Source organism: Mobula birostris, chromosome 2 (assembly GCF_030028105.1).
Source record: "Mobula birostris isolate sMobBir1 chromosome 2, sMobBir1.hap1, whole genome shotgun sequence".
Taxonomy (NCBI): Eukaryota; Metazoa; Chordata; class Chondrichthyes; order Myliobatiformes; family Myliobatidae; genus Mobula; species Mobula birostris.
In genome coordinates this window covers 16,432,665-16,576,843 of record NC_092371.1, presented here as the reverse complement: position 1 = coordinate 16,576,843, position 144,179 = coordinate 16,432,665, and the positions used below count along the sequence as shown (strand labels likewise).

The 144,179-nt window shown below is 51.9% G+C and overlaps 1 protein-coding gene and 1 long non-coding RNA gene across 2 annotated transcripts; one reads left to right on the top strand and one right to left on the bottom strand.

The window, feature by feature from the left end:
• The first annotated feature begins 61,833 nt into the window (after positions 1–61,833).
• LOC140184966 (thrombospondin type-1 domain-containing protein 4-like) lies at positions 61,834–142,553 on the top strand. Its single transcript, XM_072238209.1, is given in 19 exon segments — positions 61,834–62,340; positions 73,391–73,544; positions 89,806–89,878; positions 96,837–97,561; positions 98,533–99,013; positions 105,729–105,831; positions 111,326–111,462; positions 112,019–112,231; positions 112,471–112,549; positions 112,552–112,637; positions 120,929–121,076; positions 121,504–121,725; positions 122,816–122,945; positions 123,576–123,780; positions 124,938–125,111; positions 127,387–127,560; positions 128,975–129,154; positions 136,473–136,617; positions 142,177–142,553. Coding segments are annotated over 18 exon segments (3,468 nt in total). The 5' UTR covers positions 61,834–62,340; positions 73,391–73,515; the 3' UTR covers positions 142,341–142,553.
• LOC140184975 (uncharacterized) lies at positions 106,114–109,219 on the bottom strand. Its single transcript, XR_011882480.1, has 3 exons — positions 109,156–109,219; positions 108,472–108,558; positions 106,114–106,426 (listed from the first exon to the last, which is right to left on the bottom strand). It is a non-coding gene; the product is annotated as an uncharacterized lncRNA (long non-coding RNA).
• Positions 142,554–144,179: the final 1,626 nt, after the last annotated feature.

Below are 144,179 nucleotides of genomic sequence, written 5' to 3'. Positions count from 1 at the left end.
TGCTGTGGGACGGTGTGTTCCTCAAACAGTTTGTCCAGGAGAGTTGTGAGGTAATGACCGTGAATTGTCCCTGTTCGGAACTCCGCGGGACGCGAGTGTTGGCCCAAGGCACGGTGGCCTGTCAGATCGACCTTCCGCAGACCCTGCGGACCTGAGATACCGACTGTGAAAGCTGGCGAGCTGGTCAGGTAGGGAGAGGGAGCTCCAGGGCTGACAGCTGTTAGCAGGGGGACGGCTCCAACTGGTGGGGGGTGTCCAAAGAAAGGGTGGGTCAGTGGGGTGGGGGAAGAGCTGGAGGGACAGTCGGCTCAGTGGGAGGCTGAGCGAGGGAGCACTGCGATGTGGGCGGGGCAGCGAGGGAGCTTCATACTGAAAGGAGGGAGAGCGAGGGAGCTTCATGCTGAAAGGAGGGAGTGAGGGAGCTTCATGCTGAAAAGAGGGAAAACGAGGGAGCTTCATGCTGAAAAGAGGGAAAACGAGGGAGCTTCATGCTGAAAGAAGGGAGGGTGAGGGAGCTTCATGCTGTAAGGAGGGAGAGCGAGGGAGCTTCATGCTGAAAGGAGGGAGGGTGAAGGATCTTCGTACTGCAGGGACGGAGGGCGAGGGAGTTTGGAGCCGCAGGGAGGTCAGCCCAGCAATAGAGGAAAAGATTAAATAAGTGGTTGTGCTGACCCCAGCTGGAGAGGGCAGACTGACAGACAGAGGCTTTTAGGGTGCCCATTGCTAACACACAGAGGTGTCAGCGCCCATGCACATGGTTGAGGCTCCAGAACAGGATTTCAACCATAGACGTAACTATTTGGCCCCGACCCTCCCTTGGTACGGTCCCTCCTGCAGCGTGACCCTCCCACCACGTGCTGACAGCGTGTGTGGGAGACAACCCGAGACACACCCTGGTTCTGGCACTGCTGGGATCTTGCTGTGCCCTGTCTCACAGCGGCTTGTGGCCGACAGATCACTCGGCTGTGTCCTATGCTTTGTGAGGTGCAAGACCACCTTCATTCACCACAAGCCAGAGGAAGAGGGAAGGCGGAGGGGTGGGTATGTCTGTCTCCCCTCCCCATCCAGACCTCCCCCTCTCCCTCGGCCCAAGATGTCTCCACTGCCGCCGACAGCTCAGTGAGCCGGAATGGAGGGAGGAGATGAGCGGTGAGGAACTTCCCCACCAATGTCCTGCTGCTGGAGAACTTTGACAGGCTGTGCTGGCTGTTCCTCCATGAGATACAGTGACCTGAACGTTGCTGTCGGCATAGTCATCCCAGTTCTGGCTGAGTCCTTCTGACTTAACGTCACCTTCTTGCACTACGATCTTTGAAAGAGACTGGCCTGAACTTTCTCTGCCTCCCTCCTACTGACCCCGGCCTCCTCGAGCCTCAGGGAAGGTGCTGGAGACATCCCAGACTGAGGGTCTCGCTCAACTCCCTCCTGAGTCCTTGGTGCGCTCTGGGCTCATTTCACGTTTACCCTCCCCGGTTATCCAAGGCTGAAGTCCGCATCTCGAGCCGTGTCCGTCTATCACAGCCCCGGAGCACATGTGGCAGGGGAATCTGAAAGACACCAACGTTGGGAACATTGCTTAATGCATGCACAGCAAGATCCCATAACCTGCACCATTGGTGGGGCAGTGGGGGGGGGGGGGTGTTGCTCAAACAGTCGGTCACTACTTCAAGTCTTGATGAAGTGTCTCGGCCTGAAACGTTGACGCTCTGTAGATGCTGCCTGACCTGCTGAGTCTGTGTTACTCGGGTTTGGCAGCATCTGCAGAATCTCCTGTGTTTAGGTGGTTCTGTTCTGGGGAGGGGGGTGGGTGGGGATGATATTGGCCCTGCAGGGAAGGGGGATCATAACAAATAGAAACAGGTCTAGGCCATTCAGCCCATCAAGTCTGCTCCATCATGGCTGATTTATTATCCCCCTGAACCCCCTTCTCTCCGTAACCCTTTCTCATCACTAAATTATTGACCTCCGCTTCAAATATACCCATTGACTTGGCCTCCACAGCCATTTGTGGCAATTAATTCCCCCTTCCCATAGTTCCTCAGCCTGAGAGGGTAGTTGGTGCATCCACTTATCTGAAAATGATATGCTTCATCCTTGCCCCCTCCTCTGGTGGCATGTTGCTCCCTACTCACCATCTCTCTCATGGCAGGGCGCACCCTCCTCGCTAACTCTCCATCCCTACTGTAGCATGGTGATCCCTCCTCAACATCCCTCCATAGCTTGTCGTTTCCTCCTCGCCATCCCTCCCGTAGCATAGCCCTCCCTCCTCGCCATCCCTCCTCAACATCCCTCCATAGCTTGTCATTCCCTCCTCTCCATCCCTCCCATGGCATGGCCCTCCCTCCTCGCTATCCCTCCCGTAGCACGGCCCTCCCTCCTCACCAATCCTCCAATCCTGCTGTAGCATGTTTCTCCCTCCTCTCCATCCCTCCAGTAGCATAGCCCTCCCTCCTCGCTATCCCTCCAGTAGCATGGCCCTCCCTCCTCACCACCCCTCCCATAGCATGGCCCTCCCTCTGCACCAAGCCTCCTGTAGCACGCCATTCCCTCCTTGCTGCCCCTCCCTTCTGGCTGCCCCTGCTCGTTTGGACAGCTTTGGGAGAGTAGGGTGGATCATGCAGGAATTGGACTCACACCCTTCTGCCTCAGGGTTGATGTTGTCGCTGTGGTTTGGCTGACTTGAATTGGCAAACAGCTTGCTGGAGGGACAGGAAGTGTGGTTCAGGAATTTAAACATGAAGAGAGGAATTGGGGAATTCTCATTAAGTCAGTCAGTGGCCGTGAAGAGAGAAGAGTTGGTGGTTTAGGTTGAGGAGGGGACGCTGGAGAAGGAACAGTTGTGTCGAGACGAGAAGAGAGGATTGCAACTGAAGAGTAAGGCTGTGGTAGGCAGGAGGGTGGTGAAGAAGAACAGGGATTTGGAGAGTAGAACTATCAGATCGTGGATCAGACTACCCTGGCCTGTTGGTGTCCAGCTCCCAAAGATAACTCCCAACTCAGGCAAATGGAACTTGGAGGCAACTTGGATAGTAGAATGGGCCGAAGGGCCTGTTACAGTGACTTTAGGAATATTCACTTTTCCTCTGGTCAGGCTAACTGACTGCAAGGAACACGAAGGCTGGTACACTGGGAAGGGTAGGTGGGAGTGACAGAAGATTCAGACTGCGCTGAGCCTGTGGTGTCACCCCGTCCAATGGATCAAAGTTAACCGGGTCTTGGGGGTGCACGATCAGAGGGAGAGACGGACAGGGCAATGCAGACAGGAGGCGGGAATTACCCGTCACCTTCCCCCAACCATCTACGTACCAACCAGTATCTCTTAAATGTTGCTGTCCTGTCCGCGCCTACCAACTCTGATTGTACACTCCAGCCACCCAAATGTCCACTTCACCACCTCTGGTAGTATAGTCCAGCCACCCACTGTAAATCTGTAAATGACAAACCTGCCCCAGACATCCTCCAGCATTCTGCCTCTCACTGTAAAATTGTACCCTCTAGTATTTGATTCTGAATATCTGTCTCTGCCCCTCATAATTTTGTAAACTTCTGACAGGTCTCCCTCAATCTCCACGGCTCAGGAGAAAAAGACCTATTTTTGTCCAACTGCTTGTATCTCATCCAGGCGGCTGCCTAGTGACCCTCTCCTACACTGTCCCTGAAGCCTTCACGCCCTCCTTGTGACCAAAACTAAACCCAAAGTCCTGACCAAAGATTTATACATCCATGACATACCTTTCCGATCATACTCAATGGGTCGTCTCATAAAGGCAGGTTCACCTGAAAGCAAGCATGTCGTGTGCCACCTTTAACCCCCCAACCCAGCTATACTCTCTGCCCTCTCCAGGTGCGCGGTAGAGAACTTCACAGAAACTGCACTGCGGCGGACAGGAAGGCTCCACAATGGGTCTACAAAATTACCTGGCGCCTGCCTGCCCTGCATCAGGGACCAATATACAGAAAGGTCTCGGAAAAGGGCGGATACACCATAACAGATCTCACCCACCCTGTCCCATCAGCGCAGAGGCCACGCACCATGCACGCCAGGACCATCAGACTCAAAAATAGTCACATCCCTTTAACAACACCTAATCAACACCCCCACAACCCCCCACCACCACTACTTTATTGTTCCCTGTCAGTCACCTTATGTACAGACATGCACAGCGTCACTTTATGGACATACAGTCAATCTGTGTGTCTTATGTATTTATATTAGTGTTCTTAAGAGAAATTATTATTGTGTTCTTTTTGTGCTGCATCAGATCCGGACTAACAATTATTTTGTTCTCCTTTACACTGGTGCACAGGAAATGACATTAAACAATCTTGAATCGATATACATCAGTGCTCCTTCTAGTCCTGCCATTTACTGTCATCGTTTCCCTTCCATTTGACCTCCCAAAGCACACACAGGTCCAGCTGTGGTCGTCTCCATCTCCAGCGCAGTGAATGCAGAGCAGAGAGACTTTTCCTGCCGTTTCCTCTACGAGAGTTTGAGAGGCCCGGGAGAGCGCAAGTTCCACTGGGAGGGGATTCCAGAGATCGGGAAGCTGTGGGCACAGCTGGCTGTGTCGGAGCGCTGGGAACTAAGGGGGTTAGAGGAGCAGGGCAGCATTGAAGGACTGGACAGGCCGCAGGAGGTTCGGGAGATAGCGAAGATCCCTCCCCCGCCCCCCCCCCCCAAACGTGGCTGATGTGGGAAATGTTGCAGGCAGCTCCCACCGGGAGCCAATGTTGTTTGAGGAGTTTTGCTAGCTGGAAGAAACTCCCTCCAGTTGTGCTGAGCGACCTTCTGTGCTTGCAGTTGACCAGGAGCTGTGGGAGGAGGGGTTTTCTGCCAGACGCTTTCCCCCTGTACTGCAATGGGAATGCTAGAGAGGAACCTCATTCCCAGATCTCGGGGAGGGGTGTGGGCCCAGGGGGCAGTCCCAGTGTCCCCCGAGTCTCGGACGAACCCTGGCAGTGGAGGAGAGTTGAATACGGGTCCCTGATCTGCAGATTATCCTGAGCCCGTGGCTCAGAATTCCCGGCAGACCTATTCATCTGCGAGGGTTGACCATCTAACCCCTCCCAGCCCAACATATCAATGTGACAGGGTCCCATTTCCCCCAGCATCTCCCCCTCCTCCTCTCCGCCCGTCCAATTCCAACTTGAAACATCTGGTGCTCGAGCGATCTGACAATGAAATAGATGTTTTTTTCTTTCCCCTGAACACAGTCTGATCCAGTTTCGGCTTGTTTGCCAAATTCCTTCTCCGTATCTTGGCCGCGGCCTGAAATCTTTTAACTCCGTGCTGGCTGGAGTTTGGGTTGCAAGCAGTGCACTGACTGCGGAGGGGTGCACAGTGGTCCTGGACCCTCGTCTCCCACCTCCACCTGACCAAGGCTGTGCTCGGGGGTGGGGTGGAAAACATGCCCCTCCCCACTGAACCTCACCATAAACCCACTGCCCTGGGGTGGGTACTATCTACCCCCTCCTCCCTTGGAGCTTTGACCCTGCTCGATTTTGCAATAGGCTGCACCCTCCGTGCCCATGGGCACAGAGCACAGAAACAGGCCATCGAGATCATGCTGCCGTCCAGTTCTGCTCGCCACCTCTTGCCGTGTTGCCTTGGTGGTACAAAGCCCCTCCGTTGTGTCCCAGCTGTCCACGGGAGCCCGGGTAGAGCGAAGTGCAGAGCCCGCTGTTGCCCGAGCAGCCCATGGGTCTGAAGGAGTGGCAGGGACGGACACCGTTCGGCACCAGCGGCGTCGCACGAGTTGCGGCTCCTCCAGGAGGCTCGCCCAATTACTCCCCAAATGAGAGCCTCGGCCTCTGCCACCCCCTCAGGCAGTGTACTCCTCATTCCTTCCACACTCTTCCTCAAAGATCCGCTACAACCTTCAACCTGCCCCATCTGGTTACATTAACCCTCCCAGCCCCTGTGAAACCCCTCCGCTCCTGGTCGTGTCTCTCCTTCCTCACACAGCTCCTGAGCCTCCCCTCCTTCGGGATCGTCTTCCCTCTGGTCCAACTATCTCCTTGGGTGGCCGGACAAGACAGTGTTCAGTGCGAGTCAAGTGGTTTATGATCCCAAGTTGTTGCAACTTTCTCGTGGTGGCTGAGATCCAAAGAGCCAGACAGGGAGTAAGTGCTTTGTCCAGTCCTGTCCCGTTTCCTCTAGCTCCACAATGGAAAAAATGTTCCATGTCCGGCTGGAGAGAGGACAGTCCTATCGTTGTTTCCTCCCTGTGCTGGCTCACCTCGTCTCCGCTGGTTGGAAAACGGGAAGTAGTCTCGGGATATGAAAGTTGGCCAAGATTGGCAGTGGGCGTAACCTCTGCTCCAATGTGTGTGGGCATATGTGTGTGATGTTGTTTTCATGTGAGTTAACGCGTGTGTGAGTGTGCGTTTGTGTCTGAATTCATTTATTTACTATTTATGGATACGGTGTGAGGTATGTTCTTCCAGCCCTGCCAGCTGTGTCTCCCCAGCCAACCCGATTAACCGTAACCTAATCGCAGGACAATTTACAATGACCAACTAACCTAACCGAGAGGTCTTTGGACTGTGGGAGGAAACTAGACCACTTGGAGAAAATCCGTGCATTCCGCAACTAGGACATATAGACTCCTTACAGAGGACCTCAGTAATGAAGTCCAAACACCAGCGCCCCGAGCTGTAATAGTGCCCTGCTAATAGTACATTACCATGGTGCCCATGAATGAATGACTGTGAGTGAGTGAGTGAGTGAGTGAGTGTGTGTGTGTGTGTGTGTGTGTGTGTGTGTCTCTCTCTCAGGGTATCTGAGTATGGCTACAACCCAGATTCAGATTTCTTCATTGTAACAAAGCCCTTTGCTGGTCAGGGACAGCCATGGAAGATGCGGACTCGCAAGCTGTACCCGGGCATCGGACTCACCACCCCCTCCGCACGGCTGATGAATCTGAAGGAACAGAGACAGTTTGCCACCAGCAGCTGCCAGTCAGTGTTGTAACCTCAAAATGTGCTGGAGGCAGATCACACTCCAGTGGCAACGTGGCAGGCTCCCCGAGTTCAATACGACCCAAATAACTACACAGACATTACCAGACACACCGACTCCCAATCCCTCTCCCTTCGCCACCCACATCCTCCCCGCCCATACTCACACTCTCACCCTCCCCTCCCCATCCACACCCTGCCCCTCGCCCTCCCACATTCTCACCCTCCCCTCCCCACCCACACCCTTCCCCTCCCCCACCCACACCCTCCCCTCCCCTCCCCCTCCCTCACCCACACTCTCATCTTCCCCTCCCCCACTCACACACACTCCTCCTCCCCTCCCCCTCCCACCCACTCTCTCACCTCCCCTTCCCCACCCACACTCTCATCTTCTGCTCCCCCACCCACACACTTCTCCTCCCCCTCCCCCACCCACTCTCTCACCTCCCCTCCCCCACCCACACACTCCTCCTACCCCTCCCCACCCACTCTCTCACCTTCCCCTCCCCTCCCCCTCCCACACCCACCCCACCCACACCCTCCCCTCCCCTCTCTTACCCTCCCCTCACCCTCCCCCACCCACACCACCCACTCTCTCACCTTCCCCTCCCACACAGTCCTCCTACCCCTCCCCCACCCACACTCTCACCTTCTCCTCCCCTCCCACTCTACTCCTCCCCTCCCCCACCCACTCTCCTCCTCCCCTCCCCACACACTCTCTCACCTTCCCCTCCCCCTCCCACACTCCTCCTCCCCTCCCCCACCCACACTCTCCTCCTCCCCTCCCCCACACACTCTCTCACCTTCCCCTCCCCCTCCCACACTCACCTTCCACTCCCACACACTCCTTCTCCCCTCCCCCACACACTCTCTCACCTTCCCCTCCCCCTCCCACACTCCTCCTCCCCTCCCCCACTCCTCCTCCCCTCCCCACCCACACACTCCTTCTCCCCTCCCCCACACACTCTCTCACCTTCTCCTCCCCACCCACACTCTCCTCCTCCCCTCCCCCACCCACGCTCTCACCCTCCCCCAAGCCATCTACAAAGTCACCCTCCCACCCACATGGAGATTTCTGACCCCAGGAAGATGTGTTTGACCCTCGGAGCTCCTCATCTGCTCCTGCTGGTACAGCACAGAGCCGTAGAGCGCAGGATGAGGCCTGCCGGCCCTCGGTGTTGTGCTGGCCCCACTGAACTCACCTCTGCTGCGCTCCATCTCCTTCCCTGTCCCTGCCAGACGTGTGCCTGTTGACACGTCTGTGAAAGGGGAGGAGTGGAGGGAATAGCAGAGCAGAGTTACAGATCAGAGACAGTACGGAACAGGCAAACCATGGAGTGCAAGGTTGTCAGGTCAAGGGCCCACCCAGGGAACTATTAAATTGTTCTATAACAGTGGGTAGAAGCCGTCCCTTTGCCTGGCCTCGGGATTTTGTATGGGAGAGGGAAGAAGAGAGAATATCCAGGTGGGTGGGGACTTTGGCTATGCTGGCTGATTCACTGAGGCAGTGCGAGGTGTAGACTGAGTCCACGGATGGAAGGCTGCTTTCCGGGATGTGCTGAGCTGTGTCCACGCTAACCCTGCACGTGTGAATCACATTAGCCGCTGCAGTGTGAATCACACTGCCCGCTGCAGGGTGTATCGCATTGGCCGCAGCACTGTGAATCACTTCGCCTGCTGTGCCCTGGGTAGAGCAGGGTGTATCGCATTTACTACTGTGCCCTGTGTATTGCACTGCCCGCTGCAGGGTGTATCGCATTGTCTGCTGTGCCCTGTGTATCGCATTGTCTGCTGCAGTGTGGGCACAGCCAGCAGATGTTGGAAGACAGGATGTTGAAGTGGAAAAGGTGCTAGCCATTTCAGATGGGGCAAACCGCTGTTCCCAGTCACAGCTGGCTTGAGGGACGTATGACAGACAAGAGGTCAGTTCTGCAGGCACAGCGCTGGAAACTCAATCAATTAACACATTCGAAAGGAAATTAGACAGGCACTCTGATCATTCTCAGAGTAGGAAAACGGGACATTTCCACACTAGCAGAACAGCCCTCACTGGCATGGGTCACCCCTACTTCTCTCCAACTGGTGCTCTCTTCTGTCTCTCCCTTTTCCTCTGTGTGTGTGTGTGTATTGTGTGAGAGAGAGAGAGAGAGATACCTGCCTTCTCTATCTCTGTCTGCACTTAATTCCAGAATTCAAAAGAACATCAGATGCTGGAAACTCAGGTCAGTCGGCGCCTGTGCAGACAGAAACTGGGATGAGTTCCAGGTTGTGCTGTTTTGATCGAAGTGTACAAGACATTTTTCTTTGCACAGATGCTGCTGGAGTCCTGGGGTATTTCCAGTATTGTCTGTCTGCTTTTCTACTGAAACATTACTCACAAACTTTTCCTTTTGCTTCTCTGGATTTCTGTCTTCTCGTTTTCACGCTCCCTCCTCCACTCTCCCACCATCTCCCTGCCTCTGGCCCCTCTCCCTCACCTCTACCCCATCTCTATCCCCCTCTCCCCCTCCTCTACCCTCTCTATCCACAGTCTCCCACACATCTACCCCATGTTTCTAATCCCTCTCTCCCACACCTCTGACACCCACCCTCTACTCTACTCCCCATCTCTATCCCTCATCTCCTCCTCCTCTACCGCCTGTCTCTATCCCTGTCTCCCCCTACCTCTACCCCCATTTCTACCCCCTTGTCTCTATCCCCCTTCTCCCCGGCCTCTACTCCCCTCTCTATCCTCCGTCTCCCCCACCTCTATCTGTCTTCCGCACATCTACCCCCATCTCTATCACCTGTCTTCCTCACATCCCACACTTCTACCCCCTCTGTCTCTATCCGTCTCCTCCACCTACCCCGTCTCTATCCCCGTCTCCTCCACTTCTCCTCCCTCTGTCTCTATCTCATCTCCCCCACCTCTACCCCCTTGTCTCTAAACCCTGTCTCCCCTCTCCTCTCTTTCTTTCCTGCTTGCTGTTTCCCCTCTTTCACTCTCCTTTCTTTTATTCTCGTCCCTCTCCCTTCCCTTCCTCCTCTCCCTCTGCCCCACCGCATTTCCAAACACCTTGAGCCCTGCTCCCTCCCGTCCCTCGGCCTCCTCTGGAGAGGAGGAGACAATGGGAGAGGGTCTGGGAACTGTCCCACAGCTCTGGGCCAGCTGAACTGCTGTGAGGACTGCCGTTGGGACCAGCAGACACTCTGAAAGGCAATATTAATAACTTCATTTATCGAGCATCTTTCAGTGATGTAGTTCAAAGTGATTTACAATGGGATCAAAGAGCAGATATGAAAATAAAGTAAAAATTAAAACATAAAAGTAAACAGGAAAATATGTTAAGTTAAAAGCAAGTTGAAATAAATCAATTTTGAGCTGCCGTTTAAAAGTGTCAACGGAGCCTCCATCCCCTGATAGTTTTAGGTATTGAGTTCCTCAGTTTAGGAGTGCTGTTTGAAAAAGCTGACCTGCTAATCATCTTTCGAGGGAGGTTGTTTAAATTAAGTGACCTGCAGAAGACCCGAGAGCTCGAGAGCGATTACAAGATGATATGATTCTGTGACGTACTCCCGTCCCGGACCATTGAGAGCTTTAAAATCAATTCTAAAAGATACAGGAAGCCAACACAGAGTAGCGAGGGCAGGAGTGAGCTGCTCCCTCATCCTGGTTTTGGTTCAAAGTCGAGTAGCAGTGTTCTGAATGAGTTGAAGGTAAGGGGTTCACATTTTATTGTGGAAACTGTGAGTTCTGTTGGCAGTAGTTTTCTGTTTACTGGCCCGAGCCAGTTCAATCACACTCTCACACCACACTCGGGTTCAGGATTAATTTAAACCTCATGTCTCCAGTTGTGGTCTCTGAGGTCCGGGAAGGTCACAGCGAAACTCAGCGTGAACAGGTAGGTCTCCGTTGCTCTCTGACCCAAGGGTTCACTGGCGTGTGAACAGTGTGAACGGCAGCAGGTCGTATCGATGGCAGATTGACTTTTCCCAAGGATGAGGGAGCACAATGGGACAGGGGAAATATTTACAGACCTAGAACACTGTTGCATGCAAACAGGAGGCCAGTCGAATCATTTTGGCCATGTCAACTTGGTCTTCTGCCTTGTCCCATTGACCTGCACCTCTCCCATCCATGTAACTGTCCAAATTTCTCTTGTGTTACAATCAGACCTGCATCCCCCCACTTTTGCTAGCCGGTCATTCCACATTCGCACCACCCTCTGAGTGACCAGGTTGTCCTCGGGTATTTCACCTTTCACCTTTAACCCATGGCAACCAGTTCTAGTCTCACTCAAGCTCAGAGGAAAAAGCCTGCTTGCATTAACCCTATCTGTACCCCTCATTATTTTGTATATCTGTCAAATCTCTCCTCATTCTGCTTCACTCCAGGGAATGAAATCTTAAACTGTTCAACCTTTCACTGTAACTCGGGTCATCGGGTCCTGGTAACATCCTTGTACATTTTCTCTGCACTCTTTCAATCCTGTTGATGATCTTTCCTGCAGGTAGGTGACCAGAATTGCACCCAGTACCCCAAATTAGGCCTCAACAACATCTTCTACAACTTCAACGCAACATCACAGCTCCTGTACTCAATACATTGATTTATGAAGGCTGATGTGTTGAACACTCTCTTTAAACTCTCTCTATGATATTTATCCACATATTCAGTGGAGATTTGGGGTAAGTTTTATTTCATTTATTCAGAAATACAACACATCACGGTCTGTGCCTCCTAGTTAAACCCAAGTTACCAGTTAACTGACTAACCGGTACATGTTTGGACTGAGGGAGGAAACCAGAGCACTTGGAGAAAACCCACATGGTCACGGGGAGAACGTACAAACTCCTTACACACAGCGGCAGAATTGGACCCTTGTAACTGGTTCCGCAAAGCATTACAACAAGGGCCCCCCCCCCATCAGTGTATCTATCCGATGCCCCATTTCACACAGAGAGTGTGGGTGTCTGAAATGAGCTGCCAAAGCAGGTGCTGGAGGCAGACTGACAATCGGGGCCTTTGGACAGCTTCCCGGAGGGGAGCCGGATAGAGAACTTAGGCCAACTGCAGGGAAATGGACCCACACCACCAGCATAGACTGGCATAGATCGGCATCAGGACCCACACCAGCAGCATAGACTGGCATCTGTATCAGGACCCACACCAGCATAGACTGGCATAGACCGGCATCAGGACCCACACCACCAAGTTCAGGACAGTTATTACCCCTCAACCATCAGGCTCTTGAACCAAAAGGGGATAACTTCCCTCACCCCATCACTAAGATGTTCCCACAACCTATGGACTCATTTTGAACGACTCTTTCAATATTTATTGCTGATTTATAATAATTATTTTTTCAAGTTTGTATTTGCACAGTTTGTTGTCTCTTGCATATTGGTTGTCTGTCTGTCCTACTGTGTTTCTTGTGTATACTGTGAATGCCTGCATTACCAAGGGTCGCGCGTGGTCTATACATACCGGCTGTGTGGTGGAAAAAGCACAACAGTGCCTCTTTCACCTCAGATGTTTGAGGAAGTTTGGCATGAGTCCCCAAATCCTAAGAACTTTCTACAGGGGCACAATTGAGAGCATCCTGACTGGCTGCATCACTGCCTGGTATGGGAACTGTACCTCCCTCAATCGCAGGACTCTGCAGAGAGTGGTGCGGACAGCCCCGCGCATCTGTAGATGTGAACTTCCATGATTCAGGACATTTACAAAACCAGGTGTGTAAAAAGGGCCTGAAGGATCATTGGGGACCCGAGTCACCCCACCACAAACTGTTCCAGCTGCTATCATCCGGGAAACAGTACCGCAGCATAAAAGCCAGGACCAACAGGCTCTGGGACAGCTTCCTCCGCCAGGCCATCACACTGATGGACTCATACTGATGCTTCTGCATTTCTACGCTACAATGACTGTCCTGTTGTACATAATATTTATTGCAAATTACTATAAATTGCACATTGCACATTTAGATGGAGACATAATGTAAAGATTTTTACTCCTCATGTATGTGAAGGATGTAAGTAATAAAGTCAATTTAATTCAAGTCAGAATGAATCTCAGTGGATATGTACACTATATGTACTTCGATAATAAATTTACTTTGAACCTTGAACTGCATGGGTCGAACAGATTTACGACCGACTGCCCTGGGCTCCTTGTGTAAACTGGCTTGGCTGTTTGACAAGCAAGGCCTCAGTCAGCAAAGGGGTTTAACGGAGGTGAGAGGGGAGACCTGATAGGTTTCCACGGCTATGAGAGGCGTAGAGCATACAGTCAGTCCCTCTCCCAGGGTAGGAAAGTCAAGTACCAGAGGGCAGAGCTTTAAGGGGATGTGTGGGACAAGATTTATTCACAGAGTGTTGGCACTGCCGGGAGAGTTCAAGTTGAAGTTTATTGTCGTCTGCTTGTACATGTATATGACCAATCGAAACAACGTTCCTTTCGACCATGGTGCACCCACAAACATATATCACGCACAGCACAGAAAACAAAATATTACCATAAACAAGTTAATAAAATATAATTCAAAATGCAGGTGGAACAATGCAACACGGGTAAACAGTGAGCAGCTCCTTGTCCTCGTGACAAGATCTCAGTGGTGGCAGGGTATTCTTTGGACTCGCAGCCTGAGGGAAGAAGATGTTGTCCAGTCTGGCTGTCCTTGTTCTGATGCTCCCAAACCTCCTTTCTGATGGTCGTGGGTCAAAGACACTGAGAGATGGGTGGTAACAATGCTCTGGGCCCTTTGTCTGTAGGGTCTGGTAGAGGTGGTACATTAGGGCCTCAGAAACACACAAACATGCAGAGAATGGAGAGGTCGTACAGGCAGAAGAGATTTGTTTAATTTGGGATCATCTTCATCATCAACATAGAACATGGAGCACTTTAACCTACTCTAAAGTCAAAGTTCAAAGTAAAATTTATTATCCGGGTGCATACAGGCACACAACCCCGTGGGTATTCTTAGGAAAGCATAGAACATTAACTGTAAACTGTAAACATCAGGAATTGTTAAGTGTAAACAAGCCATGCAGATGCAGATATAAATAAATAGCTATAACTAATGAGCACAAAACAACAATATAACAGAATCCTTAAATGAGTGCAGCTATTCCCTTTTGTTCAAAAACCTGACGGTTGAGGGGTAGTGTTGTAATGTGAGCATTATTAAAAGTAAGTTAATACTAATTAGGATAATGGGGGGTTTTTACTTCCGGTGGGCTTTGTACATAGTGTGCCTGCCATGCCATACGGGTTGTGAAAGCCTCTGTATATACATAACGGTTTTGAAGTTCGACATAAAGTTGTTTCTTTGGCATGAAGTTGTCGGGCGTGCCTTTTTCAAGGTAGAAGTTACTACAGGTGGTGACTGTGTTGCAAATCCTGAGGCTCTTTTACCTTCTACCGGAGAGCTTGGCCTGGGTGGTGACGATCTTTGGTCATGGGTGCTGCTTTTCTTTGGCGAAGTTTCGTGTGGATGAGCTCAATGTTTGGGAGAGTTTTACCCGTGATGAACAGGGCCGAATGCATGACATTTTGTAGGACTTTCCACTCAAAGGCACTGGTGTTCTCATACCCGGCTGTAATACAGCCAGTCAGCGCACTTTCCACTGCACATCTATAGAAGTTTGCCGAGGTTTTTGATGACGTGCTGAAACTCCACAGAGTCCTGAGGAAGTAGAGGAGCTGCTGTGCTTTCTTCTCAATAATATTTATAGGATGATTTCAGACAGATCCTCAGAATAGTAACACCCAGGAATTTAAAGCTACTGACCCTCTCCTCCTCTGATCCTCCAATGAGTACTGGATCATGGATCCCTGGTTTCCCTCCCCTGGTCTACAATTAGCTCCCTTGTCTTGCTGACATTGAATGAGAGGTCCTTGTTATTACACCACTCAGCCAACTTTTCAATCCCCCTCCTGAATGCTGATTCATCACCACCTCTGATACAGCCCACAATGGTGGCGTCATCGGCAAACTTGTACATGTTGTCGGAGCTGTACTTAGCCACTCAGTCAGAAGTGTAAAGTGAGCACAGCAAAGGCCAAGTACAAATCCCCGCGGTGCTCCTGTGCTGATAGAGATTGTGGAGGAGATGCTGTTGCCAATCCGAACAGACTGGGGCCTACAAGTGAGGAAATCCAGGATCCAATTGCACAAGGATGTACTGCAGACATCCCACCTCTCCCGGAAGTTCCGGGAGTCTCCTGCATATTGATAGTGGCTCCCTGATGCCCGCAAATTATATACAATATCCCGCAAATGGATTTTTTTGAGAGGGAGAGCAAGAGCGAGTATCCTGATTGGTCTTTCTTCATGCTAAGTAGACCTATCGGTTTTCTCTGTGGGCGGGCTTTACAGTCGACCTGAAAAATAATGACAGTGTTGCTCGCTGCACTGTTTGCAACAGTGACTTTTCTATTGCCCCTGGTGGGTTAAAATGTAAAAGACATGTTGAAGTGAGTTTAACAGGTGTCATTTGTTCATTAGCGTAGCTAACGTTTAAACCAGCTGGCCAGCTGCTAAGGAGCTGCTATTGATGTCCTATGTAATGACGCCAAACTCCCTGTAGACTTGCTTAAAGTTGTAATAGAATAAACATGATAATATAACATATGTACATATTTTAATGTCATATTTTCTGCATATACCCAACTTCAAGATTCAAGATTCAAAAAACTTTATTGTCATTCTAACCGTACATCAGCTCTGCAGGGCAGAATGAGACAGCATAGATTAGACAAAATCACTAAACAAAGTATTACATACACCCTTGGAGGTCGACGGGGCGGGGGGGGGGGTGGATATGGGGTTGCGGGGAGCGGGGCTGCTACCTCCCTGAAATGAGTTTTTGTAGGATGGGATGTATGGTACTTTGGCCCAGGTCTTAGAGTTTACTGATTTGTTTTGAGGGGTTAAATGCTGAGCTGTAATCGATAAATAGCATCCTGATGTGTGCATCTTTGCTGTCCAGATGCTCCAGGGTTGTGTGAAGAGCCAACGAGATGGCGTCTGCTGTAGACCTGTTGCTTCGGTAGGCGAATTTGAGTGGATCCGAGTCACCATTCAGACAGAGCCCAACCTTAAGGCCTACATAACCCTGTCGGGCTGGATGGCCTGCCGCTCTGCTGTACTATTGTATGGGTTGGAGGGGAATGCCAGGCTTCTGGGATGAGTGGGAGGGGGCAGGGGGTGTTAGGGCCAAGTAATAGAAACGTTCTGAGAAAAGGTGAGCACTTGGGGGAGGAAGGCGTAGGGAGGGTGGGAGTGAAACTGTGACGTGCTGTAAGATCAGCTCTGTTCTCCGATCTGACCCTGCCCGTTTATTGGAGCAGAATACTTCAAACAGTGCGAGTACAGAAGCAGCACCCAGTTGGGCATTGCCCCAAGTGACTGGGACTGAAAACTGGCTCACTGGGCTGGGACACTACACCTGGCTGTTGTTCTCCCAGCTCTGAATCGTGTTAATGTCCCTTGTTCCCTTCACTGACTTCCTTCTGCATGCTCTGAAATATTTGGGTCAGTTCCCAAAATTTTGAGTTCTGGCCTTTAAACATCTGTGCAAGACAGCCGCAGCAAGTGTTCCTGATATGTGCCAGCTGTTTCTCGGGTGGTCCTCCCAGTAACACCAGGTCTGGGTTACTGTTGTACGGGAATGTAATGGGTGACAGATGACGCACGTTCACAATAAAAATTCCTCTGCGTTATTCACAAACACGGTCATTGAGTTCTTGTATTCACTTTAAGAGACATGATGACGTCAGTGTAAGGTGGCTGCTTTTGTTTTGTTTAATGGAAATAAAGGGCTTTTGTTAAGCACAGACTGTAAGAAGACTCTCGTGTGTTTTATTCACAAAATCCTACACCGTCAGCGGCTCCCACCCTGTATGGGCTGCTGCTCCACACGCTCCACTTCTTAGCCCTTGTCCACCGTCCCAACACGCCGTGGCGGTCTGGCTTTCCACCTGGAGGTGAGGGAGGTCCCCAGCGGAAGTCCCTTTATGGGGCAGAGGCTACTGCATAGAGCGGTGCCCTGCAATAAGTTCTTCGGTTTGTACTCGGATCTCCCAGCTGCATGTCACTTCTGCGGGCTGGAGGAGACCGTGTACCACATGTACATGGAGTGTGTGTGAGGCTGCAGCCCCTTTTTGCGTATCCGCGTGGGCTGCTCCTCGCCTTCTGGTTGCATTTTAGCCCCACCCTACTTATATACGGTCATCCAGTAAGGAGGGGGGCACGGAGGGATGAGGATGTCTTTGTCAACTTGCTCCTGGGGCTGGTGAAATCAGCCATCCGTGGGTCTTGGAAACGGGTGGCGGGAGGATCTCCCCAGGCAGACTGCCTGGCAATGTTTAGGGGGTATGTTCGTGCTCGGGTGAATATTGAGAAGGAACATGCGCTGTCCACAGCGACCATAGAGACATTCCGGGACTGCTGGGCTCCGCGTGGGGTGGGGGTAATTGCCATCATTGGCAGAGATGGAAACACTTTAGTTTAATGTGTATTGTCTATTTGTGGTGAAGTAATTGTGTTAGTCACTAGTTTCTATATATAGCACTGAATTTGTAATAAAGATATTTTGTATAATAAGAACTCTGTGAAAGGCCGCTGGTGGGATCCATGCTTTCTGGCTCGCACCCTTCTTTCGTCCAACCAGACCCGGGCGGGAGGGGGGCAGCTGAAGGTCCTTGGCTTCTCCACGTCCACCCAAGGAGCTTTAGATCCAGGCACGGTCCCGTCTGGAGCTGCAGTTGTAGAGTGACGCATGGAGTGGAGCTCATTCTTCACCATCAGAACCAGGTTGTAGTCATAGTCATACTTTATTGATCCCGGGGGAAACAGTCTGGTGGCAGAAGGACAGTCGTCTCCTTCCTGCGCCCATCATCCTTACTGGAACGACTGGCTCACCAGCGTCCTCCGTCCTGAGCCAGTTCCCAGGTATAGCCCATCCTCTGTCTTCTGGGCAAAGATCCCTCCTCTCCTTGGGATGAGGTCTTTGGAACTTCTGTAGGTGTTTCTGTAGCTCTGGTTTTTTTAACAGGGCGGGGTTTGCTAGCCCACCGTCCAACCCCTCCTCCTTCTCTGCCGACCTTGGGACTGTCCATGGCAGAGTTCAGCAGTGCAGTGGAAAGACATAAAAATCACTGTAAGTCATAAATACCAGAAGACATGGTGTTCATAGACTGTTCATGAACCTGATGGTGGAGTGGAAGAACCCAGAAGCACAGGCAGGCCCTCTGGCACAAGATGTTGTGCCAACCCTTTAACCTAATGTGAGTATTAGATTTTTAATCTCCAGCACACTGGCCATTTGCCTTCCTCCCCATTTGCTACAGGTCCTTTGGCCCACAATATCGTGCTGCCCCTTTAACCTGTTCCAAGATCAGTCTAACCCTCTCCTCTCACATAGTCCTCCATTTTCCTATCATCCACATGCCTATCTAAGAGTCACTTTAATGTCGCTACCACCACCCCTGGCAGGGTGTTCCATGCACCCACCACTCCCTGTGTAAAAGAAAATTACCTCTGTACTAATAACCAACATACACAAAATGCTGGGGGGGACTCAGCAGGCCAGGCAGCATCTCTGGAAAAGAGTAAACAGTCAATATTTCGGGCCGAGACCCTTCACCAGTCCTGATGCTGCCTGGCCTGCTGAGTTCCTCCAGCATTTGTGTGTGTGTGTTGCTTGGATTTCCCACATCTGCAGCTTTTCTCTTGCTTGTGGTTCTATGCTATGAGCTGTTTCTGACGGGGTGAGTGTGGGTCTTCAGGCCCCTGTATCTACTCCCTGACAGGATGAGGACAAGGCCCCAGGCAGCGCCACCACGTATTCCCAGGAGGGAGATAGCAGTTTGCTCTCCTGTGTCTGGGCCATGGTCAGAGGCACCGTGAAGTTCCCTCAGACCGATGTGTGGGACGGCCTGAGAGTGCCTGACCACAGGCACCTGACTCCAGGAGGTCCCACGCTTTGTTCCGTTGACGGCCATTTTGACAACTACATCGATCTCTACCATCCAACCCACTACCGTCAGGAAGGAGGTTTAGCAGCAGCAGGACTTGGACTGTCAAACTGGGTAACAGCTTTTTGCCTCAGGCTGTGAGACTAATGAGTACCGTGTCATTTATATGTACAGTCAGATGCCAATAAACCTCAACTTGAACTTACCTCGACATGCTCTTGGCCAGATGTATCCACTTGCCCGTTGTATATTCTGGATGCTCCGCAGAGCACGCGGCCACTCTGAGAGGTGGTGGGACATATCCCGATCTTTGAGTTGCCTGTTCCACCTCGGTGGCCCAGAGTGGAATCACTCCCCGCCCTGTGCATTGGGAAGGGCGGGGGGTGGGGAAGGTGAGACAGTACACGACTCTCTGTGCAGCCTCCTCCCACACACATGGCGCTGATGAGGTTGTTTTTCCAGTCTATTTTCAGGGGGAGTTTCCTGAGCTTTCACGGGACTTTCTCAGAACGTGGGACACAGTGACCCCGGTCAGGGTGCTCCTGTACTGGAGGGGAAAGCTGTGCCTTGGGCTTGGATCAGGCAGGGCACGATCGGGTCCAGAAACCCCAGGGCTTACCGGAAGCCTCCCAGAGTGGAAAGGGGCTGGAATGTCGAGCAATGTCAATGGAGCCCAGAGTACTGCATTCAGTCGTCTGCTCCATCACTGGAAGAACACGCAGGCTTTGGAGAGGGTGCAGACAGGTTGGCATGAAATTTGTTGTTTTGTGGCAGCAGTAAAGCGCAATACATAATAATAAAAATTGTCTTTGTAAATGTCCTGAATCGTGGGAAGTTCACATCCACAGATGTGCTGGGCTGTCCGCACCACTCTCTGCTGAGTCCTGCGATTAAGGGAGGTACAGTTCCCATACCAGGCAGTGATGCAACCAGTCAGGATGCTCTCAATTGTGCCCCTGTAGAAAGTTCTTAGGATTTGGGGGCCCATACCAAACTTCCTCATCGGTCTGAGGTGAAAGAGGGCTGTTGTGTCTTTTCACCACACAGCTGTGTGTACAGACCATGTGAGGTCCTTGGTAATGTGGATGCTGAGGAATTTAAAACTGTTTACCCTCTCAACTCCAGATCCATTGATGTCAATAGGGGTGAGCTTGTCTCCATTCCTCCTGTAATCCACAACCAGCTCCTTTGTTTTCGCGACATTGAGGGAGAGGTTGTTTTCTTGACACCACTGTGTCAGAGAGATGACTTCTTCACTGTAGGCCTCCTTGTTATTGTTTGAGATTAGGCCAATCAATGTAGTGTCGTTGACAAATTTAATTAGCAGATTAGAGCTGTGGGTGGTGACACAGTCATGGGTATATAGGGAGTAAAGGAGGGGGCTTAGTACACAGCCCTGAGGGGCACCTGTATTGAGAGTCAGAGGGGTGAATGTGAGGGAGTCCACTCTGACCACCTACCGACAATCTGACAGGAAGTCCAGGATCCAGCTGCACAAGGCAGGGTCAAGGCTGAGGTCTCTGAGCTTCCTGTTGAGCCTGGAGGGAACTATGGTGTTGAATGCTGAACTGTAGTCCAAGAACAGCATTCTTACATCAGCATCCTTCTCTCCAAATGTGCAAGGACGGTATGTAGAGCTGTGGTTATTGCGTCATCTGTCGATTGGTTGTGTCAGTAGGTGAATTGTAGGGGGTCCATTTTGGGTGGTAGCAAGCTGCAGATATAATCCTTGACCAGCCTCTCAAAGCATTTGCTTATTATTAAGGTGAGTGTGACAGGACGCCAGTCATTCAGACATGTTACCTTGGTCTTTTTTGGTACAGGGACAACAGTGGATAATTTGAAGCACTCTACACTGGGAGAGGGAGAGGGAGAGATTAAAAATGTTTGCAAACACACCTGCCAGTTGTGCTGCGCACGTCCCGAGTTATTTTCGATCCACAAAGATTGTGGTCTTCTAGTTAGGAGGTCGAGGATTGAGTTGCAGACGGAGGTACAGAGGCCCAGGTTAGAGGGACTGAGCTAGAAGGGGATGTTGGATTAATTTGTTTTCTCTGGCATGGTGGCAGCTGAGGAGAAACCTTCCATGGTCAGATTGTTGAAGGGATTGGGAGTCCGGGGCCAGGGCCAATGGCAAGCTATAAAAGAACTCTAGGAGGTAGCCGAGCGAGGCAGCCATTGGTTATGGATGAAGAGGAGTGACAGCAGCTGTGCTTTAAAGTGACCCATGGGTGACCAGATGTGGGGTGCACCTGGGACACCGGGTCACACTGTTGAGCCCTCTGGAGATGTAGTGGACTTAAACTGACGAAACCCGATGGCCCCCGGAAAGCACCTGCCACCCACCAAACCCAACTCAAGATCTATGCTATCGCTCCAGTTAGGATCTGCCTATCAAAGGGATTGAAACATCTAGTCCTTTGAGCTTGAACTGATAGAGAGGCATAGATAGAGTAGACAGACTAGATCTTTTTCCCTAGGGTTGAAATATCTAATATCAGAGGGGCAGAGTACCAATTATTTTGTTCTCCCTTACTGGAAATGACATTAATCACTCTTTAATCTTGAAGGGTCTCAGCTTTTAACACTGACAATTTATTCCCCGCCATCGTTGCTGTCCAACCTTCCTCCAGCACTCTGTGTGTGTGTTGCTCAGTACCAGAGGACCTGCATTTAAAGAGAGGGGGGATAAGTTCTAAGGAGATTTGTAGGGCCAGTTTTGTCTAAAATACAGTGTATGCCTGGTATGTGAGGCCTGGGGATGGGGGTGGTCCAGGCAGATAGAACAATGGCATTTAAGAGAATTGAGATAGGTGCATGAATATTCAGGTATGTGTTTGGAGGGATATGGAGTTTGTGTCTGCAAAAGAGATTTGTTTAATCTCTCCCCTTTTATTTTGTATCTGGGCCCTTCTGGATTTGGGATTTGAGGAAAAGACTGTGACTGTCCACTGTATCCATTATAACATCATGAGGGGAATAAGATCACCTGTGATCCTGGGAATAAAGGTCCGGTATGGCAAACCTCTCCGTATAACCTGGCAACATCCTTGTAAACTCCTCCAGCTTGACAATGTCTTTCCTGTAAGAGAGTGACCAATTCTTGCCTCTCATTCCATATGGTTTGGTTTGCAGGTGCAACAGACCAGTGGAATATCCTTCATTGCTAGAGGGACTGACCTTAAGAACAGGGAGGTAACGTTGCAGCTGTACAGGGTACTGGTGGGGCCGCACCTAGAGTACTGCGCGCCATTCTGCTCTCCTTACTTGAGGAGGGATATATTATCTTTGGAGGCAGTGGAGAGGAGGCTCACCAGGTTGATTCCAGAGATGAGAGGGTTAGACTGTCAGGAGGGATTGAGTCTCCTGGGACTATACTCACAGGAATTCAGAAGAAAGGGAGGGATTTTATAAGATCCCTTTTGAAAGGGATGGTTGAAAAAGAGGCAGGAAAATTGTTTCCACTGGTAAATGAGACTAGAACTAGCGGACCTGGTGCTGTGGACCCCGAGGCTCCTGTACCTCTGTCCTGACGGCAGCCGTGAGAAGAAAACATGGGAACCTTGGCGATCGATGCTGCTTTCCTGTGACCGAGCTCCTTTTAGATGTGCTCAGTAATTGGGGGGGGGGGGTGTCTTTACCAGTGATGGACTGGGCCATATCCACTGTTTTTTGTAGGATTTTCTGTTCAAGGGCATTGGTGTTTCCATACTAGGCTGTGAAGCAGCCAGTTGATGTATTCTCCACCACACATCTATGGAAGTTTGTCAAAGTTTTAGATGTCATGCCAAATCTTCACAAACTTCTAAGAAACGAACGCTGCTGTGCTCTTCGTTTTGTTTTGGCACTTACACGCTGGGCCCAGCACAGATCCTCTGAAATGATAAAACCAAGTTATTTAAAGCTGTTGACCGTCTCCACCCAGTGAGGACCGTCTCTCAGGCCTCCTGAAGTCTATAATCAGCTCTTCGGTCCAGCGTGGGCATCCCTGAAGAATCGGTGCCTGATGTTCTCCGAGGGCCACAGTCGCTGCTGCTGAGAACAGTTTAATTCATCATTGGGTCATAGAGCACTGCAGCAGAGAAACAGGCTGTTCAGCCCATCTAGTCTGTGCTGGCCTGTCTCCTGCTGAGTCCCACGGATCTGCACTTGGAGCATACCTCTTCATGCCCCTCCCATCCATGTACCTATCCCAACTTCCCTTCAGTATTACAATTGAATCCACAGCCGCCACTTCCACTGGTAGCTCGTTCCACCCCGCCCCCCCGCAAAATCAAATCCTTATTCTAAAATGTAAGTGGGGCGGGGGTGGGGGTGGAAGAAATGTGTCCTCGTAAGATCAGCTCCTGGACACAGAGGGAGGCGAAAGGGGTTTGATACTGAGTGAAGCCGCCTCCGTCTCATCAGAAACAAGTGAAAATCTGCAAATACTGGAGATTTTGTTTGTGTTGCCCGTCTCTGTCTAACTTTGGTCAGAGAGCAGCTCTCTGCACTGACTGAGGACATCCGCATTAATAAGCAGCTGGAGTTTGTGACCTGCTCCTGATTGTTGAAACGCCCTCTCAGACGCAGAGAATTCGAGGAGACATCCGAGTGGTGGAAACATGGTTTGAGTTCCTCTATGAGCTGAGCAAATTGGGCTCCCTGGAATTAACGCCCTCCCCATTCTGAGGCTGATTAGTTTTGTTGTAACTGCAGAAAGCTCCAACACTGCCAATACGTGAGGAATTAATCCAGATTCCACTCCCTTGAAATTCCTCTGCACTCATCCAATGTGCAAGACAGTGTGAACTCTCCATTCCCTGCTATTAATCCCAGCTAAGTGCTGCATTCTAGGAAAAGCTTGCCAATGCTAATATTTCCCTTGCAAATATTTTAAAAGAAAGGTTCCCTTTCACACTCTCGTGTCTTCAGTCGGCAGCTCTCTCACTCACCCAGGCTGAAGTTCAGCTCTGAGTCCCGTGACAGCACCCATGGGCTGACCATCCCGCTGCAGTACTGAGGGAGCACCTACTGTAAGGGAGCGTCCCACTGAGGGAGGGACAGTGCTAAGAGAGCATTACTGAGGGAGCATCTCACTGTGAGGGAGACACACTGAGGGAGCATCTCACTGTGAGGGAGCCAGACTGAGGGAGCATCTCACTGAGAAGGAGCTGGACTGAGGGAGCATCTCACTGTGAGGGAGCCACACTGAGGGAGCGTCCCACTGAGGGAGGGACGGTGCTAAGGGAGCATTACTGAGGGAGCGTCTCCCTGTGAGGGAGACACACTGAGGGAACATCTCACTGTGAGAGAGCCAGACTGAGGGAGCATCTCACTGAGAAGGAGCTGGACTGAGGGAGTATTACTGAGGGAGCATCTCACTGTGAGAGAGCCACACTGAGGGTGCATCTCACTGTGAGGGAGCCAGACTGAGGGAGCATCTCACTGTGAGGGAGCATTACTGAGGGAGAATGTCACTGTGAGGGAGCCAGACTGAGGGAGCATCTCACTGTGAGGGAACATTACTGAGGGAGAATGTCACTGTGACGGAGCCAGATTGAGGGAGAATGTCACCCTGAGGGAGACAGACTGAGGGAGCATCTCACTGTGATGGTGGTTGGTACTGAGGGAGAATCACAATGTGGTGGTGTTGGTACTGTGTGAGGGGTGGTACTGAGACAGTACAATTGCACTGGGACAGTGTGTCTGTGATTGCACTGGGTCAGATTGTGATTACACTGGGATAGCCTGCCTCTCCAACTGTGAATTGATTTGGGGCATTGAGTAAAGACATAAGGATGTGTGGAACTGCTGATTTGTCCTGTCTCCCTGCGGCACCTCATGCCCACCCTGACCTGTGCTGCTTTGTGCCTCCTCCACCTGCTCTGTGCACTGGGCTCTCATTCTCAGCTGCCTCACTCAATGATAAACACTCGCTTTTCTCTCACCCCGGCCCGTTTGCCTCCTCTACCTCTGGAGCCACCCCCCTCCCCCCACCGTTAGCTGATAATTGACTAATCATAAGACCATAAGACCATAGAAGAAGAATTAGGCCATTTGGCCCATCAAGTCTGCTCCACCATTTCCTCATGACTAATTTATTATCCCTCCCAACCCAATTCTCCTGCCTTCTCCCTGTAACCTTTCACACCCCGACTAATCAAGAACCTATCACCCTCCACTTTAAATATACCCAGCCACTTGATCTCCACAGCCTTGCATGACGACAGAGTCATCTCCCTCTGGTTAAAGAAATCCCTCCACGTCTCTATTCTAAAGGGGTGTCCCTTCATTCTGAGGCTGTGCCCTCTGATCCTACACTCCCACAATGAGAAATGTGCCCTTCACACCCACTCTATCCAGATCTTTTAATATTGAATAGGTCTCTTGTGAATGTCTCTGTGGTCACAGGGCTACACAGCACAGAATCAGGCTCTTGGCTGACCATTCTGCCCATCTATGTTAATCCTATCTACCCACATTAAGACTGCTGCTCTCTATATGCAGCCTCTCTAAGTGCCAGTCCAGCAGTCTCCTCAACATGGTGACTGTGCCTGCTTCCAGCACGTTCCACGCGTCATTGTGTCTGACGTGGTAGCGTAGCGGTCAGCAAATCGATTGACAGGTCCGGCAATTTCCAGTCGAGGTTTGATTCCCTCCGCTGACTGTACGCTCTCCCCATCAGCATGTGAGTTTCCTCTGGGTGCCCAGCTTCCCTCCCACATTCCAAGGACGTACGGGTTAGGGTCAGTGAGCTGTGGCCATGCTGTGTTGACACTGGAGGTGTGCTGGCACTTGTGGGCTGCCCCCAGCACATCCTCGGACTGCGTCGGCCGTCGCCGCACACGATGAATTCTGCTTGATGTTTCGATGCACATGTGACAAATAACGCTAATATTTTCTTTCTCTCAACCACTCTCTGTGTAAAGTATTGTGAGCAGTTTTGGGCTCCTTATCTGAGAAAAGATGTGCTGACATTGGAGACGGTCCATGAGAATGATTCCAGGAAAGCAAGAGTCGATGTATGAAGAATGTTTAATGACTTTGGGCCTGTATTCACTGGAGTTTAGAAGAATGAGGGTGGGGGTGGTCTCATTGAAACCTTTCAAATATTGATAGGCCAAGATAGAGTGGATGTGGAGAGGATGTTTCCGATAGTGGGTCTGTCTAGGACCAGGAGGCACAGCCTCACAATAGTGGGACATCCATTCAGAACAGAGACAAGGAATTTCTTTAGCCAGAGGGTGGTAAATCTGTGGAATTCATTGCCACAGACAGTCTTGCAGGTTAAGTCATTGGTTACATTTAAAGCAGAGGTTGATAGGTTCTCGCTTGGTCAGAGTGTCAAAGTTTATAAAGTTCAAAGTAAATTTATTTTCAAAGAAAGCACAGTAAATGGCACCATTTACAAACTTGAGATCTGGGTTTTTTTGCAGGCATTCACGATAAATCCAAGAAACACAAGAGAATCAATGAAAGACGGCAGCCAGCAGGACGGACAAATAACCAATGTGCAAAAGACAACAAACTGAGCAAATAAAAAAAGAAATAAAAAGAAATAATAATAAATAAGCAATAAATATTGAGAACATGGGACAAAGAGTCCTTGAAAGTGAGTCCATTGGTTGTGGGAAGACCTCAGTGTTGGGGTGAGTGAAGTTATCCTCTCTGGTTCCTGATGGTTGAGGGGTAGTGACTGTCCCTGAACCTGGTCGTGTGGGCGCTGAATCTCCTGTACCTTCTTCCTGATGGAGCATAGCAAAGAGAGCATGGTCTATGTGGTTAGGGGTTGTCGACAATGGATGCTACTTTCTTGTGACAGTACTCTGTGTAGATGCACTCATTGCTGTGGAGGGCTTTACCAATGTTAGACTGTGCTATATCTACTACTTTTTGTGGGATTTACAGAGAGAAAGACAGAGAATGGGGTTGAGAGGAATAATAAATCAGCCATGATTGAATGGCAGACAAGAACCGAAGGACTGAATTGCCTAATTCTGCTCCTATTAAAACCTTACCCTTCAAAACCCCCTTACAACACTTTCCTCTCCACTTAAAACTGTCATGGTCTGGTCCACGAAATCTGCATTCTGGTTCATGGTCCAGTCCATCGATCCTTGTTCCGGGTTTTCCTGTTTTCTCCCTTGTTCTGTTGGGTGCCTTAATTGAGGCACCTGATTCTCATTTCGGTCCGGCACATAAATACCTCTGCAAACCAAGGATTGTTTGCTGGACTGTTCCCTTCCCTTCCCCTTCCTTCTAAACCTTCACCTGAAACCTCTACTTGCAACCTCGTCAGTATCCCCGTCAAGTTCAACTGCCGGAGTGAGACCAGAACCTTGCCCCGTCACGATAAGGAACTATCTATCATTGAGTTTGGAACTATCTCTTTGTGTCCCCATGTTTAGTGTCCGTGATCTGTGTATGAGTCCCGACCCTACGTCCTGTCCCCAAGGGGGGGTCCTGACTCTATGTAGAGCCCCGGCCCTACGTCCTGTTCCCAAGGAGGAGTCCTGGCTCTGTGTTCTGTGTTCCTGTGTTCCTGTTTTCCAAATTCCAGGCTTCGTGTTCTCATCCTGTTCACGTGCCTCGCCCAGCCCGGTGCTGGAGATTCCTCGTCCTGTGCTGGATCGTCCCTATCCGAATCCTCGACAGTCATTCCGGCCCTGCGTCCTAGAAAGGGTCCCGGCTCCATACCCAAGAGCCTAACCAAGCTGAGTCCAAGAGCCGAGCCAAACCTAGTCAAAGAGCCTCGTCCTGCCCTGCAGTACCTCGTCCAGTCCACGTCCAAGGCTCTGAGCGTCCAGTTCTATTCCAAGGCTCTGCATTCCTGCGTCCCAAGACCAAGTCCAGGTGCCGTGTTCCAGCCCTGTCCAAATCTGAGCTTCATGTCCTCAGCTAGTTCTGGTTCCTCGCCCAGCCCGGTGCTGGAGATTCCTTGTCCTGTGCTGGAATACCTCATCCTGTCCTGTAGCCACGTCCCGTCCTTGCCAAGATCCTAAACCCGAGTCCTTGCCTAGACCCGGGTTCTGGTTCCGAGTCCCAACCAAGACCCAGGTTCGGGGTCCTTGTCCGGGCTCTGGTTCCGGTGTTCATAGTTCCTGGTCCAGGATCCTTGCTCCTAGTTCCATGTCCAGGTCCTGTGCTTCTACCCAAGTCCCAGCCCAGGCCCTGAATCCCAGTCTCATCCAGGGCCTGTGTCAATGTCCAGCGTTGTTTCTTCCTGACTCCCCTTGCTATCTCAATAATCCTAGTCCTGTTCCTTGTACTTCAGTGCCTGTGCCTTGCATCAACACCCACCTTATGACAAAAACTGTCCCTCTTGTTTTCAGTACCTGTAGCATTCTGATTATCTACCCTCGCTATCCCTCTCAGGGCAGGTAACCCTTGTCAGTGACCCCCTCAGCCACTTGGAATCTGGAGAGGTTTAATTACCCTCTGTCCCTCTCTATGCCTCTCAGGGTCAGGTAAGCTCTGTCAGTGCCCCCCTATGCCCCCTGCAACCTGGAGAGAATTAACTACCCTCTCTGTCTCTGTCTCCAAACCAGCACAAACTCTACAAACCTGCTGCGCAAACTTTGCAAAAACTCCGTTGCACCTTTGGGTCAAAATTTATTTTTATCTGTTTAGAAATACAGCAGATATTTCTCCTTACTGCGATAGATGTACTAATGGAGTGGCCACACTAATTCGTATGTTTTGGACATGTTCGAGACTTGAAAAATTTTGGAAAGATGTATGTCAAACTTTTTCTGTACTTTTCAATGTTAGTTTTAAGCCCAATCCTTTGACTGCCATGTTTGGTATTGTTGAGGATAGTGCAACAAAAACTGAAGCCATCTAATTTGCGGGTATTGGCCTTTATGTCTCTTATGGCCAGGAGGGCGATCTCGCTGAAGTGGAAGGAGGCCACCCCGCCCACTCATGTTCAATGGCTATCTGACGTTATATTGTGCCTTGATCTAGAGAAGATTTGTTGCTCGATTTCTGATTCTAAACATGATTTTCTAATGTTATCGGGACCCTTTCTGAGTTATTTTCATAATCTTTGAACTGTTATCAAAGTATGGCTCTGAGCCATTATTATCATTATAATATTATATGGTAAGGTATTTCTTTTTCTTCTTCTTTTGTTTTACCAACCAGCTCATTTTGGTAGTGGGGGTTGTTTTTTTAAATAAAATACAGTTATTTTAATATATTTCATTTCATAATTCAATTTTTTTTGTGCACATGATTGATTTGGAATGTGGGATACTGTGATCATATTACTGTGATTTAAATGTAATGTAATCCATATTACTTGTATCCTTATGAATTTTGTATTTGTACTTATGCAACTTATATAATATTAATAAAAATACACAGCAGAGGACAGGCCGTTCCTGTCCATGGAGCTGTGGTGCCCAGCAGCCCCTGATTTAATCCAAGCCTAATCACAGGACAATGGTCAAAGACCAATTAACCTGCCAACCGGCAGGTCTTTGAGCTGCAGGAGGAGAATGGAACACCCACGGGAAGAACAAACAAACTTTGTTCTCGGAATTGAACTCCGAACAAACTCTGGCTCAGGGTGTAATAGTGTTGCATTACCACGGCATCCCAAGCTAGAGGCTGGCATACCCGAATGTTAGCTCTTCCCCTCTCCCTGCAGACGCTGCCTGACCTCTGGAGCATTCCCAGCATTTTGAGTTTTTGGTCTGATTATAATGCCTGTAGCTGTGGTGTCGAAGTGCCAGGGTAGTGTTAATGCTTAGCGTGGCTCTGTTAGTGCTCAGGGCGTTCTGGTGTTTGGAGTTCAATTCCGGTGCTGTCTGTAAGCAGTTTGTATGCTCTCCCTGTGACCACAGTCAAAAGACGTACCATTTGGTTAATTGATCCTTGTAAATTGTCCTGCGATTAGGTTAGGGTCAAATAGGTGGGTTGCTAGCTGGGCAGTGAGGCTCTGAGGGCTGGAGGATTTTGTTCCTTGCTGTATCTCCAAATAAAACAAAAAACAATCACTGCCTGCTACAACTTGGGAACATCTGGGAATTAAAGCAGTGAAACGAGTAGAAGTTTGGTGTGTTGCCATGAACTCCCAGATAAGCATCATCTTGGTCTGTGCCTCACTGTTTACTCCTGGCCTGCACCGTTCATGTCTTTCAAACATCTGGGATACCTGAACCTTGTCAATTCAATACTTAACTCTGACATTTGGGGCAAAGACAGAGCGAAGCGGAGAAGAAGAACCCCTGGCACCTGACCAGTGAGACTCCGTACTGAATATAAAGTCGTGTGGTTACTGTGCAGTTGTACAGGACGATGGTGAGGCTGCGCTTGGAGTATTGTGTTCAGTTCTGATTCCCTGCTGTCAGACACATGTAACTAAGTGGGCTGATGCGGTAGCATAGCGGTTAGTGTCAGTGACTCGTGTTCAATTGCCGCCATGGTCTGTAGGGAGTTTGTACGTTCTCCCCGTGACTGCGTGGGTTTCCTCCGGATGCTCCAGTTTCCTCCCACACTCCAAAGACGTACAGGTTGGGGTGAGTAAGTTGTGGGCTTGCTATGTTCGCACCAGAAGCATGGCGATACTTGCAGGCTGCCCCCAGCACATCCTTGGACTGTGCTGGTTGCTGACACAAATGACACATTTAGATTAGGTTAGATTATGAGGACACTCAGTCCTCGTTTATTGTCATCTAGAAATGCATGCATTAAAAAATGATACACTGTTCCTCTGGTATGATATCACAGAAACACAAGACAGACCAAGACTAAAACTGACAAAAACCACATAATTATACCATATAGTTACAACAGTGCAAAGCAATACCATAATTTGATAAGAGCAGGCCATGGGCACGGTAAAAAAAAGTTTCAAAGTCCCGATAGCCCCAACATCTCATGCAGACGGTAGAAAAGGAGAAACTCTTCCTGCCATGAGCTTCCTGCAGCATCCTGGAAGCACCCGACCACAGTCCGACTCTGAGTCCGGCCGAAAACTTCGGGCCTCCAACCAGCGCTCCGACACCGAACACCGAGCACCGAGCACCATCTCTGCCGAGCGCTTCGACCCCAACCCCGGCCGCCAAGCAACAGGCAAAGCCGAGGACCCGGGGCCTTCCCCTCTGGAGATTCTGGATCACACAGTAGCAGTGGCAGCGAAGCAGGCATTTCAGAAGTTTCACCAGATGTTCCTCCATGCTCTCATATCTGTCTCCATCAAATCAGGATTGTGCACGGCACCCTACTTGACAGATAACAGACGTCACCACCGGAGTGGCCGCGCGCTGTGTCGCACCGCCACCTTCTCCTCCTCTCACTTCACTGAAAATATCGATGTTTTGATGTACATGTGACAAATAAAGCCAAATTTAATCTTTCCCTTTAGAAAGAACACAGAAGAGATTTACAAGGATGTTACCTGGACTCGAGGGACTGTGTTATAATTAAGTTTGCATGGGCTAAGGACTTTAAGGTGTAAGAAACCGAGAGGTGACTTTATGGAGGTGCATAAAATCACGAGGGGCATAGATAGGGTGAGTGTGCACAATCTTTTTCCCAGGGTTGGGGAATCAAGATTCTAGAAAGCAGTGGGGAGAGATTTAACAGGAACTTCAAGGGCAACTTTTCTCGTACAGAAAGGCTGCCCGAGGAAGTTACTGAGGCAGGTGCCATAATGGCACTTCAGAATCAGATCTAATATCACTGGCATGTGTCTTGAAATTTGTTCAGCCCTAGATTGCAGTAAATAATAATAAAAACTAGAAGTTATAAGAAGTATATGTAAAAAAAAGAAAATTTAAATCAAACAAGTGGTGCAAAACAAGAGAGAAAAATAGCGACTGTTAGAGTGGATTTCTTTTTGGGTAGATGATTTGTTAACACTTAAATGTCTTTGGCCACCAGACTTATATTCTAACTGTTTGACAAAGGACTGTGGATTGAGTCCACCACAATGGGCTTCCTAAAAGGTGTAAATACCAAATGCTTCTGGTGCCTGATGCTGTAGTTTATCTATACATTATAAATATTAATTGTCTTCTATGTTAGCACGGGAAGTGCCAAATAAACGTATGGTAGGCTTAACTTACATTCCTAAAAGCTGTGGATACCAACCCAGACATGTTGGCGTCAGAAGGAAAGGATGAAATCTGAAGGTGTGATGTTTGTATGTAGCTTCAAAAGGAAGCATTGTCTAAGTATTGTTTATAACTTTTAAGTAGCGATTGCCTTTGTGTTTAGCATATAAATATCGAGCCCACATTTTAGCTGGCAGACCTTTCTGCGGAAAGCGTCTCGAGATGCCTGCTGTACCTTGTTGTATCGAATAAAGAAGCTGCTTTGTATCTACCAATGACTGCCTCTCTGGTAATTTCATCCACGCCACAACAGTGAGGTAGTGTTCATGGGTTCATTGTCCATTTAGGAATCTGATGGTGGAAGGGGAAAAGCTGTTCCTGAAACATTAAGTGTGTGTCTTCAGGCTCCTGTACCTCCTCTTTGATGGTAGCAGTGAGAAGAGGGTATGTCCTGAGTGCTGGAGGTCCCTAGTGATGGGAGCCTCCTTTCTGAGGCATCACCTATTGAAGGCTTCCTCACTGGTGTCAAGGCCAGTGCCTGTGATGGAGCTGGCTGTGTTAACAACTTTCCGCAGCCTTTTCCGATGCTGTGCAGTGGCCCCTCCTCACCAGACGCTGATGTAACCAGTTCGAGAGCTCTCCACAATACATCTGTAGCAACTTGTGAGCCCCGTGCCAACTTGGTGACATACTAATTCTCCTCAAACTCTGAATGAAATATAAAGGCTGCTAGGCCTTCTTTGTAATTGCATCAATATGTTTGGCCCAAGACGTTAACACCCAGGAACTTAAGACTGCTCACCCTGACCCCTTGATGAGGACCAAAGAGACATTTGGACAGGGACATGGGTTGGGAAGGTTCTGGTCCAAACACTGGCGAATGGGATCAGTTTAGGTGAAGCATGGTGGTTGGCATGGACCAGCTGGGCTGAATGGCCTGTTACTGTGCTGTAATTGGTGCCGGTCACTCGTGACCGCCGCTCCCCATCCAGCATGCTCCCACGCCTGGAAATCCATACAGTGGAGAATTCCAGACATCCATGACTCCTTAAAAAATTTCCTCCATCTTAAATGGCTGATTTCTCACTCTGACGTGGCCAGGAACGTCAGGGCGCTTGGCCGCTCCTGTCTGGGATCATGCTTTGTACCTGGGGAGCTGGCTGAGAGGTCAGTAGGTGCGGTGCCCCAGCTCACTCCTCAGAGCCCCTCGATGTTCACCAACCCATCCGTTCAGCTGCCAAAGGCATCGCAGTCGGAGGCTGCCGGAGGTACCAGGAGTCTGGAGGGGAGCAGAGCGACCCTACACCGTGCGGTGAAGGAGATGGTGGTCACTCTCACACTCTGGTGAGCATTGGCTCCGGGTTGGTGCTGTTCTAGCCCATGTCCTGACACCTTCTGACCCTATGACCCACCCTCTGACCCATCAGTGTGACCCTCTGACCCGTCAGTGTGATCCCTCTCTGCCCCGTCAGTGTGAGCCCCTCTGACCCGTCAGTGTGAGCCCCTCTGACCCGTCAGTATGACCCTCTGACCCCTCAGTGTGAGCCCCTTTGACCCGTCAGTATGACCCTCTGACCCGTCAGTATGACCCTCTGACACGTCAGTGTGACCCCCTCTGACCTGTCAGTATGACCCTCTGACCCATCAGTGTGACCCCCTCTGACCCATCAATGTGACCCTCTGACAAGTCAGAATGACACCTCCCCCCGACGACCCGGGGAAGAAGTAGTTCCGGAAACGCCTTCGGGCAGGGAGAGGAGGGGGTAGAGGAGGGGAGGAGGAGATATCCTGGATGATGAGGTTTTTTCACTGTGACCCTCCCCTCATCACTGTGACCCTCTCCTCGTCACTGATACCCCCTCCTCCCCATCACTGTGACCCACTCCAGCCCATCACTATGACCCCCTCCCCATCACTGTGGCCCTCTCCCCATTACGGTGACTCTCTCCACCCCATCACTGTGACCCTCTCCCTGTCACTGTGACTCTCTCCTCCCCATCACTGTGATCCTCTCCTCGTCACTGTGACACTCTCCACCCCATCACTGTGACCCCCTCCTCATCACTGTGACCCTCTCCCCATCACTGTGACCGTCTCCCCATCACTGTGACTCTCTCCCCATCACTGTGACCCTCTCCCCATCACTGTGATCCACTCCACCCCATCACTGTGACTCTCTCCCCATCACTGTGATCCTCTCCCCATCACTGTGACCCTCTCCCCATCACTGTGACTCTCTTCCCGTCACTGTGACCCTCTCCACTCCATCACTGTGACTCTCCCCTCATCACTGTGAACACTGTTCTATGACCCCCTCTGACCGGCCAGTATCACCCGTTGACCCATCAGTTGGACCCCCCTCTGCCCCGTCAGTGTGATCCCCCCTCTGACCCATCAGTATGACCCTCTGACCCATCAGTGTGACCCCCTCTGACCCATCAGTGTGACACCCCTCTTTCCTGTCAGTGTGACCCTCTGACCCGTCAGTGTGACCCTCCCTCTGACCCGGGGAAGAAGCAGTTCCAGAAACGTTGAGTGTGGGTCTTCGGGCAGGGAGAGGAGGGGGTAGGGGAGGGGAGGAGGAGATATCCTGGATGATGAGGGTTCTTCACTGTGACCCTCCCCTCATCACAGTGACCCTCTCCTCATCACTGTGACCTCTCCCCGTCACTGTGACCCTCTCCCCATCACTGTGACTCTCTCCACCCCATCACTGTGACCCTCTCCCCATCACTGTGACTCTCTCCCCATCACTGTGACTCTCTCCTCCCCATCACTGTGACCCTCTCCCCATCACTGTGACCCTCTCCCCATCACTGTGAACACTGTTCTTTCTAAGCTGCGCTTTGCTATCATGCAGTTAGAACTTCCTTGATTAAAGTGCCGCGCAGTTTTCAATCTGGGTAAATTTCCTTGATCAGAGCAATGGTTGGTCCGCGCAGCTGTAAAAAAAATCAGTGGATTAGTGACCGTGACATCCTCTGACCCTGTGTCCCCTTCTGGCCCGACAATGTGACCCTCTGACCCGTCAGTGTGACCCCCCCCTCTGACCCGTCAGTATGACCCTCTGACCCATCAGTGTGAACCCCCTCAGACCCATCAGTGTGACCATCCAACCCATCAGTATGACCCCCTCTGAACCATCAGTATGACCCTCTGACCCGTCAGTTTGACCCTCTGACCTGTCTGTGTGACTGCCCTCTGACCCGTCAGTGACCCTCGGACACGTCAATGTGACCCCTCATCTGACCCGTCAGTATGTCCCTCTGACCCATCAGTATGACCACCCTCTGACCTGTCAGTATGACTCTCTGACCCTATGACTCGTCAATATGACCCCCTCTGACCCGTCAGTATGATCCTATGACCCTATGAACCCCTCTGACCCGTCAGTATGACCCTCTGACCAGTGAGTGTGTCCTCCCCCACCCGCCCGATCCGGGGAAGAAGCAGTTCCGGAAACACTGAGTGTGGGTCTTCGGACAGGGACAGGAGGGGGTAGGGGAGGGGAGGAGGAGATATTCTGGATGATGAGGGTTCTTCACTGTGACCCTCCACTCATCACTGTGACTCTCTCCACCCCATCACTGTGACCCTCTCCTCCCCAGCACTGTGACTCTCTCCCCATTACTGTGACGCTCTCCTCATCACTGTGACTCTCTCCCCATCACTGTGACCCTCTCCCCATCACTGTGACTCTCTCCTCCCCATCACTGTGACCCTCTCCCCATCACTGTGACTCTCTCCTCCCCATCACTGTGACTCTCTCCCCATCACTGTGAACACTGTTCTCTCTAAGCTGTGCTTTGCTATCATGCAGCTAGAACTTCCTTTATTAAAGTGCCGCGCAGTTTTCAATCTGGGTAAATTTCCTTGATCAGAGCAATGGTTGATCCACACAGGTGTAAAAAAAATCAGAGGATTAGTGACCGTGACCCCCTCTGACCCGTCAGTATGATACCCTCTGACCCTATGACCCCTTCTGACCCGTAAGTGTGACCCTCTGACCTGTCAGTGTGACCCCCCCTCAGAACCGTCTGTGTGACCATCCAACCCGTCAGTATGACCCCCTCTGAACCATCAGTATGACCGTCTCCCCATCACCGACCCTATCCCCATCACTGTGACTCTCTCCCCATCACTGTGACCCTATCCCCATCACTGTGACTCTCTCCCCATCACTGTGACCCTCTCCCCATCACTGTGATCCGCTCCACCCCATCACTGTGACTCTCTCCCCATCACTGTGACCGTCTCCCCATCACTGTGACTCTCTCCCCATCACTGTGACCCTCTCCCCATCACTGTGACTCTCTCCCCATCACTGTGACTCTCTCCATCCCATCACTGTGACTCTCTCCCCATCACTGTGACTCTCTCCATCCCATCACTGTGACTCTCTCCTCATCACTGTGACTCTCTCCCCATCACTGTGAACACTGTTCTTTCTAAGCTGCGCTTTGCTATCATGCAGCTAGAACTTCCTTGATTAAAGTGCCGCGCAGTTTTCAATCTGGGTAAATTTTCTTGATCAGAGCAATGGTTGGTCCGCGCAGGTGTAAAAAAAATTAGTGGATTAGTGACCGTGACCCCCTCTGACCCTATGACCCCTTCTGGCCTGACAATGTGACCCTCTGATCCATCAGTATGACCCTCTGACCCTCTGACCCGTCAGTATGACCCTATGACCCCCTCTGACCCGTCAGTATGATCCTCTGTCCAGTGAGTATGACTCCACCTACCCCGATCCAGGGAAGAAGCAGTTCCGGACACGCTGAGTGTGGGTCTTCGGGCAGGGAGAGGAGGGGTTAGGGGAGGGGAGGAGGAGATATCCTGGATGATGAGGGTTCTTCACTGTGACCCTCCACTCATCACTGTGACCCTCTCCTCGTCACTGTGACACCCTCCTCCCCATCACTGTGACCCTCTCCACCCCATCACTGTGACTCTGTCCTCATCACTGTGACTCTCTCCCCATCACTGTGACTCTCTCCATCCCATCATTGTGACCCTCTCCCCATCACTGTGACCCTCTCCCCATCACTGTGATCCTTTCCACCCCGTCACTGTGACTCTCTCCCCATCACTGTGACCCTCTCCCCATCACTGTGACTCTCTTCCCATCACTGTGACTCTCTCCATCCCATCACTGTCACTCTCTCCCCATCACTGTGACTCTCTCCTCATCACTGTGACTCTCTCCCCATCACTGTGAACACTGACCTTTCTAAGCTACGCTTTGCTATCATGCAGCTAGAAATTCCTCTATTAAATTGCCACGCAGTTTTCAATCTGGGTAAATTTTCTTAATCAGAGAAATGGTTGGTCTGCGCAGGTGTAAAAAAAATTAGCGCGTTAGTGACCGTGAAACCCTCTGACCTGTCAGTATGACCCTTTGACCCTCTGACCCGTCAGTATGACCCTATGACCCTATGACCCCCTTTGACCCATCAGTATGATCCTCTGTCTAGTGAGTATGACCACCCCTCCACCCCAATCCGGGGAAGAAGCAGTTCCAGACACGCTGAGTGTGGGTCTTCGGGCAGGAACAGGAGGGGGTAGGGGAGGGGGGGAGGAGGAGATATCCTGGATGATGAGGGTTCTTCACTGTGACCCTCCACTCATCACTGTGACCCTCTCATTCCCAGCACTGTGACTCTCTCCCCATTACTGTGACCCACCCCACCCCATCACTGTGACCCTCTCATCCCCATCACTGTGACCCTCTCCTTCCCATCATTGTGACCCCTCCACCCCATCACTGTGACCCTCTCCACCTCATCACTGTGACCCTCTCCCCATCACTGTGATCCTCTCCCCATCACTGTGACCCTCTCCCCATCGCTGACAGTCTCTCCCCCCCATTACTGTGACTCTCTCCCTGTCACTGTGACTCTCTCCCCATCATTCTGACCCTCTCCACCCCATCACTGTGACTCTCTCCCCGTCACTGTGACTCTCTCCCCGTCATTCTGACCCTCTCCTCCCCATCACTGTGAATCTCACCCCATCACTGTGAGTCTCTCCTCCCCATCACTGTGACTCTCTCCTCCCCATCACTGTGACTCTCTCCCCATCACTGTGACTCTCTACTCCCCATCACTGTGACCATCTCCAGCCCATCACTGTGACTCTCTCCCCATCACTGTGACTCTCTCCTCCCCATCACTGTGACCCTCTCCCCATCACTGTGACCATCTCCCCATCACTGTGACCCTCTCCTCCCTATCACTGTGACCCTCTCCCCATCACTGTGACTCTCTCCTCCCCATCACTGTGACCCTCTCCCCATCACTGTGACCCTCTCCCCATCACTGTGAACACTGTTCTTTCTAAGCTGCGCTTTGCTATCATGCAGTTAGAACTTCCTTTATTAAAATGCCGCGCAGTTTTCAATCTGGGTAAATTTTCTTGATCAGAGCAATGGTTGGTCCATGCAGGTGTACAAAAAATCAGTGGATTAGTGACCGTGGCCCCCTCTGACCCTGTGTCCCCTTCTGGCCTGACAATGTGACCCTCTGACCCGTCAGTGTGACCCCCCCCCTGACCCGTCAGTATGACCCTCTGACCCATCAGTGTGAACCCCCTCTGACCCGTCAGTGTGACCACCCGACCCGTCAGTATGACCCCCTCTGAACCATCAGTATGACCCTCTGACCCATCAATATGACCCTCCGACCCGTCAGTTTGACCCTCTGACCTGTCTGTGTGACCCCCCCCATCTGATCTGTCACTATGTCCCTCTGACCCATCAATATGACCCTCCGACCCGTCAGTTTGACCCTCTGACCTGTCTGTGTGACTGCCCTCTGACCCGTCAGTGTGACCCTCGGACCCGTCAATGTGACCCCCCCCATCTGATCCGTCACTATGTCCCTCTGACCCGTCAGTATGACCCTCTGACCCTATGACCCGTCAATATGACCCTCTGACCAGTGAGTGTGACCTCCCCCCCCCCCCCCGCCCGATCCGGGGAAGAAGCAGTTCCGGAAACGCTGAGTGTGGGTCTTCGGGCAGGGACAGGAGGGGGTGGGGAGGGGAGGAGGAGATATCCTGAATGGTGAGGGTTCTTCACTGTGACCCTCCCCTCATCACTGTGACCCTCTCATCGTCACTGTGACCCCCACCTCCCCCTCACTGTGACTCTCTCCCCATTACTGTGACCCACCCCACCCCATCACTGTGACCCTCTCATCCCCATCACTGTGACCCTCTCCCCTTCACTGTGACCCTCTCCACCCCATCACTGTGATTCTCTCCCCATCACTATGACCCTCTCCCCATCACTGTGAGTCTCTCCCCCATCATTGTGACCCTCTCCCCATCACTGTGACCATCTGTTTCCCATCACTGTGACTCTCTCTCTGTCACTGTGACCCTCTCCCCATCACTGTGACCCTCTCCACCCCATCACTGTGATTCTCTCCCCATCACTATGACCCTCTCCCCATCACTGTGAGTCTCTCCCCCATCACTGTGACTCTCTCCCCATCATTGTGACCCTCTCCTTCCCATCACTGTGACCCTCTCCACCCCATCACTGTGACCCTCTCCTCCCCATCACTGTGACCCTCTCCCCACAACTGTGACTTTCTCCTCCCCATCACTGTGACTCTCTCCCAATCACTGTGACCGTCTCCCCATCACTGTGACTCTCTCCACCCCATCACTGTGACCCTCTCACCATCACTGTGAGTCACTCCCCCATCGCTGTGATTCTCTCCCCATCACTGTGAGTCTCTCCCCCCATCACTGTGACCCTCTCCTTCCCATCACTGTGACCCTCTCCCCATCACTGTGACCCTCTCATCCCCATCACTGTGTCTCTCTCCCCCCCCATCACTATGACTCTCTCTCCATCATTGTGAACACTGTTCTTTCTAAGCTGCGCTTTGCGATCATGCAGCTAGAACTTCCTTGATTAAAGTGCCGCACAGTTTTCAATCTGGGTAAATTTTCTTGGTCAGAGTAATGGTTGGTCCGCGCAGGTGTAAAAAAAATCAGAGGATTAGTGACCGTGACCCCCTCTGACCCGTCAGTATGACACCCTCTGACCGGCCAGTATCACCCGTTGACCCATCAGTTGGACCCCCCTCTGACCCATCAGTGTGACACCCCTCTTTCCTGTCAGTGTGACCCTCTGACCTGTCAGTGTGACCCTCCCTCTGACCCGGGGAAGAAGCAGTTCCAGAAATGCTGAGTGTGGGTCTTCGGGCAGGGAGAGGAGGGGGTAGGGGAGGGGAGGAGGAGATATCCTGGATGATGAGGGTTCTTCACCGTGACCCTCCCCTCATCACAGTGACCCTCTCCTCATCACTGTGACCTCTCCCCGTCACTGTGACCCTCTCCCCATCACTGTGACTCTCTCCACCCCATCACTGTGACCCTCTCCCCATCACTGTGACTCTCTACTCATCACTGTGACCCTCTCCACCCCATCACTGTGACTCTCTCCCCATCACTGTAACCCTCTCCAGCCCATCACTGTGACCCTCACCCCCATCACTGTGACAATCTCCTCCTCATCACTGTGACCCTGTACACCCCATCAGTGTGACCCTCTCCCCATCACTGCGACCCTCTCCTCCCCATCACTGTGACTCTCTCCCCATCACTGTGACCCTCTCCCTGTCACTGTGACCTTCTCCCCATCACTCTGATCCTTTCCTCCCCATCACTGTGAGTCTCTCCCCATAACTGTGTCCCTCACCTCCCCATCACTGTGACTCTCTCCTCCTGATCACTGTGACTCTCTCCCCATCACTGTGACCCTCTCCGCCCCATCACTGTGACCCTCTCCTCCCCACCACAGTGACCCTCTCCAGCCCATCACTGTGACCCTCACCCCATCACTGTGAGCCTCTCCCCATTACTGTGACCCTCTCCTCCCCATCACTGTGACCCTCACCCCCATCACTGTGACCCTCTCCCCATCACTGTGACTCTCTCCTCATCACTGTGACCATCTCCTCCCCATCACTGTGACTCTCTCCCCATCACTGTGACCCTCTCCCCATCACTGTGACTCTCTCCTCCCCATCACTGTGACTGTCTCCCCATCACTGTGACCCTCTCCTCCCATCACTGTGAACCTCTCATCCCCATCACTGTGACCCTCTCATCCCCATCACTGTGTCTCTCTCCTCCACATCACTGTGACTCTCTCTCCTCATCAATGTGACTCTCTCCCCATCACTGTGAACACTGTTCTTTCTAAGCTGCGCTTTGCTATCATGCAGCTAGAACTTCCTTGATTACAGTGCCGCGCAGTTTTCAATCTGGGTAAATTTTCTTGCTCAGAGCAATGGTTGATCCGCGCAGGTGTAAAAAAAACATCAGGGGATCAGTGACCGTGACCCCCTCTGACCCGTCAATGTGACCCTCTGACCCGTCAGTATGACCCTCTGACCGGCCAGTATCACCCGTTGACCTATCAGTTGGACCCCCCTCTGCCCTGTCTGTGTGATCCCCCCTCTGAACCGTCAGTATGACCCTCTGACCCATCAGTGTGACCCCCTCTGACCCATCCTCCTTTCCCCTCCCCTCTCCTCTCCCCCTCATGCCCCTTTTTCCTCACACCCCCTTACCCCCTTTCCCCTTCCCATTCCCCTCCCTTCCCTTCTCCCTTCCCCCTCTTCCCTGTTCCCCTCACCCCCTCTCCTCTTCTCCCCATGCCCTCTCCTCTCCCCTTCCTCTCTTCTTCCCATCGCTCCCCTCCTGTACCCCTTCCCTCTCCCCTTCCTCTACCTCCTCACTCTGTCCCCCTCTCCCTTTCCTCTCCCCTCTGCTCTCCTCTTCCCCTCTTGTCTTCCCTGCCCCCTCTCCCCCTCTTCTGCTTTCTTCTGCCCTCCCCTCTCCCCAAATAATCTCCTCTCCTCTCCCCTCCTTGCTCCTCCTTTCCCCCTCATCACCTCCCCTTCCCTCTGCCCCAATATTCCTCCCCCTCTTGCCCTCCCACTCTTCCCATCTCACCCAACCCCTCTTGCACCCCCATCCTCTCAACTGCCCAGCCCTCCCAATCTCACCTACGCCTCTCACATTCCCCCTTGACTACCCCTCCCCCTCCCACCCCCTCCCAATCCCTCTTCCCTTTGCCCCACACCGCTCCACCTTCCTCTCCACGTCCCCCTCCCCATTCGCGTCTCCCCCTCCTCCTTTCCCATAGTGAGACAAGAGGGCATCAGCCTGTCCTTATTACGGCTCAGGCACCCTGGGGTTAGGGGGGTGGTGGAAATCAGCCAGGGTTCCTGTGTCCCTTCATTGTCCCGGGACCCTGGGGTTACAGGAGGTGGGAATCACCCTCATTTCCAACTTTACCCCATCATGAGGATCCAGCTATCAGCTGCTATTTCACGCTGCACCTGCTCCTGTTTTTTTTACACTGACTCTCTCCCCCATCGTTCTTTCCACCTGTCTGAATGGTCTCAACCAGAGATGTTGATGGCTGCAGAGGCTGCCTCACCCCTGGTGTCCTCTGGGTTCCTCCGGCTGATTACTCTATTGCACGTTTTATCCCCTGTCCCCCGTTTCTGTGGCCGTCAGGCAGTCTTTAATCCTCCTGCATTTCCTTCCCCAGCACCCTGTGATTTAACGTTAGGTGGTCACCGTTTACTTGGGTCTTTGCCAAAGATTACAAACAGGCAACACTGAGCGATCCCCTGCCACCATCTCTCCCCCCCAGCCATGCACGTCTGATCTCGGATTTTCACCCTCAGTGCACTTGTCAGACCCAATTTCCTTTTTGTTAACCATGTTGACTTTGTGTAATCCCCAGGATATTTCTGGAGTGTCCTGTTATCACATCGTTTACAGCAGGCGTGGGGACTTTCCCTGATGTCAGACTGCAGCAGCAGCAGCCTCTATCGCCTCACTCCTTCCTAGCTTGATGTGTATGCACCCTTCTCTGGCCCTGGGGATTTACTAACCACTTCCTTGGCACGTTGTTGAACAAGCACTAATTCCCTTTCATTTGCAGGGACCTTCAGGCTGCTGCATTTCTGTGAGGACACTAATCTGACCAATGAGTGGACATAGTCCACTGCAACACACGTAAAAGCCCTTCCCACTACGTCTAGATGGAGTGCTGGCACAGGAAAGCAGCATCCCTCAGCAAGGACCCCTCCCTTCTCACTGTGCTGCCCTCAGAAAGGAGGTACAGAAACCTCAGGTCCCACACCACCCGATTCAGGAAGAGTTACTACCCTTCAACCATCAGCGTGACCCGGTGTGGATAACTTCACTCACCACAACTCTGAACTGTTTCCGCAAAACTGTCACGGTCTCTACAAAGATCAAAAGGTTCATTTTATTATCAAAGTAGGTGTATAAAATACAACTCCGAGATTCGCCTTCTCCAGATAGCCATGAAATACAGAAAAACCATGAAAGTCAATGAGAGAAAAGAGATCAAACCTTCCCCCTCTCTCTTGGGGGAAAAAACAGACCCCAACTCCCCCAACCTCTCCCCGGCACAAAATCTAACAGATCGTCCACCCAGACAGGGCAGCTCAACATCAGACCCCTAACCCCCAAACCTCTCCCACACAAAAACAAAGAGCGACTATAACATCAACCCACCCCCCCCCACCAACCTCTCTCTCGCACAAAATCTCACAGATCGCCCACCCAGACGCAGCAGCTCAACATCAGTCCTGCAACCCCCTCCCTCACCCAAAAAAACGTAACATATCTCCCACCGGCCAACCGACAACAAGAAGCCGCAGAAAAACCGAATTGAAACTCCAGTCCACACCGATAACAGTCACACAGGTCTCAGAATTCCGAACACATCCTCCGTCGGCATCGAGGAGAGCAATTGCTCAAACTCAGTCTTTCTGTGGGGGGGGTGACCGTCGACCTGCAGAGTCCTGACCTCTGACCCGACTGGCGAAGAGCGACCGCCGGCCTCGCACGGCCTGCTGTCCTCCGGCCCGATAGGACACCTCTCGCTCTCAGTACTATTAGTTGTTATTATTCCTGTCGTATTTACAACCAGGATACAAACCTTCTTTTGCACATCAGCAGCTTCTTGGTCTTTGTGTACCTTGATTCAATTGTATTTCTTTCCTCTACCGTGAATGCTAACTGGAAAATGAATTTCAGGGTCGACTTTGATGACGTAGGTACTTTGATAATAAATTTACTTTGAACTTTGACTTGGGTCCGCCTGGCTTCATCCACCTCCCTCCGCTCATTCCTCCCATCAGGAAGCAGGGACAGGACCCTGAAGAGACACACTCAATGTTTTAGACACAGCTTCTTCCCCTCTGACATCAGATTTCTGAACCCATGAACACAGCCTCACTATTTTTGTTCTCTTTTATATATATTTCTTATTGCGATTTATAGTATATTTTCTGTATTGCACTGTTCTGCTGCTGCAAAACAACAAATTTCACGTTAAGTGTCAGGAATGATGAAGCTGATTCTAATGTGGATTCTAATTCATTTGCCTGGGTTGAGTGTCAGGTCACCACCTCCCCCCTTCCCCTGGAGATGCCTCCATCCCCATTATTCCTTCGTTTCTGACTCTGGGCGAGGACAATGTGGCCAATCTGACCCACTAGGATGGTGACCCTGGTCTTCATTCCATGCTACTGTCTCTGTTCCCTCTCCCATTCATCTGTAAGGGTTTTTACACCTTGTCGCCACATTCACTCTGTTTGATCAGTGTGATGGGAGTGAGCTTCGCTTTGCATCTGACCCCGGGAGTGTGTGATGGGACGGTGTAGTGGGAGCTTCACTCTGTATCTGACCCAGGAGTGTGTGATGGGACAGTGTAGTGGGAGCTTCACTCTGCATCTGACCCCGGAAGTGTGTGATGGGATGGTTTAGAGGGAATTTTTCTCCTTGTCTGATTCCGGGACTGTGTGACGGGATGGCGTAGCAGGAGCTTCACTCTGTGTCTGACCCTGGTTGTGTGTGATGGGATAGTGTAGAGGGAGATTTTTCCCTGTGTCTGACCCTGGTTGTGTGTGACGGGATGGTGTAGAGGGAGATTATCTTTGTGTCTGACCCTGGTTGTGTGTGATGGGATAGTGTAGAGGGAGATTATCTCTGTGTCTGACCCTGGTTGTGTGTGACGGGATGGTGTAGAGGGAGATTATCTCTGTGTCTGACCCTGGTTGTGTGTGACGGGATGGTGTAGAGGGAGATTATCTTTGTGTCTGACCCTGGTTGTGTGTGATGGGATAGTGTAGAGGGAGATTATCTCTGTGTCTGACCCTGGTTGTGTGTGACGGGATGGTGTAGAGGGAGATTATCTCTGTGTCTGACCCTGGTTGTGTGTGACGGGATGGTGTAGAGGGAGATTTTTCTCTCTGTCTGACCCTGGTTGTTTGTGACGGGATGATGTAGAGGGAGATTTTTCCCTGTGTCTGACCCTGGTTGTGTGTGACGGGATGGTGTAGAGGGAGATTTTTCTCTGTGTCTGACCCTGGTTGTGTGTGATGGGATGGTGTAGAGGGAGATTTTCCTTGTGTCTGACCCTGGTTGTGTGTGACGGGATGGTGTAGAGGGAGGTTTTTCCCTGTGTCTGACTCATTCTCTCCTTGAGAGAAGATTCCAAGATCTGGGGAGTTTGTATCTTCAGGACCTGACATCTTTAATAAATCTGTTTAATTTTCACACTTAGATATTTATCTCAGATTCTTTAGCACTACCCTAAGAGGGGCCCTAGAATTCCAATGGTAAACAGCCTGCGAATAGCTTTACAGCACCACTCCCTGACTATCTGTTGTTTGGAACAAAATCTGTCAACGCTCCATTCCCATAATTCTGTTGCCTGATTGTGGTGTTGCCGTTTCTCGTGTAGTTGCCAAGACACAGTTTCCTTTTGAGCGTTTGCCAGGGTGTCCCTGTGACGGTTGGCGTCCTGTAGTCCAGGTCAGCCTTCTGTTTCCTGCCGCAGATTTAACCCCCGGTGTCTCCCCCGCACCCCTGGGTGGCAACCGTTGGAGGGAGCCTCCCTCTGGTGACTTGTTGCTAAAGCGACTCTGCCCCCCATCTCCCCTCCCCCCCCAGATGCCGCACAGTCCGAGGTGGTGTCATTTGGCGGGACGCTCGGGGCAGAGGCCCTGCCTGCCCTCGTCAGATCCCAGCCACCATCATTCCTCAGGAAGGGGGCGTGGGAGGAGGAATAGGTGACTGTGAAGGGGTTGGCGGGGCGGGTACAGGGAGATCATTGGGGAGATTGCAACCACACGGGCCACAGATGCGGTTTGTATGTTATTGTGATCTTCCCCCTCCCCCTTTCGTCAGGCAAAAGATACAAAGGCCTGAAAGCACATACCACCAGGCCCAAGGTCACCTCCTATCTCGCTGTTATCAGACCCTTGAATGGGCCTTTTGTACAAAAAGGTGGACTCTTAACTTCATCCACCTTGTTGTGACCTTTCCCTGCCCACACCACACTTTCTCTAACTGTAACACATTATTCTGCATTTTATAATTCCCTTCTACTTCCTCAGTGTACTTCTGTTTTGAAATGGTATTTTTGCACTTTGAGCACAAGAATCCTTCTGGCCCAATGAGTCAGCGCTGTCTGGTTACCTCCCTGTGACCAGTTAAGCTATTAACCTCAACGTCTTTGGAATGTGGGAGGAGACCAGAGCAGGTGGAGGAAACCCCCGCTGTCAGGGGGAGGAAGTACAAACTTCTTAGAGACAGGGGCGGGAATCGAACCTGGGTCACCGGCAACGTAACGGTTTTAAACTGCTGAGCCACTGTGATGCCCTGATCTGTGAGGACGGCTTACAAATCAAACTATTCTCCACTGTCTCTCAGTACTTGACATTAATAAACCAATTCAAATTCATGTGGACCGAGACACAAAAGCTCTTGTCTGCGTACACTGAGTTAGTAGAAGGGAAAAGCAACAATCTCGTGTTACAATTACAGAGAGAGCGCAGGGCAAACTGCAAGAGCTGTGGCGAGGTGCATGGGAGAACTGGAGCTCAGCTTCAGTGCGTGAGAAGTTCATTCAGGGGTCTGATAACAATGGCGCAGAAGTTGTCCAAAGAGGGGGTCCTGGAGCCTGAAGACACACAGTCAATGCTTCTTCCCCTCCACCATCAGATTTCTGAATGGACGATGAACTCGTGAACGCTACCTCATTACTTCCCTCTCTTTTTGCACCACGTATTTGAGTTTTTAAAAATACTTACTTCCTATTGGAATTTATAATTTTTATTATTGCGAACTGCAGTGAACTGCTGACATGAAACAACGAAGTTTGCAACAGGTGCCAGTGATATTAAACGTGATTCTGACTTGGTGGCACATGCTGATTTCATTTTTTGCCTTCTTCACTCAGGGGATGGAGCAGTTAAGGAACGAGCTGCCAGAAAATGTCGTTCAGGTCAATATAATTACACTTGGACAGATACATGGATAGGGAATTCAGTGGAAGGACCAGCCTGTCTGAGAGAGAGAGAGAGAGAGAGAGAGAGAGAGAGAGACTGAGAACACAGAAGAGAGATTTCTTCACTTAGAGGGCAGTGAATCTGTGTGGCTCTCTCCCCACCCAGGTAGGAAAGTTGGTGTGAACACGCTGGGACAAAGGGCCTGTTTCTACACTGTCCAGCTCTATGATTTGGTAACTTCAAACCCTGGACCAAAACTTTCTTGGACACAAAGGGAATCAAGAGAGAGATCTTAAGAGGTAACATACGCATGACAGGGAGAATGTGGAGGCTTTGGGGAAGATGCTACCTGGATTAGAGGGTATGAGCTGTCAGACCTGCACAGGCAGGCACCTCCCAGTCTCCACCCAGCTAACAGGAATCACCTGCCACTCATCACCTGCAGCCTATTGAAACCCCAGCTCTCACCCAGAGTGCTTGTTCACTCATCGAACTAGACAGCCTCAACCGGTTGCTCCTAGCGCTCAGTTATCTTGCTGCCTGTGTGTATTTAGTATCTGTTCTCTCTTGTTTTGTGGCCTCTCATGGCGTGTAATTTTGCAGTTGATTATTAAAGTTATCAGCTACCGCTACATCGTCTCCGTTGCTCTGCACTTGGCTCCTTGACAATCCCTGACATGTGCTATCAGGAGAGGCTGGACAAACTTGGGCTGTTTTCCCTGGAGTGTGGAGGCTGAGGGGAGATCCCTTAGGAGTTTATAAAACTATGAAAGGCAGAGATCTGGTGGGCGGTCAGAATCATATCCCCAGGGTAGAGACGACAAACACCAGAAGACATGCTTTTACAGTTAGAGGGAAAAATTTAAAGGAGACGTTGAGGGGCAAGTTCTTTGGTACATAGAGAGTGGTAAGTGGGTTACCAGGGCTGGAGGGAATGGAGGGAGGGGGATAAGACACAGGAGGAGGACATGGCATAAAGATTGGCTCAGCATCATGGCCAGAATTGCCTGTCCAGCACTGTGCTGTTCTGTGGAGAAGGTGGATCAGTCTTACTGTAATCACAGACAGAGCTACCTTAAAGAATCCCTTCGCCTTCCCCTTGTCCGCTTCATTCACAAACCCTTCCTACCCCTTTATCCTCCCTCCCCCATCTCCTCCAGCCTCACGCCCCCCCCAACCACCACCCCTGCCTGAAGGTTCCAGTCACCCACCAATCTCTGTTCAAAAATAATCTGCCCCAGACATGTCCTTTAAACTTTGCCTCTCTCAACTTGAATGCTTTTTTTCTAGTACTAGACATTTCCATCCTGTCAGAAAGATACGGCTATCTACTCTGTCTGTGCCTCTTACAACCTTAGAGTCTTGTATTTGAGATGCTTTCTAGAGCAATACGCAAACACAATGCTATTAAATCTCCAGGCATCTGAGTTCAAAGTTCAATTCTGATGCTGTCTGTAAGCAGCTTGTATGTTCTCCCCGTGACCGCGTTGGTTTCCTCCGGTTGCTTGGGTTTCCTCCCACATTCCAAAGACGTACTGATTAGTTGGTTAATTGGTCATTGTAAATTGTCCTGTGATTAGGCTGGGTTTAAATAAGTGGGCTACTGGGTGATGCAGCTTGTTGGACCTGAAGCACCTGTTCCGTGCTATATCTTTCAGTAATAAATAATTAAAAATTGAAACGTATCTTGGGAAAAGGCCTTTTGGATCTTGCTTTGTACAATGAGGAGGGGTTGCTGCCAAGCAGCCTTTGGGGAAGAGTGATCACAACGTGACAGACTTTGACAGAGTTCGAGAGGGACGCAGTTCAATGTGAGACCTGTGCCTTTGAATGCATGGAGCTCTGCGAGGAGAGGTGGCTGGGTGGGAAGGTAAGGCACTGGACAGGCAATGGTTAGCACGCAGTACTGCAAAAGTTGCAAAGAAGCAATTCCAGAAACTCAACAGGAAACGTGATTCATTGGTGGGTGACGAGATATTGAAGATAATGTTAAATCAAAGGAAGAGGTTTTTAAAGTTGCCAGAAGTTTCAGTGTGATCCAAAGATTAGAAGTATTTTAAAACTCGGCAAAGAACGACCAACGAATTGGAGATAGATTGTGAGAACTGACTGGGAGAACACATGAAAAATAGACCATAAGAGATTTTATATGAATATAAAAAGGAATGACTGAAAAGGGTGAATATGCTGCCCTCACAGAGATAGAACTTTTCTCAGGGGATGAGGAAATTGCATAGCCAAAGTACGTTTATTATCCAACTATTTATATGTCAGCACAATGCTATCTTTAGATTCATTTTCTTGCCGGCATTTACAGGAAAATAAATGCAATAGAATTTATGAAAAACTCTGCATGAAGGAAGACTGACAAAGAACCGATGTGCGAAAGACAAATTGTTCAAATGAAAGATATATCAATGATACTGAGAAGATGAATTGTAGAGTCCTTGAAAGTGCGTCTGTGGGTTGTGGGAGCAGTTCAGTGTTGAGGTGAGTGACGTTATCCATGCCAGTTCAGGAGCCTGATGGTTGTAGGGTGATAACTGCTCCTGAAGCTGGTGGTGTGGGATCTGAAGCTCCTGTACCCCCCACCCCCGCTTGATGGCTGTTATGGGAAGAGGTGTTGACTCCCCGATGGCGGATGCTGATTTTTTGTGGCAGCGCTCCATGTAAATGTGCTCGGTGTTGTGGAGGGCTTTGTCTGTGATGAGATGCATTGCATCCTCCACTTTCTGTAGGCCCTTCCATTCCTGAGCATTGGAGCTTCCATTCCAGGTCGTGACGCAACCTGTCAATATCGGCTCCATCACACACCTGCAGAAGTTTGTCAGAGTTTTGGACGACGTGCCAAATCTGCGCAAAATTCTAGGAAAGTAGATGCTCTGCAGCGTTTTCTTTCATGACTTTGCATTTGCCTTAACGGAATCTGTGGCAGTTGCCAGGGAACTGTGTGTCTGACGAGGGAGGGGCTGAGCAACGGTCAATAGATGGTACTGGAGAGTGTGAAATCCGCTGTCCCAGGGATCTGCAGGAACAGCAGACGCTTGTGATAATTTCAAAGTCAAAGTCAGGTTTATTGTCACATGCATACACGCATGCATAGATACTGCTGCAAGATTCTCATTACACCTGAGCATGCAACTATGTGACGATAAGCTCAACTTTGTAATTTTCCAAGGTTCTATAAATTCTGGAATTGTTCGAACAGGGGGTTTGAACGTGAGGGAAAGTAAACAGTTGGGATCATGTGCGCCTCGAGTCGGTGGGCAGGAAGGTGCAGGCATCGACAGTGAACGGCGGAAGAACAGAACACTCTGAGTAATTATGGGCCTCTGCAGACGGTGACAGGTTTATGAAGGATAATCAGGTTTGACTAATCTTTTATGAGCAGAATGAAGAACCTGAGCCAGTCGATGTGGAAGCCACTCACTGTGACGGTACGAGAAGCGGAGCTCTGTGGGTAACACTGGCCAGTGTGCAGAGTGGGACGAAGAGCTGACTCTCAAGAGGGAGGCTGGCACTGTGCCTGTCGTATAGATCAGTACTCAGAATCTCTCATCACCCATTAGCCTGATGTTGTATTTCCAAGCAGTGAACTGGGCTGGATTCTCAGTAGAGCCATAAATACATACTGCACATAATCAGACCCTTCGACCCACCACAGACATCCTGGCCTTTTTGCCCATCTGTACTCATCCCTTGAGGCCCTTGGCCGTCTCTGCCTTGTCAGTTCCACACGTACCTCACACACGCATGCTCCACCACCATCCCTGACGGTTCCTGCTTCTGCATGTGTTCTTTGTAAAGAAAGTTATCCACCCCCTACCAATCCTCTTCAAACTCCTTCTCACTCACCTTAAACAGTACCCTCTTGTTTAGACAATAGACAATAGACAATAGGTGCAGGAGTAGGCCATTCGGCCCTTCGAACCAGCACCGCCATTCACTGTGATCATGGCTGATCATCCACAATCAGTATCCAGTTCCTGCCTTATCCCCATAACCTTTGATTCCGCTATCTTTAAGAGCTCTATCCATCTCTTTCTTGAAAGCATCCAGAGACTTGGCCTCCACAGCCTTCTGGGGCAGAGCATTCCATACATCCACTACTCTCTGGGTGAAAAAATCCATTCTAAATGGCCTACCCCTAATTCTTAAACTGTGGCCTCTGGTTCTGGACTCACCCATCAGCGGGAACATGCTTCCTGCCTCCAGCGTGTCCAATCCCTTGATAATCTTATATGTTTCAATAAGATCCCCTCTCAGCCTTCTAAATTCCAGAGTATACAAGCCTAGTTGCTCCAATCTTTTGACATATGACAGTCCCACCATCCCGGGAATTAACCTTGTGAACCTTTGCTGCACTCCCTCAATAGCAAGAATGTCCTTCCTCAAATTTGGAGACCAAAACTGCACACAGTACTCCAGGTGTGGTCTCACCAGGGCCCTGTACAGCTGCAGAAGGACCTCTTTGCTCTTGTACTCAATTCCCCTTGTTATGAAGGCCAGCATGCCATTAGCTTTCTTCACAGCCTGCTGTACTTGCATGCTTGCTTTCAGTGACTGATGTAACTGATGTTACCACAGAACATAGAATGTTACAGCTCAGTACAGGCCAGTTGGCCCATGACGCCGTGTCGACCTTATAATAAATCTAGCCCCTCCCTCCCACATAACCTTCCATTTTTCTATCATCCACATGCTTATCTAAGAGTTCTCTTAAATGTCCCTAAAGTTTCTGCCTCTGCCACCATCACTGGCAGGGCACCCAGCACTCTCTGTGTGAAGAAAAACTACCTCTGACATCCCCCCCTATACTTTCTTACAATCACTTTAAAATGGTGCTTTCTCATATTAGCCATTTCCACCCTGGGAAAAGTCTCTAGCTCTCCGCTTGACTTTCTGCCCTGTCTATGCCCCTCGTGATTTTAGACACCCCTATAGGGTCGCCCCTCAACTTTGTTCCTCGGTAGAGGGTTCAAGCCTCTGCTATCACTCCCCATAACTGAAGTTCTCCTCCGATTGAACCTCCTCTGCATCTCCTCAACATGACCACATCCTTCCCTACAGTATGGTCAGCAAAATTGCACACAGTACACAGGCGGATGGGGCTTTGCAGCTCATCTAGGAGAAAGAAGGAACACTCTTGCTCTCAAACCTCTGCTCCTTTATGGCTAGACCCACTTCACGGGGAAACCTTTGGCAGTAAATACCGAGAGAGACATCTGAAGCTGGAGTTCCGAAGACAGTCTTGCATTGAGTTCAACGCTGACTGACAACCCCTGCGGAGCCGCTGGTGTCAAACTGTATCGGTCCCTGCTGTTCCCTTCGTACTCATCAGTGGAAAGGGGGTGCCTGATGCTTTCTCTCTGGTTCGTGCTGCCCTGGTTTGTCTGCTGGCTTGTGTAGACAGTGCTAACGTAGACAGCCAGGACGCAAAATCCATAGTTGACCCTGACCAGAGAGCCTCACTATGAGTCTGGTCAGAACAATATTTTGTAAAGTTATAATGTTACATCCCAGTGTTTATACTAGTCCATAAGATCATAACAGGTAGAAGCAGAATTAGGCCATTCATCCTATTGAATCTGCTCCACCATTCAATCATGGCTGATTTATTATTCCTCTCAACCCCATTCTCCTGCTTTCGCCCTGTAACCTTTGACGACCCTATTAATCAAAAACCCATCACAATCGGCCTTAAGGATACCCAATGAACTGGCCTGCACAACTGTTTGTTGCAATGAATTCCACAAATTCACCACCCTCTGGCTAAAGAAATTCCTCCTCACCTCTGCGCGCCAGCCAACGAAAGCTTTCTTTAACGCCCTGTCCAGCTGTGTTGCCACATTCAGAGAAGTTCTTCTCTTTATCAACATTCCTGAATACCCAACCTTTTTTACTGTATCTGGCCTGGCCCGATTTCATTTCCCTTTCTTTCTCTTTCACTCTCCTGTAGCTCTCTTTTCCTCCTGACCTGGCCGCACTCTCCCATACTGTGTTGCTCAGTCCCCCTCGTTCATTCTGACCAGGTCCCTCTCTCTTCACGATCACCCTAATCCAGAGACCTGCTCGTTCTCTGACATCATGCCTCAGTTGGTCTCTCTTGTCCTCTCTGCATCTCTTTATCTCATCTCTCTCTCTGTGCACTCTGTCTCTCGCTGTCTCCTTCTGCGTCCCTCTCCCTGTCTCCTTCTGTCTGCTCTGCCTCTCTCTCCTTCTCCCTATCTCTCTCTACCCCTTCTCTCTTTATTTCTCTCTCCCTCACTGTCTCTCTCTCTCTTTCCCTCTCTCTCCCTATCACTCTGTCTCCCTCTGTCTCCTCCCTGTCTCTCTCTCCCTCCCCCTCCCTCCTCCTTCCCCCATCCTGCTGCCGTTGTGTGAATGATCTCTCCCTGTCTCCCTGTTTCTCCTTCTGCCTCTCTCTCCCTCCCTCCCTCCCCCTCTCTCCCTCCTCTCCCCACCCTGCAGCCGCTGTGTGAACGACCTGCCCTGTCCCTCTCTTTGCTGAGCGACGTTGCTCAGCTCCTGACGTCAGAGAGTGCTGGGGTTAATATGTGATGAGAGTGGGCGGCGAGGCTGCTGCCAGGCAGACAGTCCATGCCTGTGGAATGTTTCCTCAGTGTTTGGGTGGGAAGGTGATGTTAGTGGGTGCACTTGGCAGCTCAGGGCTGGTCGGGATTGTGAATCTTCTCACACTGACGACCGGCGACAGACTATGCAACTGATATCCCCGGTTCACCACGAGAACTCTGCATTTCTATAACATCCTTCTTGCAGTACGGCGCTGCAGGGTGCCACACGGGGGTTGAGATTGCCAGACTGTGCCCCACCGGGATATCAGAGCCAGAGACAAGGAGGGAATTCCAGAGCATTGGCTCCTGCGCATGAAGACACAACCACCGATGGTGAAGAGCTCCCTCCCTGAGAAGAGGAACTCCCTCCGGACCCGATACCCCTCCCTGTATCTGTGACCCCCTCCAGCACTGACACCCCTCCTCATTTCTGTGACTTTCCTCTCCTCATTTCCCTCCCCTACACCCTGCCTGTCTATTTTACCCCTCCCCCAGCCCCCACACCCCTCCCTTTCCCCATTCCCATTCTGATCCCGCTGGCGGCCATGCCTGCAGCTGCTGTCAGTGGGTGGGAGAGGGGAGAGGTTCTGGCGAGAGGGGGAGAAGGGGTGAATCACACTTGGGATCTTGTTATCCTGGCTATTTACACTTCTGATGTTCCAGGGCATTGTTTCAGTCTAAATAAACAGCTCCAAATGTTGCTGGGAGAGTTCCAAGACAGATTCCAAAGGAGAAATCTGTCCTGGCAGAATAGAACATAAAACATTACATTACAGTACAGGCCCTTTGGCCCAGGAACCTACTCCTAGATCAATCTAACCCTTTCCGCCCTCCACTTTTCTATCATCCATGTTCCTGTCTAAGAGTCTTTTAGATGTCCCTGAGGTATGGAGTTTCTACCACCACCCCTGACAGTGTGCTCCATACACCAATGCCCATCCGTAAAAAATCTACCTCTGACAATCCTCCCATACTCTCCTCCAATCACATTAAAATTTATCCCCTTGTCGTAGCCATTTCTGCCCTTGGGCAAACTCTCTGGCTGTCCACTCGAGGTATGCCTTTCATCACCTTGTAGTAGTGCGAACACTCGAGTCGAGCATGATGTTCTCCTAAGGGGTTGTCTGTTGGTGCGTGCTCGTTGGGGACCGACCCGGGACCCACGTATTCTGCTGCAGTGTGGGCGAGATTTCCTCCACTGCATCTGTTGAGGACAATGTCTTCCCAGTTTTTAGATGTAATCATGAGAAAATCTGCAGATGCTTGAAATTCAAGCAACACACATAAAAGTTGCTGGTGGTTGCAACTTTAATGTGTGTTGCTTTTAGATGTAATGTTGAATTTCTCCAGGTTGATTGCGATGTTTATCTTTGAAGTGTTTCCTTTGCCCACTGGGGCCTCACTGACCTTCCTTCAAAAGGCAGTAAAGGGTCTGTCCAGGGAGACATGATTTAGGCATCCAGGTAACCTGACCTGTCCATCGGACTTTGTGTTGCTTTATCATGGTGGAGATGCTGTTCATGTTGGTCTCCTCCAGTACGCCTGTGTTAGTTCGTCTATCCTTCCAGCTGATTCTCAAAATCTTTTGTAAGACTCCTCGGTGGTATTGTTCCAGAATCGGTGAGTGGGATTCATTAGAAAGGGCGAATAGAAATAAGAGAGGGGCAAACTGAGTGGCTATTGTGTGAGTGGGCCGGTGTTAGAGTTGGGAGTTGGCTCATCAGGCTTGGGCAAGGTAAGTATCTGGTAAGTTTCCTCTTCATCTTCTTTATTCTTAATTCCTCCTCTGTTAGGGCGCAGCCAGTGTCAGGAGAACGGCTCCAGCGGCTCTGTTGGGTTCCGAGTGTGAGAGACCTCCAGCCTCCGGGATAACCACATCTGCACCGAGTTGCAGCTCTTCAGAGAATGTGTTGGGGAACTGGAGCTGAAGCTTGATGGCCTTTGGCTCATATGGGAGATCGAAGAGGCGATAGTCAGGAGCTACAGGGAGGTAGTCACCCTTAAGTTCCAGGAGCAGGTAACCGGTGACTGTCAGGAGAAGGAAATGGGCAGCCAGTGCGGGGTACCGCTGTGGACATTCTCCTCAATAATAAGTGTGGATACCGTTGAGGGGAACAGCCTACTTGGGGGGATGATTTGGCAGATGAGTGCATGGATGAGGATCTGGTGCAGGGGGCAGGGTTTCAGATTTCTGGATCACTGGGATCTCTTTTGGGTGAGGTATAACCTGTACAAATGTGACCAGTTATCGCTGAACCCAAGGGGGACCCAGTAATCTTGTGGGAAGGTTGGGGAGGGTTCAAACTAACTCGGCAGGTGGATGGGAACCGGAGTGGGGATGAGGCAGTTGGTATACAAACAGAGGCAGTGTGTAGCGAGACCACGAGTAAGGAGAGACTGACGACAGGGCAAAATTGCAGTCAACGGGATAAGTTGCAATGTAAAAGGGGACAAAACTGAAAAGGGTGATGAATCCAGGACTGAAGGTGTTATATTTGAATGCACACAGTATGCGGAATAAGGTAGATGAATTTGTAGCACAGTTAGAGATTAGCATGTATGACATCGTGGGCATTATTGAGCCATGGCTGAAATAAGATTATACTGGGAGCTTAATGTTCAAGGATACGCATTATATCAGAAGGACAGGCAGGTAGGCAGAGGGGGTGGGGTGGCTCCGTTGCTAAAAATGAAATCAAATCATTGGAGAACAGTGACATAGGGTCGGAATGGTTGTGCTAGAGCTAAAGAACCGTAAGGATACAAAGACCCTGATGGGAGTTATACACAGAACCCCCAAACAGTAGTAAAGATGTGGTTTACAGTGGATGCAATTCGGAAGGCGCAGGGTAGCTACGTCCCAAAGAAGAAGAAGAATTTTAATGGCAAGATGACACAACTGTGGCTAACAAGAGAAGTCAAAGCCACCTTAAAGGCCAAAGAGAGGGCACATAATAGAGCAAAAATTAGGAAAGGTTAGAGAATTGGGAAGCTTTTAAATACCAACAGAAGGCAACTAAAAATGTCATAAAGATGGAGTATGAAAGTGAGCTGGGCAACAATATTAAAGGGGGTACCAAAAGTTCCTTCAGATATATAAAGTGTAAAAGAGAGGTGAGAGTGGATATCGGACCACTGGAAAATGACACTGGAGAGGTAGTAATGGGGGACAGGGAAATTGCAGATGAACTGAGTAAGTATTTTGCATTAGTGTCCACAACATAAAGCGCTTCTACGATGCGCTTAAGGCTGTATACGGACCCCAGTCCTCCGGCAGTGTTCACTGTAGAAGGCACTAACGGTGTGTTGGAGGTCCGAGAGTGTCGGTGGTGGGGGGAGGCAGAAGTGTGTGAAGTTGCCATTACTAGGGAGAAGGTGCTTGGGAAACTGAAAGGTCTGAAGGTAGCGAAGTCACCTGGACCAGATGGTGCACAACCTGAGATTTGGAACGAGGTGGCTGATGAGTTTGTAGAGGCATTAGTAATGGTCCTTCAAGAATCACTAGATTCTGAAATGGTTCCAGAGGACTGGAAAATTGTAAATGTCACTCCACTCTCCAAGAGGAGAGAAGCAGAAGAAGGGAAATTATAGGCTAGTTAGTCTGACCTCAGCCAGCATGGTTTCATTTAGGGAAAATCTTGCCTGACAAATGTATTGGAATTCTTTGAAGAAATAACAAGCAGGAAAGACAAAGGAGAAGCAGTGGATGTTGTGTACTTGGATTTTATGAAGACCTTTGACAAGGTGTCACACATGAGGCTGCTTAACAAGTTGCAGGAAAGATATTAACATGGACAGAACATTGGCTGATGGGCAGGAGGCAAAGAGTGTGAATAAAGGGAGTCCGTTCCAGTTGGCTGCCAGTGACTAGTGGTGTTCCGCAGGTGTCGGTATTGGGACCGCTTTTTTTTACATTATTTATCAACGATTTGGGTGGCTTTGTGGCCGAGATGTGGATGATACGAAAACATGAGGAAATCTGCAGGTGCTGGAATTTCAAGCAGCACGCATGAAAGTTGCTGGTGAACGCAGCAGGTCATGACGAAGGGTTTCGGCCCGAAACGTCGACTGTACCTCTTCCTAGAGATACTGCCTGACTTTTATGTGTGTTGTGTGGATGATACGAATATAGGTGGAGGGCCAGGTTTGAGGAAACAGAAGCTACAGGAGGAGTTAGATAGATTAAGAGAATGGGTAAAAGATGGCAGATGGAATACAATACTGGGAAGTGTAAGGTCATGCACTTTGGTAGAAAATTCAAAAACCTGAGGAGCGAGGGGACTTTGGAGTCATCGCACAGCATTCCTTAAAGGTTAATTTGCAGGTTGAGTCTGTGGTAAGGAAGGCAAATGTGATGTTAGCATTCATTTCGAGAGGACTAGAATATAAAAGCACAGATGTAATGTTGAGACTTTATAAAGCACTGGTGAGGCCTCACTTGGAATGCTGTGAACAGTTTTGGGCCCCTTATCTTAGAAAGGATGTACTTATGTTGGAGAGGTTTCAAAGGAGATACACAAAAAATGATTTTGGGATTGAAAGACTTATCATATGAGGGGTAGCTGCATGGAGCCATAGGTCCCACAATTTACAGGGAAGATTGAAGATTGAACAGGTTAGGACTTTATTCCTTGGAGCGTAGAAGAATGAGGAGAGATTTGATAGAGGTTTACAAAATTATGAGGGGTATAGACAGAGTAAATGTGAATAGGCTCTTCCCACTTAGATTAGGAGAGATAAATATAAGAGGACATGGCTTTAGGGTGAAAGGGGAAAGGTTTAGGGGAACATTAGGGGGAACGTCTTTACTCAGAGAGTGGTGAGAGTGTGGAACGAGCTGCCATCTGACGTGGTAAATGTGGGCTCACTCTTAAGTTTTAAGAGTAAATTGGATAGGTGCATGGATGGGAGAGGTCTGGAGGGTTATGGACTGGATACAGGTCAATGGGACTAGCAGAATAATGTTTCGGCACAGCCTAGAAGGGCCGAATGGCCTGTTTTCCATGCCGTAATGTTCTATGGTTCTATTTGATAGCTCTGGGCCCGTACTCAATGGAGCTTAGAGAATGAGGCGGGATCTCATTGAAACCTATCGAACATTGAAAGGCCTTGATAGAGTGGATGTGGAGAGGATGTTTCCTATGGTGGGAGAGTCTAAAGCTAGAAGTCACAGCCTCAGAATAGGGCGACGCCGATGTCCATTTAGAATAGAGTTGAGGAGGAAAGCCAGAGAGGTGAATCTGTGGAATTCGTTGCCACAGGTGGCTGTGGAGGCCATTCAAAAGTTCAAAGGTCCAATTTAATATCAGTGAAATGTATACAATATACATCCTGAAATGCTTTTTCTTCACAAACATCCACGAAAACAGAGACGAGCCCCAAAGAATGAATGACATTTAAACGTGAGAACCCCAAAAACCCCCAGCTCCCCCCTCCCTCACGTAAGTGGCAGCAAGCAACAATCTCTCCTCCCCCCCCCCCAGCAATTGGGTATATTTAAGGCAGAGGTTGATAGATTCTTGACTAGTCAAGGTATGAAAGGATACAGGGAGAAAGCAGGAGACTGGGACTGCGAAGGAAATGGATCAGCCCATGATTGAATGATGGAACAGACTCGATGGGCTGAATGGCCTAATTCTGCTCCTACATTTTATGGTCTTATGGCTTTCAGGTGCCTACTGTAGGTGGTCCATGATTCAGCTCCACACAGTAGTGTAGGAGGAACAATCACTCTATAGTCTAAAAGTTTTGTTTGAACATGTTGGTTACGGTCTTCAAAGGTTCTTTCCCCTAATGTTTCAAAGGCTCCACTAGCACTGCTCAGACAGTGGCTGATCCCTGAGTCGATGCCGGCTTTTGAGTTGAGAAAGCTGCCAATGTCGGGTGATATCTTCAACTTTTACGGAGGGCTGGTTGGGCAATGGCTGATTTAGGGTCTGCGTCTTTTATATGTTCAAAACAAGACCCAGGGCACTAATGCCTTGGCAAAGGCAGACAGGATACATTGGGGGTCTTCTCCCGAGCATGCTGCGACGGCATTGCCGTCAGCAATCTGAAACCCCCTGGTGCTGACCTTGTGCTTGGTCTTGAACCAGTTGAGGTTGAGAAGCCTGTTGTCCATTCTACACACGACTGGGATCTCCTGTGGCAGGTCTTGACCAATGAGATGAAGAGTGGCTGCAATAAAGATGACACATCGGGTGGGCACCATGTGTGACTCCTGCCTAGACAGTGAAGGGCCACTTTTGCTGAGTACTGAAGCTGCCATGCCTTCATGTAGTGGTCCCACCTTTTGGTAGTAATCGCCTCTGGCTGTCCACTCAGTCCATGCCCCTAACAAGTTACCTCTCATCCTCCTCCACTCTAAATTGAAAAGTCCCCGCTCACTCAACATCTGTGCCAGTGCTATCGCAGGAAAGCAGCATCCTTCGTCAAGGACCCCAGCACCCACGTCATGCTCTCTTCACCCTGCTGCCAATCAGGATGAGGGCACAGGAGCCTCAGGATCCACACCACCAGGATCAGGAACTGTTTTTACCCCTCAGCCAATCGGCTCCTGAACCAGAGGGGATAACTTCACTCACCCCAACACTGAACTGTTCCCACAGCCCATGGACTCTTCATCTCCTGTTCTCAATATGTATTGTTCATTTACTAATTATTATTGTTTTTCTTTTGTAGTTAGTTTGTTGTCTTTTGCATAATGGTTGTCAGTGCTGTAGGGCGCAGCCTTTCTTTGATTCTGTTAGGGCTCTGGGGGTTACTGAGTATGCCCGCAAGAAAATGAATGCCAGGGTTGTATGTGGTGACATTTATGCACTTTGATAATAAATTTACTTTGAACTTTGATATTGTCATAAGATTCAGGATGTAAATGTGGGGCAGAAGGACTGTACTGGAATGGCTGAGGACTCAATCCATATCTGAGTGGACCTGGGCCAGGCTGAAACAGGAGAGTCAGGGGGTGTTGCTGGGTTGTCGTGGGTTACTCATGGGACACAGTGTTCGGCTGAGGAGTGGCAGATGGATTTCAATCAGGAAAAGTGTGAAGTGATTTCCTTTGGAAGGTCGAATTTAAAGGCAGAGTGCAGGGTTAATGATAGGATTTTTAGCAGTGTGAAGAATCAGTGGGAGCTTGGTGTCCACTTCCACAGATCTCTCAAAGTTGTTGTGCAAGATGATAGGGTTGTTAAGAAAGTGTTTGGTGTGTCAGCCTCCATTAGTCAGGGGAATGAGTTCAAGATCCCCGAGGTAATGTTGCAGCCGTATAAAACCCTGGTTAGACCACACTTGGAGTACTCTGTTCAGTTCTGCCCATCTCGTTATAGGGAGGATGCGGATGCCTTGAAGACGGTGCAGATGCTGTCTGGCTTAGAGAGCCTGTTTTATGAAGATAGGTTGTGCGAGCTTGGGCTTTGCTCTTTGGAGTGAAGGAGGATGAGGGAAGACTTGAAAGAGGTGTATAAGATGGTTAGAAGCATTGATCCCAGTGCACAGCCAGAGACTTTCCCCCAGGGCAGAAATGGCTAATACGATGGGGCATAGTTTTAAGGCGATTGCAGGACGGTATGTCAGAGGTAAGTCCTTTACACAGAGATGGGTGGTGCCAGAGAAGGTGGGGGCAGATACACTCGGGACATTAAAGAGACCCTTATACAGGCACCTGGGTGGAAGAGAAATGGAGGGCTATGTAGGACGCAATGGTTAGGTTGATCTAGGAGTAAATCATAAATTCGGCACAGCATTGTGGGCCAAGGGGCCTGTACAGTGCAGTACGGTTGTACGTTCTGTGTATCTGTGCCAGGCTGAACTAGGACAGTCGGGGGATGAATCCCGACCAATCTGCAGCTGAGCAGCAAACAAGAAGTGGGAGGAACTCAGTGAGCCTGCCAACGGGTCTCGTCCGGGAACGCCTTCTGTCCATCTCCCTCCACAGACGCTGGCTGGCCCGCGAAGTTCCTACAGCTTCTCGTCTCAGGTGTCAGGGCCGAGAATTATCCCGGACCCCTCTGACCCAGGACAAACACGGGAGAAACAGAACTGGGCGAGGCGCGGTTAATCCCGCCTCAGAGTGCAGGAAGATGAGGCAAAAGCACTGAAGACTGGAGGGCTGACCCGGCTGGAAGCGTCTGACCGCACACTGACACCGTCTGATCCCGGACACTGCCGCGGTCTGATCCGGGTCAGACAGAGTGAGAATACTGTAAGGGGAACCCCCATTAATCCGGTTCGAAGTGGGCCGAGCCAGTTCGCGAGAAGAGCAGTCCGGAATACTGGGGGTTCACGGCGGCGGAGCGGCCCGGAACACAGGGGGTTAACGCCGGGGAGCGGCGGCGGAGCGGCCCGGAACATAGGGGGTTAAGGCAGTCTCGGACTGGGGCTGGTAGTCGGCGAGGGGACGGACAGGGAGAGAGTGGCTCCGCGCAAAATCGGTAAGAAACACTAAAGAATTTTTTTCTGTGATTTTTGTCAAAGACAAACGGAACGGTGGGGTCGTGCTGACGAGGGAGTGGGGAGCGATTTGTAGCCGGCCGTCGGGTCCCCTGTAGCCGATTGAATGTGCCTGCGGAGTTCGATTTAAAAGCTTCTTTCCTGCAGTTTTGAAGGTTACTTCTCTCTGCAGAATCACCTTCGATTAATGTGGGGCTGCGAAACGCGCGGCAGCAAAACTCAACCAAGTTCAGTGTAAACTTTTCCTGAACATTTTCAAAGACCCCACACTCTCAGTAGAGGGAGATGGGGTTCTGTGTGTATGTTAGAGAGCGGAGCTGCGGCTCTCGGGGTTACCAGCAGTGGAGACGGCTCAGAGCGGAGCTGGACCCCTGCAACCGGCCGTGTGTTGGGGATCGGTGCGAGATACAACTCTCCCCCGTCCGGGGTACCCGTAGTAACTGCAATCTGGCAACCAGGCGCTTTGTAAACGTGCGGAAGAAGTTCTTCCTTTCTCCCTCCCTCCCTCCCTCCCTCCCTCCCTCCCTCCTTCCCCTCCCTCCCTCCCTCCCTCCCTCTTTCCCCTCCCTCCCTCCCTCCTTCCCCTCCCTCCCTCCCTCCTTCCCCTCCCTCCCTCCTTCCCCCCTTCCCCCCCTCCCTCCTTCCCCCCTTCCCCCCTCCCTCCTTCCCCCCTTCCCCCCTCCCTCCTTCCCCCCTTCCCCCCCTCCCCCTTCCCTCCTTCCCCCCTTCCCCCCTCCCTCCTTCCCCCCTTCCCCTTCCCCCTCCCTCCTTCCCCCCTTCCCCCCTCCCTCCTTCCCCCCTTCCCCCCTCCCTCCTTCCCCCCTTCCCCCTCCCTCCTTCCCCCCTTCCCCCCTCCCTCCTTCCCCCCTTCCCCCTCCCTCCTTCCCCCCTTCCCCCTCCCTCCTTCCCCCTTCCCCCTCCCTCCTTCCCCCCTTCCCCCTCCCTCCTTCCCCCCTTCCCCCTCCCTCCTTCCCCCCTTCCCCCTCCCTCCTTCCCCCCTTCCCCCTCCCTCCTTCCCTCCTTCCCCCCTCCCTCCTTCCCCCCTCCCTCCTTCCCCCCTCCCTCCTTCCCCCCTTCCCCCTCCCTCCTTCCCCCTTCCCCCTCCCTCCTTCCCCCCTTCCCCCTTCCCCCCCTCCTTCCCCCCTTCCCCCCCTCCTTCCCCCTTCCCCCCCTCCTTCCCCCCTTCCCCCTCCCTCCCCCCTTCCCCCCTTCCCCCCTCCCTCCCTCCTTCCCCCCTCCCTTCCTCCCTCCTCCTTCCTCCCTCCTCCTTCCCCCCTCCTCCCCCCTCCTTCCTTCCTTTGCCCCAACCTCCTACCATTTCTCATTCCCCTTCCTGTACTCACTTCCCATTCCCCCCTTCCACCCCTCCATTTCCTGGAACCTCCTACCATTTCCTCCCGTCCTCCCGTCCTCCTCCCTCTTTCCCTCCCCCTCCTCCTTCCCTTCCCTCCTCTCCTTTCCCCACTCCCTCATTCCAATTCCCCCCCTCTTCCCCTCCCCCCCTCTTCCCCCACCCCTCCCCTCCTCCATCCCATTTTCATCCACTCTTCCCCCTTCCCCAACCCCTCCCCTCCTCCATCCCATTTTCATCCACTCCTCCCCCTTCCCTCCTTCCTTCTCCCATCCCACTCCCCCTCTCCACCCTTTCCCCTCCCTGTCACTCCTCCACCACTCCCTCTCTGCACTCTCCCCCTCCCCCCCTCTTCCCCCACCCCTCCCCTCCTCCATCCCATTTTCATCCACTCTTCCCCCTTCCCCAACCCCTCCCCTCCTCCATCCCATTTTCATCCACTCTTCCCCCTTCCCTCCTTCCTTCTCCCATCCCACTCCCCCTCTCCACCCTTTCCCCTCCCTGTCACTCCTCCACCACTCCCTCTCTGCACTCTCCCCTCCCCCTCCTACCCTCCCCTCCCCTTCTCCCCTTCCCTGTCCATCACCCCTTCTCCTTCCCCACCTTCTGCTCGAATGGGGTAGAGGGGGCCAATGAGTCAGCCATAATGGATTTGTGTCTTATGGTTTTATCAGTTCTCCCCTCAGCCTCTGGCAAGCCAGAGGAGACAACCCAAACTCTTCTAGCACGTGGCCTCTTCTCCAGGGAGGATGCCAGGGAACCTCTTCCTCACCTTCTGCAGAGGGTCCTGGCTCCCCTGGAGAGGTTTCACAGGGTGTTCCAATGGAAGGGAAAAGTTTGTCCTGGTGTTGGGGAGACGCGAACGGACTTGGGCAGTGAGTTTGGATGGGAGAAGGGGAAGAAGGCAGGTAAAGGGGAAGCGGCGGAGGGGAGTGGGAAGAGATCTCCATGTGAGGGGTGTATCAGTCCCTGCGCTCTGGGAGGGAGGGTGGTGCACTCACGACCAGAAGTCCTCAGGAACAGGAGCAGGACTTCAGGCTGAATGGCCTGCCTCTCCCCTGCCCTCCAGATTGTGGTGGGTGCAGAAGAGAAGCTGTAGGTGTGCCCAGCTCCTGAGATTGGAGCCGGGATTAGGATGGGAAAGGCCCCTCGGCATCGCCCACCCATCTCCACAGGTCCAACCACAGCCCCGCCTAACAACAAGGCCTTTATTTTTATGTTATTTTCATGTTCCTAAAGTGCTCAAAAGCACTTTGAGCTATATCGTCTGTCTGAAAAGTGCTGTACAAATAAAGTTGTCATTATTATTATGGTGAATGAGGCTGGTCTCATCTCCTCTCTGATGTCAGACCCTTCGCTGCCCCCGACCATTTCTCAGCACTGTAGTGATTCATCCCGTACAGCCCTCCGTGGGTGTGAGAATGTCCCCAACAACTTGTTCCCCCGCCCCCAGAAGAGGAGATAGGCCAATTAACCCACTCATTCACACTTGTTGGGATGTGGGATGGAACTTGTGGTCACAGAGAGAAGATACACACACGTGTGCACGTGCATACACACACACGCCCACACACGTGCATACACATACACACATTTGAACCCAGATCTCTAGCACTGTGAGGTAGCAGCTCTACCCTCTGCACCACTGCTACCCCAGGCTCACGCTGAATTCCCGTGTCAGCTGTGTACTGATGGAGTCCCAGTGGGATGAGGTATCAGACCCTATTCTCCCCGGACATTCTCACCTCTCCCAATGTACAGAAGCCTGAAAGCACATCCCACCATGGCTCAAAGACAGCTTCTATCCCACTGATATCAAATCCCTGGTGCAATAATCCGGCCCCCCCCCCTTCACTCTTCAATTCCCCTCTCTGACCTCTCACCTGCCCCTGGTGCCCCTCGTCCTTCCCGTTCTCCCATGATCCACTCTCCTCTCCAATCAGCTTCCTCCTTCTCCAAACTTTACCTCCTCCACCGTTCACCTGCCAGCTTCTTACTTCATCCCCCTTTCCCCCACCCACCGGGTTTCACCTGTCACCTTCTAGCCTGCACCCTCCCTCTCCACTCACCAAGTTATTCCGGCATTTTTCCCCTTCCTTTCCAGTCCTGATGAAGAGTCTCAGCCGGAAACGTTTATCCCCCTTTGTCGATGCCACCTGACCAACTGAGTTCCTCCAGCGTTTAGTGAGCATTACTCTTGACCTCACAATCTGCCTCGGTGTGTCCTTAGTTGTCTGTCTGCATTGCACTTTCTCTGTTACTGTAACACTCTATTCTGCCTTCTCTTATTGTACTACCTCAATGAACTGCTGTCATGAACTGATCTGTATGGAGAGTCTACAAGACAAGTTTTTCACCATCTCGCTGCATGTAACAGCAAGAAACCACTTTGGCAGACTCGCTGGCTCTTCGAGCAGAGCTGAAGATGCCCACAATCAGTATCGAGGCCCTCTGTTACTCAGGGTTAACCATGGACGTTGCGTTGCAGCTATCCGTGATACGCAAACCAGGGCGGTACGATATGGGGAGGAAGCTGTTGCCCGTGCTGCAGGCTCCCCCTCTCCACGCAGCTGAATCCAGAGGAACAGCAGAGACCAATGCGGCTTAGCACCCGCGTTGCCGCAGGATTTAGTACCCGTGTTGATGCTGGAGTTGCCGGTCAGCGTTGAACTCCAGCTTTGGGTTTTTTCTCGGGGCTCACTCCCGAGGCCGTCCCCGTGAATGGGTATGCCCCCAAGGCAGCAGAGTTTTGAGACCTGAGTTTTCCTTCTCCTGGATGAGCTGCCAGCCATGGCTGAGGAGCCCCATCTGCCCGAAGTGACAGTACCCTGCCTTTGCCCCTTCTCCCGTCAGTAGAAACGGTTCCACTGGCTTCAAAGCGAAGCCACACGCCAAGGCCGGGAGCTGGACTCGGTTGTCAATTTGCGACGCGTGCCATTGGGAGCATTTAGTAGGTGGTGGGATTTTATCCCCACTAATCAGCCCCCCCTGCCCCCACAGTATGACAAACTTAAGGAAACGTGGAGTATCACTGAAGCAGTTTTCCCCAGCCTACATTAAGTTGTTGTGCTGCTGTGTTGGGGAGCTCAGTGCCAGGTGAGCAAGAAACACCGACACTACATATAATACTCAAAGCCCTAACAGGATGTGAGTGTACACACACCTCAAGGACTACAGCAGTTCAAGAAGGCAGCTCCCCCCCACCCAGCTTCCCAAAGGATGGGAAATTAAATGCTGGCTCAGCCTCTGAAGCCCACGTCCCCTGAGCTAATATCAAAAGAAATAATTGGCTGAAAGTGCACTGGGACTTTGCTTTGGAGATGAAGGGGAAGGTGGCCCAGGGACCAGAGCCCAGGCTGAGAAACAGCTCTTTAGTGCTTGCTAGACTGCAGGGTGCTGGGCATGATGGCGGGGTGGGGAGGGAGGCGTGAATGAAAGGCGAAGCTGGTGCTGTCAGTGACAGACCCAAACTGAAGCTCCTTCCGCGCCCCCCCCCAGCAGAGCCAGGGATAGGCTTCACCAGAGCAGGAACCCTCACCCTGTAATTACAGCCGGATAGGGATCAGACCAATGAAATTCCAAGCTGCTGGTGGGTATCGGAGAGGGGAGGAGGGTCTGCAAAAGAAATTGAAGACTGGGGGAGGGGACCTGTGGGTAGTCCAGAGGCAGTGGCTCTCCAGCAGCGAGAGCTTTCTGAGAGGACTGCGTCACCACGTGACAGAAAATTGGAAGTTTTTTTGGCTCCAGATGGACGACTTCTCCCAGCTGGGACATTCCACCAGGGAAATCTGGACGTCTGCTTGTTACTGTCTACAGTAGAAACTTGCTCAGAGTTCCCTGATGCATCTCTTCCTCTTGGGTAATTTTAGTTCTGCTGGCTTTGCGAAGACAGTGACCGAGAGGCTGATTGTGGGGCTTCAAAATCACTCCCTCCTTGTTCATGTTCGCTCCCACTCCCGGCCGAGATTCATGTCCAGACTTCCCACTGCTGGTGGGATAAGTCACACAGCATACAAACAGGCCCTTCAGCCCACTCTTCCGTACTGGCCCAGATGCCCACCCAGAACATTCATCCACCGGTCAGCTCTCTGGGCCTGTACTTGCTGGAGCTTAGAAGCATGAGGGAGATCTCACTGAATATTGAAAGGCCTAAATAGAGTGAATGTGACTCAGGGAGTCTAGATAGAGTGGATGTGACTCCTATGGTGGGGGAGTCTGGGACCAGAGATGCCCATTTAGAACAAAGGAGTGGAGGAATTTCTTTAGCCAGAGGGTGAATCTGTGGGCTTCATTGCCTCAGAGATCAGTGGAGGTCAAGTAATTGGATATATTTAAAGCAGAGATCGATAGATTCTGGATTAGTCAGAGCGTTCAAGGTTACGGAGAGAAGGCAGGAGAATGGGATTGAGAGAGATAATAAATCAGCCATGATGGAATAGTTCGATGGGCTGAATGGCCTAATTCTGCTCCTAGGTCTTGTGGTGTTATGGTCGCCCAGCTTCGGATACCATTCTCACTCTCTCATCTCTGTCCCCCCCAACCCTCTTTATTCTAACCGTCATCTCTCAGTCCTGGCGAAGAGAATCAGCCTGCAGTGCTGGCTATCTGTTTCACATCTGGCCGTGTGCCCAAAGAGCAGGAGGGTCAGGCGGCATCTGCAGAGAGAAGTGAACGACTGAGACCCTTCGCCAGGACTGAGAGGTGGAGGTGGTTAGTACATCCAGTGCCGTAAGCACTGTTTAGAAACCTGGCCCCGGAGATCTCAGCCAACCTGATGGGACTTCCCGGGATCACAAGTGGGCACTTTGGATCGTCGGCTTTGTTTTGAGGTTCATATTGGAACTGTCACCTTACCAAGATGCAGTGAAAAGCCTGTTCTGTTTACACAGATCATTGAGCTCGAACAAGGTAAAACAATAACAGGTGTAAAAGCTACAGGAAAAAGTGCAGTGCAGGTAAATGATAAAGTGAGGTAGGTTGTGAGGCCAGGACATCTTCATTGTACAAGATGTCAGTTCAAGAGTCTGATAACACTGGGGTATGATCTGTTCTTGAGCCTGGTGGTCTGTGCTTTCAGACTTCCGTATCCTCTGCCTGATGGGAGAGGGGAGAAGAGAGAATGTCTGGGTTGGTGGGGTCTTTGATTATGCTGGCTACTTTACTGAGGCAGTGAGAAGTGTAAACAGAGTCCATGGAGGGGAGGCTGGTTCCAGTGATGTCCTGAGCTGTGTCCACAGTTCCTTGCGGCCACATGCAGAGCAGTTGCCGTACTAAGCCGTGATGCATCCGGACAGAATGCTTTCTCTGGTGCATTGATAAAAATCCGCAAAGGGCTGACAGGGACATGCTGAATTTTTTTTAGCCTCATGAGGAAGTAGAGGTAAGCTTTCTTGCTTTCTCACACCGGCCATGTTTGATCAGGGCAGAGGGAGAGGCCTTGAGAGGTAGTATTGGTGGAGCCCCATACACCAGATGTCGGTGGCTGAGAGTCTGGGGCCGAGGACTAAGGGGCCCCAGAGGTGGCCTGTCCTTGGGGGTTGTAGGCCTGTCTGTGTGTGTGAGTGGGTGGGAAAAGGGCTTGCTTTGCTGTTGTTCTGCCGAGCATGGTGAACGTGCAATATTAGCTCCGGAATGTGGGGTGACATTTGAAGACCGTCCCCAGCACATCCTTAGCTGCGTTGGTCCTTAACGCAAACGATGCATTTCACTGGTTTCTAGGTCTGTTGCCAAGGAGACCGATTCTGATCTGGTGTCTGGCCAGTCGGAGCGAACTGGGCTCCAGTGCAGAGGGGCCTGGTGTCAGGGGAGAGGGCTTTTGCTGGACTGGACGACAGGAATTGGGCAAGACCGTTGGACCCTAGTGGACCCATGTCACGCACAGGCACTCTGCCAGTGGTAGGTCCCTGAGCAGATAGGGTTGCTGTCATCCCAATCTCCCCCGTCTCTTCGTCTCCGAAGTGGGTCAGGGCCTGAGTGCTCTCTCTCCCTGTGGTCTACACAGTTTATGTTGAAATCTCCTGAACTGTTGAGCAGCTGAGGGATGGCATAGACCTCAACCTGGGCATGGTGGGATTGGGAGTCCTGGCACCTGCCAGCCTTCTCCTTCCCACCCTCCCCCCACCTTCTTTACAGGGCTTCTGCCCCTTCCCTCTACAGTCCTGACGAAGGGTTCCGGCCTGAAATGTTGACCGATTTTTTTTCCATGGATGCTGCCTGACCTGCCGAGTTCCTCCAGCGTGTTGTGAAGATTGTTGAGTTTTCTCCCCATTTAGAAAATAGTTTCCGCTTTTGGTCCTTCGACCGAAGTGCATGACCAGACATTTCCCTGCACTTTATTCCATCTGCCACCTCTTTGCCCATTGTCCTAATCTGTCTCAGTCCTTCTGCAGCCTCTCCGCTTCCTCAACACTACTTGCCCCTCCACCTGTCATCATATCATCTTCCTCAACACTACCTGCCCCTCCACCTATCATCATATCATCTTCCTCAACACTACCTGCCCCTCCACCTGTCATCATATCATCTTCCTCAACACTACCTGCCCCTCCACCTGTCATCATATCATCTTCCTCAACACTACCTGCCCCTCCACCTGTCATCATATCATCTTCCTCAACACTACCTGCCCCTCCACCTGTCATCATATCATCTTCCTCAATACTACCTGCCCCTCCACCTGTCATCATATCATCTTCCTCAACACTACCTGCCCCTCCACCTGTCATCATATCATCTTCCTCAACACTACCTGCCCCTCCACCTGTCATCATATCATCTTCCTCAACACTACCTGCCCCTCCACCTGTCATCATATCATCTTCCTCAACACTACCTGCCCCTCCACCTATCATCATATCATCTTCCTCAACACTATCTGCCCCTCCATCTGTCTCTGTATCGTCCACAAACTTGGCCATAAAACCATCAATTCCATCATCCGAATCATTGACATGTAACCGAAAAAGAAGCGGTCCCAACACAGACCCCTGTGGAACACCACTGGTTACCAGCAGCCAATCAGAAAAAGGCCCGCTTTATTCCCACTCCTTGCCTCCTCCCAGTCAGCCAATTTTCTATCCATGCTGGTACGTTTCCTGTAATACTATGGGCTCTTATCTTGTTAAGTAGCCTCATGTGCAACATCTTGTCAAAAGCTTTCTGAAAATCCAAGTAAACAACATCCACTGACTCTCCTTTGTCTATGCCTGTTACTTCCTCAAAGAATTTCAACATTTTGAAAATCGTTGACTTTGGCCTATTTTTTTTTCCATGGGTCTCCAAGAACCCTGAAACCTCGTCCTTAACAATCAACTCCAACATTTTCCCAGCCACTGAGGTCAGGCTAACTGGCCCATGATTTCCTTTCTTCTGCCTCTCTCTCTTTTTGAAGAGTGGAGCGACATTTGCAATTAACCAGTTGGAGGTAGTGTTAGGTTCTTCAGGCCAGTTCAGGAGCCTGATGGCAGTGGGGAAGGAGCTGCTGTTCAACCTCGAGATGTGGGTCTTCAGCCTCCTGAGGGCGGCATTGAGAAGAGGATGGGTTGGATGGCGAAGGGTCCCTGATGATTTATGCCCTCCTGTAGGTGTTCCTTGAGGATGGGGGGAGCTGTACCTGGGCTGGAACTGGCTGCGTTCCATCGCCCTTTTGATCCTGCGCGTTGGAGTTCCCATGCAGCCGGTTAGACTGGACGCCTGTGCAGTTGCCACTGTGGGAACAAATGCCACTTTCCCTCTGGGAATACGGACAGAAGTTCATGCTAAATTCCTGACTGGATTTGTTTGGAACTGCTTTAGAACTTTGGTGCATGTGATCCGGTCTGGCCCACAAGGGACCATCCCCTCCCTGCGTTTGAATGGTCTAACATATTCAGTGTTTGCAGCCGCAGTGTCCCGATGGAAAACAGCCCAGTCTATATCGAGCGACCTGTATCACTCCTGGTGAATCTTCTCTCACAGTCTCTGTGGCCTGTTCATTGTTATGTGGAGAGAAGCCTCACTTAAATGTGGTCTAGTGGGGGGAAACGCACCACTTAACTGTACCTTGGTACCACCCCGTGGCAGAGGGTGTGGTCAGCAGTGAAATTCTCCGTTGCACCAACACGGTATTCAGTCACTCGAGGAAAGGGCTGGTTCAAGGCCTTAACGTGAGGAAAATGTTTGCACTGTGACCCTCCCCCAACCTCTTCGCGTCACTGGGGCCTAGAATGTCTATACCAGCATCGCCTCTTCCAAACCCTCGGCCTGTGTCTCCTCTCAGCCCAGTATCCTGGCACTGGATCCCTGCTCTGGGCCAGATGACACATTGTTCACGTCCCAGACATCCGTCTGCTGATGCAGACGCTCTGTTGAGCTCCCTCGTGGCTGGAGGTCAGCAGGCCAACAGAGAATAGAGTTCGTGGATGATGCTCGAAGCCTCCTTCAAGAAATACACCACTCTCATTGTCTCCTGAGAGCCCGTCACGGTGGCAGAGAGGCGTTCAGGATGGATCTGAGAAGTCTGAGCTCCCAGTGTTAGCATTGTAAGGATGGTGCCACACCCAAACTACCACCAGATGTTCTGTGAAAGTTTCTGTGCTCCAGCCTTGGCCTCATCAGATAAATTTGAACTTGCCGAAACAGGGTGGATGCAAATCTACTGTGAGTCTGAGTAACTTCTGGAGAGAACTGAGTGATCAGAGCCGTGCATGGTTGGTCTGACTTGGGGATAGTGATACAGAAACTATGCACGGTGATCCTGGTGTGTGTGACTGACCCAGGGATATGGCGATGGGAACTGTTCATAGTGCTGTTGATGTGGGTCTGACTGGGATACGGAGACGGGAACTGTACACGGTGTTCCCCATATGGGCCTGACCCAGGTATATGGAGATGTGAACTGTATACTGTGCTCCCGGTGTGGGTCTGACCCAGGGATACGGAGACAGAAACTGTACGCAGTGCTCCCAGTGTTGGTCTGACCCAGGGATGCGGAGACGGGAACTGTGCACGGTGCTCCCAGTGTGGGTCTGACCCAGAGATAGAGATAGGAACTGTGCACGGTGCTCCCGGTGTGGGTCTGACCCAGGGGTATGGAGATGGGAACTGTGCACGGTGCTCCCGGTGTGGGTCTGACCCAGGGATACGGAGACGGGAACTGTACATGGTGCTCCCAGTGTGGGTCTGACCCAGGTATATGGAGACGGGAACTGTGCACGGTGCTCCCGGTGTGGGTTTGACCCAGGGGTATGGAGATGGGAATTGTGCACAGTGCTGTTGGTGTGGGTCTGAAGCAGATACAGAGATTCTGACCACCTCCCTCTGCCTGGCCTTTTCTTGTCACCTTTGATGCCCTTCACTGTATTTTCTATCAATCTCAACTTCTCTTCCTCCCTATCGCCGTGCCCCACCCTTACCCACCCCTTCATTCTCCAGCTGTCAAGTGATCTGGGGATCAGAGATGCACTGGGAATTTCTGTGCCGATACCAGAGCTGGCCCTAATCACGGGATGCTGACCTGGTGATCTGGTGTGCGGGTGAGGTTACCAAGAGCAGGAACAGACACAGGATGGGGCGGCAGAGACCACAACCCCCCTACCCCCACCCCCCCAATCCTATCCTAATGTCCCAATTAAGTGAACAGGAAGGAATCAACCCAACACTGTGGTTTTAGCTGATCCCTCCCTCTCGACTTCTTCCTCCAGGGTGGTCCCAGGCGGGACAGCAGTGATTCCAGTTCCGACGCTCCCTGCTCCCGATCTACATGTAGACAGGAAGTGAAGGCAGTGCCTTGCCACAGTCGGGATCCAGGCTGAGCCTTCGTGGGAGTATGAAGGACGGGCAGCGATGGACGTGTAGGTGAGGACATCTCCATCTCCATGACCTTGTTTTAAATTGTAGCCACTTCTCCTGAGGCACCTGTGCTAACCGGTCTGCGCGATCTTAACTTAACATTGGACTGGCAATTTATCATAAAATCGTGTCCTTACTCTGTGTCTGACCCCGGGACTGTGTGATGGGACAGTGTAGAGGGAGCTTCACTCCGTGTCTGACCTCGGGATTGTGTGAAGGGATGGTCTGGAGGGAACTTCACTCTGTGTCTGATCTCGGGATTGTGTGATGGGACAGTGTAGAGGGAGCTTCACTCTGTGTCTGACCCTGGGATTGTGTGAAGGGATGGTCTGGAGGGAGCTTCACTCTGTGTCTGACCCTGGGAGTGTGTGATGGGACGGTGTGGAGGCAGCTTCTGATCCCGGTAGTGTGTGATGGATGTTGTGGAGGGAGCTTCAATCTACGTCTGACCCAGGAGTGTGTGATGAGAGTGTGCAGAGAGACCTTCACTCTGTGTAAGGGTTATGGCTACCCCCCCCTAAACTTTACAGAACCCCCTCTTGCCCTCACAAGCTCAGTAGGTCGGGTAGCATCAATGGGGAGGAATAAAGAGATGGCATTTTGGGCTGAAACCCTCATCGGGATTAGTGTAGAATTAGTGTAGCCCTGTTCCTGTCCTTCTGTGAACTACGCAAAATTCTCGTTAATAAAGCCTTTAACCTGCCTCCAGGACCGCCTGAATCACACTGATCTTATCTGCACTTTTGACTCCCTTCCCAGAACCATGGGCAAATATCCTAGCGGGAAGAAGGTTTGTTAATGCCGCACGGGGTAGGCGGGGGGGGAGAGTTTAAACTAGATCTGCAGTGGGATGGGAACCAGAGTGCCAGAACAGATTGTGGGAGGTTGTGGAGACACGCTGTCAAGACCGCAGCCAAAGTCTGGGAGCAAAAGGTTGAGCATGGTGGGGCTAACGTTCTGAGTTGCGTATATTTCAATAGGTATTTAGATTATGAGGACACGCAGTCCTCTTTTATTGTCATTTAGTAATGCATGCATTAAGAAATGATATGTTTTTCCAGAATGATATCACAGAAACACATGACAAACCGACCTAAAAACCGCATATAGTTACAACAGTGCAAAACAATACTGTAATTTGATAAGAACAGACCATGGCACAGTAAAAGTCTCAGAGTCTCTCAAAGCCCCATCGTCTCACTCAGATGGTAAACCTCCAGCGCTGCAAACTTGCCGATGCAGCACCCTGGAAGCATCCAACCACAGTCCGACTCAGAGTCCGTCTGAAAACTCCGAGCCTCCCACCAGCTCTCTGACACCAAGCACCGAGCACCATCTCTGCCGAGCGCTTTGACCCCATCCCCGGCAACAGGCAATAGGCAAAGCCGAGGATTTGGGGCCTTCCCCTCCGGAGATTCTCGATCGCACAGTAGCAGCGGCAGCGAAGCAGGCATTTCAGAAGTTTCTCCAGGTGTTCCTCCGTGCTTCTCATGGCTGTCTCCATCAAATCCAGATTGTGCACGACCCCCTAGTTAACACATATGATATTCATTCAGAACGGCCGTGCGCACTGTGTCGTGCCGCCATCTTCTCCTCCCTCCTATTGTAGGAAAGGCAGATGTTCTCAGGGCATAGATCAGCTCATGGAATTATGATAATGTAGCCATTGTGAGTCTTGGTTGCAGGAGGGGCAGGACTGGCTGCTCAATATTCCGGGGTTCAGTTTTAGACACGACAGAGCAGGAGGGATTAAAGGAGGAGGGTGTGTTACTAGTCAGGGAAAATGTCACGGCAATGTTCAGTCAGGATAGACTGTAGAATTTGTCTTGAGAGGCTTTATGAGTGGAACTGAGGAATAAGAAATACATCACGTTAATGGGATTATATTACAGACCAACCAACAGTCCACGGATTTAGAGGAACAAATTTACAGAGAGATTGCAGACTGTTGCAAGAAACATAAGGTTTTTGTAGAAGGTGATTTTAACTGTCTAAGAATCCCATACTATAAAAGGACTAGATGAAATGGAGGTTTTCAAATGTGTCCAGAAAAGTTTCCTTAATCAGTACATAGAAGTCTCAATGAGAGAATGTGTAATACTAGATCTCCTGTTAAGGAACGAGACAGGGCAAGTGACAAAAGTTTGGGTAGAGGAACACTTTGCATTTCACAATCATAAGGCCATTAGTTTCAAGGTAATTATGGATAGATCTGGTTCTTGGAAGAGATTTTAAATTGGAGAAAGGCCAATTTTGATGTCATCAGAAAGATCTGGCAAGTGTGGATTGGGACAGACTGTTTTCTGGGAAAGGTAGTTGAAATTTTGAGAGTACAAAGCTTATATGTGCCTGCCAGAATAAAAGGTAAGGATAGGGGAGAACCAGTGGATGTGGTATATTTGGATTTTCAAAAGGCCTTTGACAAGGTCCCACACGGGAGATTAGTGTGCAAACTTAAAGCACACGGTATTGGGGGTAAGGTATTGATGTGGATAGAGAATTGGTTAGCAGACAGGAAGCAAAGAGTGGGAATAAACGGGACCTTTTCAGAATGGCAGGCGGTGACTAGTGGGGTACTGCAAGGCTCAGTGCTGGGACCCCAGTTGTTTACAATATATATTAATGACTTGGATGAGGGAATTAAATGCAGCATCTCCAAGTTTGCAGATGACACGAAGCTGGGTGGCAGTGTTAGCTGTGAGGAGGATGCTAAGAGGGTGCAGAATGACTTGGATAGGTTGGGTGAGTGGGCAAATTCATGGCAGATGCAATTTAATGTGGATAAATGTGAAGTTATCCACTTTGGTGGCAAAAATAGGAAAACAGATTATTACCTGAATGGTGGCCGATTAGGAAAAGGGGAGGTGCAACGAGACCTGGGTGTCATTATACACCAGTCATTGAAAGTGGGCATGCAGGTACAGCAGGCGGTGAAAAAGGCGAATGGTATGCTGGCATTCATAGCAAGAGGATTCGAGTACAGGAGCAGGGAGGTACTACTGCAGTTGTACAAGGCCTTGGTGAGACCACACCTGGAGTATTGTGTGCAGTTTTGGTCCCCTAATCTGAGGAAAGACATCCTTGCCATAGAGGGAGTACAAAGAAGGTTCACCAGATTGATTCCTGGGATGGCAGGACTTTCATATGAAGAAAGACTGGATGAACTGGGCTTGTACTCGTTGGAATTTAGAAGATTGAGGGGGGATCTGATTGAAACGTATAAAATCCTAAAGGGATTGGACAGGCTAGATGCAGGAAGATTGTTCCCGATGTTGGGGAAGTCCAGAACAAGGGGTCACAGTTTGAGGATAGAGGGGAAGCCTTTTAGGACCGAGATTAGGAAAAACTTCTTCACACAGAGAGTGGTGAATCTGTGGAATTCTCTGCCACAGGAAACAGTTGAGGCCGGTTCATTGGCTATACTTAAGAGGGAGTTGGATATGGCCCTTGTGGCTATGGGGGTCAGGGGGTATGGAGGGAAGGCTGGTGCAGGGTTCTGAGTTGGATGATCAGCCATGATCATAATAAGTGGCGGTGCAGGCTCAAAGGGCCGAATCGCCTACACCTGCACCTATTTTCTATGTTTCTATAACAGGTAATGTTTTTTGAGAGATATCGAGGCCCCTAGTTCAGAAAAAGAAGGAGGTGTATGGCAGGTAGGAACAAATGAGGTGCTTATGGAGTATAAGAAATGCAAGAGAACACTTAAGAAAGAAATCAGGAAGGCTAAAAAAAATGGTATGACGTTGCCCTAGCAGACAAGGTGCTAAGAGATTCTACAGATATGATAAGAGCAAAAGGATTGCAAGGACAAAAATACCATTCCGATCTCTGGAAGATCAGGATGGTATTATACGCATGGAGTCAAAAGGGATGGGACGACCTTAAATGGATTTTTTGCATCTGTATTTACTTAGGAGACGGATGCTGAGTCTATAGAAGTGAGGCAAAGCAGTATCAACTTCATGGACCCTGTATGGAATACAGACGAGGAAGTGTTTGCTGTCTTGAGGCAGATCAGGGTGGACAAATCCCCAGGGCCTGGTTGGAGGATAGCTAACGTTGATCAGCTGTTTAAGACAGGCTCTGAAAATAAGCCAGGAAATTATAGGCTGGTGAGCCTTTCATCAGTCGTGGGAAAGTTACTGGAAGGTATTCCAAAAGACTGGATATCTAAGCATTTGGACAGACAGGGACTGATTAAGGATTGTCAGCACGGCTTTGTGCATGGTAGGTCATTAATGACTGATCTTAGAATTTTTTCAGGATGTTACCAGGAAAGTCGATGGAGGTAAGGCAGTGGATGCTGAACTTCAGCACTTGACAAGGTTCCGTATGGGACATTGGTCAGAAAGTTTCAGTCTTTGACATTCAAGATGAGGTAGTAAATTGGATTAGAGTCGACATTAGCTTTGTGGGAGAAGCCAGAGAGTGGTAGTAGATGGTTCCCTCTTTGAATGGAGGCCTGTGACCAGTGGAGTGCCACAGGGAATAGTGCTGGGTCCATTGTCGTTTGTCATCTATGTTAACAGTCTGACTGATAATGTGACTAACTGGATCGGCAGATTTGCAGATGACACCAAGATTGGGGATGTAATGGACAGCAAGGAAGGTGGAAGATTATCAGATCTTGCAGGACCATCTAGAAAAATGGCAGATGGAATTTAATGTAGATAAGTGCGAGGTTTTGCACTTCAGTAGGACCAACCAAGGTAGGTCTTGTGTAGGATACAGAGCAGTGTGGTAGAACAACAGGATTTAGGATGCAGGCCCATAATTCATTGAACGTGATGCCACAGGGAGACAGTCATAAAGAAAGCTTTTGGCACATTGGCCCTCATAAATCAATGTTTTGAGTCCAGGAAATTGGATGTTTAAGTTGTGTAAGAGGTTAGGGAGGCATAATTTGGAGTATTGTGTGCAGTTTTGGCCACCTCCCTACAGGAAAAATGTAAATAAGATTGAAAGAGCACAGAGAAGGTTTACAAGGCTGTTGCCAGGACTGGAGGATCTGAGCCATAAGGAAAGATTGAATAGATGAGAAGTTTATTTCCTAGACTGTAGAAGATTGAGAAGAGATTTGATCATGATATACAAAATTGAGGTGTTTAGATAGGGCAAGCAGACTTATTCCACTGAGGTTGGGTGAGACTGCAACTGGAGGTCATGGCTTAAGAGTGAAAGGTGAAATGTTTAAGGGCAACATGAGGGGAGACTTCACTCAGAGGATGGTGAGAGTGTGGGATGAGTTGCCAGCGAAAGTTGTGCATGCAAGTTTGATTTCAATTTTTAGGAGAAGTTTGGATAGGTACATGCATGGGAGGGGTATGGAGAGAGATGGTGCAGGTCAATGTGATGAGGCAGTTTACATGAATTGGCATGGATTAAATGGGCAGAACAGCCAGTTTTCTGTGCTGCAGTACTCAATGACTCTATGACAACAGAGAAACTTGTTGCTGTGGTCCTCTTGGGGTCCCATGGTGGATCTGACAGTCTGCAGCACAGTGTTGGCAGTAGTTACCCATGTGTTTCTATTATTAGTTGGACTCCCTAGGGAACTGAGCAGGAATATCGGTGAGCAGACTTGGACGATGGACAGTCAATGGGCTGAATGGCCTAATTCTGCTCCTATCTCTTTAGCCAGAGGGTGGTGAATCTGTGCAATTCATTTCCACCGTCGGCTGTGGAGACCAAGTCACTGAGTATATTTAAAGATGAGTTTGATAGTTTCTTGGTTAGTCAGGATGTCAAAAATTCTGGGACGAATGGAACTGAGAGGGAAAATAAATCAGCCATGATGGAACAGCGGAGCAGATTCAATGGGCCAAATGGCCGAATCCTGCTCCTGTGACAGCGTACTGATGAAGGGTCCTGGCCAAAACATCGACAGGGTCCTGATGAAGGGTCTCGGCCCAAGATGTCGACTGTTCACTCTTTTCCTTTTTTTTTAATTTTATTTTTATTTGGATAAGGAATTCACAAATATCATGTACTTTTTTCACACATATAACCTTTTCCATTTTTTTATATGTATAAAACTACAGTTATTTATACATTCTTAAGTTCACATTGAGATGATATAAAAGGAAAATAAACATTTAAATAGATAATTTTGTACTGTGGTAAATCTAACCTATTAGGCTAAGTAATGGAATTAGTTGTTAAGAAAAATGGTAATAATAGTTTCCATATAACCCTTCTGAACCATTTCCACTGGTCCAAAATGTTGTATATAAGCCTATGTATCAACCATTGTAGGTGTTTATATCCTAATTTGTTCATGCTTGCTCCTGCCCGCAGACATAATTATCCAATCCCTATGTACTTATTTACTTAATTTTTTCATTTTTTTATCCCTTTCCCAAATTTTTCCCTTTACTTGTGTTAATTCTCTATTTTCCAAAAGAAAACAAAAAAAACAAGACATTTAGACTAGGGGTGCTTACGTTAGCAATATTACTGTGTTGATGAGAAGAGCAGTATAAATCATAAAGAGAGTCATCTAAAGTCTGCTCGCATTGGGGTTATATATTCAATCCATTTATTCCAGATTTGATAAAATTTTTCTTTTTGAATTCTCAGGGAGTAAGTCAACTTTTCCATTTTAAATATTTCCAAGATAATTTCGTACCAATCTTCTAATGTAGGTGGTATTGGATTTAGCCATTTTCTAGTGATTGATTTCTTACTTGCCGCTAAGAGGGCCTGCAGCAACTTTATATCTTCCTTCTGTTCAAGAAACAATACATGCCCCAAATAGAGCATCTCAAAGTTCAGAGGTATCTGGGACCTAAGTACCTTAACTAATGTTCTATGAATACCTTTCCAAAATAGACTTAATTTAGGGCAATCCCAGAAAATATGAAAATGATTTGCCTCCTTGGAGCCGCACGTTCTCCAACACATCACATTTGTATCTTTATATTTTTCCTGATATGGGGTCTTGAAGTATCTTATAATGTTTTTCCAACAATGTTCTCTCCAAATTAAAGAATTAGTCGAGGACCATTGAAAGCTGCAGATTTTCTCCCAAGCCTCCTCTGAAAGTACCAACCCCGCTTCTTTCTCCCTCTTCTTTTTAATATACAGTGTATTTACATTTTTAGCATGGGAGAGTGCATTATATAATCGAGAAACTGATTTACAAGGTATTGAACTGCAAACCGAATTCAGAATCTTGAAAAATTCTAATTCTACTGTTGATAGGTCTGTATATCTACAACTCTGGTTAACATAGTTTCATACTTGAAGGTACCTAAAAAAAGTCATTATGTTCTAGGCCATGTTTGTCCTGCAGGATTTGGAAACTTTGTAATACTCTTTTATCTATAAATGAGAGGTAGGTTGTAAGACCTTTCTTTATCCATAGCTCAAATCTTTTATCTCCTCTGTTGGGAAGGAATTCGGTATCATATGCACACCATCTAAAGAGTTTTAACATGTTATTAATTCCACATGAATTAACCATCTTCTGCCATACTTTTAATGTAAGATTTATGCAACTGTTTTTAAATTTTTCCAACTGGGCCATCAATCCTTTGTCAGCTATTGAGGCCTGTAGAGGAAAACTGTCAACTAATCCAAATTCTATTTCCTTCCATCTAGCCTTATGTTCCCTATTACACCAATATAACAGAGGGGTTATCTGTGAGACATAAAAATAATTTCTCAGGCAAGGAAGAACCATACCTCCTCCTTCCTTCCCTAACTGTAAGGTGTTATATCGAATTCTAGGTTTCTTTCCTTGCCAAATGAAGCGGGAAATCCATTTGTCCCATTCCCTGAATTGATTATCATCCACCTCCACCGGCAAAGTACAGAAAAGATACAATAACTGAGGAAGAATATTCATTTTGTTCACTCTTTTCCATTGATGCTGAGTTCCTCCAGCATTTTGTGTGTGTTGCTTGGGTTTCCAGCACCCGCAGAACTTCTCATCTTTGTTCCTGCGTCCTGTGGTTGGTTGTAGACAGTCTGCCGGAGGAACTGGGTGATTAACCGGCAGCCTTGAGGGGGTAGGGTTGACGTGTCTGGTTGAAGTCCTGCATCAGACGCGGATGGTTCCTGCCCCTCCACCCTCCCACCAATCTCCCACATGGTAGCGTGGTGCGACGCTATTACAGCTCGGGCGTCCTCCGTAAGGAGTCCATACGCCCTCCCTGCGGAACGCTTGGGGTTTCTCCTGGTGTTCTGGTCTCCTTCCACAGTCCAAAGACGTACCGAGCAGGTTAATTAGTCATTGTAGATTGTCCCGTGATCAGGTTAGGGTTAAATTGGCGCTGCGGCGAGGGACTGGAAGAGCCAACTCTGTGCCGTATCTCTAAATAAATGAAGTGAAATAGAATAATCTACACACTGCTTGACGTGCTGAGACCCTGCGGCAGGCTGCCCAGTCTCCCTCGTCTCTGAGAGCGGACGTGTGTCCGCGGGGAGGAACCGTGGTACTCTGGATCCCAGGTGGCTGAAGGCCGGGCCGCTGGGGACATGATGAGTGAGTAGCCGGCCAGGGGAAGCGCTGAAGCTGCTGGAAGGAAACCCCTCTGCTCGCCCCGCGGGTGCCTGTCATCTGCCAACCTCGCCGGGCAACCTGCCCGTTATCCTGAACACATTGAGAGTTAATGAAGCTTTCACATGGTGGTGGAATATTTGTCAGGATTGATTTATCTTTGGCCGTGTCGCAGAGCCTGAGCGACTTGGACAGTAGGTCGGGTGGTGGGGGTGGTGAGGAAGACAGAGAAAGAAAGGAGTGAGATAAACAGCCCATGGCCAGCACACACACCAGAACTGTGTTCCGAATCAATAAACAATGGACTAAAGTTATTTTCCAGTGGAAAACAGAAACGGGCATTCATTATTTTTAAATGAAGGATGTAACTTATTTATAGAATTGGGAGCAGCAAACTGTAGTGCGCGAAAGGTCACTTTACTGTCAGGTTCGTCCGGAAGGTCAGTTAGACTGTCTTTATTCTCTGTGGGTGAGACAGTGTGGTTGCATAACGTGTACTCTGTAGCCCCTCAGAGTGGTAACCTGGAGATGGCAAACACACGAGATTCCGCAGCAGGCCGAGCGGCATCTGTGGAGGGGAAGAAACAGTTGATGTTTCGGGCTGAGGCCCTTCATCAGGACTGGAGAGGGAGAGGGAGAGGGGGAGGAAGGCGAGCTGGAAGGTGATGGGTAAAGCCAGGTGGGTGTGGGAGGGGGAGAACGAAGTAAGAGCGAGTGTGAGTGAGCAGAGGTCACAGAGGAGAAGAGGTGAGAGGATTCCCATTGAAGAGGAGATTTAAACCTCTTCATCCCTCAAAGGGACTTCACAGTGGAGCAGCAAATCAGCAATGGAAAAGATGGCCTGAATCATCGACTGTTTGATCCCCTCCATAGATGCTGTCTGACTTGTTGTGTTCATCCAGCTTTCTGTGCGCGTTTCTCTGGAAAAGGTGCTAGGATGCTGCAGGACTTGAGGGGCTGATTCTAGGAGGAGGCTGGACAGTCTAGGGGTTTATTCCTTGGAACATGAGAGGTGACATTATACAGTAGAGGGGTATGAAATCACAGGGGTGTAGATAGTGTGACCAAGGTCAAATTACGTATATGTCACCATATACAACCCCGAGATTCATTTTCTTGTGGGAATTCACAGGAAATATGAGAAACACAATAGAATCGATGAAAGATCACACTCCGGGTTGGGGAATCAAGAACCAGAGGGCATAGGTTTAAGATGAGAAAGGACGGATGTAATAGGAAGTTGAAGGACATTGTTTTTACGCATTGGGTGGTATCTATGTGGAACGAGCTGCCAGAGGAAGTGCTTGGGGCAGGTGCGATTTTGACACTCGGACAGACATGTGGATTGGAAAGGTTCAGAAGGTTTTGGGCTGAACACTGGCAAATGGGATCAGCTTAGATGGGTATTTTGGTTGGCATAGACTAGATCCATAACTGGACTCTCTGATGGTGGTCATTCGTAAGGCCAGTGATGTTGTGGGGATGGAACTGGACTCTCTGACGGTGGTGTCTGAAAAGAGGATGCTGTCTAAGTTGCATGCCATCTTGGACAATGTCTCCCATCCACTACATAATGTACTGGGTGGGCACAGGAGTACATTCAGCCAGAGACTCATTCCACCGAGATGCAACGCAGAGCGTCATAGGAAGTCATTCCTGCCTGTGGCCATCAAACTTTACAACTCCTCCCTTGGAGGGTCAGACACCCTGAGCCAATAGGCTGGTCCTGGACTTATTTCCTGGCATAATTTACATATTACTATTTAACTATTTATTACTATTTTCTATTACTATTTATTATTTCTATGACTATTACTATTTACTAATAGTAATATTACTATTACTATTTCTGTTACTATTTATTATTAATGGTGCAACTGTAACGGAAACCAATTTCCCCCGGGATCAATAAAGTCTGACTATGACTGGATGGGTTGAAGGGACTGTTCTGTGTGAATCTGTTGAGAGGGCCGTGTATACGTATACGTACATACACACACACACACACACTCACTCACTCACTCTCTCTCTCTCTCTCTCTCTCTCTCTCTCTCTCTCTCTCTCTCTCTCTCTCTCTCTCTCTCTCTCTCTCTCTCTCTCTGTGACTCTCTCTGTCTCTCTATCTCCAATAAAATGGGTGTGCAGATCTATCTGTTGGCCACACGCGAAGTCTTTACGGTGGCATGTGCTGGTCTCGGGGACATACACAATCCTGGCTGGGGAGCACAGTCCCAAATCTGCTCCTCCTCTCCCTGGGGTGCTGTGTCTATCACTCTGTGCTGTTTGCCAACCTCTACCCCAACCTCCCCCCCCCCCCCCCCCACCCCGGACCTCCCAGTGTTCAGTGCTGTCCTCTGGGGCTAGTCAGCTTTCTCTGCAGACCATTTAAGTGGGACAGTTGCATTCCACGTTAATGGGCTCTTTTGTATGTCTGCCAGGCCATCGGGGACTGTATTACAACCCATTTACAGAGTGGACAAAGGAACTGCTTGGCCCATTGTCTCCGGTACCTAACACTGCAATATGAATCCCAATCAGGTTTAATAACACCAGCATTTGTTGTGAAATTAGTTATTTTATGGCAACAGTACAGAGCAATAAAAAACTATACACTAGGTGTATATTTAAGTAGTGTAAGAAGAGAGGAACAAAATCCTGACGTCGTGTTCACGTTCATGGGTCGAGGGTGGATAGTCCTCTGGCTTGAAACAGCCCAAACCCGACCGGGAGAATCTGAATCAGGTTTGTTGTCACCGGCATACATTGTGAAAGTTGATGTTTTGTGGCGGCAGTGCAGTGTACAATACATAAATTATAATAAAAAGTATAAATTATAATAAATATATATCAAAAAGTTAAATAAGTATTGAGTGGGCGTGCAGGCTGACACCTCCCAATGTGTGGGGCCCTGACTCGGAGGAGTTGCCGGGGAAGAGGGGGGGTGTTTAGGGAGGGGAAGGGCCAAATCAGAGGGGTTAGCGGTGGGGGTGGACCCAACGTAGGGGTTGGGGGGGGGGGCTCCGGACGGAGGGGTTGTTTGGGAGGGGGTGTCCCCAGCTCAGAGGGGTTGGTGGGGAGGGGAGGTCCTGACTCAGACCGATTGTTGGGAGGTCCTCGATTAAGAGGGGTTGGCGTGGGGGAAGTGTTTCGCAGGGGAGGGAGGTTGAGTCAGATTCGGTGGGGATGGCAGGGAGCGAGTTTGGGGGTGAGAGAGAGTGGGTGGACTGATTCAGAGGGGTGGGTTTGGGGGGCAGAGAGTGCCTCTCTCGCAGGATGGGTCGGTGCCCGAGGAGCACTACTCAAATTGGTCCCACGTGGCAGTGTTTTTGTACGCTTCCTCACATTGGCACGTCGAGGTTGTACAAGGTGCAACAATCACAGATCATTTTAGAGATTAGCTTTCCTTGACCCACGTGCAGCGAAATGTGACGTTAGAGTCAACGGCCAGCACAGTCCGAGGGTGTGCTGGGGGCGGCTGGCAAGTGTTGCCACGCTTCCCGTGCCAACGTACCATGACCACAGCTCACTAACCCTATCCGGTACATCCCGGAGTTGTGGGAGGGAACCAGAGCATCTGGAGGAAACCCCAGTGGTCACATGGAGAATGTAGAAACAGTGGCAGGGATTGGAGCCTCTGTGCTACTCTTTCTGCAGCAACTCTGCAGAATAAAGTCTCTCAATTACAGAGAAGGTGCTGTGCAGGCGGATAGACGATAAGTTGCAAGCTGATGACGAGGTGGACTGTGAGGTCAAGAGTCATTCTTATTGCACTGGGGAGCCGTTCGATCATCTTGTAACAGCAGGATAGATGTTGTCCTTCATCCTGTGCGTGTTTAGGTTTCATTCTGCCAGATGTGGTGGTGGGGAGAAGAGAGTATGGGGTCTTTGATTCCGCTACCCACCTTGCTGAGGCAGTGAGAAGTGTCGACAGGATCCGCGGAGGAGAGGCTGGCTGCTCTGTGAGGCTCCCTGCACCAACAGGAAGGAAGGGTTGCTGTTAAATTGAGCAGCTCACCAGGGGTGGGACACATGGCAGAGGATTCCTTCACCCCGGCCGTCCCCGTATTGTGTAATACCCGCCCAGTCTCTGACCCCACGGTGAACCCTCCATCGCCACGTCCTGTTGTGTTCCAGGTTTGGGTGTACTGTATACATTAGACTGGTGGATACTGTCCAGTCTCCCCTCCACAGTCTACATTTCCTGATGCTTCAGTAAACCAGCCAGCAGAATCAAAGGCACCACTTGCCCCAGACGTGCTCTGTCTCTCCCATCAGGCAGAAGATACAAAAGCACTAAAGACCAGACAACCGGGCTCACAGACAGCTTATACCCCGATGTTATCAGACCCTTGAACAGACCTATTGTATGACGATCTTTGTGTAACTTACAGTTCTTTCGACTTGTCAGCGCTGCTTATCTGATGCTGCGTGTCTGCGCGGCTGCTGCAAGTTTTCTTTATTGCACCTGTGCACGCACGGACTTGAGCAGATGAGGGTAAAGTCTACTTCGGCTCCCCTAAAGGTCAACCGTTGACGTCCAAACACACCCAGCTGGAGGAAGCCAGCAGGTCAGGCATTATCTACGGAGGCAGGAAATATTTGTTTACTGTGCTGTACAACTACCACCACTCGCTCAGCATTGGCTGAACCAAAGAGCTGATTATTGACCATAAGAGGACATTGGAATTCCATGAGCCAGTTCTCATTGAGGGGTTAGAGGTGTGGAGGGTCAGTAACTCTAAACACCTCAGTATTCTCATTTCGGAGGACCTGTACTGGATCCAGCGCATAATTGCAATTACAAAGAAAGCACGGCGGGTCTCAACTTTCTTAGAAGTTCGGAAAGATTCAGTGAGTCATCTAGAACTTTGACAAACTTTCATAGATGTGTGGTGGAGAGTATAGTGACTGGTGTGGAAACACCAATGCCCTTGAACAGAAACTCCTATGAAAAAGTAGTGGGTACGGCCCAGTCCATCGCAGGTAAAAGCCCTCCTCACCAGGGGTGCAGTGGTGGCCAGAGCGCTCTGAAACGCATTCGGCACCTCCTTAAGAAAAAAGCCGAAATAAACAAGCTAATTAATTAGGTGCCGCCCAGGGTGATTTGAGTCTCTCAGAAACTGCTGTTCTCCTGGGATTTTTACGCACAGACTCTGGAGTTTATAAAGAATGGTGACAAAAACAAAAAATCCAGCGAGTGGCTGTTCCGTGAGTGAAAACATCGTGTTAAATCCACTTGCTGGATTTTTATTTTTGTTTTCGGCACCATTCTTTGTAAACTCCAGAGTATGTTGTGTGTAAAAATCCCAGGAGATCAGCAGCTTCTGAGAGACTCAAAAACACGAAATACTCTGCAGGTGCTGGGGTCAAAGCAACACTCACAACACGCTGGAGGAGCTCAGCAGGTCGGGCAGCATCCGTGGAAACGATCAGTCAACGTTTCGGGCTGGAGCCGAGCTGAGTTCCTCCAGCGTGTTAAGTGTGTTGCTCTGAAAAACTGAGGGTACGTCCACACTATGCCAGATAATTTTGAAAATGAAGCCTTTTCTCTTCATTTTGACCTTCTGTCCACACTGAAACGGTGTTTTCATCCCCCGAAAACGGAGATTTTCAGAAACGATCTCCAGAGTGAATAAATCTGAAAACACCTAATATCCGTTGTAGTGTGGACAGGGTAACTGGAGAGATTTTAAAACGCTGTCATGACAACACCACAACAACAATGCTTTTTCTGCGTCTGCTTGGTACTGTGCAAGCACTGCTGTACGGCTGTTATAACGCGCAGTCGGTGTGAACGGCGTGAGAGTTAAATTGTAAATGAGCTTTTTTGACTATTTAAAAACGCTGTCATGACGTGCCGGAACTGATGGCCGCAGCGCGGCATTTCATTATTGAACACAACCCCCCACACAACCCAACAATTTCAGAACAGACGGCAACGAGACTGAAGCCAGAAGAGTTAGAAATGTACTCACCAAATACTTTGACCCATAGCTTACTGAATAAATAAGTATACTCACTTAGCCCTGTTTTCCGTCCTTTCTTGTATGAAGGTTTACCTATTTATGCAAGTACTTCTCTGACAATAGATGTGTAACAGCCTATTGTAACGTTGTATGGAAATACAAGATAACACTGATGCAGACATGTTTTATACATTTAACAAGGTGCTTTATTAATGCAACAGAGTTAGTCAGTTTTTCAATGTTCGTCGTCAGCCGGGTCATACTGTCCGTGAACTCCCTGTCGGTTGCCTCCAGACGCTCCAGTATTTGTTTTTGTTTTAGTTTTAAGTCCTCCTGCGCGAGAGCCAACAGCAATTCCTTTTAAGTTTTTCTACTCTGTAACTGGACAAACGTGCACCAAGTATATCGATTCCTCTTTGCTTGTTTTCTGTGTGTCCTGCGCATGCCCAGTGGGAGGAGATTTGTCCAAATATCCGCCTAATGTGGACGGAGATATTTTGAAAAACGCTTAGTGTGGACGCCTGTCGTTTTTACTCGAAACCGGCGTTTTCAAAATTATCTGGCGTAGTGTAGACGTAGCCTCAAATCACCCTGGGCGGCACCTAATCAATTAGCTTGTTTATTTCTGCTTTTTTCTTAAAGAGGTGCCGAATGCGTTTCAGAGCGCTCTGGCCACCACTGCACCCCTGCTCCTCGCCACTGAGCATATCTACACAGAGTGCTGTCACGGAAGCAGCGTCCATCATCACAGATTCCACCACCCAAGCCATGACCTCTTCTTGCTGCTCCACCAGGAAGAAGGCACAGGAGCCTCAGGACCAGTTATTACCCCTCAACCGTCAGGCTCATGAATGAAAGTGAATAACTTCACTCGTCCCATCACTGAACTGCTCCCACAACCTATGGACTCAACTTCAAAGACTCTTCACCTCACATGTTCGATATTTATTGCTTATTTATCATTATTTCATGTTTTGTTTTCTTTTTGTATTTGCAGTTTATTGCCTTTTGCACGTCTTGCGTGTAGTTTTTCATTGGTTCTATTGTTTCTTGTATTTATTGTGAATGCCTGTGAGAAATTGATCTCAGGGTTGTGCACAATGACATATATGTACTTTGATAATAAATTTCCTTTGAACTTTGGGACTAAGAGCCCGAAATGCCAACTGTTTATTTCCCTCCATAGATGCTGCCTGATCTGCTGAGTTCCTCCAGCATTGTGTGTATGTTGCTCTGGATTTCCAGCATCACCAAATCTCTTGTGTCTCTCAATCTCCCATTCTTCCTCTTGGTAACTCTGCCTGCCCTGCACTTTCTCTGTGACCCTGCATTCTGACATTGCTATACCCTTTGTACTACCTCGATGTACTGATGTTTGGGATGATCTGTCTGGATGGTGTTGCAAGATTAGCTTTTTCCATTGTATCTTGGTACGTATGGTGTGGTGCGTGGCCAAGAGGTTAAGGCGTTCGACTAGCGATCTGAAGGTCGTGAGTTTGAGCCCCAGCCCAGACAGCGTGTTGTGTCCTTGAGCAAGGCACTTAACCACACAATGCTGAAAGTGGGTACTGGCAAAATGCTGGGGGTTAACCTCGCGATAGACTGGTGTCCTATCTGGGTGGGGGGTGGGGTAGTCTCAGCCGCTTCACGCCATGGAAACCAGCGTAAGCACCGGACAGGACAGACTTTAACTAACTAACTTGGTATGTATGACCATAATTCCCCGATTCCAGTCCTTTTACTGGCCCGTACATACGTTTTTAGGAGGTGACGAGGCCTCCGTCTCTTCCCACAGGTTCTGCTGGGTGTCTGCTATTGTTGGATTTCAGCTCCTGACCACCCTCCAGTGCTCCTGGGGACACAGAAAGGTGAGTCCGGGACTCCCCCTCCCCCTGCTTGTCTGCCTGTCAGGCCATGGGCGGCTATATCTGCTGATGGGGGTGTCAGTGAGCAGTGGGGGGCGGTCGTCCACACCAACCGCGAATGGCAGACGGGAGGTTTCTGCGCTTCACCACTCTGCGGGGAGATGCTTGGCGTTGGGGGTGAGGGGGAGGAGCACGGCGATGTGGGAACAGATTCAGCTGCCTGTCCGACCCGCAGCATGGTTGGTTGGGGCGGGGGGGGGGAGGATGAGGGGAGGAATGCAAATGCAATGTTAGCATTCAGTTCGAAAGAACTAGAATATAAAAGCAAGGATGTCCTGCTGAGGCTTTATAAGGCAATGGTCAGACTGCACTGGGTGGGTTGTGTGCTGCCTCGGCTCCTTATCTAAGAAAGGATGTGCTGGTATTGGAGAGGGTCCAGAGGAGGTTCACGGGAACGAGCCCAGGATTGAAAGGATTAACATATGAGAAACTAAGAAAGCCATTAGGAAAGAAAAGATGAATTATGAAAGGAAGTTGGCAATTAACATAAAAAAGGATACTAAGAGTTTTTTAAATATATGAAGACTAAAAGAGTGACACTAGTAGATATAGGACCGACTGAAAATGATGCTGGAGAAATGGTAAACAACAGGAATTCTGCAGATGCTGAAAATTCAAGGAACACACATCAAAGTTGCTGGTGAACACAGCTGGCCAGGCAGCATCTCTAGGAAGAGGTACACTCGACGTTTCGGGCCGAGACCCTTCGTCAGGACTAACTGAAGGAAGAGCTAGTAAGAGATTTGAAAGTGGGAGGGGGAGATCCAAAATGACAGGAGAAGACAGGAGGGGGAGGGATGGAGCCAAGAGCTGGACAGGTGATTGGCAAAGGGGATATAAGAGGATCATGGGACGGGAGGCCCGGGGAGAAAGACAAGTGGGGGGGGGGAACCCAGAGGATGGGCAAGTGGTATAGTCAGAGGGACAGAGGGAGAAAAAGGAGAGAGAGAGAAAGAATGTGTGCATAAAAATATATAACGGATGGGGTACGAGGGGGAGGTGGGGCATCAGGTTGGAGGAACAACACCTTGTATTCCGTCTGGGTAGCCTCCAACCTGATGGCATGAACATTGACTTCTCTAATTTCCGCTAATGCCCCACCTCCCCCTCGTACCCCATCCGTTATTTATTTTTATACACACATTCTTTCTCTCTCTCTCCTTTTTCTCCCTCTGTCCCTCTGACTATACCACTTGCCCATCCTCTGGGTTCCCCCCAGCTTGTCTTTCTCCCCGGGCCTCCTGTCCCATGATCCTCTCATATCTCCCTTGCCAATCACCTGTCCAGCTCTTGGCTCCATCCCTCCCCCTCCTGTCTTCTCCTATCATTTTGGATCTCCCCCTCCCCACTTTCAAATCCCTTACTAACTCTTCCTTCAGTTAGTCCTGACGAAGGGTCTCGGCCTGAAACGTCGACTATACCTCTTCCTAGAGATGCTGCCTGGCCTGCTGCGTTCACCAGCAACTTTGATGTATGTTGCTGGAGAAATTGTAATGGGTAATAAAGAGATGGCAGAGGAACTAAATGAGTATTTTCCATCAGTCTTCACAGTGGAAGACATTAGCAACATACCTGATAGCCAGCGGTCTCAGGGAATAGAATTAGGTACAGTCAAGATTACTAGAGAGAAAGTGCTTGGGAAGCTAAATGGACTAAGATTAGATAAGTCTCCCGGACCGGATGAGGTACACCCACGGGTTCTGAAGGAGGTGGCTTTGGAGATTGTGCAGGCATTGGAAATGATCTTCCAAGAATCAACAGACTCTGGTATGGTTCTGGAGGACTGGAAGGTCGCAAATGTAGTTCCGCTGTTTAAGAAAGGAGTGAGGCAGCAAAAAGAAAATTACAGACCTATTAGTCTGACATCGGTAGTTGGAAAGTTATTGGAGTCGATCCTCAAGGACGAGGTTATGAAATACCTCGAGGTGCATGACAAGATAGGCCCAAGCCAGCATGGTTTCATGAAGGGAAGATCCTGCCTCACCAACCTATTGGAATTTTTTGAGGTAATCTCAAATAAGATTGATAAGGGAGAGGGTGAGGATGTTGTGTGTTTGGATTTTCAAAAGGCCTTCGATAAGGTGCCGCATAAGAGGCTGCTTAATAAGATGAGAGCCCATGGAATTACAGGAAAGATATTGAAATGGGTGGAGCATTGGCTGATAGGCAGAAAGCAAATGGTGGGAATAAAGGGATCCTATTCTGGTTGGTTGCCGGTTACTAGTGAAGTTCTGCAGGGAACGGTGTTGGGGCCGCTTCTTTTTACAATGTATATCGATGATTTAGATTAAGGATTAAATGGTTTTCTGGCTAAGTTTGCGGATGACACCAAGATAGGTGAGGAGCAGGAAGTATTGAAGAAACGGAAAGGTTGCTGAGAGACTTGGTCAGTTTAGGACAGTGGGCAAAGAAATGGCAGATGAGGTACAATGTTGAGAAATGTACGGTTGTACATTTTGGAAGAAGAAATAGTTGGGCAGATTATTATTTAGATGGGGAGAAAATTCAAAAATCGGAAATGCAAAGGGACTTGGGGGTCCTCGTGCAGGATACCCTAAAGGTTAACTGCCAGTTTGGATCAGCAGTAAGGAAAGCGGATGGTATGTTGGCATTCATTTCAAGAGGAATAGTGTATAAGAGTAAGGAGATGTTGATGAGGCTCTAAGAGGCACTGGTGAGACCTCATTTGGAATACTGTGTGCAGTTTTGGGCCCCTTATCTTAGAAGGGATGTTCTGATGTTGGAGAGAGTTCAGAGAAGAGTTCAGAGAAGATTTACGAGGATGATTCCTGGAATGCAGGGGCTAACATATGAGGAGCATTTGTCGGCTCTTGGACTGTATTCATTAGAGTATAGAAGAATGAGATGGGATCTCATAGAAACATTTCGAATGTTGAAAGTGTTGGACAGAGTAGATGTGGAAAGACTGTTTCCCTTGGTGGGTGAGTCCAGGACAAGAGGCCACAGTCTTAGAATTAGAGGGTACCCATTTAAAACAGAGATGAGGAGAAATTTTTTTAGCCAGAGGGTTGTGGATTTAAGGAATTCATTGTCACATACAGCTGTGGAGGCCTGATCATTGAGGGTGTTTAAGGAGGAGATTGACAGGTATCTAATTAGTCAGGGTATCAAGGGATATGGGGAAAAAGCCGGAAATTGGAACTAGATGGGAGAATAGTTTAGCTCATGGTGGAGTGGCGGAGTGGACTCAATGGGCCGAATGGCCTACTTCTGCTCCTTTGTCTTGTGATCTTGTGATCATTTGATGCTCTGAGCCTGTACTCTCTCGAGTTTAGGAGAATGAGAGGGGTTGAAACCTCATTGAAACCCTTGAATATTGAAAGGCCAAGATAGAATGGGCATGGAGAGGGTGTTTCCTATAGTGGGGGAGTCTAGGACCAGAGGGCACAACCTTAGAATAGGGGGACACTCATTTAGAACAAAATGTGGAATTTCTTTAGCCAGAGGGTGGTGAATCTGTGGAATTCATTGCCATAGACAGCTGTGGAGATCAAGTCATTTGGTATATTTAAAGTGGAGCTTGATAGATTGATGGATTACAGGGAGAAGGCAGGAGAATGGGGTTGAGAGAGATAAAAGATCAGCCATGATGGAATGGCAGAGCAGAATTGATGGGCCAAATGGCCTAATTCTGTTCCTATGTCTTGTGGTGGTATGGGGATCTCTCTCTGCCTCCTCCCCTCAACCCCTCCCTCACCCTTACTCACACACCCCTCTCCCTCCCTCCACTCCACACTCCTCTCTAGGAAGAGCAGCTGTCCCTACCATCAAGGGGACGGGGAGAACAGTAATTTGAATTTGTATAGTGCCCTAAAGGTGCAGAAGCATGATTACACTCTGGTCTGGAATGCTTTTCCTGTAGACACGTTAAACCTGTTGTTTTCAACGGAGAGCGGTTTCAAACAATTTTAAAAGGAGGGGGTGGGGAGGAATTTCAGAGCTCGGAGCGACTGCATCTGAAGGCAGGTCACCCAATGTAGGGAGGCGTGTGGAGACCAGGACTGGGGGTGGCGAGGGGGTTGGGGGGAATCACAGACATAGAACAGGAACAATACAACACATTTTGGCTCACTACTACCAACCTTGGCAGTTCATTCTCTGCACCTACCACTCTCCGTGAAAAAAATCTGCCCCTTTAAACCTTCCACCAACCACCTTAAAGTTATGAGAGACCGTTTCGCTGAACACCTACGCTCTGTCCGCCAGAGAAAGCAGGATCTCCCAGTGGCCACTCATTTTAATTCCACGTCCCATTCCCATTCTGACATGCCTGTCCACGGCCTCCTCTACTGTAAAGATGAAGCCACACTCAGGTTGGAGGAACAACACCTTATATTTCGTCTGGGTAGCCTCCAACCTGATGGCATGAACTTTGACTTCTCAAACTTCCATTAATGCCCCTCCTCCCCTTCTTACCCCATCCCTTATTTATTTATTTATTTATTTATTTTTTATTTTTCCCCTTTCTCTTTTTCTCCCTCTGTCCCTCTCACTATATCTTCCTCTGGTGCTCCCTCCCCCTTTCTTTCTCCCTAGGCCTCCCGTCCCATGATCCTCTCCCTTCTCCAGCCTGGTATCCCTTTTGCCAATCAACTTTCCAGCTCTTAGCTCCATCCCTCCCCCTCCTGTCTTTTCCTATCATTTCCGATCTCCCCCTCTCCCTCCCACTTTCAAATCTCTGACTATCTCTTCTTTCAGTTAGTCCTGACGAAGGGTCTCGGCCCGAAATGTTGACTGTACCTCTTCCTATAGATGCTGCCTGGCCTGCTGCGTTCACCAGCATTTTGTGTGTGTTACCTTAAAGTTATGTCCCTTTGTATTCGCCATTTCCAACTGAGGAAAAAGTCTCTGGCTATCTGGCTGTCCACTCGACCTATGCCTCTTATCATCTTGCACACCTCTATCAAGTCATCTCTCATCCTCCTTCTCTATAAAGAGAAAAAGCTCTAGTTCCTTCAGCCTATACTCGTACTCTGTAATCCATGTAGCATCCTAGCCAATTCTCTCTGCGCCCTCCCTAAAGCTTCCACATCCTCCCTGTAATGAGGCAACCAGACCTGGGCACAATTTAAAGCTCCAAGTAGCTTAAAGTGTGGTTTTATAAGTGTAAACCTGTGTGCTGTGAAGTGAGATGGGACAGTGGCACAGTGTCAGTGATCTGATCAGGTTTCAATTCCACCGCTGCCACGTGGGCTTCCTCCCGCATTCCAAAGACGTATGGGTGAGTTCTGGGCATGCTATGTTGGCACGAGAAGTGTGGCAGCACTTTGTGGGCACAATCCTCGTTGGTTAAATTTGTTGCAAACAACGCATTTCACTCTGTGTCCTGATGCATGCCACGGATAAAGCTAATCTTTAATTACCCTGCGGCTCCTGAATTCAAAAAGTTGCCTAACTAATGAAGGCCAACGCACTGTACACCACCTTAATATCCCCATCAACTTGCGTGAGAACTTTGAGGGACCCCAAGATCCCTCTGTTCCTCCACACTGCTAAGAATCCTGACATTAACCATGAATTCTGCCTTTCAATTTGATCTTCCAAAGTGAATCACTTCACGTTTTTCCAGATGAAACTCTATCTGCCATTCCTCAGCTCAGCTCTGCATTCTATCAATGTCCTGTTGTGACCTATGACAATCTTCTGCACTCTCCACAACTCCACCACCCTTAGTGTCATCGGCAAACTTTCTAACCCAGCCTCCCACTTCCACCCATGTCATTAATAAAAGTAACACACAGCAGAGGTCCTTGAACAGGCACCTGTGGAACATCACTGGTCACTGACTTCCAGGCAGAATACCCTCCTTCTGCAACCACCCTCTGCCTCCTGTTGAAAAGCCAGTTCTGAGTCCACACAGCCAGGTTTCCCAGGATCCCATGCCTCCTGACTTTCTGAATGAGCCTGCCATGGGGATTTATGGATTTTAGTAAGACGTTTTGACAAAATACCCAAAAAAAAAGGCCTTACTAAAATGTATATACACCACATCCAATGGTCTGCCTTCAAGACAACGCAATCAGGCTCCTTCGATATGACCTGCCCCTCACTACCCCTAATGAGTTTATGCCCCTCAAAAAGAGTAGAGGTGTGTGTGAGCTACGTGAGGGTTCACGCAGACAGGCAGGGGCGCGTGGGGTAGGGGTAGGGGAAGGGACGGGTCAGAGTGATTAGGGTTGTTTGAGAGACAGAGGGACAGGACCTGTGGCTCAGAGATGGCAAAGAGTGCAACACCACATCCCACTAACTTTCCCTCCTCTTTCTCTCTCTCTCCCTTTTCCATTTCCAATCTCCCCTCCCCTCCATTCCCTTTCACCCTGCTCCCTCCCCTCCCCCTTACCCCTCTCCCATCCCCTCCTTCCCCTCCCCCTCTTCCCACACCTCATCCTCTTGCCCTCTTCCCACTTTTCCTACCCCTTTCCTTCCCTCTTCCCCTTCACCTCACACCCCTTACCCCTGCCACTCATTCGCCCCTCCTCCCACTCTTTCCCATTATGGCTCTTTCACCCCACCCCTGGCCCCTTGCCTGTCCCTCTCCCACACCCAACTCTTCTGCCTCCCACTTCCCCATTACCCTCACTTTCTCCCACTCCACCCATCCCCTCCCTCCCTCCCTCGTCCCTCCCTCCTCTCCTCCCCCCCTCCCTCCTCTCCTTCCCCCCTCCCTCCTCTCCTTCCCCCCTCCCTCCTCTCCTTCCCCCTCCTCCCCCTCCTCCTCCCCCTCCTCCTCCCCCTCCTCCTCCCCCTCCCCCCTCCCCCTCCCCCTCCCCCTCCCCCCTCCCCCTCCCCCTCCCCCTCCCCCCTCCTCCTCCTCCCCTCCCCCTCCTCTCCCCCCCTCCCCCTCCTCTCCCCCCCTCCCCCCCTCCTCCCTCCTGTACAGGTGCCGCAGCGGAAACCGCGGCAGGCAGCAGGCGGGCAGGAGCCGGGCGATGGTGCCCCGGGTGTGTGGAGCTCCTGGGGCCCATGGTCAGCGTGCTCGGCCAGCTGCGGGCCCGGAGTGGCGAAGCAGAGCCGGAGCTGCCTGCCCCGGGAGCCGGTGGTGCCCGGCTGGGCGCTGCGGGAGTCGTCGGCAGCCAGCCCGCGCCAGTGGCTGCCCTACGCCAGCCGCTCCGTCTCGGCTTTGATGCCCAGCTATCCACTGCACGTTGACAGCCAGCCCCCTGCTTTTACCCGAGGGAGGCCCCCGGCGTCCAGTGCGCAGCAAGTTCCCGCCAGGGGCCGGCCGTCCAATCACATCTCGCTGCCACTCTACGGCGATGGCCTGGCCAGCGGTTGGCCGGAGAGCCAGGCATCCCAGGGCCCGGCCAATGAAGGACAGAGCTACGGACGGCTGACCAATCGAGGCTACGTACCCCTCTACCGGCAAGGTCAAGCGTCCAATCAGCAGAGACAGCGGCTCCCAGCCAGTCGGAACCTGAACCCATCCTACGGGGCTGTGGCCCTGACCAATCGGGAAACCAGGCCACGCCACGCCCCGGGGGCTCTGTCCAATCAGGGAGTGGGATCAGGCTCCCAGCCCAGGCAGAGGAGCGCTCCGTTTTGGAGAGGGTCGACAGAGAACAGTGGGCACTCCTGGGTGAGGCAGGAGCATCGTCCTGCTAACAGGTAGGGTGGCATGCCCACCTCTGTCTCTGTGTCTAGCCCTTCACCCCTCCAGCTTCATTTTTTGTCAGGTGGGTGTAGGGGAAGCAAGAGGGTGGATGGGGTCTGTTGTGGGGTGTGAGGTTGGCAAGGTTTGTAAACTGTAACCTATGGAGGAGTAGGCGGGGCATGAGGTTTTGGGCAGGGCATGAGATGAGGATGGACGGGGTTTGTGGGCAAGGTCTTGGAAAGGGTGGGAGGGGTTGGAGTTTGCAGGAGGGAAATGGGAGGGTATGGGTGGGCCTTGTGGTTTGTAGACAGGGTCTGGGAAGGTGTAGGCAGGGCTTGTGGGCTGTAGGCGTAGTTTACCCGCAGGGCACCCCTGTGGGTGTGGATCCGTCAGATATTATTTGGGGGGGTGATGGGTAGTTACTATCACCCCCCACAACTGTCCACGTTAACTGTAATCTTCCTCTTTTACTCCCGTCCTCACCCCTCACTCACACCTCACCCTTCCCCCCTCCCCATTGACCACTCTCTCCCCTCCCCCATTCACCACCCTCTCCCCTCCCTCATTCACCACCCTCTCCCCCTCCCCATTCACCACCCTCTCCCCCTCCCTCATTCACCACCCTCTCCCCCTCCCTCATTCACCACCCTCTCCCCTCCCCCATTCACCACCCTCTCCCCCTCCCTCATTCACCACCCTCTCCCCTCCCTCATTCACCACCCTCCCCCCTCCCTCATTCACCACCCTCCCCCCTCCCCATTCACCACCCTCTCCCCCTCCCCATTCACCACCCTCTCCCCTCCCCCATTCACCACCCTCTCCCCCTCCCCCATTCACCACCCTCTCCCCTCCCTCATTCACCACCCTCTCCCCCTCCCCCGTGTTCATCAATCCCATTCCTATTCAACCCCCCACACTCAACCAACCCGTCCACCCCTCTCACAACCCCCATCCCCACCCTTCCCTTACCCCTCTCGTTCCCCAGGAGCCGCAGCCGGGCTGAGATCCGCCCAGGTCTGTATGGCTATGGTAAAATCCCTGCTGACTTCCAGCTGCGAAGCCCCCTCCAGCCCTCAGCCCACCAACGGTCCCGCCCCAGAGGGCCGGGCACCCCCCCGCCCGCCGAGTCCCCGTGGGGGCAGCAGAGACGGCAGCGGAGGGGGCTGCCGTCAGCGGATCGGAGGCGGGACGATGGCCTGGCCCCCTGGGGTCCGCCGGAGATGCCGTCCCACCACAAGCCCCGGGAGTACCGGGGGCCCCCACGGCGCCAGAAAGCCCAGCTGAGCCGGGGGCGAGAGGAGGCGGCGGTTCGGGAGGGGCGCGACCCCGGCAGCCACAGCCGCAGACCTCGAAGGCAGGACCATAGAGCCGCAGCTCAAGCCAGCGGGCAGGAGTGGGATCCGTACCCTGCACCGTTGGCCAGATGCCCAGGAGCCAGTACCCAGTACAAGATCTGCTCCCCCACGGTGAGTTTTGTGTGTTATTGTTACAGCGTATAGCGACAAGGAATGTCACAGGACAGACAGTACTGACACACAGAAATCAGGTTCGCGGGTTCTGTTAGGGACAGAAGACGTTTCTGCTGACTATTTACAGACCCTAAACTTTCAGTAAACCCTGTCAAGCTACATTCGGTTACAAACCGTTTCAGGATGTATATTGTATACATTTCTCTGACATTAAATTTGGTCTTTGAGCTTTGAAACACTCATCTAAACTGAGCACCCAAAATGGTGAGGCAAAGCAGATACCTATCCAGGCTTTCTTTACAACAGTACACCCCCATGTCTACCTCAACTACCTTGTCCATGGCGACCCAGGGACCCAAAATAGGCCGCCTGGTTACTGCGCACTGGATTTAAACTCTACCGGCGCTGTGACTTCACCAGCTAAACGCGGGTAGTGGGAGGGGCTGCACTGCTCCTTAAGGGGGCAAATCCTGGCCCTGGGGTAGAGGCTTTTGAGTGGGTAAGTTACTGCAACAGGGATCTTGGGGTCCAAGTCCATGGCACCCTGAAAGTGGCTACAAAGGTCAGTGAGGTGGTAAGGGTACGGTACGCTTGCCTTCATTCGTCGAGGCATTGGGTTCAAAGGTCAGGCAGTTGGTGAGCAGCTTTCGAAAACTCCAGTTCAGGAAGGACGTGCACGCTTTGGAGAAGGTGCAGAAGAGGTTTGCCTGGACTAGAGGGTATGTGTTATGATGAGAGGTTGGACAAACTTGGCTTTTTTTCTCTGGAGCGGTGGAGAGTGAGGGGGAGATCTGATAGCTAATGAGAGTCATAGATAGAATAGACAGACAGCACCTTCTCCCAAGGGGTGAAGTATTTAATTCCAGAGGGAGTTAGGGTCAGGGCATTGAAGGTGAAAGGAGTGAAGTTCATAGGAGAAGTGTGCAGCAAGTATTTTGTGCCTGGAATGCATTGCCTAGGGAGGCGGTGGAGGTAGATTGTCGAGGTGTTTTTACGTAGCCCAGGGATGGAGAGAGACAGAGACTGTGAGGGCAGACGGGATGAGTGCAGTTGGGTGTTTGATTACTAATTTAGTTGTGGGTCAAAGAGCCAGCTCCTTGCTGCGCTGTTGGACGTTCTGTGTTCTTAACAGTGAGGGGTGTACAACTTGCACAGGGTGTGTTACTGGGTGTGAAGCGGTGGTGTGCACTGATCGCCTGCCCCAGGTCACAGCAGGGTTCCCTTCAGGTCACCCGGTCACCTTGCAGGTTGGGACTGCACCCACCGACCAGCAGAAGCTGAGACTGAAAGGGGAGTTGACGAATTGGGGTCAGAAACGGAGAGCTTAATGTCCAAGGACACACACTGTGTTGAAAGGACAGAGGAGGAAAGCAGACGAGGTGCGTGGCTCTGTTGGTAAAAAAAAAATGAAATTAAATCATTAGAAAGAGGTGACATAGGGTCAGAAGGTGTTGAATCATTGTGGATAGAGCTAAGGAACTGCAAGTGTAAGAAGATCCTGATGGGAATGGTATACAGACCCCCAAACAGCAGTAAGGATGTGGTCTACAAATTACAACGGGAGATAGAAACTGCATGCCAAAAGGGCAATGGGGGATTCAATATGCAGGGAGTTTGGGAAATTTACCTTGGTGCAGGAGACCAGGAGGGGGATTTCCTAAGGTGCATACCAGATGGCTTTTTGGAACAGCTGATGGATCAGCTACTCTGCATTGGGTCTTGTGTAACGAGCCAGAATTGTTTAGAGAGCTTCAGGTAAAAGAACCCTAAGGGGCAAGTGATCATAATATGATCAAATTCACCCTGAAGTTTGAGAAGGAGAACCTAAAGTCAGATGTGTAGTATTTCAGTGGAGTAAAGGGAATTACAGAGGCACGAGAGAGGAGTTGGCCAGAATTGTCTGGAAAAGAATAATGGCAGAGCAGCAATGGCTGGAATTTCTGGAAGTAATCCCAAAGAGGAAGAAGTGTTCTAAAGGCAAAATAATACAACTGCGGCTGACAATGTTTCAATGGGTACATTTAATTTCAGAGAAATGTATACAATATACATCCTGATTTTTTTTTTTCTTCACAGACAATGAAAGCAGAGGAGTGCCCCAAAGAATGAATGAGAGTTAAACGTTAGAACCCCAAACCACCCCGCAGCTCCCCCCCACACACAAGCAGCAGCAAGGCAATGATCCCCCCGACCCCTACCAGCAAAAAAATCAGCACCCTCCACCGAGCACTCAAGCATGTAACAAGCATCAATAAAGACACAGACTTGCAGTACCCCAAAAGCTACTTGTTCACCCAGTATTCAACATACCACAGGCTCTCTCTCTCCCTAATCAGGGAAAAAGAGGTGTCTCCATTTCGCAGCGAAAGGGGAGACATAACAAACAACTCGCTGATTCGTGATGTTAAAAGTCTGTTGCATTGCTTTTTCCGAGCTCTGTGCCCAGAGAGTCGGCACCAAAAAGGCACAGTTCTCCGGACACACAACCCCCGGCAGCTAACCGGCTGCTCCTGATGTTCCGTGTTCTCCCGCGACACTTCAGTCAGGGGCATCGGCCTAGAATCAGCACGTCTCCAGAGCCACGAAAATCAGGAACCCTGAAGGCATGCTCGTCTTCCAGGCCGCGTCCTTGGGATATCAAAAAGCGGCCGGTCATGTGGCACTGAGAGCGGGTGCCATTCCCGCAAAGAAACTAAGTCAAAGTGTAACTCTGGGTCAGGGTCTTCGAAAGAACCTTAAAAAGGAAAAAAAAAGCAATATCAAAGATAGAAATAAAGCTGCTTTCCAAGATACAAGCAAAGGAGTCGCCGTTAGGCGCCATCTTAACTTGGCCCCGCTTTTAATGTGAAGTTAAAGCTAACATAAAAGCCAAAGAGAGGGCAGATAATAGAGCAAAAATTAGTGGGAAGTTAGAGAATGGGGGAGCTTATAAATACCAATCGAAAGCAAATAAAAGTCATTGAGAAGGTAAAGATGGAATACAAAAGTAAGCTAGCCAATAAAATTAAAGAAGATACTAAAAATTTCTTCAGATACATAAAGTGTAAAAGGGAGGTGAGAGTGGATATCAGATCACTGGAAAATGAGGTAGTAATGGAGGTCAAGGAAATGGCGGATGAACTGAATAAGTATTTTGCATCGCTCTTCACTGTGGGAGACGCTAGCAGTGTGGTGGGATTTCCAGGTGTCAGGGAGCATGAAGTGTGTGAAGTTACCATAACTAGAGAGAATGTCTTGGGAAACTGAAAGTTCTGAAGGTAGATAAGTCACCTGGACCAGATGGTGTACACCCCAGGGTTCTGAAAGAGGTAGCCGAAGAGATCGTGGAGGCATTAACAATGATTTTTCAAGAATCACTAGATTCTGGAATGGTTCTGGAAGACTGGAAAATTGTAAATGTCACTCCACTCTTCAAGAAAGGAGAGAGACAGAAGAAAGGAAATTATAGGGCAATTCATCTGACTTCAGTGGTTAGAAGGATGTTGGAGTTGATTGTTAAGGATGTGGTTTCAGGGTACTTGTAGGCACATGTCAGAATAGGCCATAGTCAGCATGGTTTCCTCAAGGGAGAATCTTGCCTAACAAATCTGTTGGAATTTTTTGAAGAAGTAACAAACAGGATAGACAAAGGAGAATTGGTTGATGTTGTGTACTTGGATTTTCGGAAGGCGTTTGACAAGGTGCCACACATGGGGCTGCTTACAGGAAAGGTTGTCGCATAGATAAAGCAGTAGCTGATTGGTAGGAGGCAAAGGGTGAGAATAAAGGGAGTCTTTTCTGGTTGCCTGCCGGAGACTACTGGTGTTCCACAGGGATTCATGTTGGGACTGATCTTTTTCTTACGTTACATGTCAATGATTTGGATGATGCAATTGATGACTTTGTTGCAAAGTTTGAAGATGATAGGTGGAGGGGCAGGTAGTTTTGAGGAAATAGAGAGCAGATGGAATAGTGTTGGGAAGTGTATGGTCATGCACTTTGGAAGAAAAAAAATGAAAGGGTTGACTATTTTCTGAAAGAAATGAAAATACAAAAATCTGAGGCGCTAAGTGATTTCAGAGTCCTTGTGTAGTATTCCCTAAAGGTTAATTTGCTGGTTGAGTCTGTTGTTAGGAAGGCAAATGTGATGTGAACATTCACTTCAAGAGGACTGGAATATAAGAGGAAAGATGTAATGTTGAGGCTTTATAAAGCTCTGGTGAGGCCTCACTTGGAGTATCGTGAGCAGTTCTGGGCCTCGGATGTGCTGAAACTGGAGAGGGTTCAAAGGAGGTTCACGAAATTGATTCCAGGATTAGACTGCTTGTTATGTGAAGAGTGTTTGATGGCTCTGGGCCTGAATTCACTGGAATTCAGAAGAATAAGGGGTGACCTAATTGAAACCTATCGAATGGTAAAAGGAGTCAATAGTGTGGATGTGGAGAGGATGTTTCCTATGGTGGGAGAGTCTAAGACCAGAGAACACAGCCTCAGAATAGAGGGGTGTCCATTTAGAATGGAGATGAAAAGGAATTTCTTTAGCCAGAGAGAGGCAAATCTGTGGAATTTGTTGCCACAGGCAGCTGTGGAGGCCAAATCTTTATGTATATTTAAGGCGGAGGTTGATAGATTCTTGAATAGTCAGGACGTGAAGGGTTATGGGGAGAGGGCAGGAGATTGGAACTGAGAGGAAGAATTGGTCAGCCACGATGAAATGCTGGAACAGACCTGATGGGCCAAATAGCCTAGTTCTGCTCCTAGGTAAGAGCAGGGGCCTGAGACTGGTGGGCCAGCTCTTCTGAGAAACAACAGGGATGATGGGCCGAGTGCTTTTATGACACGACCAGGAGCTGAAGTCACTTTGAGAAGGCATGGAGAGAACATTGTGGAGAGCTGTGGGAATTATCAGTGGATGCAGCGTCCCCAAACATCACCATCAGCTCTCACTGTGGGACTGCACACAACGCTCCTGTCTGTGTTTATACAATACAATAACAACTTGGCTCTACCACTAACTCCGCTGTATATTCTATCATCATTCTTTGAAGCTGATATTTGTGTGTGGCTTAGTCTCCTGTTTAATAGCCTTGGCCTGTCTATATTGCAAATACTGCTGACTGGCTCAGAGCTCAGTGAGAATGATGTGAATCAGCGTGTTTACTCTCAATGTTCCTTCACAGTAATCTCGTGGGTATTGTTGTAACAGAACCATTGCAGCTCGAGAAACTCTCCCCGAGTTCAAATCTCGGGGCAGAACGATGGAGTGTCTCTCGTCAGAGGCAGTTAATGAGGGAGGGTCTCACTGTAGGGGGGGACAGTAATGACAGAGGGTCTCACTTTAAGGAGGGGTGGTACTGAGGGAGGGTCTCACTATAGGAGGGGCAGTAGTGAGGGAGGGTCACACTGCAGGAGAGGGAGCATGTCACAATGGGTACAGTGGGGGATGTCCAGGAGCAGTGGGCCCTCTGGGGTATTGACTGTGTTATAGACGGTTGTAACCATATTTTAATCTGAATACTGTCTGGTAAATACTGAATATTGAAAAAAAATGTGATGTAAATAAACTTTTATAGTTTTGTTTAAAAAGAAGGGGTGGTACTGAGGGAAGGGCAGTACCGAGGGTGACCTCCCCTGCCCCCTCAGGTGACACAATATCCTGTGGTCAGAGCTTTGGAAACTGTCCATATAACCATATAACGATTACAGCACGGAAACAGGCCATCTTGGACCTTCTAGTCCATGCCGAACGCCTACTCTCACCTAGTCCCACTGACCTGCACTCAGCCCATAACCCTCCATTCCTTTCCTGTCTATATACCTATCCAATTTTTCTTTAAATGACAATATTGAACCTGCCTCAACCACTTCTACTGGAAGCTTGTTCCACACAGATACCACTCTCTGAGTAAAGAAGTTCCCCCTCGTGTTACTCCTAAACTTTTGGCCCCTAACTCTCAAACCATGTCCTCTTGGAAAAAGACTCTTAATGGAAAAAGCCTACCCACGTCAACTCTATCCATCCCCCTCATAATTTTAAATACTTCTATCAAGTCCCCCCTCAACCTAGCTCCAAAGAATAAAGACCCAACTTGTTCAACCTTTCTCTGTAACTTAGGTGCTAAAACCCAGGTAACATTCTAGTAAATCTTCTCTGTACTCTCTCTATTTTGTTGACATCTTTCCTATAATTTGGTGACCAGAACTGTACACAATACTCCAAATTTGGCCTTACCAATACCTTGTACATATAAGCATCCATTAGTCTCGTGAGACCATGGATTTGCACCTTGGAAGGTTTCCAGGGCGCAGGCCTGGGCAAGGTTGTATGGCAGACTAGCAGTTGCCCATGCTGCAAGTCTCCCCTCTCCACGCCACTGATGTTGTCCAAGGGAAGGGCACTAGAACTCATACAGCTTCGTACCGGTGTCGTTGCAGAGCAATGTGTGGTTAAGTGCCTTGCTCAAGGACACAACATGCTGCCTAAGCTGAGGCTCGAACTAGTGACCTTCAGATCACTAGACCAACGCCTTAACCACTTGGCCACGGTATAATTTCAACATTACATCCCAACTCTTATACTCAATGCTCTGATTTATAAAGGCCAGCATCCCAAAAGCTTTCTTCACCACCCTATCCACATGAGATTCCACCTTCAGGGAACTGTCACACTGAGGCACGACGTTACCAGTCCAGGACGAAATGTTTAACTGTTCACCCTTGTCTGTTTTTGCAGGCTTGTCCCTCTGGGATATCGGACCTTCGGAGAGAGCAGTGTGCTAGCTTCAACGCGCAACCGTTCATGGGGCGTTACTACGAGTGGGAGCCGTTCACTGAAGGTGAGAGTGCCGGCGGCGGGGGAAAAGGGTTGTGGGGACAGGGTTGGTGGAGTCTGTCACACTGACCGACGAGCTCAGGTTGGCATGGATGGGTCAGAATCCTCTCCCTAAGCTACTTCTAAAGGCGCAATGGCCTTTGATGTCTGGCCTGGCACAGTGTGTTTACACAGTGGTTCACATCTTAAACAGTTCAAAGTTCATTTACTGTCAAAATACATATACCACGTACAACCTTCAGTTTCATCTCCTTGCATGCAGCCACAAAACAAAGAAACGCAATAGAATTCATGAAAAACCCCAAGCACAAAGACAGATATGCATCCAATGTGTGGGGGAAAAAACATGAATAAATTGTGCAGACAATAATATAAAAAACATCCACAGGACATGAGCCGCAGAGTTCCCGAAACGGAGACGACGGCCACGGGTCGTTCAGCGCTGAGCAAGTAAAGTGTCGTGGAGTAGTGGGTTCATCCTTCACCCTCGGCCTCAATGCCTCCACCTCCTTCATCAGGATTGGTGGGTTAAATCGGTTTGGTTCAGTGTTCGAGTTCCCTCTGAATTCCAGTCCGGAGAACCTCCCAGCCTGGAGCATCTGGCACCAGCAAGATGGGAGAAATATTTTAGATGCAGCGTTCAGGATCCAGGGATGAAGGGGTGGGGGTTTGTGTCCAGGGTCAGGGAGTGAAGGGGTAGCCTGAGTTTATCACTGTGCCACTACTGTGCATAGCTGAATCATCCTCCTCTGAGTGGAAGGGGTTAATAGGGTTTGGAGGTGCGTTAATCGCACAGTCGCTCTCTGACCTTAGTGATTAACAATAGGCCAGTAACAAATGAATGGAATTACAGTGGATACACTCCAGGTACACCTCCCAGCCCCACCGTTCCATTGTCAGTCCATGGCTTCTGTGACACAGGCACCCAGTCCCTGGGCATCGTGCCAGCACCCCTGGCTGAGAGAACCAACCACCCCACCACGGGATAATGGGATGGATACTCCCTGGAGAGGGTTATAGGGAAATGAGGGGAGTGAGGCTTAGACAGGTTTAATGGGGTAAGAACTGTTCCCCAGAGTCTCCCCCTCTCCCCTCTCCCCCTCCCCTCTCCCCCCCTCTGCCCCTTTCCCCACCCCTCCATCCCTCCTCCTCCCATCTCTCCTCTCTCTCCCCCCCTCCTCTCTCTCCCCCCTCCTCTCTCTCCTCACCCCCTCCTCTCTCTCCCCCCTCCTCTCTCTCCCCCCTCCTCTCTCTCCCCCTCCTCTCTCTCCCCCTCCTCTCTCTCCCCCTCCTCTCTCTCCCCCCTCTCCTCTCTCTCCCCCCTCCTCTCTCTCCCCCCTCCTCTCTCTCCCCCTCCTCTCTCTCCCCCTCCTCTCTCTCCTCAAACCTCCATTCCTCCCCCACTCTAACTCCTCCCCCCTCCCCTCCTCTCCTCCCCCTCCCCTCTCTCCTCCCCCTCCTCTCCCCTCCTCTCCCCCCCTCTCCCCCCCCTCCCCCCCCTCCCCCTCCCCCCTCTCCCCCCTCCCTCCCCTCTCCCCCTCCCCCCTCTCCCCCTCTCCCCCTCTCCCCTCTCCCCTCCCCCTCCCCCTCCCCTCTCCCCCCCTCTCTCCCCCTCTCTCTCCCCCTCCTCTCTCCCCAAACCTCCATTCCTCCCCCACTCTAACTCCTCCCCTCCCCTCTCTCCTCCCCTCCCCTCTCTCCTCCCTCTCCCCTCTCTCCCCTCTCTCCCCTCTCTCCCCTCTCTCCCCTCTCTCCCCTCTCTTCCCTCTCCCCCCTCTCCCCCCTCTCCCCCCTCTCCCCCCTCTCCCCCCCTCTCCCCCCTCTCCCCCCTCTCCCCCCTCTCCCCCCTCTCCCCCTCTCCCCCCTCTCCCCCCTCCCTCCTCCCTCTCCCTCCCTCTCCCCTCTCCCCCCCTCTCCCCTCTCCCCCCCTCTCCCCTCTCCCCCCCTCTCCCCTCTCCCCCCTCTCCCCTCTCCCCCCCTCCTCTCTCTCCCCCTCCTCTCTCTCCTCAAACCTCCATTCCTCCCCCACTCTAACTCCTCCCCTCCCCTCTCTCCTCCCCCTCCCCTCTCATCCTCCCCCCCTCCCCTCTCTCCTCCCCCCCTCTCTCCCCCCTCTCTCCCCCCTCTCTCCCCCTCTCTCCCCCCTCTCTCCCCCCCTCTCCCCCCCTCTCCCCCCCTCTCCCCCCCTCTCCCCCCCTCTCCCCCCTCTCCCCCCTCTCCCCCTCTCTCCCCCTCTCTCCCCCCTCTCTCTCCCCAAACCTCCATTCCTCCCCCACTCTAACTCCTCCCCTCCCTCTCTCCTCCCTCTCCCCTCTCTCCCCTCTCTCCCCTCTCTCCCCTCTCTCCCCTCTCTCCCCCCTCTCCTCCCTCTCCTCCCTCTCCTCCCTCTCCCCCCTCTCCCCCCTCTCCCCCCTCTCCCCCCTCTCCCCCCTCTCCCCCCCTCTCCCCCCCTCTCCCCCCTCTCCCCCCCTCTCCCCCCCCTCTCCCCCTCTCCTCCCTCTCCTCCCTCCCCCCCTCTCCCCCCCCCAGTCTCTCCCTCGTGGGTACATTGATCAGCTGCCTCTCCCTCCCTGACAGCCCCCTCCTGCCCACCCGATGGCCCCCTCACTGCTGGGCGGTGTGAGCCTGTCTCCCCGCTGTGTACCCCAGCCTGTACGCGATCCATGTTTCTGTCCGGCTCCGTGCTGAGGCTCAGGGCCGTGATGAATGGCTCCACTTGTTCGCTGCTCCACTAAAGAGAAATATTTTTACTGAAGTGAGATATTAAGGCCATGTGTTTCCCTGAACCCAACACTTGTAACTACTCTGTGGGGGTGGGGAGGTTTGTCTGCAACAGGCCTGGATGCGAATCAGAGAATTGCTGAGTTCAGAACCTCCTCTGTTTCCATCAGAGGGCCGTTTGGAAAAACGTGGATTGATTCTGACATAAAACACCTTTCACAAGTGTGCATTAGTTTAATTTTACATGGCACCGGCGCCTACACCCCTCCCCACCTCTGTGACCCCCTCCAGCCCCTAAACCCCTCCCCGTCTTTGTAACCCCTTCTGGCCCCTACACCCTCCCCAGCTCTGTGACCCCCTCGGCCCCAATATCCCACCCCCATCTCTGTGACCCCCTCTGGCCCCTAAACCCCTCCCCCTCTCTGTAACCCCTAACAAACCCTAAACCCCTCCCCATCTCTGTAACCCCCTCCAGCTTCTACACCCCTCCCCATCTCTGTGACCCCCTCTGGCCCATAAACCCCTCCCCATCTCTGTGATCCCCTCTGGCCCCTATACCCCTCCCTTTCCTTGTGACCCTCCCCGTCCCCTGCACCCCTCACCATACCTGTGATCCCCTCTGGTCCCGTCTCTGCGACTTTACTGTATTGGACAAACTGCCAGGGGTCGTTCTCAACGCGGAAACAGAAGGGACATTTAAAAGGAGGCTTAACAAAGTGTTCTGAAGATTGGTATTGGTTTATTGTTGTCACATGTACAGGGATACAGTGTGTCTTGTAAACTGTTTATACAGATCAAGTGATTACCCAGTGCATTGAGCTGGAACAAGGTAAAACAATTACAATGCAGAATGAAGACCATAAGACAAAGGAGCAGAAGTAGGCCATTCGGCCCATCGAGTCTGCTCCGCCATCTTATCATGAGCTGATCCATTTTCTCCTATTTAGTCCCACTCTCCCGCCTTCTCACCATAACCTTTGATGCCCTGGCTACTCAGATATCTATCAATCTCTGCCTTAAATACACCCAATGACTTGGCCTCCACTACTGCCCGTGGCAACAAATTCATTATTCACCACCCTCTGACTAAAAAAATTTCTTCGCATTTCTGTTCTGAAAGGGCGCCCTTCAATCCTTAAGTCATGCCCTCTTGTACCAGACTCCTCCATCATGGGAAACAACTTTGCCACATCCACTCTGTCCATGCCTTTTAACATTCGAACTGTTTCTATGAGGTCTCCCCTCATTCTTCTAAACTCCAAGGAATACAGTCCAAGAGCGGACAAACGTTCCTCATATGTTAACCCTCTCATTCCCGGAATCATTCTAGTGAATCTTCTCTGTACCCTCTCCAACGTCAGCACAGTGTAAAAGTTACTGGAAAAGGTGCAGTGCAGACAAACGACAAAGTGAGGTAGATTGTGAGATTTATTGTACAAGACTCTGATAACACTGGGGCACAATCTGTCCTTGAGTCTGGTGGTCTGTGCTTTCAAGCTTTTGTGTCTTCTGTCCGATGGGAGAGGGGAGAAGAGAGAATGTCGGGGTGGGTGGGGTCTTTGATTCTGCTGGCTGCTTTACTGAGGCAGTGAGAAGTGTAGACGGAGTCCGTGGAGGGGAGGCTGGTTCCAGTGATGTGTCCACGACTCTCAGCAGTGTCCCTGAGGTCACGGGCAGGGCAGTCACTGCGTCAAGCTGTTATGCATCTAAACATCGTTTGCCCCGTATCTATCCATGGTAACGTAGAGGTTAGCGTGACGCTGTTACAGCTTGGTGTGTCGAAGTTCAGAGTTCCGTTCCATGTAAGGCGTTCGTATGTTCTCCCCGTGGAGTGTGTGGGTTTTCTCCTGGCGCCCTGGTTTCCGCCCACAGTCCATAGACGTAGGTTAATTGTCATTGTAAATAGCCCTGTGATTAGACGTAGGTTAACTGTCATTGTAAATTGCCCTGTGATTAGGCTCGGTTAGATCAGGGGTTGGTGTGCAGAGCGGCTCGAATGCAGAAGGGCCTGTTTCTCTAGATAAATAAACCCCGATAAATTGTCCTCTCTGATTCACCCGTTGGACTCTTCTTTTTAAAACAGAATTCTTTATTACAAATATCGGTGCTATACAATATGTACAAAAACAGTGACTAACACATTTACTTCACTACAAACAGACAATACACGTTAAACCAAAATATTACCATCTTCATCAATGATGGCATTTACACGCCGTGGAGCCCAACAGTTCCGGAACACCCCAGTGGTCGCCGTGGACTGCACATGTTCCTTTTCAATATTCACCCGAGCACAAATGTACCCCCTAAACGTAGCCAGGCAGTCCACCCGGGGAGATCCTCCTCCCACCCTTTTCCAGGAGCCACGGATGGCAGTTTTCGCCAGCCCCAGGAGCAAGTTGACAAGGACATCCTCATCCCCCCCTCCTTACTGGATGACCGTATATAAATAGGGTGGGACTGAAATGCAACCAGAAGGTGAGAAACAGCCCACGCAAATATGCAAAAAGGGGCTGCAGTCTCACACACTCCATGTACATGTGGTACATGGACTCCTCCAGCCCGCAGAAGTGACACGCGGCTGGGAGATCCGTGTACAAACTGAAGAACTTATTGCAGGGCACCGCTCTGTGGGACTGTCTGGGGTCTCGGCCCTTCGACAGAATGCCGTCTCAGCGGCTCAGCACCGGGCCGTCGTGCTGTGGACAGCAGTTGTTCAGTGGCGGGTCCCCGCAGTGACGCTGTGTGTCCCCTTGCCCCCTCCCCTACCCCTGCAGTGCGGAAGGAACAGCGCTGTGAGCTGAACTGTCGTCCGGTCGGTTATCGCTTCTACGTCCGGCACGCGGACCGAGTGTCGGACGGGACTCCGTGTGAGGCCAACTCCAGCCTTGTGTGTGTAGCTGGGCAGTGTCTGGTGAGTCAGTGGAATCCACCCACTTCCCCCACCCAAACCCTTCCAGGCCGTATGCACCTCCCTGTCTCTGATACCCCTCCCCGTCTCTCTGACCCTCCTTCAGCCCCTACACCCCTCCCTGTCCCCGCGACACCCCTCTGGCCCCTACACCCCTCCCTAACTCTGTAATCCCCTCTGGCCCCTACACCCCTCCCTAACTCTGTAACCCCCTCTGGCCCCTACATCCCTCCCTGTCTCTGTGACACCCCTCTGGCCCCTACACCCTACCCTGTCTCTGTAACCCCCTCTGGCCCCTACACCCCTCCCTGTCTCTGACCCCTGCAGTCTCTATAAGCCTCCGTGGCTCCTCGACCCTTCACTATCTCTGTGATTCCTCTCCCCCCCCCCCCCCCAAACCCCCCGGCCTCTTGCGATCTGAATCTGTGCCTCCTCTTTTCTGGCTGGTGCTCTGCTGCCAAATTCACCCCTCAACTCCACCCATGAATTTGTGATTTCCCCCTTACCCTGGCGAGTGCCTCTGACCCGCCCTTCACTGATTCTCCCCCCCCCCCCCCAGACTGCGGGCTGCGATGGGTTGCTGGGCTCTGAGACGAAGCCGGACAAATGTGGAGTGTGCGGTGGCGACGAATCCACCTGCCGTGTGGTATTTGGCACCTTCGAGGACCCCAAAGTCCCCGTGGGTTACCACAAGATCCTCGAGATCCCCAGGGGAGCGAAGAAGATCAACGTGACTGAAATGGGCCGGAGCCACAACTACCTGGGTGAGTTGGTGAGATGCTGGGTGTGGGTGGTTGGGGCTTTCTGGCCGAGCACAGATGTTTGACCTCTTCCAGCCCACTGGCTCACCCAGCGCCACGGGGTTCCAGGGGTCCCGGGGTTTTTCCTGTCCTGGGTGGGGGCTGGGGTTCAGTCGGCTCGGGTGGAACCCAGGACAGTAGCTGGCAGCCACCGTGAGGAGGTGCTGTCGAGCCGGTTCCGCTCAGTGTAACGCTGTCTCTGATCCTGCAGCCCCTCAGGAGCCAATCCGGTGAATCGATCATTAATGGGAACTGGGCGATTGATCGGCCTGGGACATACGAGGCAGCCGGACCACGTTCACGTACGTGCGGCCCGTGGAGACCAACGGCGAGTCCTTCTATGCCGAGGGACCCACCAGCGAGGGCCTGGACGTATATGTAAGTTGAGAAAGCTCAAAGTTTATTATAAAAGAACATGTACATCACCATATACAACCCTGAGGTTTGTTTTCTCAGTGAATCCAAGAAACATTATAGAATCAACCAAAGACTGCAACCAACAGGGCAGACGAACAACCAAAGTGCAAAAGGCAACAAACTGCAAATACAAAAAGAAAAAAACAAGGAGCGATTTTTAAAAAAAAAACCTAAATAATAAATATTAAGAACATGAGATGGAGAGTACACTCCATTCCAGGGTCAGACGCAGAGTGAAGCTGCCTCTACACTGTCCCATCACACACTTCCAGGGTCGGACACAGAGTGAAGCTCCCTCCACACCATCCCATCACACACTCCTGGGTCAGACACAGAGTGAAGCTCCCACTACACCGTCCCATCACACACTCCCAGGGTCAGACACAGAGTGAAGCTCCCACTACACCGTCCCATCACACACTCCCAGGGTCAGACACAGAGTGAAGCTCCCTCTACACCGTCCCATCACACACTCCCAGGGTCAGACGCAGAGTGAAGCTGCCTCTACACTGTCCCATCACACACTTCCAGGGTCGGACACAGAGTGAAGCTCCCTCCACACCATCCCATCACACACTCCTGGGTCAGACACAGAGTGAAGCTCCCACTACACCGTCCCATCACACACTCCCAGGGTCAGACACAGAGTGAAGCTCCCACTACACCGTCCCATCACACACTCCCAGGGTCAGACACAGAGTGAAGCTCCCTCTACACCGTCCCATCACACACTCCCAGGTCAGACACAGAGTGAAGCTCCCACTACACCGTCCCATCACACACTCCCAGGGTCAGACACAGAGTGAAGCTCCCACTACACTGTCCCATCACACACTCCCAGGGTCAGACACAGAGTGAAGCTCCCACTACACCGTCCCATCACACACTCCCAGGGTCAGACACAGAGAGGAGCTGTGCCGACTGAGCTGGAGAAATTGAGGCAAAACTACTGGATAAAGTTCGTGGAATACTTTGGAGGTGGCTCTAAAAGTCTCTTGGACAACCGAGTGAGTGACGGCGCTGGTGTGGAAACTCGGTGTGGAGTTTTACTGCCGGTTTGGGCTGGGTTTGTTGGCGGCTGCTAACTGCGTAGCTCCCAGCTGCGGCCGCTGGCACCTCGCCAGGAAGCCGGTTCGCTCCAAAACCGGAGGCAAACGCCGTCGCTCCCCCCCATTGACAGCGGGGCAACGTTCCTCCTCCATTGTTTTCCTGATTTTCGTCCGGTGTTGGTGCCGAAGCATCTGGAAGGACGTTTCGGCCTCTCCCGGCCTGGGTCTCTGCAAGTCCGACGGAGCCTTTCCTGGCGTCGAGCCAGCGAGGAACTGTCGACTGCAAACTTTCCCGGCCAGTTATTCGACTCGTTCCAGGACTTCTAACCGGCACCGCTGTAGGATTCTCGGACTGGAAAGAGCGCCAGCATGCCGGACCGGTCTCCGGGGAGTCGCGGGCCTTCGGGGAGTTATGCAAGGGCGGGCTGCCTCCCCGGCCTCGGACAACGCCCTTTTTCGGTCGGTGAAGGTGGAACGTGGGGTGCAATGTATTTTGCGCCCTGGAATGACACTAGAAAAGTGTACGGAGGCAATGGAGGACCTTGTTGGGAAAGGTGGTATTCTGGCCACCGAGAAGGAGTGCGGAAAGGCGGTGTTTTATCTGGCGAATGAAGAGCTAGTGCACCGGGCCCTAAGCAGGGGAGTCACGGTAGACAACATCTTTTTACCTATGGAGCTGGTGACGGCCCCCACGCAACGTATCGTGCTTGGGCATGTTAAGCCTTTCATTCCAAATGAGGACTTGCTACCCCCACTGGCCCGTTTAGGGCAAGTAAGGTCGGAGATCACTGCCATCCGACACAAATTTAAGAGACGCACCCTCCGCACCGTAATCTCTTTCCGGCGTCAGGTATTCATGCAGCTGGAAAGGGAGGACGATGTTGAGGGCCGGTTTACTGTCCGGCACGAGGGAGTGGATTATCAGGTGTACTGGAGCTCCGAGCGCCCGCGGTGCCATGCGTGCAGGGGGGTGGGGCACTTTCGGAGGGACTGTCCTGCCGCCCGGAACCCGAGGGAGCCCATTTCGGGCACCAGTGCCCCAGCTACCTCTCCCCCTGATCCTACTCCTGCGCGTGCGTCTGCGCCTGCATCTGACCCTGCCCCCGCCCGTGATCCTGCCCCAGCCCCTCACCCTGCCCCTGCCCCTGCCCCTACCCCTACGGTTGGGTCGGTCCCTGCTCCTCTCCCTGTGGTTCAGGTGGGGGACGGGGTGGAGTCTGTGCGGAGTAAGAAGGCAAAGGGGAAATCCAAACACAGTAAGAAGCGGGCCTTTGAGGCTGCAGAGCTCACGCCCATTTCGCCTGAAGTGGAGCGTGGGGCTCGGGGAGGTGTGCAAGCAGACGGGGCGATGGAAACAGAGAGCGCCGCCCCATCGGTGAAGCCTGCACCTGTGTGCTCCTCCGGTGTGAAGAGGAGAAGGGAACGTTCCCGCAAGAGGGCAGGGGATGTAGATGCGGAGGAGTCCCAGGAAGGGGTGGGAATCCGGGTAGGGGTTGGTTCTAAACCTGAGTCCCCAAATGTTGCCACCAGTCCTGGGGAAGATGGTGTGGTTGTGCAAATAGCTTGTGATAGCCCTGTTTGCACAAATGAGGCAGCCCTGGAGGCCTCCACCCAGGACCTACAAGTCAGCGCCTCTCTGGAGGCCAGTGTACCAAATAATGTAAGAGGAGACGAGACAAAGCTCTCTCATTCTCAGCACCAGGCTGCTTGTGAATCCCTTGGACCAAAGGTGCCGGGTTCCCCTCTATGCCTGCCCCCTGGGGAGGGCGGTTTTCTGTGCACGTCGACCCCAGCAATTAATGACTTGCAGGGAGTCCCTGGGGATTGTCCCTCCACTGTCGCAAATGTGGATGAGGCTGATGCGACGGTGGAGCGGGCAGGTAAGAGCGAGGTGCCCGCTGCGCGGTATGGGTCACAAGCGCAGCCATCTTTTGGAACATGCGGGGAGGCCGATGGGGATTCTGTCTGCAGTGACGGGTTGGAGGGGGACTCTTTCGATAGTGAAATAATGGACATCCTCACCCCTCCTGAGAAGTCCCCATTGATACCTGTAGAGGAAATTAAGCATTTCATTCTTACCTCTGAGGGTGCCAAGCACCGGCCTCAACTAGCCTCGCTACGCTGGCCCAGCATGCCGAGGCTGGTGAGGTCCCTGCGAGTCATCCTCGGACGAAAGGGAAAGGGAAAGAGGAATGCGGTGGCGGGGAACGACAGACGGCAACTAAAATCTTTCCTAGATGACCTAGTAAGGGACATTAGAGGGAGAAGCAGCCTTGCTCCTACGGGGGATGGTGGGTCACAGGGTGTCGCTGGTACCGCTCGAGCCCGGAAGGCAAAAAGTATCCTTGCTTTCTTTCCGGACAGTGTGGTGGAGGGCGCCTCCGCTCTCACCGAAATGGGCACAGCTGCTGAGACCTAGTGTGCTCCCGCCATGAAGCTTACCATAGCTAGTCTCAACGTAAACGGCAGCAGGGGTCCTCTTCGCAGGCATAACAATCTCTCAGCCCTCAGGGATGGGCGGTATACGGTGAGTTTCCTGCAGGAAATCCATACCATCCCTGGGGACGAGTCTGCTTGGCTCCTGGAGTGGCGGGGCGGGGTCTACATGAGCCACCTCAGCTCCATTCTAGCGGGGTGGCGATCCTGTTGGCCCCGACCTTCCAGCCAGTAATTGAAAGAGTCCAGGACGTTGTGCCCGGCCGTCTGCTCCACCTGGTTGTGCGCCTGGATGGCGTACCATTGCATTTTATCAATGTGTATGCTCCCAGGCGCGGTGTGATGCAGACGCGCCTATTCTGCCAGCTGTCCACCCTGCTGAGCTCCATCGATCCTGGGGATTGCGTCATCCTCGGGGGAGATTTCAATTGTACCCTCGAGGCGGAGGACCGTTCGGGCCTCCAACGCGACCCAGCATCGGCAAAAAAGTTAAAGGAGCTAGTCGGCTCCTTTGACTTGGTGGACAGCTGGCGGAATCTTCACCCCAACTCTAGCGCCTTCTCGAGAAGGTCTAGAGAAGGAGGTTCCAGGATAGACCGCATTTACATCTCTCGGGCCTACGTCTCCCGCGTGTCGGCGTCCTCCATGCGGCCGGTGTCGTGCTCGGATCATCACCTTGTGTGGGTGGAATTTATTCCACTACACCCTCGGGTGGGATCCGGGTACTGGCATTTTAACAACCGGCTGCTGGAGGACAGCCGATTCGGGATTCGTTCCGAGCTTTCTGGGTCTCCTGGAAGGAGAGGCGGAGAGATTTCTGCTCCCTACGGCTATGGTGGGATGTGGGCAAAGCCCACGTCCGGTTTTTATGTCGGGAGTACACTAGGGGGTCGACAAAGAGGCGGAGCTCTGAGGTTGAGCGGCTTGAGAGAGCGTTGCTTGACCTGGAATCCGGCCTCGGTCCGACCGCTGGAGACCAACAGCTGTGGCAGGAATACCAGGAGAAGAAGGACGCACTAAGGAACCTGCAGCTCCAGCAGTCCCGAGGTGCGTACGTGAGGTCACGGATCCAAATGCTGCAGGATTTGGACCGTGGCTCACCCTTCTTCTACTCGTTGGAAAGGTGGCGGGGAGTTCAAAAGCAGCTAGTGGAGCTGCTGGCTGCCGATGGCTCCTCCATCACGGACCCTGATGGAATTAACAACGAGGTCCGTTCATTCTATCGGTCCTTATTCTCGCCTGATCCGTCCAAATGCGGAGGCGTGTAATGAGGTCTGGGAGGATTTGCCGAAGGTCAGCCCAGAGGACGCAGTGCGTCTGGATGCCCCCCTGACTCGGGAGGAGCTGTCCACTGCCCTTCGGCAACTCCGGAGGGGCAAGTCCCCTGGTTTGGATGGACTGAGTGTTGAGTTTTATCAGGCTTTTTGGGATGTCCTGGGGGATGATTACAGCCTTGTCCTAGGGGAGAGCCTAGCCACCGGAGAAATGCCCCTCTCATGGCGGAGAGCTGTTGTGGTCCTACTGCCCAAGAAGGGAGACCTCCGCCTGCTAAAGAACTGGCGGCCGGTCTCCCTCTTGTGCGTGGACTACAAGATCTTCGCCCGGGCAATGGCCAACCGTCTGGGTTCGGTAATTGGACAGGTGGTCCATCCTGACCAATCTTATACAGTCCCGGGCCGCTCCATCCAGGGCAATGTCCACCTAGTACGGGACCTGATCCACCTACTCCAGGAGACTGGGACCCCGGCAGCGTTTCTTTCTCTTGACCAGGAGAAGGCTTTTGACCGGGTGGACCACAGTTTCCTGGTGGGCACCCTGCAGGCTTTTGGGCTCGGACCACACTTTGTGGCCCGAGTTCGGCTCCTGTACTCTGCCGCAGAGTGCCTAGTTAAAATTAATGGATCATTGACAGGACCTATCCACTTCCGAAGAGGAGTGCGTCAAGGGTGCCCCATGTCCGGTCAACTGTATGCGATCTGTGTCGAGCCATTCCTCGGCCTTCTTCGGCGAAGGCTGACAGGTCTGGTTCTGCGTGAACCGGACATGGGGGTCGTCCTCTCGGCCTACGCCGATGACGTACTCCTCATGATGACAGACCCCTGTGACCTGCGGAGGATGTGCGAGTGCCAAGATGTTTTCTCGGCGGCATCCTCCGCCAGGATCAACTGGGCGAAATGTTCCGGACTCTTAGTAGGCCAGTGGCAGGTGGACTCCCTGCCGGAGGAGATGAGAGCTTTTGAGTGGAGCACCAGACGTCTTCTCTATCTGGGAGTCTACCTGAGTCCTTCTGGGGAGACCTGGCTGGCGAACTGGCAGGACCTGGAGACAAAGGTCATGGCCCGGCTAGGGCGCTGGTCAGGCCTTCTCAGGGTGCTTTCCTATCGAGGCAGGGTGGTGGTCATAAACCAGCTGGTGGCCTCCATGTTGTGGTACCGGATGGTCACCTTGGCCCCCCCTGCCCCTTTTGTCGCAAGAATGCAGAGGAAGCTAGTGGACTTCTTCTGGGGAAACAGGAAGCACTGGGTCTCTGCAGCGGTTCTGAGTCTCCCAGAAGGAGAGGGCGGACAGTCGCTGGTGTGTGTACGCACACGACTGGCGGCTCTCCGCCTCAGGACGCTGCAGAGATTCCTGTACGCCGAGCACCCTCCCAGGTGGCACGTGTTGGCGACTTTCTTCCTCCGGAGGGGCTGCTGTCTTGCCGAAGATATGCAGCTACCACCGGCGGGCGTCAGCCGTGCTGCTTTGCAGAGGCTGCCCGGCTTCTATCAGGACCTACTGAGAGTCTGGAACATGGTTGCCTCAGGCCAGGAATCCCCTCCTCTGGCAGAGGGCGGGGTCCTGGCTGACCCTTGCCCTGTCTCAACGGATGTCAGTGCGGCTCAGGTGTGTGGAACGACTCGGGCTGAGCTGCTCGTCGGGCCCAGGCCCCGCAGCCTTACCCGAGAGACGAATCCACACAACTTGAGCCGTCTTTCATCAACACCCACAATCCCATTTAGGGATGCAGGCAGGAGGTACCTTTATGGGCTGCTGCTCCACACCCTCCACTTCCTAGCATTTGTCCACCGTCCCGACACGCCATGGCGGTCGGTCTTTCCACCTGGAGGTGAGGGGGGTCCCCAGTGGAAGTCCCTCTACAAGGGAGTCCTTCCCATGCACCTTGGGGATCTCGGCTGGAGGGTGCTGCATAAAGCGGTGCCCTGCAATAAGTTCTTTAGTTTGTACACGGATCTCCCAGCCGCGTGTCACTTCTGCGGGCTGGAGGAGACCGTGTACCATATGTACGTGGAGTGTGTGAGGCTGCAGCCCCTTTTGGCGTATTTGCGTGGGCTGCTTCTCGCCTTCTGGTTGCATTTCAGTCCCACCCTATTCATATATGGTCATCCAGTAAGGAGGGGGGCACAGAGGGATGAGGATGTCCTTGTCAACTTGCTCCTGGGGCTGGCGAAAATTGCCATCCGTGGCTCCTGGAAAAGGGTGGCAGGAGGTTCTCCCCGGGCGGACTGCCTGGCTATGTTTAGGGGGTATGTTCGAGCCCGGGTGAACATTGAAAAGGAATACGCACAGTCCACGGCGACCGTCGAGATGTTCCGGGACCGTTGGGCTCCGCGGGGTGTAAATGCCATCATTGACGAGGATGGCAATATATTGGTTTAACATGTATTGTCTGTTTGTAGTGTAGTAAATGTGTTATTCACTGGGTTTGTAAATATTGTATAGCACCGACATTTGTAATAAAGAATTTTGTTTAAAAAAAAAAAGGGTCAGACACAGAGTGAAGCTCCCTCTACACCGTCCCATCACACACTCCCAGGGTCAGACACAGAGTGAAGCTCCCTCTACACCTATGTTTAGGGGGTATGTTCGAGCCCGGGTGAACATTGAAAAGGAATACGCGCAGTCCACGGCGACCGTCGAGATGTTCCGGGACCGTTGGGCTCCGCGGGGTGTAAATGCCATCATTGATGAGGATGGCAATATATTGGTTTAACATGTATTGTCTGTTTGTAGTGTAGTAAATATGTTAGTCACTGGTTTTGTAAATATTGTATAGCACCGACATTTGTAATAAAGAATTTTGTAGTTAAAAAAAGAAAAAAAAAAAGGGGTCAGACACAGAGTGAAGCTCCCTCCACACCGTCCCATCACACACTCCTGGGTCACACACAGAGCGATGCTCCATCCCATCACACTGTGAAGGAGAGGGACCTGCCTCTCTGCCCGGGATACCTTGGTACTCCGGCCTAACCAGAGCGAAAGCATGTGGTGTCAGTCGGCTCTGTGAAGCCTCTCACGGCGAGTGGGTGTCACAGGGCTGGTGTGTGTCCGGGAGAAAGGAGGACCGTGTTTAACTGTACATTTTGTTGGCAAAAGCGGATACAAAATCATCAGAGGATGTGTGAAGATGGCCCTCCTAACAGTGCACATGAATTAATTATCGTTTGTTTAAAAGTCCTCCATGAACTATTTACTTTAGGTAAGCTGTGCTTTGTGTTGGATGGATGTAACTGGGTTCTAACTCATGATTAACTCTTTGCGCTTCCTGAGCATGTTGGATGGTGTATAATTCATGTTATTAATGGTGTGGCGCTATCTGTAAGGAAAATATCGAGAAGGTTTAGGGAGTTGGGAGTGTTTTCTCACATGTATTTGGCAATACAGGTCAGACAGAGAGTGCAGCTCCCTGCTGCTGTGGCCACTGTCTGTGGTTTCTGGAGTCTTGCCACATTCCAGTTTTAATTCTCCGAATCCCTGCCTCTTTTCCAGATGATCTTTCAGCAGGACAATCCTGGGATTCATTACCAATTTATTCTTCCCGTGGAAAATCCGGTGCCCTCGGTGCAGAATCCCCTACCCTTGGTGCAGAATCCCCTACCCTCGGTGCAGAATCCCCTGCCTCCCCATCGTGGCTACGGTGAGTACCTGAAACAGGCCGCAAGGGGCCTGCCTGTTTCCTCAGAGCGCACTCGGACTCCTGGGAACACAGAGAGGGTCACACAGGGCCGTGGGGGGGGACGGTACCGAGGGAGGGGCGGTATTGGGGAGGACCGCACTGAGGAAGGCGTAGCACCGGGGGAGGGGTGATATTGGGGGAAGGCTGCACTGACGGAGGGGTGATATTGAGGGAGGGGCAATGTTGGAGGAGGGTCACGCTGAGAAAGAGGCAGCACCAAGGGAGGGGCGATATTGGGGGAGGGCCACACTGTGGGGGAGGCTGTGTCTTCACCGCCTGGTGCTATGGGAATGCAGGTTGCATCCTTGCTGCTTGGCAATGTGTTCCGAGTGGTCCTAGAGCCCACCCCCTCTCTGTTTCCACTCACCTCCTCCCTACCTCACTGTAGGATCCTGGACACCGGTGGATCGGAGAGAGGTGTCAGCCTTGGGCAGCGGGCCCACCCTGAGCCACCAGCCGAGCGTCCACTCCCCCAGAGTCCGCGGGGCGCAGCGAGATCGCCGTCTCCAGGTCTACCACTCGCCTGCACAGGAAGATCCCACCAGGGCCCAGCCTGGCTATCACTGGAAGTCTCTGAGTTCAACCGAGTGCTCAGTCACCTGTGGGAAAGGTTAGCGCTGGGGGAAATGATATCGGTGCTGAAATTTGGAGTGCAGTGGGAGGGGTGTGTTGAAATGTGGGAATGTAGGAGGAGAAAGGTTATGGGGGGGGGGGGAAGGAAGAGTCTTCCTCCCACTCCCATGGTCCTGAGACCCAAGGGATTGCATTGGCATTCATTTTGACAGGACTAGAATAAAAGTGGGTGAGTGAGGGAGAGGGTGGGGGTGTATCCTGGGTGGTGTCGAGTTTTAGATGTTGATTGAGGTGAGGGAACTGTCCTGTCCTCAGCTGAGCCGAGGGGCGGGCTTTGCTGATGAAAGATTCGCTCTGTTTGAAACATCCAGTAGCGTGCGCTGTTTGCGCCAGTGACCGATGCAGTCTGAGGACGTGCTTGGCACTGCCCGCAAGTGTCGCCACTCTTCTGGTATGCCCTACGTAGCTTGCCCTAACCAAGAACGTCTTTGGACTGTGGGAGGAAGGCGGAGCACCCGGAGGAAACCCCTTCGGTTGTGGGGAGAACGTAGCAAACCGCTGGACTTGAACGCTGATCACTGGCGGCATGACAGCGTTACGCTGCTGTGCCGCTGTAAGGTCAGCCCAGCCATTCCTTTATTTAATTAGAGATACTGTGTGGAACAGGCCTTTCTGGCCCAGTGAGCTGTGCTATCCAGCAATCACTTACCGTATTTAACACCAGTCTCATCACAGTGACCTTGTCCAATTAACCTACTAATTGGTCCACCTTTGGTCTGGCGGACAAAACCAGAGCACCTGGAGGAGACCCTTGCGACCACGTACAAACCCCTTGCAGACAGCAGCGGGATTGAACTCCAACGTCACGACGCCCCGCGCTGTAATAGGGCCGTAACTAGCTGTCTGCGCCCTGCTGTGTTGCTTTACCACGTACGAGTCTCCTCCAGCGAGGTCTCCGGCCCCGGTGCCCCGGGCTGGGTACAGCATCAGCGAGGAGCTGGTCAGATCCCCTTTGGAGAGGAGGAGGAGGGGGCGAAGGGTGGGGGCTGCAGCCTGTGGGTTCGGGGGAGGGTGCGGGAAGCCAGGACCCCGTCCTCACCCCCTGCCCCAACCTTGTCTGCCCGCAGGCGTCCGGTTGCCGGTCTACAGTTGTGTGAGCATCAGCACGCAGGAGGTGGTGGACGACACGCTGTGTGACAGGGCGACAAAGCCTGACAGGGTGGAGCAGCTGTGTAACACTCAGCCCTGCCCTGCGTTGTGAGTAGCCCTCCCACACCCGCACAGCGTCCCGCACACATACACAGAACTTCGTTACGTTGCCCCCTCCCTCCCGCCCGCTGTCCCCATCAACGTCAGCTCGTGGGAGCAGCGAACTACAACACACTGCAGTACCCTTCAGAACGGATCCCAGGAGTGGGATACTGGCTGGGAGATCGCCCAGCGGTTTGGGGGTCTACGTGGAGAATAACAGATCCCTGGGATTGTAGGGGGGCATGTACGTCTCTGTCACTTCTTGTAGACCCCGGGCCATGAGGGGTGACGGAACTTGGTGGTGAGATTGTGTGTAGGAACAGTTATCTCTGACCTCTCACTGACTGGGCTATTTGTGTGTGTGTGTGTGTGTGTGTGTGTCTGCCTTTGCATATGTCTGTGTGTTTATGTGTCTGTGTGTTTATGACTGTGTGTGTGTTTGTGTGTGTATGACTGTGTTTGTGTGTATTTCTGTGTGTGTGTGTGTATGACTGTTGTGTTTGTGTCTCTGTGTGTGTGTGTCTGTGTGTGTATGTGTGTTTGTGTTTCTGTCTGTGTGTGTGCCTGTGTATGACTGTGTGTCCCTGTCTCTGTGTGTCTGTCTGTCTGTCTGTCTGTCTGCCTGGCCATCCCCAGTTGGAGTGTCGGAGGCTGGTCAGAGTGCAGCCGCACATGTGGAGCGGGGACGCAGCATCGCCAGGTTCTCTGTCGACAGTCGTACGCCAACCGGACGGTGGCCGTTCACCCCCACCGGTGCCGGGACCTGGACAAGCCCAACGCAACCCAGCCGTGCCAGAACCGTGCGTGTACCCACTGGCAGATACAGACCGACTGGGAATCGGTGAGTCCTCTGAGACAGAGCATCTACCTCCCTCCGGTCCCGACACCCGTCCTTGTATCTGTCACCCCTTCTAGTTCTTACACCCCCACCTCGTCTCTGTAACCCCCTCCAGCACCTACACCCCCTCCAGTTCCTACACCCCCATCCCCATCTCTGTAACCCCCTCCGGCACCTACACCCCCACCTCATCTCTGTAACCCCCTCCAGTTCCTACAACCCCACCTCGTCTCTGTAATCCCCTCCAGCACCTACACCCCCTCCAGTTCCTACACCCCCACCCCTATCTCTGTAACCCCCTCCAGCACCTACACCCCCACCTCGTCTCTGTAACCTGCTCCTGCTCCTACACCCCCTCCAGTTCCGACACCCCCTCCCCGGCTCTGTAACGCCCTCCAGTTCCTACAACCCCACCCCATCTCTGTAAGCTCCTCCAGTTCGAACACCCCCACCCTGTCTCTGTAACCCCCTCCAGTTCCTACACCTCCACCTATCTCAGTAACCCCCTCCAGTTCCTACAAACCCCACCCCGTCTCTGTAACCCCCTCCAGTTCTTACACCCCCCCACCCCTGTCTATGCAATTCAGTCCAGCGCCTACCTCTCTGGCCCCTACTCCCTCCCAGTCTCGTAATCCCCCTGTGGTCACTATACCACCTGCTGACTGACTCCCTCCCCACATCGGCCCCTGCACCGCTCCTCGTCTGTGACTCCACACTCCGGCCCCTACAGCCCTCCCTCCCTGACCCTTCAGCCCCTATATTCCTCCTCACCTCCGGCCTCTACTCCCATCCCAATCTCTTTAACCCCTTCAGCCCCTTCATCCTTCCTTTCTCTGCAACCTCCTCCTCTGATTCGGGGACACAGAGTTGGGAACCGTTCATGATACTCCCGGTGTGGGTCTGATCGAGGGATACGGAGATGGGAACTGCACACAGTGTTCCCGGTGTGGGTCTGATCCAGGGATATGGAGACGGGAACTGTGCACGGTGCTCCCAGTGTGGATCTGACCCAGGAAAAGGGATAGAGGAACTGTGTACGGTGCTCCTGGTGTGGATCTGACCCAGGGAAATGGAGACGGGAAGTGTGCACAGTGCTCCCGGTGTGGTCTGTCCTGTCCCTTGGTGCTTACCTGTGGTTAACGCTGCCTCCTTGTTGCCAGTGCTCTGTGCCCTGTGGTGTCGGACAGCGAAGACGGCGTATCCGTTGTGTCAGTAACCAGGGCGACGTGGTGGGTGAGGACGAGTGCAGTGGGAAGCAGAAACCTACAGAGAGCGAGGCCTGCGACATGGGTCCCTGTGTCAGCGCCTGGTTCCACACCAACTGGGGCAGCCAGGTACGTGGCTTGGGGGGGTGTGTGGTATGTGGGGTGGAGCCGTTGGGGGGGAGTGTGGTGTGGGCTGTCTGCTGACCCTGTTTCTCCCCTCCACCCATCAGGGATGATCTTCCCCATAAACCATTGCCTGGTGAGGGTAGGCTCAGTCTCCACTGCAAAGTTTGGACCCTCAGGATTTTTGCACATCCCTTCAGCCCGTCACATCCCTGCTGACCCACTGCACTAAACCCTCCTCATGTAGCCAATCCATGACATTCCCTGTCCTGGTGAGTCAAGTGTTCATCCAGGTGACCCCTGACTGCTGTGAAGGTCTCCTCCACTTCCCTCAGTATCTGCATCTGGGTTCTCAAGCGTTGTTTTAGATTGTTTAAAGCAGGTATCCTGTATGTCTGCCTCACCATCTGTGCTTATCTCCTGAGGCTTGTATACTGAGGTCCCTCTGTTCCTCAGGACACCCCACGACCCCAGTGTTTGCCAGGTGCTCTTACCCTTCCTCACCCGCCAACTTCAGACACCCCAGCGTTCCCTACCTCACCCACCAACTCCTCACACTTCCCAGCATTCCTTACCTACGCCAACTCCTCACACTTCCCAGCATTCCCTACCTCACCCACCAACTCCTCACACTTCCCAGCATTCCCTAACTCACACGCTAACTCCTCACGCTTCCCAGCATTCCTTACCTACGCCAACTCCTCACACTTCCCAGCATTCCCTACCTCACCCGCCAACTTCAGACACTTCCCAGCATTCCTTACCTCACCCGCCAACTCCTCACACTTCCCAGCATTCCTTACCTACGCCAACTCCTCACACTTCCCAGCATTCCTTACCTACGCCAACTCCTCACACTTCCCAGCATTCCCTACCTCACCCGCCAACTTCAGACACCCCAGCGTTCCCTACCTCACCCACCAACTCCTCACACTTCCCAGCATTCCTTACCTCATGCCAACTCCTCACACTTCCCAGCATTCCCTACCTCACCCACCAACTTCAGACACTTCCCAGCATTCCTTACCTACGCCAACTCCTCACACTTCCCAGCATTCCCTACCTACGCCAACTCCTCACACTTCCCAGCATTCCCTACCTACGCCAACTCCTCACACTTCCCAGCATTCCCTACCTCACCCACCAACTCCTCACACTTCCCAGTATTCCCTAACTCACACGCCAACTCCTCACACTTCCCAGCATTCCCTACCTCACCCACCAACTCCTCACACTTCCCAGTGTTCCCCCCTACCCCCCACGGTAGCATGGTGGTTAGCCCAACACTTACGGTTTAGGTGCTGGATTTCAGAGTTCAATTTCACTGCCCCACACCCACGAACATCATTTACAGACTTGCAGGCATTGCTGCCCCAGAGATCCGAAGACACACTACAATAAAAATTGAAAAAGGTAAACAGAACTCGGATCCACGGCACCCACTACATCATCTTGTGCCAGTTTCCAACCAGCTAAAATCAAGGAAAAGCTTTGCCACAATGGAGGAACTACCGCACGGAACATCCCCCCAGACGTACAGGATTGACCACAAAATACTCTGCAGATGCTGGGGTCAAAGCAACACTCACAACACGCTGGAGGAACTCAGCAGGTCGGGCAGCATCCGTGGAAAAGATCGGTCGACGTTTCGGGTCGGAACCCTTCGTGACACTGCCTGACCTGCTGAGTTCCTCCAGCGTGTTGTGAGTGATACAGGATTGACCTCTGGCAACAAACAGAAGCCAGAACCCCACCGAACAATACAGTGCAAGACCCCACAGAAATGTTGCCAGACGGGGCACTGCTTGACAGACGGAAGGGGTGCACTCTGTAGGATGGGAGACAATATAGTGAAGTGGGGTTTAAAGACCAGTGGATCCTGTGAGTGTGGTGAAAGGGTGCAGAACATTGAACACATTCTGCGCAACTGCCCACTCTCACCTGATTTAGCTGACACTGACCTGCTCAGTATCAACCAAACGAGACTAGAGTGGCTGGCTGTCTGGTGTGACAAGCTATGATGATGATTTCACGGCTGCCTTTAAGGAGTTTGTACGTTCTCCCCATGACCACAAAGGTTTCTTCTGGGTGCCCTGGTCTCCTCCCGCAGTCTAAAGATGCACAGGTCTGTACCTTAATTGGTCATTCCAAATTGTCCCAGGATGAAGTTAGGGTTAAATCGGGCATTGCTAGGCAACGTGTCTCGAAGGGCTGGAAAGGCCTGTTCCACACTGTATCTCAATGAGGAAATAGGAGTAACACCCCAGTTGGTCTTTTTCAGTGCTCGGTGGCATGTGGGGTCGGTGTGCAGAAACGGACGGTGCTGTGCTTGGCCGACGGTGTGAAGGAGCAGAAGCCAGGGAACTGCGAGGGCCCGCGGCCCACCGACACCCGGGCGTGCACCCGCGAGAACTGCCACAGCCAGGTCCGCTGGTTCACCAGCCCCTGGGGCCAGGTGGGTGCAGAAAGGGGGAATGTTTCCCCCCCCCCCCCAACCCAGGGACAGGGAGAGGTGGAAGGGAGGGGGACGTTTCTACTGTCTTGAAGCAGGGGGATACAGCCCAGGGCATTGCTGGGGCGGGGGCGGTTGAGGAGTGGTTTTGGATTTGTAGTGGTCACAGAGATGGGAGGGGTGTCACAGAGATGAGGAGAGGTGTAGGGGTCAGAGAGGGTCACAGATGGGGAGGGGTGTAGGGGTCAGAGAGGGTCACAGATGGGGAAAGGTGCGGGGGCCAGAGGGGGTTACAGAGATGGGGAGGGGTGTAGGGGTCAGAGAACGTCACAGAGATGGGAAGGAGTGTAGGGGTCAGAGGGTCACAGAGATGGGGAGGGGTGTAGGGGTCAGAGAGGGTCACAGAGATGGGGAGGGGTGTCACAGAGATGGGGAGGGGTGTAGGGGTTAGAGAGGGGTCACAGAGATGGGGAGGGGCATAGGGGTCAGAGAGGGTCACAGAGATGGGGAGGGGTGTAGGGGTCAGAGAGGGTCACAGAGATGGGAGGGGTGTTACAGAGATGGGGAGGGGTGTAGGGACCAGAAAGGGTCACAGATGGGGAGGGGTGTAGGGACCAGAGAGGGTCACAGAGATGGGGAGGGGTGTAGGGGTCAGAGGGTCACAGAGATGGGGAGGGGTGTAGGGACCAGAGAGGGTCACAGATGGGGAGGGGTGTAGGGACCAGAGAGGGTCACAGATGGGGAGGGGTGTAGGTGTCAGAGAGGGTCACAGAGATGGGGAGGGGTGTGGGGGTCAGAGAAGGTCACAGAGATGGAGAGGGGTGTAGGGGTCAGAGAGGATCACAGAGATGGGGAAAGGTGCAGGGGCTGAGGGGGTTACAGAGATGGGGAGGGGCGTAGGGGTCAGAGAACATCACAGAGATGGGAAGGGGTGTAGGGGTCAGAGGGTCACAGAGATGGGGAGGGGTGTAGGGGTCAGAGAGGGTCACAGAGATGGGGAGGGGTGTCACAGAGATGGGGAGGGGTGTAGGGGTTAGAGAGGGGTCACAGAGATGGGGAGGGGTGTAGGGGTTAGAGAGGGGTCACAGAGATGGGGAGGGGTGTAGGGATTAGAGGGGGGTCACAGAGATGGGGACGGGTGTAGGGGTTAGAGAGGGGTCACAGAGATGGGAAGGGGTGTCACAGAGATGGGGAGGGGCATAGGGGTCAGAGAGGGTCACAGAGATGGAGAGGGGTGTCACAGAGATGGGGAGGGGTGTAGGGGCCAGAGGGGGTTACGGAGACAGAGGGTGATATAACTATCAGAGGGGGTTACACAAATTGGGAGGGGTGTAAAAACCGAGGGGGGGGGTGTCACAGAGACGGGGAAAAGGGGTAAAAGAGATGGGTTTGACACTCCTTGTGGTCCTTCCTGCAGTGCGCTGTGGAGTGTGGGAATGGAACACAGAGCCGGGACCTGATCTGTGTCACCAAGTCGGGGAGTGATTTCATGGTGATGCAGCCGTCGGACTGTGCCCACCTGAACAAACCGGCCACGGTGCAGCCGTGCAGTGCCGGACCCTGCGGAGCCCGCTGGTTCACCACCGGCTGGGGTGAGGTGAGTACGAGGGAGGCTCTCTCGTTGGGGATCCGTTGGGGCTCTCTCTCCTAAAGCTGAAAAATTGCTGCAAGTATCACCAAGAACAGGTTTGGAGACTGCCAGGGGACTTTGAGAGTGTGGAGTATCGTCTGGGTAGCGGACTGAAGCAGTTTCTTTTCCTGGAAGGATTCTGTTTGGGGAAATTTTTCAGTCTGCGTCTCTTCAGTCGGGTGTGACTGGAGGATTGCCTAAGATTGGAGTCTAACTCTGCTGGGAGCAAGGGTGGGTTTATTCCATTTGTGACAGCGGAAACCCTCTCCCGTTCGGAGTGCCTAGTCCGGGCGACTGGGCGAGGAGGACTTTGGTCTTCGTAGCGGTTGACGAAGGATGGGCTGGCCCAGGGAGACACCTTTATTCCCACTGGTGCACGCAGTGTTGAGGCTTTTAGTAGTGCACTGACTTCCCCTGCCTATCGACTTCCTTTTCCTCTCCCGTCCCATCCTGTCCCATCCCATCCCGTCCGTCTCGTCTCTGATCTGTTTCGTTTTGACTGTTTGCTGGTGTTCCGCTGGTCTGGACTGTGTAATACCCCGGCGGTGGTGTTGAACTTGACCGCGCCAGGGTGGTTTGCAGATCCATCGTACGCGGAGGCCGCGGGGTCAGGAATTGCAGCTCGCGAAGAGGAGCCACCCGTTCAAATGACTGACTTTAAAGGATGTTGTACAGTGTGCTGTGTCGCCATAAAACCATGGTGGAGACTGTGAGGGAAGCCATTGTTGCGTCAGCGGTTTCGAGTGGGAAGACTATTTTCTATGTGAGGTTGGCGTGGGGTGTGTTTTTGGCCCTGAGTCAGGGGTTAAAGGTGGGGAGGGTTTTTATGTAGATGGAGCTGGTGTTGCCCCCACCCTCATGCAGGTGGTAGTAGTCTCAGACGTCCACCCACATATCCCCGATGAAGCCCTCTTCCCCTACCTGTGCTCCACCGGTGATCTGCAATCCCAGATAACCCCGGTACAGTACAGGGCACCTCCGCAGGGTTACAAGCACCGATTCTCATTTCAGCGCTGTCTGCTTATGCGGCTGGAGCGGGGTGGGGAGGCCGAGGGGCGGGTTCGGGCACACGTCGAGAGATATTATTATATCATCCCGTGGGGCCATTCCTGTGGAGGGCTTGGGCATATTTGAAAGAATTGCCCGAACCGTCAGGCTGCCAACTCTGCCTCGGAGGCACAGGATGACACTGCTGGGCCTCCCCCCTCTCCCGCTGTCAGATAACGGTGAGGGCTAGGTTCAGTTGGAGGACAGGTAGGCGAAGAAAAAGCATCTGAAGGCTTCTCCCTCGGAGAAGGAGTGAACTGAGCCCGGAGGGGCCTGTGGCTCCTAATATCCTGGGGAAGTGGTGCCCGGAACTGAGGGCACCTCTGAAATGGAGGTCAGCACACCTCAGCTTATCTGCGACCTGAAACGATGGACAGAGGGATAGATCCCCTGAGCCCCGAGAGCAGGGTCACAAGAGGAGGAGGATTTACGGCCGGTAAAGGCTGTATGTGTGAAATATGTCCCCTCGGAGCTGCAGGATAGGCCTGTTGTACAGGGGCCCTCTGCTAGAGTGGCATCTCCAGATAAGGTTGCCAACTTTCTCACTCCCAAATAAGGGACAAAAGTAGCAGTCAAATATGGGACACTTGCGTTTACCCCGAGAAGGACTACCATGACCATGAAGCCTTGCGCGGGCACCTGTGTGACGTGCGCATGCGTGTATGTGCCGATTTTTTTTCTACAAATCGATTTTGGCTTAATCTTCCCATTCTGTTAAGTGAAACTACACTGTACATACATTATTTCTACTTTATATAGGCTGGGTATTATATCATTCCGGCTTTTACTGTATGTTAGTGTTATTTGGTATGATTTGGTAGGTTATTTTTTGGGTCTGGGAATGCTCAAAAATTTTGCCCATATAAGTTAATAGTAATTTCTTCTTCGCTTTACACCATTTCGGCTTACGAACGGTTTCATAGGAACGCTCTACCTTAGTGGGGGAAATATGGGACAAGGGCAGTCCCGTATGGGACAAACCAATTTAGACCAATATATTGGATGTCCTGGCTAATACGGGACAGTTGGCAACCCTATCTCCAGAACATGTGCCCTCCAGGCTGGTGAGTGGTACCACTGCCGAGGGGCCGTGTGGGGAGACAGACTTGCCTTTGTTTGAGACTCTCCTAGTGCACTCAGGATGCGTATTCCCTGGGGAGGGGTGAAGCCCTGAAGAACAGGGGTCGCCTGTGGGATTAGTTTCCAGATTGTTGCCTCAGTCGAGGGCAAGTGTTCTGCTGTGGAGTATTTAGTCCAGGAGAGGCACCAGAGCAAGCCCTGGACTGCCGTCCCGCGCAGCTAATGAGAGGGAGTGTGTCCCAAAGGGTGAGGAGGGAGGAGACTCTCCTAGTGCTGATCCTGGGGAGTATGACAAGGGTGTGGAGATGGGCAAGGCACAGCGAGCCCGCATCCTGGTCCTGGGAGGGACTCTGGACCCAGGCGAGGCAGGGCCTCCTTCTGTCGATAGTCCTGGGGATGGGGTAGTGCCCGTGATGGGGTCATGGCAAGGACTGAGGTGGACACGTTGGGTGTAGACGGTGACTGCTTGGAGGGGTGACGAGACTGTGGGACGGAGGAGGACCCCGCCACAGGCACAGGCACACAGGAGGACCCTTTTCAAGCAGAGATGACAGACTTCCTCAACCCCAGCACTGAGTCACACAGCCCAGCTCTGTGGAGGAGATCCGGCAGTTTGTGAGGAACTACTGGAGGGAAGCTTCCAAGGCCGAGTTGGTCACTGGCCGATGGTCGGGTTTCGTAAGGGGCCGTTCATTCTATTCGCCCTGTCCTCCCAAAGAAGAGAAAGGGAGCTGAAGTGGCCCGTAAGGAGAGGCCAATTTAAGAGACTCCTGGAGTCCCTGGAGAAGGGTTGCAGGGTGAAGATGGGAGACGGCTCGAAGGAGAGCTCAGCTCCTTCCTCGGGCTCCGGTGAGGGGTCTCAATAAGATGCGTCAAGAAGTTAAGTGTTGCGTCCATGGCAGTAGGAGGGCTCTTCGCAGATTCCATCATCTCTCTGTCCTCTGGGATGGGAGATATACAGTGAGCTTCTAGCAGGAAACCTGCACCATTCCAGGAGATGAATCCTCCTGGCTCCTGGGATGGCGAGGTGGGGTCCTGCAGGGTGGTCATCTTGTTGAGCCCTTTTTTTCCAGCCTGACATATTGCAGGCTGAATTGAATTGAATTGACTTTGTTACTTACATCCTTCATATACAAGAGGAGTAAAAATCTTTACATTACGCCTCCATCTAAATGTGCAATGTGCAATTTAAGGTAATTTATAATAAATAGTATGTACAACAGGAAAGTCAATATAACATAGAAATACAATTGTAACAGCATTAATCAGTCTGATGGCCTGGCAGAGGAAGCTGTCCTGGAGCCTGTTGGTCCTGGCTTTTATGCTGCGGTACCGTTTCCCGGATGGTAGCAGCTGGAACAGTTTGTGGTTGGGGTGACTCGGGTCCCCAATGATCCTTCAGGCCCTTTTTATGCACCTGTCACTGTAAGTATCCTGAATAGTGGGAAGTTCACATCTACAGATGCGCTGGGCGGTCTGCAGCACTCTCTGCAGAGTCCTGCGATTGAGGGAAGTACAGTTCCCGTACCAGGCAGTGATGCAGCCAGTCAGGATGCTCTCAATTGTGCCCCTGTAGAAAGTCCTTAGGATTTGGGGGCCCATGCCAAACTTACTCAACCGTCTGAGGTGAAAGAGGCATGGTTGTGCCTTTTTCGGCACACAGCCAATATGTACAGACCATGTGAGATCCTCGGTGATGTTTGTGCCGAGGAACTTAAAGCTGTTCACCCTCTCAACCCCAGATCTATTGATCTCGTGAAACTCGTGCCAAGCCATCTGCGTCACCTCACTCTGTGCCAGGTTGGTGCACTGATGGATTTTGTGAATGTGTATCTCCTGTGCTCAGCCCCAGCCCCATGCAGGCACTCCAGTTCCAAAATGTGTCCATGTTGTTGGGATCCATAGATCACTGCGAGTGCATTATCCTGGGAGGTGATTTCAATTGCATTCTCGGAGAGGGATTGCGCTGGTCCGCAGAATAGTCGAGCATCGGTAAGAAAGTTAAGGGAGTTGGTTGTATCCTCTGACTTGGTCGAAGTCTGGCGGAGTCTTTACTCTGACCTCTGTGCTTTCTCAAGGGGATACAGAGGGGCTGGAGGCTCACAGGTCGATCAACTATACATCTCCAAGGGCACATGTCTCCCGGGTGTTGGCTGCCTCCATGTGTCCGGTTGCGTGCTTGGACCAGCACCCGGTGTGGGCAGAGCGCCATGCACTGCCTGCATGGGTGGGGTCCGCACTCTGGCATTTTCAACAACCGGCTGCTGGGGGACGGCTGGTTCTGCGATTGTTCCATCAGATTTGGAGGACTTGGCAGGAAGAATGGGATTTTCCCTTCCCCGAGACTCTGGTGGGATGTGGGCAAGGCTGTTCTGCCAGGAGTATGCTGGTGAGTTGACTAAGCGGTGGTCTCTGGATCAATCAGCTTGAGAAGGAGCTGATCGACTTGGAGTCCCGGCTAGGGCCGACCCATGGATAATCCACCCCGCCGGGATGTGTACCAGAGGAAGAAGGAGGCGCTGAAGTACCTACAGCTTCAGAGGCCCCGAGGTTCTTGTGTGAGGCCGCGGGTCCAGATGCTGCTGGATCCAGACCATGCCTCACCCTTCTTCTCTCTCGAGAAGAGAAGTGGTGTCCGCAGGCAGCTCGAGGAGTTGCTGGCTCCTGCGTCACGGATCCGATGAGAATTATTACAGAAGCCCATTCCTTTTATGAGGCTCCATTCTCACCGGACCCGTGAAGTGAAGTTGCCGCAGGGCTCTGTGGGAGGACTCGCCAAGGGTTAGCCAGCCAGATGCTCTGGTATCTTAGGAGGAGCTGACCTGTGCTGTAGAGAGGCAGTCTCCTAGACTGGACGGTTTGTTGAATTCCTCCGGACCTCCAGGGTCATCCTAGGGGCTGAATGTGCAGGGGTATCGGGGGAGGACATTGCGATGGGAGAGATGCCCCTGCCTTGGTGCAGAGCAGTTTCAACCCTGCTGCCAAAGAATAGGGATCTCCATTGCCTAAGGTATTGGCGCCCAGTGCCTTTCTTCAGAGCAGGGTATGACATCTTTGCCCGGGCAATGGCCAGCTGTCTGGGGTCTGTGCCGGCTCAAGTTGTCCACCCTGATCAGTTCTACACGGTCCCAGGACAGTATCCAGCTCATTTGGAATTTGATTTACAAGCGCAGAGAAGCTGGTCTGTCAGTCGCCTTTCTCTCCCTCGACCAGGAGAAGGTGTTTGACAGGGTGGACCACCAGTACCTTCTTGGGACTGTGCAAGAGTCAGGATTTGGGCCACACTTTGTGGCCTGTATCTGACTGTTGTTCATTGCTGTGGAGTGCCTAGTGAAGGTGAACGGGTCCTTGACGGTGCCCCTGTGCTTTGGGGGGGGGGGTGTTGCATCGGGGATGTACTCTCTTTGCGGGGAGCCATATCAGCGCGGATGTACTCTCTTTGCGGGGAGCCATTCCTGTGCTTTCTCCGTAAGAGGTGAACTGGTTTGGTTCTATGTGAACCAGACACGGAGGTCGTTCTCTCAGCTTACGCCGACAACATTCTCCCCGTGGTCATTCACCCAGCTGACTTGCAGAAGACGTGATCTCCTGGGCCGCGTCCTCTGCAAGGGTCAACTGGGAGGAGTTTGCAGGCCTCTTGGTGGGTCAGTGGCAGCTGGACTCCCTACCTGTGGGGTTGAGACCCTATGTGTGAGGCACCATGCACCTCCTCTACCTAAGATCGGCAGGGAGGCTTGACTGGTGAACTGGCAGGACGGAGACAGATATCTCTGCCCGGCTGGGATGCAGGTCAGGGCTCCTTCGTGCAATCTTATACCGGGTTAGGGCACTGGTAATAACTCAGCCTCCATGATATGGTACCGGCTGGTTACTTTAGTCCCACCCACGGCTTTTGTCTCCAGGACCCAGCAGAGGCTGGTGGACTTCCTCAGGGGCAACTGGAAGCATTGGGTCTTGCTGCAGTCCTGAGTCTTCTGACCCTGCAGGGATACCTGCACGGTGACCACCCCCGAGATGGCATGTACTGGCGGCACTCTTTCCCCGCCGGGGACACCGCCTGCAGGAAGACACGGGGCATCCAGCAGACAGCATCAGCTGAGCGATCTGCCTGGCTTTTACCAGGGGCTGTTGAGGGTATGGGGTTGAGTCTCATCCAGGCAGGGTGCCCCTGCGCTAGTGGGGGTCGGTGCTCTGGCTGCGAGGGGAACTGGTCCCCATCCTATCACGGTGGTCGTCGAGGGGGCTCGGGGGTGTGTGGGGATGTCCTGGCTGTGCGAATGCTTGGTCAGCTGGAATGGCTCACTGGACCCAGGCCTCGGGATACCTCGACGGGAGAGGGTCCCGCATAACATGAACCGTTTCGCGGGGTGCCCGCTGTGCCCTTCTTTCCATGACACACCAAGGCAATTCTTGTATGGGCTGCTCCTGCTCATCGTTCACTTCCTCGCCCTTGTCTGCCGCCCAGACTCGCCGTGGCGGTCTGTGTTCTGATCTGGCACCAGGGGATATCAAGGGTCCTTCCTCTGTACATTGGGGACTTGGGGTGGAAGGTGTGGCATGGGGCAGCACTGTGCAATAGGACTTTAAGCAGGTTCAGTGACATCCTGTCCACCTGTCCATTCTGTGGCCGGGAGGAGTCAGGCATGAGACTTCTCTGGAACACGGGAGCTTGTAGCCCTTGTTTGATGACCGGAAGGGGCTGCTTCTCAGGTTTGGGTTGGGCTTCAGCCCCGCGCTCCAGATATACAGACCCCCAGTCTGGAGGAGGATGGGTCATGAGGGGGATCTGCTGGTGGGCTTGACCCTGGGCCTGGCCAAGGTGGCCATTCACGTGTCTAGGGGGCAGAAAGTCAAGGGCTCTGCCAGGGCCGACTGCCTGCCCCTCTTCCAAAGATATGTTTGTGCCCGGCTGTCCGGGGAGAAGGGGCATGTGGTCACAATGGTACTGTTCTCCCGCTCCCCCACACACAGGACATTGACTGTTTTATAGTAATAAGCGCATTTTAATTTGAATTTATTTCACTATCTAGTAAATACTTAATGTTGTGCATCCTTGTGTAAATAAACTTTAGTAGTTTTGTTTATATAAAAACAGGGTGATACTGAGGGAGGGTCGTGCCGAGGGAGGGAACTGATGGCTATCTCCTGTGTTCCGCAGTGCTCCAAGTCATGCCAGGGGGGAGTGCAGACGAGGGAGGTGCGGTGCCTGGACGATGCCAGTTACCCGAGCAGCCGGTGCCCGGAGCAGGAGAGGCCACTGGAACGGCGGGTGTGTCACACTCACCCCTGCCTGCCTGAACTTGGTGAGTCAACATCTGGCCAGCTGTCCCCTGCACAACTGGAGTGCCGGAGGGGGGGGGGGCAACATGATCCTAGTAATTAGTGGGGCTTTGTGTGATTGATGGTTGGGACAACCAATGATTCCAGCCTCTGCCATGACCAAAGACCCAACCTCCCCCAATCCATTGACTTCTCTGACACTTTCTGAAGTGTCATCACTGGTCGTTTGCCGATGGTCAAGCCTTCCTGCTGAGACCTCCAGACGGGTGCAGACTGCTGGGGGTAGATCACTCGGCCCCTTAGGCTGGGCCTCGTCTCTGCTCTTGGCCCTCTTCCTGGTCTTAACGCACCCTGAGGCCTTCACACTCGTGCCAGCCTTCACCCATAGTACAGCCGTCTCCACGGCAACCCCCAGCATCTTCACACTGCCCGCCCACCTCCAGCATTAACCCCCATCACCTCCCTCACTGCCCACCTCCAGTATTAACCCCATCACCTCCCTCACTGCCCACCTCCAGTATTAACCCCATCACCTCCCTCACTGCCCACCTCCAGTATTAACCCCATCACCTCCCTCACTACCCACCTCCAGTATTAACCCCATCACCTCCCTCACTGCCCACCTCCAGTATTAACCCCATCACCTCCCTCACTGCCCACCTCCAGTATTAACCCCATCACCTCCCTCACTACCCACCTCCAGTATTAACCCCATCACCTCCCTCACTGCCCACCTCCAGCATTAACCCCCATCACCTCCCTCACTGCCCACCTCCAGTATTAACCCCATCACCTCCCTCACTGCCCACCTCCAGTATTAACCCCATCACCTCCCTCACTGCCCACCTCCAGTATTAACCCCATCACCTCCCTCACTGCCCACCTCCAGTATTAACCCCATCACCTCCCTCACTGCCCACCTCCAGTATTAACCCCATCACCTCCCTCACTGTCCACCTCCAGTATTAACCCCATCACCTCCCTCACTACCCACCTCCAGTATTAACCCCATCACCTCCCTCACTGCCCACCTCCAGTATTAACCCCATCACCTCCCTCACTGCCCACCTCCAGTATTAACCCCATCACCTCCCTCACTGCCCACCTCCAGTATTAACCCCATCACCTCCCTCACTGTCCACCTCCAGTATTAACCCCATCACCTCCCTCACTGCCCACCTCCAGTATTAACCCCATCACCTCCCTCACTGCCCACCTCCAGTATTAACCCCATCACCTCCCTCACTGCCCACCTCCAGTATTAACCCCATCACCTCCCTCACTGTCCACCTCCAGTATTAACCCCATCACCTCCCTCACTACCCACCTCCAGTATTAACCCCATCACCTCCCTCACTGCCCACCTCCAGTATTAACCCCATCACCTCCCTCACTGCCCACCTCCAGTATTAACCCCATCACCTCCCTCACTGTCCACCTCCAGTATTAACCCCATCACTTCCCTCACTGCCCACCTCCAGTATTAACCCCATCACCTCCCTCACTGCCCACCCCACCTCCAGTATTAACCCCATCACCTCCCTCACGGCCCACCCCACCTCCAGTATTAACCCCATCACCTCCCTCACTGCCCACCCCACCTCCAGTATTAACCCCATCACCTCCCTCACTGCCCACCCACCTCCAGTATTAAGCCCATCACCTCCCTCACTGCCCACCTCCAGTATTAACCTCATCACCTCCCTCACTGCCCACCTACCTCCAGCATTAAACCCCATCACCTCCCTCACTGCCCACCCCACCTCCAGCATTTACCCCATCACCTCCCTCACTGCCCAGCCCACCTCCAGCATTAACCCCATCACCTCCCTCACTGCCCACCTCCAGCATTAACCCCATCACCACCCTCACTGCCCACCTCCAGTATTAATCCCATCACCTCCCTCAGTTTCAGTCCCGACCTCGAACATTAACCCCATCACCACCCTCACTGCCCACCTCCAGCATTAACCCCATCATCTCCCTCACTGCCCACCTCCGGCATTAACACCCATCACCTCCCTCACTGCCCACCTCACCTCCAGCATTAACCCCATCACCTCCCTCACTATGCACCCCACCTTCAGCATTAACCCCATCATCTCCCTCACTGCCCGTCCCCACCTCCAGCATTAACCCCATCATCTCCCTCACTGCCCACCCACCTCCAATATTAACCTCCATCACCTCCCTCACTGCCCACCCCACCTCCAGCATTAACCCCATCACCTCCCTCCAGTATTAACCCATCACCTCCCTCACTGCCCACCTCCAGCATTAACCCCATCACCTCCCTCACTGCCCACCTCACCTCCAGCATTAACCCCATCACCTCCCTCACTATGCACCCCACCTTCAGCATTAACCCCATCATCTCCCTCACTGCCCGTCCCCACCTCCAGCATTAACCCCATCACCTCCCTCACTGCCCACCCCACCTCCAGCATTAACCCCATCACCTCCCTCACTGCCGGTCCCTACCTCCAGTATTAACCCATCACCTCCCTCACTGCCCACCTCCAGCATTAACCCCATCACCTCCCTCACTGCCCACCTCCAGCATTAGCCCCATCACCTCCCTCACCGCCCACCCCACCTCCAGCATTAAGCCCATCACCTCCCTCACTGCCCACCTCCAGCATTAACCCCATTATCTCCCTCACTGCCCACCCCACCTCCAGCATTAACCCCATCACCACCCTCACTGCCCACCCACCTCCAGCATTAACCCCATCACCTCCCTCACTACCCACCCACCTCCAGCATTTACCCCATCACCTCCCTCACTGCCCACCCCACCTCCAGCATTTACCCCATCACCTCCCTCACTGCCCAGCCCACCTCCAGCATTAACCCCATCACCTCCCTCACTGCCCACCTCACCTCCAGCATTAACCCCATCACCTCCCTCACTACGCACCCCACCTTCAGCATTAACCCCATCATCTCCCTCACTGCCCACCTTCAGCATTAACACCCATCACCTCCCTCACTGCCCACCTCCAGCATTTACCCCATCACCTCCCTCATTTACCCCATCACCTCCCTCACTGCCCAGTCCACCTCCAGCATTAACCCCATCACCTCCCTCACTACGCACCCCACCTTCAGCATTAACCCCATCATCTCCCTCACTGCCCACCCACCTCCAATATTAGCCTCCATCACCTCCCTCACTGCCCACCCCACCTGCAGCATTAACCCCATCACCTCCCTCACTGCCGGTCCCCACCTCCAGTATTAACCCCATCACCTCCCTCACTGCCCACCTCCAGCATTAAGCCCATCACCTCCCTCACTGCCCACCTCCAGTATTAACCCCATCACCTCCCTCACTGCCCACCTCCAGTATTAACCCCATCATCACCCTCACTGCCCACCCACCTCCAGCATTAACCCCATCACCTCCCTCACTGCCCACCTCCAGCATTAACCCCATCACCTCCCTCACTACCCACCCACCTCCTGCATTAACCTCCATCACCTCCCTCACTGCCCACCTCACCTCCAGCATTAACCCCATCACCTCCCTCACTACGCACCCCACCTTCAGCATTAACCCCATCATCTCCCTCACTGCCCACCTCCAGCATTAACCCCATCATCTCCCTCACTGCCCACCTCCAGCATTAACCCCATCATCTCCCTCACTGCCCACCTCCAGCATTAACACCCATCACCTCCCTCACTGCCCACCTCCAGCATTTACCCCATCACCTCCCTCATTTAGCCCATCACCTCCCTCACTGCCCAGCCCACCTCCAGCATTAACCCCATCACCTCCCTCACTGCCCACCTCACCTCCAGCATTAACCCCATCACCTCCCTCACTACGCACCCCACCTTCAGCATTAAGCCCATCATCTCCCTCACTGCCCACCCACCTCCAGCATTAACCCCATCACCTCCCTCACTACGCACCCCACCTTCAGCATTAACCCCATCATCTCCCTCACTGCCCACCCCACCTCCAGCATTAACCCCGTCATCTCCCTCACTGCCCACCCACCTCCAATATTAACCTCCATCACCTCCCTCACTGCCCACCCCACCTCCAGCATTAACCCCATCACCTCCCTCACTGCCCACCTCCAGCATTAACCCCCATCACCTCCCTCACTGCCCACCTCCAGCATTAACCCCATCACCTCCCTCACTGCCCACCCCACCTCCAGCATTAACCCCATCACCTCCCTCACTGCTCAGCCCTCTTCCAGCATTAACCCCCATCACCTCCCTCACTGCCCACCTCCAGCATTAACCCCATCATCTCCCTCACTGCTCACCTCCAGCATTAACCCCCATCACCTCCCTCACTGTCCACCTCCAGCATTAACCCCCATCACCTCCCTCACTGCCCACCTCCAGCATTAATCCCATCACCTCCCTCACTGCCCACCCACCTCCAGCTTTAACCGCATCACCTCCCTCACTGCCCACCCACCTCCAGCATTAACCCCATCACCTCCCTCACAGTGGGTCCCCACCTCCAGCATTAACCCCATCACCTCCCTCACTCCCCACCTCCAGCATTAACCCCATCACCACCCTCACTGCCCACCTCCAGTATTAACTCCATCTCCTCCCTCAGTGCCAGTCCCCACCTCGAACATTAACCCCGTCACCTCCCTCACTGCCCACCCCACCTCCGGCATTAACCCCATCACCTCCCTCACTGCCCACCCACCTCCAGCATTAAGCCCATCACCTCCTTCACTGCCCACCTCCAGTATTAACCCCATCACCTCCCTCACTGCCCACCTCCAGTATTAACCCCATCATCTCCCTCACTGCCCACCTCCAGTATTAACCCCCACCTCCCTCACTGCCCACCCACCTCCAGCATTAAGCCCATCACCTCCCTCACTGCCCACCCACCTCCAGCATTAACCCCATCACCTCCCTCAGTTCCAGTCCCCACCTCCAGCATTCACACTCCCCACACTCACACTCCCCACCCTCACTCCCCCCACCTTCTCACTCCCCACCTTCTCACTCCCCACCTTCTCACTCCCCACCTTCCCACACTCCTCACCCTCACACTCCCCACCCCCACCCTCCCTCTACTCTCACACTCCCCACTCTCACACTCCCCACTCTCACACTCCCCACACCCTCACTCCCCACACCCTCACTCCCCACACCCTCACTCCCCCCACCCTCACTCCCCCCACCCTCACACTCCCCACCCTCACACTCCCCACCTTCCCACACTCGTCACCCTCACACTCCCCACCCCCACCCTCCCCCTACTCCCCACTCTCACACTGTCCACTCTCACACTCCCCCCACCGTCACACTCCCCACACTCACACTCCCCACCCCCACACTCCCCACCAAGGGGAAGGGGAGGAGGGATGGGGAGATGGTGTGGGTGGGGGAGAGGGGATGTGGGAGGGCTGGAGGGAATGGAGGTGAGGTGATGGAAGAGAGGTGAGAGGGGTTGGGGAATGGGTAGATGTGGGTGTGGGGGGAAGGGGATGGAGGTGGAATGCAGAGAGGGGGTTATTTGGGGAGGTGGGGGGAGAGAGTTTGAATGAGGTAGCCCCCTCCCTGCCTGACTGCCCCTCGCTTTCCTGCAGACGCCAGCTGCAAGGACACGTACTACAACTGTGCACTGGTGGTGCAGGCCCGTCTCTGTGTCTATTCCTACTACAAGATGATGTGCTGTGCCTCGTGTACCCATGCCGAGCGGCGAGTGAACGGCCAGCGACCGAGAGCAGCGGGCCGCAGGGCGGGTGCCTGAACCCGCGGACGGGGGCCAGACTTCTCACGGGTCTTTATTTCACCCAGATCTGTCCACTCGTCTGCTCGATCCCTGGCCTCATCCTCGGGTGAGCGAACTTTCAGCATAACCACAGCTAAACTCTAACAGACGCAATGATACTTCCTCTATAAGACCAAGCACCCGGATCAGGAATGTGCTCAAAACTATTTATTTATTTATTATATTCAATGGCAGAGGTTGCGGCTCTTGGTCACCGGCCTTCCCTAGGCTCTCTCCAGGGCAACGGTTCATCACACCCTGGTCCTTGTCCTGGGCAACGGTCTTCACTGGAGTCTGGCAACTTCCTCCGGACTTTATCGCGCCCTCCCTCTCTGCAGGCTTCTCAGTTCCGCACCCTTCACCGTCCTCTCTTCAGACTCCCTCACCACGCTCTCCACTCTGTTTCAGTAACCTCGGCAGCCACCCCTTCCCACTCTCCCTCTCATCACTCCCCTCTGCCCCTCCTTCCCACCCTCCCCCTCATCACTCCCCTCTGCCCCTCCTTCCCACCCTCCCCCTCATCACTCCCCTCTGCCCCTCCTTCCCACCCTCCCCCTCATCACTCCCCTCTGCCCCTCCTTCCCACCCTCCCCCTCATCACTCCCCTCTGTCCCTCCTTCCCACTCTCCCCCTCATCACTCCCCTCTGCTCCTCCTTCCCACTCTCCCCCTCATCACTCCCCTCTGCCCCTCCTTCCCACTCTCCCCCTCATCACTCCCCTCTGCCCCTCCTTCCCACTCTCCCCCTCATCACTCCCCTCTGCCCCTCCTTCCCACCCTCCCCCTCATCACTCCCCTCTGCCCCTCCTTCCCACCCTCCCCCTCATCACTCCCCTCTGCCCCTCCTTCCCACTCTCCCCCTCATCACTCCCCTCTGCCCCTCCTTCCCACTCTCCCCCTCATCACTCCCCTCTGCCCCTCCTTCCCACCCTCCCCCTCATCACTCCCCTCTGCCCCTCCTTCCCACCCTCCCCCTCATCACTCCCCTCTGCCCCTCCTTCTCACCCTCCCCCTCATCACTCCCCTCTGCCCCTCCTTCCCACTCTCCCCCTCATCACTCCCCTCTGCCCCTCCTTCCCATTCTCCGCCTCATCACTCCCCTCTGCCCCCATCACTCCCCTCTGCCCCTCCTTCCCACCCTCCCCCTCATCACTCCCCTCTGCCCCTCCTTCCCACTCTCCCCCTCATCACTCCCCTCTGCCCCCATCACTCCCCTCTGCCCCTCTTTCTCCCCCTCCCCCTCATCACTCCTCTCTGCCCCTCTTTCTCACCCTCCCCCTCATCACTCCCCTCTGCCCCTCCTTCCCACTCTCCCCCTCATCACTCCCCTCTGCCCCTCCTTCCCACTCTCCCACTCATCACTCCCCTCTGCCCCCATCACTCCCCTCTGCCCCTCCTTCCCACCCTCTCCCTCATCACTCCCCTCTGCCTCTCCTTCCCACTCTCCCCCTCATCACTCCCCTCTGCCCCATCACTCCCCTCTGTCCCTCCTTCCCACTCTCCCCCTCATCACTCCCCCTCCTTCCCACTCTCCCCCTCATCACTCCCCTCTGCCCCTCCTTCCCACTCTCCGCCTCATCACTCCCCTCTGCCCCTCCCTCCTCTTTTCCCACCTCCCTCTTTTCCCTCCCTCCTCCCTCCCCTCCTCCCTCCCCTCCTCCCTCCCCTCCTCCCTCCCCTCCTCCCTCCCCCTTCCCTCCCCCCTTCCCTCCCCCCTTCCCTCCCCCCTTCCCTCCCCCTCCCCAACCTGTTCCTCCACTGCCAACACCTTCCCCTCTCCTTGCTCCCTCTTCCTCCACGCTCCCCTAGCCTTTCCTCC